At 38.0% G+C, this 144,179-nt stretch overlaps 7 protein-coding genes, 2 long non-coding RNA genes and 1 pseudogene across 11 annotated transcripts; 6 read left to right on the top strand and 4 right to left on the bottom strand.

The window, feature by feature from the left end:
• The first annotated feature begins 5,777 nt into the window (after positions 1–5,777).
• Positions 5,778–9,328, top strand: LOC126626429 (uncharacterized). The gene is made up of 6 exons (XM_050295759.1): positions 5,778–6,791; positions 6,993–7,155; positions 7,276–7,452; positions 7,546–7,629; positions 8,247–8,328; positions 8,566–9,328. Exons 1-6 carry the CDS (start codon positions 6,433–6,435, stop codon positions 9,015–9,017), a joined length of 1,317 nt encoding a protein of 438 aa, XP_050151716.1. The 5' UTR covers positions 5,778–6,432; the 3' UTR covers positions 9,018–9,328.
• A 9,515-nt stretch (positions 9,329–18,843) lies between these two features.
• On the bottom strand, positions 18,844–21,459 carry LOC126626767 (uncharacterized). Its single transcript, XR_007624779.1, has 2 exons — positions 20,514–21,459; positions 18,844–20,476 (listed from the first exon to the last, which is right to left on the bottom strand). It is a non-coding gene; the product is annotated as an uncharacterized LOC126626767 (long non-coding RNA).
• Positions 21,460–47,403: 25,944 nt separating this feature from the next.
• Positions 47,404–48,485, top strand: LOC126626766 (uncharacterized). Its single transcript, XR_007624778.1, has 2 exons — positions 47,404–47,992; positions 48,121–48,485. It is a non-coding gene; the product is annotated as an uncharacterized LOC126626766 (long non-coding RNA).
• Positions 48,486–59,233: 10,748 nt separating this feature from the next.
• LOC126626764 (granule-bound starch synthase 1, chloroplastic/amyloplastic-like) lies at positions 59,234–63,295 on the top strand. 2 transcript variants are annotated; one of them, XM_050296161.1, is made up of 14 exons: positions 59,234–59,396; positions 59,985–60,349; positions 60,441–60,521; positions 60,666–60,764; positions 60,879–60,968; positions 61,156–61,219; positions 61,327–61,427; positions 61,522–61,631; positions 61,739–61,982; positions 62,068–62,247; positions 62,342–62,533; positions 62,626–62,712; positions 62,823–62,951; positions 63,037–63,295. In XM_050296161.1, the coding sequence occupies exons 2-14, from the start codon at positions 59,999–60,001 to the stop codon at positions 63,151–63,153; spliced, it is 1,845 nt and encodes a 614-aa protein (XP_050152118.1). In that variant the 5' UTR covers positions 59,234–59,396; positions 59,985–59,998; the 3' UTR covers positions 63,154–63,295. The 2 variants fall into 2 exon arrangements, with proteins under 2 accessions (XP_050152118.1, XP_050152119.1); XM_050296162.1 differs by having other exon boundaries at positions 59,274–59,396; positions 59,989–60,349.
• A 3,243-nt stretch (positions 63,296–66,538) lies between these two features.
• On the top strand, positions 66,539–69,347 carry LOC126626765 (glucan endo-1,3-beta-glucosidase 11-like). Its single transcript, XM_050296163.1, has 4 exons — positions 66,539–66,903; positions 67,025–68,169; positions 68,369–68,541; positions 69,154–69,347. Exons 1-3 carry the CDS (start codon positions 66,840–66,842, stop codon positions 68,435–68,437), a joined length of 1,278 nt encoding a protein of 425 aa, XP_050152120.1. The 5' UTR covers positions 66,539–66,839; the 3' UTR covers positions 68,438–68,541; positions 69,154–69,347.
• Positions 69,348–69,899: 552 nt separating this feature from the next.
• On the bottom strand, positions 69,900–77,075 carry LOC126626763 (ubiquitin carboxyl-terminal hydrolase 9-like). The gene is made up of 14 exons (XM_050296160.1): positions 76,804–77,075; positions 76,487–76,657; positions 75,137–75,385; positions 74,827–74,971; positions 74,519–74,578; positions 74,324–74,419; positions 73,567–73,971; positions 73,306–73,446; positions 72,923–73,093; positions 72,306–72,563; positions 71,773–71,924; positions 70,938–71,465; positions 70,563–70,833; positions 69,900–70,450 (listed from the first exon to the last, which is right to left on the bottom strand). Exons 2-14 carry the CDS (start codon positions 76,636–76,638, stop codon positions 70,286–70,288), a joined length of 2,793 nt encoding a protein of 930 aa, XP_050152117.1. The 5' UTR covers positions 76,639–76,657; positions 76,804–77,075; the 3' UTR covers positions 69,900–70,285.
• Positions 77,076–77,545: 470 nt separating this feature from the next.
• LOC126626761 (uncharacterized) lies at positions 77,546–83,113 on the bottom strand. 2 transcript variants are annotated; one of them, XM_050296158.1, is made up of 8 exons: positions 81,850–83,113; positions 81,309–81,664; positions 79,814–80,893; positions 79,563–79,718; positions 79,068–79,407; positions 78,920–78,990; positions 78,683–78,805; positions 77,546–78,225 (listed from the first exon to the last, which is right to left on the bottom strand). In XM_050296158.1, exons 1-8 carry the CDS (start codon positions 82,748–82,750, stop codon positions 77,860–77,862), a joined length of 3,393 nt encoding a protein of 1,130 aa, XP_050152115.1. In that variant the 5' UTR covers positions 82,751–83,113; the 3' UTR covers positions 77,546–77,859. The 2 variants fall into 2 exon arrangements, with proteins under 2 accessions (XP_050152115.1, XP_050152116.1); XM_050296159.1 differs by having other exon boundaries at positions 77,546–78,222.
• Positions 83,114–91,990: 8,877 nt separating this feature from the next.
• LOC126625851 (polyadenylate-binding protein-interacting protein 11-like) lies at positions 91,991–96,717 on the top strand. Its single transcript, XM_050294957.1, has 10 exons — positions 91,991–92,950; positions 93,136–93,237; positions 93,332–93,376; positions 93,460–93,532; positions 93,642–93,754; positions 93,871–93,930; positions 94,010–94,057; positions 94,180–94,248; positions 96,041–96,102; positions 96,261–96,717. The coding sequence occupies exons 1-10, from the start codon at positions 92,417–92,419 to the stop codon at positions 96,316–96,318; spliced, it is 1,164 nt and encodes a 387-aa protein (XP_050150914.1). The 5' UTR covers positions 91,991–92,416; the 3' UTR covers positions 96,319–96,717.
• Positions 96,718–97,567: 850 nt separating this feature from the next.
• Positions 97,568–102,049, bottom strand: LOC126625850 (alcohol dehydrogenase-like 4). The gene is made up of 10 exons (XM_050294956.1): positions 101,774–102,049; positions 101,538–101,674; positions 101,399–101,448; positions 100,907–101,235; positions 99,484–99,566; positions 99,041–99,116; positions 98,836–98,897; positions 98,398–98,493; positions 98,142–98,303; positions 97,568–97,912 (listed from the first exon to the last, which is right to left on the bottom strand). The coding sequence occupies exons 1-10, from the start codon at positions 101,856–101,858 to the stop codon at positions 97,802–97,804; spliced, it is 1,191 nt and encodes a 396-aa protein (XP_050150913.1). The 5' UTR covers positions 101,859–102,049; the 3' UTR covers positions 97,568–97,801.
• Positions 102,050–128,958: 26,909 nt separating this feature from the next.
• On the top strand, positions 128,959–129,065 carry LOC126627564 (small nucleolar RNA R71; annotated as a pseudogene).
• Positions 129,066–144,179: the final 15,114 nt, after the last annotated feature.

Raw genomic sequence — 144,179 nt, 5'->3', positions numbered from 1 at the left:
AATAAATGTAAGCTTCATCCTACAAGGTACCGAATCTAGATTTGAGATTGCTTTTAATTAATGAAATCAAATTGTGGGCCCTAAAGCAAAGAGGGAAGAAAATGTGTTGCTATGTGAAATGAATGAGTTTAGGTCAAAGAGATCTCCAATGTTATCATGTTTGGGTCACTGCGATTTGAGCAAAAAAAAGAACTTGTAAGAAATTATTAGAAGAGCGTAACTTACGTAAAATGATTTACGCTATTGTAGTATTTTGGTTTAATAATAAAAATTAATGGAGAGAAAAATTTACACATCATTGTTTCAATAGATCAAGACGTCACTTGACATTGAACTTGTTCATGTAAGTCATTCTCCACTTTTAGACCCAAATACAAAAATACGAGCTTAAAATTTAGATTTTTGCATTCAAAATGAGCTAACAAGGAAAATCTATATTGTAACAAAAACAAGATCTTAGTGGCACCACCACTCCATAGCCTTTCTTTAGTATTTACTTATTACGGATTATTACACTTACAAGAACCTCCTGTCACAATATTAACTTTTTATCTTCAAATTATGAACCGCTAACATTGCACTCATTGAATAACTGTGCCATTAGAATTTAGAATTTTGTCTTGGTGACATAATTTCTCCCCTGAGTCTAAAACAATTATTGGATGTGCTGCAGTTGGGTTGGAAGTGTTAACTTTACCATTTACAGAGCTAGTACGCTTCTGATAAGTTCTTTCTTTTTGGACAATATTTCTCTCATGATGAATTCTTTCAAGCAGGTCCCAACAGGCTTCGTGCATCCTGCCTAACTTTGTGCCTCTCTATTTTGGTAACTAGTCAAATCGAAAGAGCTGAGATGAGATGACATTTCAAACCCTCCACGCTAACAAGCATTTTTCATCCTTTTGTGTGTTCCCTCGTGGGGCAACGTCGTCTTATCACAGATAAACCTAACATTAGGTTGTTGGAATATCAATTTAGACTAAAATTCCACAACATATTACCTAGTGTACAACACCCAAAACCGGTACACTTTGACATTGTGTGAGAGGTTTACTTGTATTGAAAGTGTCGGTGTCTTTTATTACGACAATATTCAAAATTAATCTACACTAGGAGGGTTTTGAACATGAGACGTGTTGAAGAGAAATATCATAACCACAATGACAATTCAGTACTTGCAGAGTTCTAGTTTTGTGTATCGAAATAGTCTTATTGTATTAATAAACCATGACTATGTATATAATTTGTTACTCATTTAATCATGAGGTGTGCTATCAACAAATTCTTTTTTACTTCTCTCGTACATTTCTAATTTTTCATAGTCGGATTGGATAAAATGAAGAAGATCAAATGATCGAAATTAATAAGGAGTGTGTGGATAGCACATCCCTTAATCAGGGACGGAGCCAAAAAAATTTTCTAGTGGGGCCGAAAACAACTAAGAAAACCTTATTATAGTATGGTTATATGCAATATGATATTAATGATGGTTTCAAATGATGATGTATCACAATTCCAATGTTACACAAATTTCAATATAGTAGTGGAAAGTGGCAAAGTGATGAGAAAAATATAAGTACATGATAGACGGGAGAGGGTTTTTTCGGTTTAAATGACAAAGAAAAGTGCACTATTGCTCATATAGTATTTGATATGGAGTATAGTAGTAGAATGAATGTATGTTAGATATTAAATACATATATTTTCTTCAAAGATAACCCGTGTATATTATATAATTGTAGTCTGTAACTAAACAAACGAATTACTTGAGTGGGGGCATCTGCCCCCAGTGAGCCTTCATTAGCTCCGTCCATGCCCTTAATCATTTGTTCAAATTTGTAATCAACTATTTGAGGAATTGACATGATCGGTGGTGCAGCCGAAATGCAATATTTGATAGGTGAAGTGAGCACATCTGATGGGATTTTCCAAAATCATATGAACTGTACAGTGATGTAGAAATTCATCATTCACCGTCTAGGCCCAGTGACATAGGCATCCTCCTCAAGGATGTCAATTCTTGAAGAAGTATAAGGTGGCCTAATTCTGGATTCAACATCATAGGCGGTTAAAAACTCTTTAACTTTTCAAGTAATGGGGTCGATGGAGAAAACCTTTTGGACGGCTGCACACTCACATGAGGTAGTCTCTCGATATGGGACCGATATGCAGGAAGGCCGATCTCATGTGAATGTGCTACTGTATACACAGATAGTCCTAATAGAAGATTGATAGAAGATTTTCTTCAAAAAAATGGACGTGGAGTTAGTTATGGATATAATCATGTCCGTTCAAGTTACAAATTCCTCTTTTTGTCTCAAGAATTTGAGAAACTTGCAAGTGTCCATTAGTTGCGTTATTTATTTTGTTTCCTCATGGTAAATCTATAAACTTTTTTTGTGTGTTATAGGCTTATAGCTAGTCACAAAAAATTATATGGTCCAGAGGAATATATGATACTTCAGACTTTAGAATTGCTATATTTTAATTTAAACGAAGATCTAACAATTAAAACATTTATTGTATCCCACACTACAAGGAGGCGTAGAAAATATCATTAGTCATCACTTTGTGATGTGAGATTCATACTCTCAATAGAGACCATTACTTTCCATATCCCACATCCGTCCGGCTTATTGTATTATAATTTTAATAGAAAACAAAGCAATCAATCTAAGGGACATAATCTACTCATCGTGTAACATATGTACGTTAATTTATTGATAATATCATCAAAGTTTTGGTCCATAATTAAGTATATTAGTTACTCTACGAAGATAACTGAAGAGTCCACACACCCCTTTTTACTTCTCTCACACCTTTTTGATTTTTGGCCGTCGGATCGGATGAATTGAAGAAGATCAACGGACTGAAATTAACAAGAGGTGTGTGAGAAGTAAAAAGGGGTGTGTGGATAGCACACCCCTACTTTATGGTCCGTCCATATATGAAAATAATTGTAATAATTGACTAGAAAACGTTTGCATGTGGAAAGCCTGATAAAGTTAAGACTCATCTATTCTTCAAACATAACCATCATGCATGTAGCTCATGCAGCTAGCTATATATGTATATGTGTATGTGTGTGTGTGTGTGTGTGTGTGTATAAGGTCGGAGGTCAAATTAGAAGGTGACGCACTACAGAGCTTGAAGTATATGAAATAATTTACACGACGAAAGCATGCAAGTATTTCAACCATTATATGGTCGGTTTCCCTGCGATATTGTATTATTCTGGCATCAACTGGTTTCTTTCAAGCAATCATTTCAAGCACTAGTCGCCCAATGTTGCGGCCTAGTGGGGAAGGTGCTCGTTCTTCTCACTCAATGTCTCCGTTAGAGTCACATCGCAAGGCGTTCGGTGGTGCTAAACCTACGCGTCGCTTGCACACTTACGAGAGCAGTTATTTACATGTTAGGTCTGTATAGTATGCTCATTCAGCGGATTTGTTGATTAAGGAAAATTAATCTTCCGAATTGACCAAGACCTAGCTAGCTACAACCTGTTCACATGCTTAATTATTAACTCCTAACTTTGTGGTTTTTATAATTTGACTAGATTAAGGTTTGATTTTGCCTTGTTGAATTCCACTTAATTGACAAAGAAACCAGTAAACATGACATCATATATATAATTTGCATGTCCGTGCGAAAGGGTCAAGGAGTTCGGCCAAGCGTACAAGGAAGCAACTTTGGGGGCAGACCATGCAATATACATTACGTCTCGTAATTATTATGGAAAACAACCCCGTTGTGTTTTATGCAATTGTAATACGCTTAGGCCAAATTGTTGAAATCCTCCATTGAACTTGACCAAATATTATGGTATATGATTTGACCATCTTAACCTTCATTCGCTCAATCTATAGCCAATGATGAGTATATATATGCCTCGGAGGCTTTTGGAGCAATTGCCCTACTTCCACCATTGTTTTGTTGAAGCATGTGATGAGCAACTTATACAGTAGGGGTACATCACTGTGGTGATTTTTGTTAATGAAAAAACGGCAATGTGAAAAAAATCAATATATTATTAGCACGAGATATCATTGTAGTAGTATAATTGTATCGTATATATCTTATCTGACCATCATACCATCTTAATTAAGAATTAGGTCAATTCTAAATTGCTGGTCTTAAGTTGCAACATTAAGCCGCCAATGAAAGAATATGCGCATGATCAGTCAAATGCTGGAATGCTGCTTCATTTGACATCCAACGGTGTTGAACCATCCAAAATTGCTAGTCATAAAGTTCTCATGTTTGTTTTATTATTAAACCTCAATGATAGGAATTTTTTGTGATATAACGATATAGTCACATTACTGCTATTGGTATTGAATTCGTTATTTGCAAGATCCGAACTTAAAATATCTCACTTACAAAAAAAAAAAAAAAAATCACTAACCGTACTAGGAGAAAGAGTTCATCAAATATTAACTAGTTCGGACCAACAACCGATACAATAATCATCCAAAATGGGTCTTGAATGAAACCTAATCAATCTATTAGTTAGAATTTATCGATGTTTTGCATTTCGCCTACATTTATAGTTTTGATTAAATAGTAGATAGAGTGTATATAACCTTGTAATACAATATATCAAGATAAGATAATTAATGTGAGGTATGGGGTGGTGATATATCTTAAGTTTAAGATGATAATTACAACCGGCAGAAACAGAAACTGGTACCTAAGATTATCGCCCAATAGAATTCAAGATGGAAATCAATTAATCTATTCGTCAACCGGACAAAATAAGAGCCTAAGTACCGTAGGATTATCATCGTATCAAGTTTCCAACCCTAAAACTTTAAAACATAGTAGACTAAAAAATAACTAATTAGAACAATATGCACCCTATTTTGTACTAAAGTTCAAATTGGTTAGTCATGCACCCACCACACTCTGCTCCTAAGTACGGGTTTATAACTTTATAATCTAGATGAATTTAGTAAAAACGAAAAAGAAATGCTAAAAGAATATTTCAAAAATGGGACTCTCTATCATTTCATGTTTTTGACACAATATTTTATAATGTTGGTATAAAAAATGATCTTAAATTATGAGGTGACAGAGAATTTATAAAGAGTTAAACTTTGAGAGTTCCCATGGAATTGGATCCCATCCGGATCCATTTTGTGGGGATCCTAAGGATCCACGCATCTTAGCCATTCATCGTGTATCGTGCGGTCAGAAATCATTTGACTTTTTTTTTTATTTAAAAGTAAACACAAATAGTATCTGACGAAAACTGACCACACAATGTACGATGAACGGTTATGATGTAGAAATCCCTAGGATCCCCACAAATTGAATCCATAGAGAATCCTCTTTCAGTTTCTAAGGATCTCCACAAAGTAAATCCGGAGAAAATTCTCTTCCAGTTCTCATGGCATTTTTGAATAGTAAAAACAAGGGGTGTGATATCCACACACCCCTTTTTACTTATCACACATCCTTCTAAGTTTCGACTGTTGGATCGGGTGAATTGAAGAAGATTAAATGATATAAATTAATAAGGAACGTGTGAGAAGTAAAAAGAAGTGTGTGGATAGCACATCCCAAAAACAATCATATCACACATGTTTTCTCTTGGCCAACATTTTACATAGTTTAGAGAGAGAGAGAGAGAGAGAGAGAGAGGAAATGTGTAAAAATCCAAGTCAGAACGTGGAAAACGAGAAAAAGAGAAAACGAGAAAACGCGGGGAGACAATACATAGAGCCTAACCACCCATGGTATATATATACATGGACAGGCTTTGGCCTCTTCAATCATCGTCCCCAAAATCCATAATTAATAAAATTTACACATACGCACGGATTCCTAAGAATTTCTCAGAAAATTCAGATTCACTCAACAACTCACTCACTTTTTCTCATCTTTTTTTTATTAAATTATAATTAATAAAAAATAAATAGAAATTGAACATTTCGGTTGAAGGTATTGGCCAATACTAGCAAGAGCAGCACCAGAAAACAACAAAGTCCCTCCTCCGTGAACCTGTGGAAATCCTCCTAACGCATCTCTCTACCGCTTATCTCAGAAATCTTATCCAAAGCTCTCAGCTTTCCTCTGTCTTCTTCTTCCTCCTCTCTCTCTCTCTCTCTCTCTCTCTCTCTCTCTCTCTCTCTCTCTCTCTGTGTGCAAATAAACCATATCTAAATCTCATCATTCTCTGCTTCCTCCTCCTCCTCCTCTCCCTTTTTTAATTTTTTTTCTTTCTCTGTATTTATATATCTAATAAGTAATTAATATTCCCCCTCTCTCTGTTGGGTATTGGGGTTTTGCTATCTTCTTATCTCCTTCATCTCTGAAACCCTCGAGCAATCGCTGTGCTTATTGCATACCAGTATCCGATTCAATCAAGGGTTTTTCTCTTTTTTTTCGCTTGTGGGTTTTTCTGGGTTTTTGCTTTTCTGCCCGACGATGGCGTTGCCGTCGGCTTTTCTGGAGATTCTGAGACGACCCACGATTGTGGAGGTGCTGGGGGAGCTGATGATGTTCATAACCCCTCTGTGGATTGGTGTGATTGTCGGGGTTTTTGTTGGGTGGGCGTGGAAGCCCAAATGGGCGAGCTTGGTTGGCCGAGACCTGTTGGATTGCCCAATCTCCAAACAAAAAGAATCCTCGTCCTCGTCCTCGCAGAGTTCGTCCACGTGTTTCGGTTCGATTCCGGGTCTGAGCTCTTTGAAGTTTCAGCTGCCCAGTTGCATTCCATGGCCTGCCGACGATAGGAATCCGGAAGACGCGCTTTCTTTGCCACCTACCACCAATCCGGATTTCAGGTGTGTTGACTTTCTTGAGTATTTTGACTAATTTCACAAGTTGGGTTTGCTTTAATTTTGCATGTTTTGGTGTTTAATGTGTTCAATTTCACAACTTTGATTAGTGTTTGTTCTGTTAAATTGGGGATTTGGGTCAGTTTAACTTGTAAGACATAAGGGCTTAAGCTTAGCTTAATGAATATAAATGTTGTGATATGGCAGCACCTCAAAGATTGAAAGAGAAAGTTCCGGTTATGTGAACAATGAGGATTTACAGCACATATGTCAACTTGTTGAGGAGAAAGATGGAGGGCCTGCTTGGATCCATATGATGGATCGGTCTACCGCAGCCATGCGCTGTCAAGCTTGGCGAAGAGACCCCGAGGTAGTTGTCTTTACCTTTCGTTTCAATGGATAACCGAGGTCCTCGGAGACACAGTCTTGTTTTGCTTGTATGTATTATGTTGGCGAGTTGAACTAATTGGATTTCACCTGTGTATTTTAGACTGGACCTCCACAATACCGCAGTAGTACTATATATGAGGATTGTACACCTGAGTTGCTGAGGGATTTCTTCTGGGATGATGAGTTTCGAGCAAAGTGGGATGACATGCTTGTACATGCTTCTACTTTGGAAGAATGTCCAACCACCGGAACCATGTTGGTGCACTGGGTGCGCAAGGTGAGAACATGATACTTTGTTTTGTCCTTTGATTCATGAGTTCAGTTGCTGCATTGGCTTATTACTTATGTTGTTTCTTTGTTTCGGACACAGTTCCCATTCTTTTGTAGCGACAGAGAGTACTTGATCGGCCGTCGCATTTGGGAATCGGGACGGACATACTACTGCGTAACAAAGGTATGTAAACTGTGAAGATGTAGCTATATATATAACCTCTCAGATGAATGCACTATCTAGTCTAGTCACATAGACAAGCTGCTGTAACCTGTTTTGCAGAAGAAAATTAATGTCAAAAGGATTCCTTTAGGATCTAAATTTCATTGTTTTTTCTTGACAAGGCTGGATGTCTTGTGTGAAATAATGACAGTTAATGCACTAGTTTTGGTTAAATTTGGTATGCTAAAGATTGAAGCTGTGAATAGTTGAATTGCTAAGCTATATGTAGCTTTCCGGTGAATGCAAATTTAGTAATTTCCAACTCGAAATATTTTGTTGGTATATAATTTAGGGATTTGGACATTTGAGGCTACTGGTCGGTTTATTGTACTGAGTTCGTATCTAAAGCAATTTTAATTCCTTCCGTATGCTAATAAGTTGAGAGTCCTACAAGAACCTAGTTTCGAGTTATACTCCGGAATGTACGTATTAGTAGCTGTTGCAAGTGTTTGTTTTGAGCTGGTTGTGTTTAGTTTTGGAATAAATTTGCCGATATCGCCCATCATGTACAACAGTTCTGTTTTCTAAGGTTATTAATTCAGGATGCTAACCTAATGGTGTGACGTCACTTGTTTCAGGGAGTACCCTCCTCTGCTGTGCCAAGGCGTGAAAAACCTAAACGTGTTGACTTGTACTATTCAAGTTGGTGCATTCGAGCAGGTAACGAAAGTCTCATATGATCTTAGTGTTTTCTGAAATGAGAAAACAAATCTGCCCTCCTAAATGAAAGATATCTTTCTTTATTTACCTATTAAAAACAGGGTATCTCTTTGTCATGGTGTGCAATTGGCAGATTAATTTTTATTGCCTTAAAATTGAAATTTCAGTGTGTTTTCTTATCTCAATTGTGCTTTTGGGAATAATCACTAAGACTTGTGTTTGTTGGGTATGTACCAGTTGAATCGAAGAGAGGGGATGGCCAGCTTACTGCATGTGAAATTTTACTCTATCATCACGAAGATATGGGTATCCCTTGGGAAATTGCGAAATTTGGAGTCCGGCAAGGCATGTGGGGAACTGTTAAAAAGATTGAACCTGGCTTGCGTGCATATCAGAAAGAGAGAGCCTCTAAAGCCCCACTTTCACGGTGTGCTTACATGGCTCAGATCAACACTAAAGTCAGTGCAGACTACTTGAGATCTGTTGAAAACAGCACCAGCGATTCCATGGCGGTTGAAAAATCAGATAAGTCGGACTCATCGGAGAAACCAGAAGGGAAGACAATACCTAAGATTCTATTTATCGGTGGGGCTATCGCCCTTGCCTGTAGTCTTGACCGAGGGCTCTTAACAAAGGCAGTTATATTCGGAGTAGCCCGAAGATTTGCAAAAATCGGTAGGAGGTTCTGATTCCAGAGGCGTCAGCTAATGCCATCGTCAAGCGATGTGAGGAATAGCCAAATGCTGGATCTCCGCGCTTTGCCCCATTTCAAGAGAAGTCGATTTGAGGTCTTGTTCTTTGTTCTCCTTGTTTGAGCCATGAATATAGCTTAATTGTAGAACATCAGAGAAAAAGAAGCAATAGAAATGTTTGGGAAAAGAGGGAGAGTGATCGTATAGCCGTATTCGTTAAAGTTGGAAATGTGATTGAAGGATTTCTTGTGCTGCAAGAATGACAGTAACCTAGAGGTTCTCTTAAAGTTGCATTTTCTTTCACTTCATTGATCTTGAACTGCTTCGTAGTTTTTCTGCATACACAACTTCACTATGAAAACTGCATGTGAATACTAATCACATTCCCAATTAGAAGCCGGAAAAGATTTTCACGCTCTATTTTCGCCATTTACACCATTTTCCTATTTTATAGTCGTAGATTGAATGAATAAAAAAAAACCAATAGACATAAACAAAAGTGCATGAGGGAAAAAATGGAGTGAAAATCACTATACTCGAACGATTTAGGAATTGGACGAGAAATTTTTCAGTATGTTGAAATACGGATCGGTACACCAATTGTTATAATACAATTGGTAACAAGATTTTTATTCTAAGTTTCTAATCAATTGTAATGTTCTCAACACACTAAAAAATCTTTCGAATTAGAAAAGTTGTTGAAGAAGTTTAATCTTAGTTTATGTAAAAACATAAAACTAATCACAACCTGCCACGTTTCTATCTGATTGGAGCCCAAATGTGTGAAGTTAGCATATACTGGATCCTCGCCGGATTTTCTTTGTGAGGATCCGGGAATTCATGAATTGTGTCTATTCATCGTACATCATGTAGTAAAAAATCATTTTAAATGTTTCTATTTAAAATTAAACACAAACAGTACCTGACAAAAACTGATTGCACGATGTACGATAAACGAATACGATTCACGAATTTCCAGAATCCTCACCAAAAGAATCCGGAGATGATCCTGTTGGAAGTTAGTAGTCACCAAATTTTGGGGCCGGAAAAATATGTGGCATTGTATGCACGTGGTCCAGCAGTGAGCACAACATAAAATCATGGAGGTTTGTGGTCACAGTTGATACAATCACAACAGCCTCTTCCACAGAGTTGGCTCTCAACTCATATCTTCTTTGATGGATCTGTCGTCTTTGTTCTAATTATTAAAGTCCAAGCAATCGATCATTCAGCAATTGGCCCCCTTTTATCTAGGGACCTTGTCTGCCCACCCATATCCCATAGAGGTGGATTGTATGCACTCCCATACCTTTCTCATCCCTTTCTATTTCTATGATCACGGTTAATCCCAAATGATGTCGTTCGGGTTTGCAAATGTCTTCTTTCAAAAAAAGACCGTGAACTTGTTCACTTTGAGGCCTTGTTTGGTGAGATAACAAACACCATATTTAGTTTGGACTTATTTGGTGTCCAAGATTGGATTGAATTAAATAACTTATTATGCTTAATGTTAAATAACTTGAAGGTTGAAGATGAATTACTCGATAAAAGTGAAATTAAAGAGTTGATCTTTCTAATTTAACCTTCAATATAAATTAAGTTTTATAAGTTATTGATGCACCAAACGAGCCCTCTAATCATCAGACAAGGCATGATGGGGCAGGATTAAAGTTTTGAGTCATGTTTCTTATGACTCATGCAGCGAGTCCAAAAACTCTTTTCCGACATCATAGTCCCAATCCGAAATGCATTTAGGCACCGTCAAGCCTCTTATCCAATTCATCGGACTTATTCAGTACTTCAAGCCGATCTGCCCATCTTCCTACGTTTTTGTAGAAGATGTGTTATCCATGCAAATGCAAATCAACATGGCTACACTCTTTAAAATTGTAAAATATTTTTAGAATGCGGAGTAAGGGTAATGCTAGGAAGACTAAATTTTGAAAATTAAATTTGCAAACTAAATGATGTATCATCAATAGGAATGAACACATTTATCAATATTTGATAATAAACCAATCAACAACTTCTATGTCTTTTAGTTTGTAAAATTTTATCTACAAATTTAGTTTTTCTAGCATTATTCGCAGAGTAAATACCGATAAAAGAGGAATGCCAAAATTGCTACGTGCTACGTATAGTATAGGTTTAATGCATGTACCGTATACAGTCCCTAAAATTTAAATTGCTTTAATCGGGTGCAAGTTTAAGCTGTACACTTTATATATTCAACCCAGTTTTCAATTTCCTTCCCAGTTTCTTGTTGATTGGAAGGCAAAATTCCACATAGCAGGCGGCGTTTGTAAACTTTAGCAACAAAGCAAATAAAATAAAATACAATTTACTTTATGAAAACTCTTCGAAATTTGATTTATAGGTACCAAAAAAATTAACACAAATTTGGGGAAAAAAAAAGAGATGAAAAAATTGTAGTATATCCTATTAACATATACACAAATACATTGGTGCAAAAATTTGAATATAATCTGGGAAGACGGGGGTTAAAATTCCAGCAGCCGCTGTAGTTAACGAGAGACGAGTGTCTCAAAGCAGTTGAGCCCGTCCAGCTCCACCGCGAACTGCGGCGGCGTCCTCCGGCTCTGCTTCTTCACACGAGCCTCCGGCGATGACTCCATATTTCCCTCTTGCTTTGCTGTATTAACCGTGTTGCTAGATGGAACTGCGGCAGTACTCTTCAGCTGGTGTGCAGGGAAGGAGGACTTCACCATCTGGCCCAAGACCTCAGCACACAAGGCATCGAACGAACTGAACAAGGAATTCATGTTTCTTGAACCTGAAGGTGTTTTTCTGATCAGATGATCCAATACTTTAAAACCCAATTCTTTTTTTCTTCAATCGAGAAAACCCAATTCGCAAAACCGATACTTTTAAAGTGTAGAGAGAGAATTTGAATGTTTGATTGATGAGGAAGTTGAGGAAGAAAGATGGGTATTTATAGGGAGGAGGAATGTAAAGCTCGAGAGGGAGAGGGAGAGGGAGAGGGAGAGGGATTTGGGATGCGTGTGGAGAGAAATAGCGTGGATGCTCCGTTTTGCAGTTGCTGCGTAAGACTGCTGGGACTCTAGCTGGTGGGACCATGACAAGTCCCAAGGAAGAAAGGAAAGGGTAATATAATTTCAAATTCTAAAGATTTCATCTAGCTGTTAAAAAAACAACTGTTATTGGTATTGTGAGGAGTATAGAATGAAATTTTTGAAATAAATTAAAAAAACAAAAGTAACACAAAATATTTAAAATAAATCAATCATCACCGTTCAAATAAGAAAAAAAAAAAAATAGTGGAGAAAGAATCCTAATCAGTTTCTATATGAATCCGGGTCTCTACTTATCTTGGGAAAGGAGTCTTTAATGTCTTATGACTTGGTCTAATCTTATCTTGATTTCTTGATTTAGAAATTGTACGCAAATTGCACACATGCCCAAAAAGGTTATTTTGTGTGTGAATAAAATACGCATGACATGTTGAAGTGGTGTTATTATATTTTGATTGGGTAGTGATACATTTATTATCTATTTATATGATCATTTATATCATTTTTTATAATAAAAATAAAACCTACCAATACATGTAAGTACAATAATAAGATATATAATTTAGAGTTACGAAAGTTTCATAACAAGAATCGTAAATCATAAGTCATGACAAGGTTCTAGTAATACGAAAAAAAATTAAATTTTGGGATCGAACAACTTACCTAGATTCATCTTTGCTTACACACGTCATATTGCATGTATATATACACACACACATACAACCAAGATCTTTTCCTCCTTTGGCTTTTGGGGATTAAAAAATTTCTGCAAATTGAAATTTAATATGTACAAACTTAGCACAAAAGCTTGGCATAACGTACAACACATGTATAAAATATTACTTGATATTTATGAGCATTGTTTTAAAAATCTCTGTCTAACGCTGCTTAGGTCCCGTTTAGGCGCTAGACGGTTAGCCATCGTCCCAATTAACGTCTAAGCATTTGAACATTAAGAAATGACGCTTAGACTGCCTAGGCACCCACCTAGCCTGCTCAGATCAACCTAGGGCGCAACTCACTTAGACAAATAGATAACTTTTATTTTGCATTTTATTTTATTTTCCAATAAATTGTAAGAGACTTGTTGCATACTTAAATGAACACACATTATATCCTTATGTCACATGTTTTTGTTATGTTCCAATACTTCATAATATATATGCATTCAATTTTGTAGTTTATGATGAAATTATATATATTTTAAGTATAATAGACATTTATTTACACGAAATATGAGATATTTACTTAAATCTGCCTACACCCCACCTAACCGCCTAGGCGCTAAGCTCACTGCCCGCTGCCCGCTGCCTGACTAGTGCCTAGCGTGTTTTAGAACCTTGTTTATGAGTTTATTTATGCGTGTTAGGCTATTGAAATATCAACCGTGGGTTTCACAATTCACAGCTCGTTCTAATACATATGATGGACTTGGGCATGAATATCTATCTAGTTAGGATTAGGAAAATATCTCACTTTCTACAAGTAAAGAACTAAACAATGTTTGATATACAAAGAGTCAAATAATACCCTGTTAACTCAATTTAAAGCAATTATATATATATATATATATATATATATATATATATATATATATATATATGAATTGAACTAAACAGTGTTCAATACATAAAGAGCTAAGAGTATCTCTAAAAGAAGTTTTAAATTATTGTTAAACTAGCAAGCAAATAGTGTCAAATTTTTTATTTTATTTTTTAGTACTAGGATATATTTTACATTAAAAGGAGGAGGAGTTCGGTTAAGCCACACAGTACCTAAGATTTTATTTATCAGTGGAGCTATCACCCTTGCCTGTAGTCTTGACCGAGGGCTCTTAACAAAGGCAGTTATATTCGGAGTAGCCCGAAGATTTGCAAAAATCGGTAGGAGGTTCTGATTCCAGAGGCGTCAGCTAATGCCATCGTCAAGCGATGTGAGGAATAGTCAAATGCTGGATCTCCGCGCTTTGCCCCATTTCAAGAGAAGTCGATTGGAGGTCTTGTTCTTTGTTGTCCTTGTTTGAGCCATGAATATAACTTAATTGTAACATCAGAGAAAAAGAAGCAATAGAAATGTTTGGGGAAAAGAGGGAGAGGGATCGTATAGCCGTATTCGTTAAAGTTGGAAATGTGATTGAAGGATTTCTTGTGCTGCAAGAATGACAGTAACCTAGAGGTTCTCTTAAAGTTGCATTTTCTTTCACTTCATTGATCTTGAACTGCTTCGTAGTTTTTCTGCATACACAACTTCACTATGAAAACTGCATGTGAATACTAACCACATTCCCAATTAGAAGCCGGAAAAGATTTTCACGCTCTATTTTCGCAATTTACACCATTTTCCTATTTTATAGTCGTAGATTGAATAAATAAATAAAAAACCAATAGACATAAACAAAAGTGCATGAGGGAAAAATGGAGTGAAAATCACTATATTCGAACGATTTAGGAATTAGACGAGAAATTTTTCAGTATGCTGAAATATGGATCGGTACACCAATTGACATAATACAATTGGTAAAAAGATTTTTATTTTAAGTTTCTAATTAATTGTAATGTTCTCAACACACTAAAAAAATCTTTCGAATAAGAAAAACTGTTGAAGAAGTTTAATCTTAGTTTATGTAAAAGCATAAAACTAATCACAACCTACCACGTTTCTATCTGATTGGAGCCCAAATGTGTGAAGTTAGCATATACCGGATCCTCGCCGGATTCTTTTTGTGAGGATCCCAGGGATCCATGAATTGTGTCTGTTTATCGTACATCAGTCAGAAATCATTTTAAATGTTTCTATTTAAAATTAAACATAAACAGTACCTGACAAAAACTAACTGCACGATATACGATAAACGAATACGATTCACGAATTTTCAGAATCCCATCAAAAGAATCCGAAGATAATCCTGTTGGAAGTTAGTAGTCACCAAATTTTGGGCCCGGAAAAATATGTGGCATTGTATGCACGTGGTCCAGAAGTGAGCACAACATAAAATCATGGAGGTTTGTGGTCACAGTTGATACAATCACAACAGCCTCTTACTTCCACAAAGTTGGCTCTCAACTCGTATCTTCTTTGACGGATCTGTCGTATATGTTCTAATTAATAAGGGTAAATTACATAGTAGCCCCTCAGGTTTGAGCTTTATTGCAATCTCATACAACATCTTTAAAACATTTCACTTTCATACCTCAAGTACTATTTTATTTCAATTTCATACAACCGTTAGATTTTCCATCCATGGATCTGTTAAATGCTAACGTGGCAGCCACATATATGACACGTGGCTGCCAAATGTCTGCCACGTGACAAATAAAATAATTTTTTAATTTTTTTTAAAAAAACTTGAAATTGGAAGAAGAAAAAAAAAAAATTGTCCGAACCCAGAAGAAGAAGAAAGAGAAAGAGAAGAAGAAGAAGAAAGAGGAGGGAGGAGAAAGAAGAAGAAGAAGAAGAAAAAAAAAGAAAAAAGAAAGGGGTCCGAACCCAGAAGAAGGAGGAAGAAGAAGAAGGAGGAGGAGGAGGAAGAGGAAGAAGAAGAAGAAGAAGAAGAAAAAAAAAAAAAAAAAAAAAGAGACCGAACCTAGAAAAAGGAGGAAGAAGAAGAAGAGAAGAAGAAAGAGGAGGAGGGAGAAGAAGAAGAAGAAGAAGAAGAAAAAAAAAAAAAAAAAAAAAAAAAGGTCCGAACCCAGAAGAAGAAGGAAAAGAAAGAGAAGAAGAAGAAGAAAGAGAAAGAGAAGAAGAAGAAAGAGAAAGAGAAGAAGAAGAAAGAGAAAAAAAAAAAAAAAGGACCGAACCCAGAAGAAGAAGAAGAAGAAGAAGAAGAAGAAGAAGAAGAAGAAAAAAAAAAAAAAAAAAGGACCGAACCCAGAAGAAGAAGGAGGAAAAAGAAGAAGAGAAGAAGAAAGAGGAGGAGGAGGGAGAAGAAGAAGAAGAAGAAAGAGAAAGAGAAGAAGAAGAAAGAGAAAAAAAAAAAAAAAAAAAAAGAAAGGGACCGAACCCAGAAGAAGGAGGAAGAAGAAGAAGAGAAGAAGAAAGAGGAGGAGGAGGGAGAAGAAGAAGAAGAAAAAAAAAAAAAGTGGCAGATATGTTTTTTTTTTTTTTTAAATTAAAAAATTATTTTATTTGCCACGTGGAAGACATTTGGCAGCCACGTGTCATATATGTGGCAGCCACGTCAGCATTTAACAGATCCATGGATGGAAAATCTAACGGTTGTATGAAATTGAAATAAAATAGTACTTGAGGTATGAAAGTGAAATGTTTTAAAGATGTTGTATGAGATTGCAATAGAGCTCAAACCTGAGGGGCTACTATGTAATTTACCCAATTAATAAAGTCCAAGCAATCGATCATTCAGCAATTAGCCCCCTTTTATCTACGGACCTTGTCTGTCCAAGCAATCGATCATTCAGCAATTGGCCCCCTTTTATCTAGGGATCTTGTTTGCCCTCCGATATCCCATACCTTTCTCATCATTTTCTATTTATGTGATCACGGTTTATCCACGTTAACATTTATATTCCCATTACTTTTTGTCTTATTATTTCTATAAAAAATTAATATAAAATGTTGACGTGGCTTAACCATGACTATAAAAATAAGAGAGGATGAGAAGGGTATGAGATGAGGATGGCAGACAATCTAAGTCCTTTATCTAGACAGCCCAAGTCCTCTTCCAAAAGTAGAGTTCTAGCTTCGTGTAAAAAAGTTAATGCTTCAACGTCACGTGATGAGTCATATATAACACCACGCTATATGCCCTTGCATCAGAAAAAGAGACGGTTTGTAAACTGTATCATATAATTTTATATAACTATACTGAGAGAATTCGGATTAGTGACTGAATATATGGTGTGCTCTATTAAAAAATTAATAAAAATTACATGTAAAGTTTTATTTTTCACGTAAAGATACCTAGACTATCGCCCAAGGTAGCCCATAACGTGGCTCTGCCAGCACTCGACTACTACTTGATCCATCCTTTTTCCCTTCAACTTGGCCTCGCCAGCCGAGTTTTCAGCAATTATAGATATTCTTTGAGGAGAAATTTTTAAGTGTAACTGTTTTACTATTTTGCTCTATCTATATGTCTCATCACGGAACAGAAACTCATGAAGCGATGCTGACATTGTGTTGATAATGATAAATGAAATGTTATTGGGCAAGAGAATATCACACTTTGATATTTTCTGCTGATATTTTGTGGTTATATTATATATGAATCCAAGTTCCAAGTGATGCCATAGGACTCGCCTGATATTTCTGAGCTAGTATCCTACATGTGCCCCAAACGATGTCGTTCGGGTTTGCAAATGTCTTCTTTCAAAAAAAAGACCTTGAACTTGTTCACTTTGAGGCCTTGTTTGGTGAGATAACAAACACCATATTTAGTTTGGACTTATTTGGTTTCCAAGATTGGATTGAATTAAATAACTTATTATGTTTAATGTTAAATAACTTGAAGGTTGAAGATGAATTACTCGATAACAGTGAGATTAAAAGAGTTGAGCTTTCTAATTTGACCTTCAATATAAATTAAGGAGTAAATTGTAGCAATAGTCTCTCAACTTTAATCAAATTGGAGCAATGGTCCCTCAACTAAAAATCCATTACCATTGGTCCCTCAACTTATCAAAATATGTAGCTATAGTCATTTTCATCAATTTCATCAAAATTTTATCAAAATAAGTTATGTTGGAATAACCATTTATATAATTAGAGTCCCTCAACTCATCAAAGCGTGTAATTATGGTCATTTTCGTCAACTACATAAATTTTTTTTGTCAAAACGAGTTATGTTGGAAGGATCATTGCTATAATTGAGTAAAAGTTAAGAGAACATTTTTCCAGTTGAATTAAAGTTGAGGGACCAATGATAATGAATTTTTAATTGAGGGACCATAGCTACACGTTTTGATGAGTTGAGGGACCAAAGGTAATGGATTTTTAATTGAGGGACCATTGCTTCAATTGAGTTAAAGTTAAGGAACTATATCTACAATTTACTCTAAATTAAGTTTTATAAGATATTGACTCACGTTTCATTCATATGCACCAAACGAGCCCTCTAATCATCAGACAAGGCATGATGGGGCAGGATTGAAGTTTTGAGTCATGTTTCTTCTGACTCATGCAGAGAGTCCAAAAACTCTTTTCCGACATCATAGTCCCAATCCGAAATGCATTTAGGCACCATCAAGCCTCTTATCCAATTCATCGGACTTATTCAGTACTTCAAGCCGATTTGCCCATCTTCCTATGTTTTTGTAGAAGATTTGTTATCCATGCAAATCAACATGGCTACACTCTTTAAAATAGTAAAATATTTTTAGAATGCGGAGTAAGGGTAATGCTAGGAAGACCAAATGTTGAAAATTAAATTTGCAAACTAAATAATGTGTCACAAATAGGAATGAACACGTTTATCAATACTTAGGTAATAAACCAATCAACAACTTCCATATCTTTTAGTTTTTAAAATTTTGAGTATAAATTTAGTCTCTAGCATTACTCACGGAGTAAATACCGATAAAGGAGGAATGCCAAAATTGCTACTTGCTACTTATAGTATAGGTTTAATGTATGTACCGTATACAGTCCCTAAAATTTAAATTGCTTTAATTGGGTGCAAGTTTCAGCTGTACACTTTATATATTCAACCCAGTTTTCAATTTCCTTCCCTGTTTCTTGTTGATTGGAAGGCAAAATTCCACATAGCAGGCGGCGTTTGTAAACTTTAGCAACAAAGCAAATAAAATAAAATACAATTTACTTTATGAAAACTCTTCGAAATTTGATTTATAGGTACCAAAAAAACTAACAAATTTGGGGGAAAAAAGAGATAAAAGAATTGTAGTATATCCTATAAACATATACACGAATACTTTGGTGTAAGAATTTGAATATAATCTGGGAAGACGGGGGTTAAAATTCCAGCAGCCGCTGTAGTTAACGAGAGACGAGTGTCTCAAAGCAGTTGAGCCCGTCCAGCTCCACTGCGAACCGCGGCGGCGTCCTCCGGCTCTGCTTCTTTACATTAGCCTCCGGCAATGACTCCATATTTCCCTCTTGCTTCGCTGTATTAACCGTGTTGCTAGATGGAACTGCGGCAGTACTATTCAGCTGGTGTGCAGGGAAGGAGGACTTCACCATCTGGCCCAAGACCTCAGCACACAAGGCATCGAACGAACTGAACAAGGAATTCATGTTTCTTGAACCTGAAGGTATTTTTCTGATCAGATGATCCAATACTCTAAAACCCAATTCTTTTTTTCTTCAATCGAGAAAATCCAATTAGCAAAACCAATACTTTTAAAGTGTAGAGAGATAATTTGAATGTTTTATTGATGAGGAAGTTGAGGAAGAAAGATGGGTATTTATAGGGAAGCAAAGAAGGAATGTAAAGTTCGAGAGGGGGAGGGATTTGGGATGCGTGTGGACAGAAATAGCGTGGATGCTCTGTTTGCAGTTGCCGCATAAGACTGCTAGGACTCTAGCTGGTGGGACCATGACAAGTCCAAAGGAAGAAGGGAAAGGGTAGTATAATTTCAAATTCTAAAGTTTTCATTACTATATTCCCATTCTACAAATCTTATTTTGTATTTCAAATGTTTTATAATTACAAAGAAAAATACATTTGTAAAGATTGTAAAATGAAAATTTTGAAATACTAATAATAACAGTTCTTAAAAAAAAAAAGTAACACAAAATATTTAAAGTAAATCAATCACCACGATTCAAATAAGAAGAAAAAAAAATAGTGGAGAAAGAATCCTAATCAGTTTCTATATGAATCCGGGTTTCTACTTTTCTTGGGAAAGGAGTCTTTAATGTCTTATGACTTGGTCTAATCGTATCTTGATTTCTTGATTTAGAAATTGTACACATGCCCAAAAAGGTTATTTCGTGTGTGATTAAAATACGCATAGCATATTGAAGTGGTGTTATTATATTTTGATTGAATAGTGATACATTTATTATTTATTTATACCATCATTTATATCATTTTTATAATAAAAATAAAACCTGCCAATACATGTAAGTACAAAAATAAGATATATAATTTAGAGTTACGAAAGTTTTATAACAAGAATCGTAAGTCATGAGTCATGACAAGATTCTAGTCATATGAAAAAAAATTAAATTTTGGGATCGAACAACTTACCTCGATTCACCTTTGCTTACAAACGTCATGCTGCATACACACACACACATACAGCCAAGATCTTTTCCTACACACACACATAACATACACACACACAACCAAGATCTTTTCCTACACACACACACACACACAAAACCCAGATCTTTTCCTACACACACACATAACATACACACACACAACCAAGATCTTTTCCTACACACACACATAACATACACACACACAACCAAGATCTTTTCCTACACACACACGCACACAACCAAGATCTTTTCTTACACACACACACACACACACAAAACCAAGTTCTTTTCCTCCTTTGGCTTTTGGGGATTAAAAAATTTCTGCAAATTGAAATTTAATATGAATATGTACAAACTTAGCACAAAAGCTTAGCATAACGTACAACACATGAAAAAAATCTCTTCTTTCCTCTGTTGGAGTCTTTTCTCCTCTGTGAGTTACGTCGTTGTGCGTGTCCTTGTTCTGGGTGAAGGCAATCCTGCTTTCTCTTGTTTCGATGTGCAATTCTTTTCCTTTTGTTGAGTCTATACCTGGCAGGCTTTCTTCTGCTTTGGTTGTTTCTTTTCGTTATTTCTTGTGGGTTTTCCTAATTATGGCTGGATTAGGTGGGGTTATCTCGGGTGGGTGGTTGGTGGTATTTTAATTTTTTGTCCTTCTTGTCAACTTCTGAGGTGGATCTTGCTTGCCAGTTCTGTTGGATTTGACCCTGAGCGGTGTGGGCAGTTCATTTATTCCTCCCTACTAGATCTTTGGTGGGTGGGGCTGTATTGATGTGGGTTGTTTGGGGGTCGTGGCTCGGTTTGGTAGCAATAACTCTTCAAACTGTCTTTGAGCTTTTTGGGGGACGCGGGATGTACTTCTTGGTGAGGGATTTAATGGGGAAGCATAGAGTGGCAAGATTTGACAAAAGGCAGGAAAATAATTGGCCCCCGGTTCTATTGGCTGGGAGTATTAATGCTCCTCAGTTCCTTTTGCCGATCAAACTCAGGTACTTTCAAAAATAGGCATTTATTGCGATTTTGATTTCCTTACATCAACCAAAAGGAGTTGAGTTTTGGGTGCAAAAGGTTCTTAGTCATCCAAGTGTTCTACTTGAAAAGGTGGTTGCTGAGGATTTGTCATACTCTGCTATGTACATTGGTCAAACAACGAGACTGAGGAAGAAAAAGATGGAGAATCGAGGTATGGAGGAGCTTGTAGTCCATTTGGAGCAGGCCATGGATCTATCGGCTATGGAGCATGGAGTGAAATTGGTTGGCATGGTCTTGACCAACAGAACACTTAACAGATGGGGAGTCAGGAACATTCTTCGATCGACTTGGAAAGAGTTTGGAGAGGTTGAAATCAAGTGGGTAAGAAAGAATACTTTTATTATTTCGGTTTAAGATGAAAGTATGGCTACTAGGATTCTGGAAAAGGTGCCTTAGGCAGTGATGAAGAAGAATTTCTCTGTTAAGAAATGGCCCCCGGAACTCGCCTTGGAGGAAGTTGAGATGGAGACAATTCCATTTTGGGTTCAAGTCAGAGGTGTTCCATTGAGTCTGATTTCTATGACCAATATTAAACGTCTAGCTAGAGAGGCTAGGGAGTTTGTGGAATTGGAGGATCCGGCTAAATCTCATAGGTTTCTAAGGGTTAGACTGTCTGTTAATACGGCTAACCCGTTAATCAATGGATATTGGTTACAGAGGGAGCATAATCGTGACACTTGGGTGGAATTTCGTTACGAAAGGCTCCAAGATTTCTGTTATCGTTGTGGACGCATTGGTCATGTAAATACTGAATGTACTTTTGAGGCAAGTTAAGGAGGGGCGGAATAATATGGTGAATGGACAAAAGTGCCTCTTGTTGGGGATGTTGCAGAGACCAGGAGACCCTTGAGGCAGGCTGGGGCGGTGAGAATTTGTGCTCTTCCAACATCTCAGAATCAGGGGACTGCAACGAGTTTGGTACAGCATGGCGATGATCTTACTCCGATTACTGCACCTGGGAGGTGTCTGATCCAAAAGGTCGTGAAAAGAAGAAATGGCATAGGGTGCCGAGATCAAAGATGCCACCTGACCAGGTCCAATGGATTGTGCCACATGGAAGTAATGTACCGATGTGGGAGTTTGGGGATGGTTGTTTTCCTCAATTCTCAAATTTGAATTTGCATCTACAAGGGGAATGAAGACAATCGATAATCATTTGAGAAATCAATGAGATGAACTCTACTCAGTCTGACGATGATGGTTGGGGTATGAGTTCAAATGAGGAAGTTGGAAGGCAAATGATGAACCCTAGTTTTGTTGGAAGGCAAATGGTGACCCCTTGTACTTTTCTCACTGAGGTTAGCCGTATGAAGATGAGAGTGGAACCTCAAAGTATGGAGATGACTCAATCTCCCCAAAAGAAGGTTAGGGGATCTGGAAGATAGAAAAGGTAAGATGGCGGAGAAGTTGAGGGGCATAAGCATAAAGGAAAGATGTGTGATGGTGGAACATGCTATCTATGCTGAAGAGGAGTTACAGGAAGTCCCAATCGAGTATCTAGAGATGTGGGAGTATATGGAGGCGGTCTCGGAAGCTGAGAAGTGTCAGTTATTGGCAAAAAAATAAAAATAAAAATGGGGCAAAATGGCTCGAGGTGGTGGCGACTGGCCCTCAACAGCAGCAAGTTTGCCATGATTTGTCTATTTTGGAACTGCGGTGGTCTAGGGTCAGACACAGTAGTTTGAGCTCTTCATGGGCTCATTAGAAACAAGAAACCCTCTATGATCTTTCTCTCTGAAACTAAGATGAAAGATCATAGAATAGATTGTGTGAGGAGACGTATGAGTTTTTTGCATGAGTTTAATGTGTCGCCTATTGGTAGGGCAGAGGGTCTTAGTTTGTGGTGGGAGGATTCAATGGAGGTGCAAGTATTGTTCTCGTCAAAGAATGTTATTGATACTTTAATGAGGAAAGTCGGTGATCAGAGCTGGGTGCGAGTTACTGCAGTTTATGGAACTTCGTACAAAGGAGAGAAAGAAGGTTTTTGGGGATGGATGAAGAATCATTTTACTCCATCGGACATCCCATGGTTATGTGGAGGGGATTTCAACGAATTTATGGGGAGTATAAGAAGTCTGGTGGGACGGAGGTGTTTATAATCGGCCCAGGTTTTTGGAGGAATTTATGAACTCCTCTAACTTGTTTGACTTGGATTATAACGGTCCGACATTTAAGTGGAGAGGTTTGAGAAATGGAGAGTTGGTGGAAGAACGTTTAGACATGGCTCTTATTAATGAGCTTTGGCATGATCTTTGGCCTAACTCAACTGTTACGCATAAGACGGTTTTGGGGTCTGACCACTGTCCACTCATCTTCCAATATGATTCGGCATGACTGAAAGGTAGGAAGATCTTTAGGTTTGAGGCTTTTTGGGCGAAAGAGGTGGAGTGTCAGGAGTTGGTGCGGAAGTGTTGGGCTAGGCGGGAGATTTGCGATGTTTCATCGCAGTGGTGAAAAAGATAAATGATTGCCGTTCCAGTCTTATATGTTGGAGTGGTAACAAATTTAAAAGGCGGGGAATGCAAATTGGGGAACTAATTGCTTAATTGGATGAACTCCAAAAAGACTGGGGACTTAATGTAAAAAAAATAAAGGAGAAGTCTCGGCTGATTGATGACTTAAGGGCTTAGGAGGAAAGTTTTTGGCACCAGAGATCTAGGGTTAAATGGTTACGAGAAAGGGATGCAAATACTAAGTTCTTTCACCAATCAACTATGCAACGCCATTAGAGGAACAAGGTTGTAAAGATTAAGGATGAAGAAGAGAATTGGGTAGAGAATCCAAGTCGGGTTCGTAAGATGGTGGATGACCATTTTATTAATACATTCAATTCGGGGGAGGGGTCTCGTGACTGGGGATCGCTTCTGGATTGCATCAACCCAGGTGTTACAAAGGAAATGAATATGACGCTATTGGAGCCGGTTTCGGATGATGAAATTAAGGATGCAGCTCTGAAAATGGGGGGCCTTAAAGCTTCGGGACCGGATGGGTTCCAAGGGATCTTTTATCAATCATTTTGAGTGAACATCAGGGAGGATGTCAACAATTTGGTAAGATTTCTTATGCAGGGCACATATAGCCCGTGTAAGCTTAATGTTACCCATATCGTTCTGATCCCCAAGGTTCAAAATCCAAAGTCGGTATCGCAATTCAGGCCTATTAGTCTGTGTAATTATTCCTATGAGGTTCTGTCAAAAGTCCTTGCCAATAGATTGAAAGTGGTACACAAATACAGGATAACATTACCCATGAGATCTTTCACTTTCTGAAAGGGCGAAAAACGAAAAATAAGTATGAGCTGGGCATTAAGCTTGATATGCAGAAAGCTTATGATAGGGTGGAATGGGATTTTCTTGATGCGATCATGGAAAGGATGGGTTTTAGTAGTATGTGGAGAAAACTTATTATGGGGTATGTGTCTCCGGCAAGGTTATTAGTAGTATGTGGAGAAAGCTTATTATGCGATCATGGAAAGGATGGGTTTTAGTAGTATGTGGAGAAACCTGGAAACAAGTTTGCTCTTTCTAAGGGTTTCCGGCAAGGTGATCCTCTGTCTCCATATCTATTTATTTTGGTTAGGGATTTTCTCTCAAGATTGATTTAGAGGGCGATTGACATGAAGCAGTTAGAGGGCATGCAGATTAGTGCCTTGGGATCGATCATTTCACATTTATTCTTTGTCGATGATACCTTAATCTTTCTGTGATCTGATGTGAGAAATTGTAGGAATCTGGTGCATATACTTGAGAGGTATTGTGATGCTTTGGGGCATAAAGTGAATATGCAGAAATCAAGTGTCTTCTTCAGGGCAAATATTCCAAATAAGGTTTCGGTTGAGCTGGGTAACATTCTTTGTATTCGTGTGGTGATAATTCGGGCACTTATTTGGGTGTTCCTGCTATATGGAGACGTTCGAAGAAACGTGGCCTTGCCTATGTGAAGGGGAGGATATTAGGGAAGTTGCAAGGTTGGAAACATAGTACTTTATCAAGAGCGGGGAAATAAGTCTTGATTAAGGCAGAGGTCCAGGCTATTCTTGCCTACCTTATGAGTATTTTTAAATTCCTCGTTATTGTTTGTCATGAGTTAGATGTCGTGGTTGTGGGCTTTTGGTGGGGAAATAAGGGAGAGGTGTAAAAGATCCATTGGGTGTCAAATGAGGTCTTAAGCCTTCCTAAAGATATGGGTGGATTGGGCTTCAGGAACTTTCAAGAGTTTAATGATGCTTTACTTGCCAAACAATGTTAGCGTTTGATTTCTGAGCCAAATTCTCTTTAGGCGCAAGTGATCAAGACCCGTTATTTCCCACATTGTTCTATTTAGGAGGCCAAACATGGGGTCGAGCTTCCTGGGCCTGGACGAGTCTTCTCTCGAGTAGGGAGTTGCTTCGAAATGGTTCCCATTGGCAAATTATGAGGGGCAAGGATGTGCGAGTGGGTGGATCAATGGCTGCCATCCTTAACATCGGGGCACCTTGTGCCATTTGGAGAGGTTGCGGTCACTAAAAACTTGCGCGTCAACTCTTATATGCCTAGTTTCAAGTCAGTGGGATTTAAGCTTTCTGCGGCCTTTCCTCTCTGCGGTGGATCAAAAGGCGATTAGAGACACTCCAATCGGAGACCCGAGTAGGAAGGATCGGTTAGTTTAGGTTGCTAGTAGGGATGATAAGTACTCGGTCAAGTATGGATATCGATGGATCCAATCGATGACACTAAGGTTGAGGGATCATCATCAGTTTACTGCTCGTTTGGTCACAAATAATTGTTGGAAAGGTATATGGCAGTTGGAGGTGCCTCCAAAGATCTGGCATTTCCTTTGGATCTTGATGCATAATGGTCTGGCAACTAGAGCTGCTCTCTTTAAACGACGGTCATCCCATTCCCAATTGTGTCCTATTTGTCATTGCCAAGATGAATCAATTGAGCATCTATTCGTTCTCTGTCCATGGGTGGAAGTTATTTGGTTTAGAGGTACTTTAAACTATAAAGTGGATCGTGCAGGTATTCATTCTTGGGTGATGTGGTTGCAAGAAGTTTTGTTTTCTAATCTTAGGTCCGCAACTAATAGAAAGTGGGTTTAGTCCTATATTGCGTTCACTTGTTGGTTTATTTGGAAAGTCCGCTGTGATTTTGTGTTTAATTAAGTACCAATTAATCCTTCCAGGGTGTTTATGGCTTTTACCAATGCAATGGGTTCTTTCTTGGATGCGGTGAATGACTCAGGGATCAGATGGGCAGTGGTGAATGCACGGGAGGGCCTTCTCATTTTTCAAAAATCTATGTGGATGCTAGCTGGTCTAAGGTGTCTAATTTAGGTTTCGCTGGCGTGGTGATAAAGGCAGTGGGCAATAGGTTTTTTGCAGCAGCGAGGTACTCTCTAAGGGCTTCTAATGCTACAGCGGGGGAAGCTGTGGCGCTGCTTCGTGGCTGTGAATTGGGTGCTTATTTGGGTATTGGTTCTGTTATTCTCGAGTCGGACTCTCTAGAAGATGTTTCTTGTTTATGTCATTCTCTTGACAATGGCAGTTGGGAGACTTATCCTATCTTGTCAAAGGTTAATCAGATGGGTGGGGCTTTCCAGAACTGTCGTTGGTCTTGGATGCCAAGATCAGCCAATATGGCGGCGCATATTATTGCGTCGGTTGGTTTTCCGGAGATGAGTGAATATGTTTGGGTCGATAGGCCCCCATCTTCGCTGGTTCATGTGTTGAACAATGATGGTCTTCCGTGTCCTCGTTAATTTTGCTTTGGTAGTGTTTGGGGTGAATCTTTCACTTGGTTGAATTGTTAAACAGACACTTATTTACACAAAATATAATAGATTTACTTAAATCCACCTAGGCGCGGGCCCCAGCCCGCTACCCGGCTAGCGCATAGCGTCTTTTAAAACCTTGTTTATGAGTTTATTTATGCTTGTTAGGCTATTGAAATATCAACCGTGGGTTTCACAATTCACATCTCGATCTAATGCATAGGATGGACTTGGGCATGAATATCTATCTTGTTAGGAAAATATTTCACTTTCTGCAAGTAAAGAACTAAACAATGTTTGATATACAAAGAGTCAAATAATACCCTGTTAACTCAATTTAAAGCAATTATATATATATAAACAGTGTTCAATACATAACGAGCTAAAAGTATCTCTAAAAGAAGTTCTAAATTTTTGTTAAACTAGCAAGTGAACAGTGTTAAAAACTTTTTTTTTAGTACCAGGATATATTTTACATTAAAGGGAGAAGGAGTTCGGCTAAGCCACACAGTAGACAACCTAATTTTTATCGAATTCGCCATCCACAAGATTCAGACTCAAGACCTCTCACTTACAAGTAAAGAGAAATATCACCAAATCGTTATTCTAAGTGGCAGTATAGCTACTCAAATTAACTTTTCATCTTTAACAACACTCTCTATGGGTAATGGTAGGGAAACTAAATTTGTAGCGTAAACTTTATAAACTAAATTATATGGAAGTTGATGATTGAATTATTACTTATGTGTTGATTAATGTGTTTATTTTTTATTGATGACACATCATTTAATTTGCAAATTTAGTCTACTTAACATTACTTTTTTTTCTTTCATTTGATCTCCTTTGTTCACGAGTCCACTTTTGAATTTTATTAACTTTTTAATATTTAGCATATGAAGACTGAGTTTATAAATTTAAAAAGCAACCGTTGTTCACTTTGCTATTATGTCCATTAAAAAGTCTTTTAGAGATAAATTTCTTAAATTTGATTTTTTTAAAATAAAATTTTAGTAATTTTACGTTCTAAGGAATGTTCTATTGACTCGAATCAGAACCCATTCCGGTATCATTGAATATGTGTTTGGAAAGTTAGAAAGAACAATGGAGACTTGTTGGTTGTTCGATATGAAGAGGAGTTGCACCAAAATTGAATTTTCGAAGACTAGTACTCTTGCATTGGATAGTCAACGGTCAACTCATGGATAAACAAAAGGCCACATTCATACTATTTCAACCTTCAACTCTTCAAGGGTTCCACTATATAGAATATTGCTTAATGGATTGACTTCAATCTTTGCAAAGGCGAGACAATAATTTTGTTCAATGCATGTAGTTTTGGCCAAGTTTTATTTTAATTTATTTAATATTATAATTTAAGTTTGTCTAATGTTAGAGACATGTATTTAAATTATATTATATTTTTTAAATTATATGTTGCAGTATTGATAATTGTATTATTAACTTAAGTGTTTATATTTTGTAAATTATATGATGATAAAATAATAAATAAGCACGAAGCCTCCCACATGGATCAAATTGCTTCTAAAAATCTTACTAACTAAATTGAAACAAATTATAATTGAGAAGCTTTAAACGGAAAAGATACGAGATTCTATACTGAAAATTAAATAAGATTGAAAATAAAATGCATGGAAATAATAGGATTGGAGACACAAGGAAGCAAGACCTATGGTATTCGAGTTCATCGTAACCAATTCTACTTAAGAATTGAACATTAAGTAGGTTTGTTGGAAAAACTAGGGTTTTACAAAGAAGGACAAGCCATCAAAGGTAGGTTGTAAAGCGAGTGCACAGCTCCACGTCCCAGGCAGAATAGTCATTTCACACCGTCGAAACTAAATAATTCGGGATGGGCTGTGACACATATACATTTCTCTACTCCCAAATTGGAAGAGAATTCCCCAAATCCTTGAAGTTTTGAAACTTTAAAGCTTTCAAGCATCCAATCTCCCAAATTCCCAAGAATCCCGAAGGATCAAGAAAGCTTTTCGTTCTTCGTCAAGTCATTGAAGAAATCCACACAACTGTTCATCAAGATCAAGCCCTGACGGCCCTTGAAGAACTTCCACTAATTCAAGATCAAGCCCCGACGGCCCTTGAAGAAAGTGTTCATCGTTCATCATCCGTTCATCCTAAGATCAAGCCCCAACGACCCTTTGGATCAACAACATAAACAAATCCACACATTCATTCTTCAAGATCAAGCCCAAAAGCCTTTGAAGATCCGTTCATCCCCGTTCTTCAAGATCAAGCTCAAAAACCCTTCAAGATCTATTCATCCTCAACCCTCAAGATCAAGTCCTGAAGGCCCTTGAAGAAACTTCCATCAACTTTCATGATCAAGCCCCGAAGGTCCTTGAAGAAACTTCCTTCAACCTTCAAGATCAAACCCCGAAGGCTCTTCAAGAAACTTCAAACCGTTCATCAAAGATCAAGTCTCGACGGCCATTGGATCTACAAAACATCCACAAATCTACATCTTACGGAGATCGAATGAGAGGATCAAACTATAAAGAGATTGTAACCCCAAAATCATTAATACAAAATATTATTTTGTACACGTGTTCTTGTCTCATTTCATCGTAGGAAAATTCGTGTTTACAGTTACCAAACATAAATTATACACGTTCTGTTTGTGTTCAAGAAGACAAGCACACAAGTTATTTTTTCAATGAACGAAGAGTTTGATGTGGGGCTTAAGTGGAGAGTGTGAGGAGCACGTAGAGAGTGTAGGGTGAAAATATGGGAGGCAAAAGTGCTAAATTTTTGTCCTCTGTTAAAAAGAACTTGTTACCAAAAAACAAAAATTACCCGAAATTGCTAAACTTTATCCACGTTCTTGTTCCTGATTTTTTCAATTCATTCTTCTAAATTGCTTCGATTGGTTGCAGGCGTAAGCTGTACACTACACTATATAAACCCGAACCAGTTTCAATTCCCTGTTTCTTGTTGATTGGTAGGCAAAATTCCAGAAAGCAGGCGGCAGTTGTAAACTTTAGCAACAAAGCATAGTAAAATTACATTATTCAATTAAAATAAAACAAAATTTTACGTGATGATAACACTTCGAAATTTGATTTATAAATTCGCCAACATACCAAAATTTCAACTTCGGTACTTGAAAAATAATTAGGGGAAAAAAAGATGAAAGAATTGTAGTATATCCTATTAACATTTACATCAGTAATTCTTTTTTTGTTTTTTTCTATTTTTTTCTGGTATAACAATCTGAATATAATCTGGGAAGAGCGGGATTAAACTTCCAGCAGCCGCTGTAGTTAACGAGAGACCAGGGTCTCAAAGCAATTGAGCCCGTCCAGCTCCACAGCGAACCGCGGCGGCGTCCTCCGGCTTTGCTTCTTCACACGAGCCTCCGGCGGGGACTCCATATTTCCCTCTTGCTTTGCTGTGTTAACCGTGTTACTTGATGGAACTGCGGCAGTACTCTGCAACAGGTTTGTCGGGAAGGAGGACTTCACCGTCTGGCCCAAGAACTCAGCACACAAGGCATCGAACGAACTGAACATGGAATTCATGATTTCCTGAACCTGAAGGGTTTTTGCTGATCAGATGATCCAAAACTCGAAAACCCAATTCTTTTTTCCTTCGATCGAGGAAAACCAATTCGGAAAATCAATAAATCTAAACTGTAGAGAGAATTTGAATGTCTGATTGATGAGGAACTTGAGGAAGAAAGGTGGGTATTTATAGGGGCAGGAAGAAAGTTCGAGAGGGGGTGGGATTTGGGATCCGCGCGAAGTGCGTAGATCCTACCTCTGTTTTGCAGTAGCCGCCTAAGACTGCTGGGACTCTAGCTGGTGGGACCATGACAAAGTCCCAAGGAAGAAAGGAAAGGGGAGCATAATTCCACCTTCCAAGTTCTAGGTTTTTTAACTTTGGAGTAAGATTTTTTTCTCCTTTAATTTTTTTTTTCTTTTCTTTTTTTATATTTTATATATATATATATATATATATATATATATATTTACAGAAAAATTGATGTTTTTAATCGTGATCATTTAAATAATAAAATAAGAAAAATAAAATTTAAAGTTTTTAATGTCTTATGACTGGGTCTGATCTATTGTCTTGGTTCCTTGACTTGGAAATTGCATGTACATTGCACACATTGACGTAGTGTTTTTGTATATAGATTTGCATTCATTATAATTTGAGCGACTTTATATCTTTATATTTGTTATGATTTGATAAGTTTAAATTTTGAATTTATTTACTTATCAGACAGATTTTAAAATTTAAACTCATTCAATGAAAATAAATAAAATGATGAACATGATGATCACTTGAAAGTGATGAACAAAAATATTCCAAATAATAAAAGTAAAGAGCATTTCTCTTATTAATTAAAGAGAGAGAATTATGTGCAAATTTGGAGGGTTATCATAAGATAGGACAAGAAAAAAAAAATTATGGGATCGAACAACTTGACTAGATTGACCTTTTGCTTACAAAAACAATGAACTTAGCACAAAAGCTGCACAGCGGACAACACATGTATAAAATATTACATGATATCTATGAGTTGATTTATGCATGTTAGGCCTTTGAAATAACAACCGTGGGTTTCACATTCACAGCTGGATCTAAATACAATTTGATGCACTTGGGCATGAATTTCTTTCTAGTCAGAAAAATATTCTGACTTTTTGTGGGTAAAGAACGAAACAGTGTTCGATATATAAAGACTTAAAAATGATATTCTATTAACCCGATTTAGAGCATATTCTAATATATTAATTGAACTAACCAGTGTTCTATATATAATGAGCTAAGAGCATCTCCAAAAGTAGTTTTAAATTTTTGTTAAACTAGTAAGTGACAGTGTTATAAAATTATTTTAGTTACTCAATTTAACCTTTCATTTTCAACATGTAAAATTATCAGAAAGATGGGACAAAAGCTCACTTCAAACAACACCGATATTGACCTCACGATTTTAATTATCACATGCACAGTCCAACAAGTGTGAAATTTTATCACAAAAGGCCTCGGTATTTATTAAAGTAAGGTAGGATATTTAAACCATTTTTTTCCTCCCTTATTCTACTGATGTGGGATATTTCAACACCCCCCTTCGCTTGGGACCTAATTAGTGGGTCATATGTGGGAGATCAACACATTAGCAACCACAGAGCCAAGAGGACTCACCCAACACACGTGACCAGTGGACCCACCATCATCGCGCAGGGTTGGGGGACCCACCCATCACGTGGCAGTACGGGCCCACTTCTTGACTTTAATATCTTTCAAATTATCATTTAGACGTGCCAAGGTCTACTTTCAACAATACCGATGTTGTTCTCAACTTATGAATTATCACATTCATTTTCTGACATGTATGGGGTTTTATAACAAAGCCTCGGTGTTAATTGATGTGGAGCTAGGATATTTAAACACTTATTTTTTTTTCCCTCATTCAGCTGATGTGGAATATTTCAACAATACTCTCTATTTTGACAAACTTTGAACATTTTATAATTAAAATTCAAACTCAACCAACTCATTTTCTACAACCACTTGCTCGCTTCCTTTTCTCCTTGGTTCACGGGTCCACCATTGAGTTTTATTAATTTTTTTAACATTTAGCATATGAATAGTGACTCCATGAATTTAAAGAGCAACTGTTCACTTTGCTATTATATAAAATCCTTTATAGAGTCTTTTAGAGATGAATTTTTTCAGTTTAACTTTTTAAAATAGAATTTTAGTAGTTTTACAACTTTTCTTGAAAATATTCTAAGTAGCTTCTCGAGTCTCGACTAAGAGCGCATTCCGGTATCATTGAATGTCTTTGGAAAGTTAGAAGTGACAATGGAGACTTCTTGGTGGTTCGATACGAAGAGAAGCTGCACCAAAAATGAATTTACCAAGACTAATGCTCTTGTATTGTGATAAGGGAACGAGGCAGCCTCAAAAGCCTTCAACCTTCAACTCTTCAAGGATAAATGGAATGACTTCAATCTTTGAAAAGGCGAAATAGTAAGTGCATATTTTTTTTTAAATATTACATAATTACTGTTTTGTCCTTTTTATGTAAATATTGTGTATAAAAAACGAGGGTAAAATTGAAAAAATAAGTATAAAAAAGAGGGTAAAATAGGAAAAATATGGATATGGTTGTCATTTTGTCAAAATTTGCAAATTATTATTTTGCCCTCCTTTTGTCAATAGCGTGCATAAAAATAAGGGCAAAACAGAAAAAAAGTGGCAAAATGTTAACAAGGAGGGTTATCTTAATAATAGTATAGATAAAGAAACCTGGGCCATAAACTTGTAAACAAAAAATTGTATTATTGCATTTTCTAGTTTTAAAATAGATGACACCCCACTTAAGAAAAAACCCTAACAAACGATCCACCACCTTTCTCTGCAACTGCAGATTTCAACTCATCTTCTTTAAACAAAATACATGAAATAGACAGAGATTAGTACAAAAAATCAAAGAATAACTACCTTAATTTAATAAATCGCAATAATATTTTCCTTTATACTCCATAAAACAAAAGGTTTACATATCATGAAGTACAATTAGTTCATTATTGTTCGCCAATTGGCAAGCAACAATGTAAGAATTGAACATTAAGCAGGTTTGTTGGAAAGACTAGGGTTCTGCAAAGAAGAACAACCCATCAAAGGTAGGTTGTAAAGCCAGTGCATAGCTCCGCATCCCAGGCTTTGGATTCTGAGTTTCCGGAGTTCTCACGTTCTTGTTCTTGTTCTTGTTCTTGCTCGTTGTAACTTGATTCATGGTTAATGATTCTGAAGAACTCGGAGTGGTATCGTTGGCTTTGGTAGTCGACTTGCAATTAGGCAGAGGCACGCCGCATTCGTCGCCGAAGAAGTCAGCACAGATGCCTCCACTGAATCCACTGAAAACAGACATTGCTTGTCGCACAAACAACAAATTTCACAGCTCACCGAGAGGAGGAGTTTGAGATTGATGAACAAAAAAATTATGAGTTGGCAGAAGACTCAACGATTGCATTGGCCTTTATATAGACAAAGAATTCAGGATTTTAGAGGAAATCAGTTTCCCATTTGGATTCCGAATCCTACCCAATTCAGGAATTCTAGTCTTAATTATGGCACATGTGTGATCTAGTATGTTGTATTGGATTCTATCATGTTTACTATAAATAAAGGTACAAGGCATGAAGAATATTACATCGAATCTTATCTAATCTAGAAATTCCATCAAATATGAGTTGAAATTATTACAATAATTTAGAAAATAATATGGAAATGCTGAAAAAATAGTAATAATAATCTCAAAAAAAAAAAAAAACAATTCAAAGAAAAACTGAATGGCTTATTATATTAACATACCACAAATTGTTAAATAAACCTCATATATTTAATACACCCCACATTTACTTTTTTAATTAAAAATTATCTTAATACACCCCACTTACTTTCCCATAATACCCTCACACCCCATATTCTTAATATACACCTTGTTGATGCACAAAACTGGAGGTCTTGGAACAACGTAAATCCGACCGTGAATCTGCATGTAATGTAAATAACACAAGATATATCGTGGTTCACCCCAATGTTTGGGCTACGTCCACACTGTATGTATTTATCTGAGAGTATTTGTGAGAGAAGGAACTCTGTGAGTGAAGAGCTTTGAGAGGGGGTGAGAGGCTTAGGGTTTGTGAGGGTGAGGAGGCCCTTTTATAGAATAAGGGCTCCTCCCCTAATTACATATTTGCCCATTCCTTTATTACATAATTACATTTAAGTCCCTCGAGTATTTATACGAGGTCTAAATACGGAGGCCCTAAATATGATATAAACAGTAGTCCCCTAAGTCTTCAGTCAAGAGAGTCTTTTGGCTGGAGACTTGAAATTCAGTCCATGTGTGGGCCGAAGTAACTAGATACTGTCTTGAACTGATGCTCAATATGAGGCAGTGCTCAATCTGAAATGACGCTCAACTAGAAGTAGCACACGCTGCGAGGCTGCTCGGCTTATGGCTTATGTTGCCTTGGTTGGCTTAGCTTGTGGCGTTGAAGGTGAGGGAGTCCCTTTTATAGAATAAGGGCTCGCTCCTCAATACATAAATGATGGGCTAGAGTTGATGATCGCGGCGAGGCGGTTGCTCAGTAGGCGGCGATGCTCTCTAATGGTGGTGAGGGAGTCCCTTTTATAAAATAAAGGCTCGTTCCTCAGTACATGAATAATGGGCTAGAGTTGATGCTGCTCTAATGATGGTGAGGGAGTCCCTTTTATAAAGTAAGGGCTCGCTCCTCAATACATAAATAATGGGCTAGAGTCCCCTAAGAATTTTTCATGAGGCCCAGTTGAGGCCCAATATATGGTACCTAATGTAGTCCCCCAAGTCTTCGGTCAATAGAGTCTGTTGGCCGGAGACTTCAAATTGAATCCATGTATGGGCCGAAGTGCGGTTGTTCGGGGGCGGTATTTGTATACCCTGCACTGAAGCTTTATAGGTGAAGCTTTGCAAGTGAAGCTTTGAAGCTAGAGCTCTGTAAATGAAGCTTTTGAAGCTAGAGCTTTTGTAAATGAAGCTTTTGAAGTTGTAACTTTGTAAATGAAGCTTTTGAAGCTGATTGACATGAGTGATGCTCATGAATGTTTATGTTGATTGACATGAGTGATGCTCATGGATGTTGTCATGAGTGATGCTCATGAATGTTAACATGAGTGATGTTCATGAATGTTGACATGAATGATGGTCATGAATGTTTATGTATGATTGTCATGAGTGATGCTCATGAATGTTTATGTATGATTGTCATGACTGATGCTCATGTATGTTTATGTATGAATGACATGAGTAATGCTCATGTATAATTTGGAGTATTGGGCGTACTTTTGATCACCTGGTTGGTGGCATGAATGAGAGTACGGGTTGTACATTTCATCACCTGGTTGGTGGCATGAATGGCTAGTTGCCAAATGATATTAGAGTATGGGTTGTACATTTCATCACCTGGTTGGTGGTAATAGGGCGGGTTGCCGAATAATTTTGAAGTACTGGGCGTACTTTTGATCACCTGGTTGGTGGTAATAGCGGTAGATTGCTGAATAATTTTGGAGTACGGGCGTACTTTTGATCACCTGGTTGGTGCTATTTTGGGCTTATGGGCCTTCGCCCTCCACACAACATTGCAGCCCATTATTTTGGGCTTGCCGGTTTTTTTTTTTTTTTTTTTTTTTTTACCCTCTGATGGGGTTTATACAAATATCTCCAAAAGATACGAAAAAATAAATTACATCATTTAAAAATAAATAAAGCAGTCGTTGGTGCGTTGCTTTTGCTTTTGTTTCCTGCTTTGCTTTTGCTTTCTTCTTTTGCTTTCTCTTTAAAGTGACAACTGCTTAGACACTGATATTTCTGTGGTAATAATTGCAGTGGAGATAATATATATAACAGGTGAGTGCATGGTTGGAGTTCGTAGAGGACCCGTTGGTGGTGCCCGTGCCACTACTAGTGGATGATTGCCTTTGCCTGTTTTTTTATGATGGTGTCTCTTTCTTTTTTGCTTTGCTCTGTTCATTGCACGTTTCTCTCTGTCTCTCCACCTCTTCTACTTTGATGTATGATGATGTGTAGTGATCAGGAGCCGGTGCCTCATGATGATCGGAGACTACATGATTATTCCTCTTTCCTGAGTGGCTCTGATGACAGCACCTCTCCCCTGCATACGAATCCCCCGCCGAGAATCTATAAACCCCATAACCATGCCTCAATCCTTGCCTGTATTGCCCCTTGGGCTGTCAGAACCTCGAGAACAGTATATAGTCGTCTCATCAGGTTGCTCACCTGCACCAATCAGGCAAAGTCGCTTTTTTATTTGAATATTATAAGCAAGATGTCTTCCGCCTGCTGCAATTAGAATAGTATCGCCTGCTTCAGTGACGACCCGTCATAGGAAACCCGTTTGAAAATTTTCTTAAACTCAGTAAAAAAAAAAAACAAAAAAAAACCCATCTTGGAAATGGGGCTGAAGCACGGAGGCTAATGCATGTTTGTGCAGTCTAAGGGGAATGGAGAAGAGAAGAGAGGCACATGGAATTCTGGGGACGGAGATAAGCCTCGAGGCCACGGTGGTTCGAGCCACAGAGGAGCGGAGAACGGATCTGGTGGCGGCGACCCGCAGGCTGCTTAAAAGGCTCTGATTCGTTGGTGCAACAGCATGTGAGAATTGTTGTGAGGATGGTTTGGGGTCGTCGGTTTGTTGTGAGGATGGCGATACGGACGTCTCATCCTTGACGGCGAGGTTAATGAGGGTGAGTAGGACCGACTCGTGAGACTCGGGCGAGTCACGAATGTGGAGCATGGATACCAGTGGGCTCACCGAGTCGGAGAGCTGGCGCCGACACCGCTACGAGATCTTTGTGAGGCGCCGGATTTCCTGGGCTCCCTGGAGCTTGGATGGACGACTGTGTATAAGGAGAATGTGGGAGGGAGTGAGTCTGGAGTCGACTACACAGAATGCACAGCACCGCCGTAATGAAGCTCGGCTTCACTTTTACCTTCACCTTCATCTTTTTCAATATGTGGGTATGTTGTTGTTGAATGTTGATTAGCAGAGAGTTGGGAGCAGAGTCTACACTATTAGCTGTATATTTGCTGCTTTCTTCTTCCTCAGCCCTCACACGGACAACACCACAAAAGAGAAGAACGAGAGAGACTTTGGCCTTTTCACTCTCGATTCTCATATTTGATTCAACCAAACCACCAACAACCTAACGGGAGTTTACCACGAGAGAGACACCGACCTTTTCACTATCGATTCACAAATTAGAAACATCGACTGCACAGAGAGAGATGAAGCAAAAAGAGAAGGTGATCTGTGGAGAGAGAGATGAGTGTTTGAGATTTGGATCTTTTCTGTTTCTGGGTTTTTGGGTGGATTTTGCAGATTCAAGGTGGAGATGAAAAAAAATGAAAGAACCGACATAGCTTTTCGTGTCGCTTCCCACAGACGGCGCCAACTGTTGATGCACAAAACCGGAGGTCTTGGAACAACGTAAATCCGACCATGAATCTGCATGTAATGTAAATAACACAAGATATATCGTGGTTCACCCCAATGTTTGGGCTACGTCCACACTGTATGTATTTATCTGAGAGTATTTGTGAGAGAAGGAACTCTGTGAGTGAAGAGCTTTGAGAGGGGGTGAGAGGCTTAGGGTTTGTGAGGGTGAGGAGGCCCTTTTATAGAATAAGGGCTCCTCCCCTAATTACATATTTGCCCCTTCCTTTATTACATAATTACATTTAAGTCCCTCGAGTATTTATACGATGTCTAAATACGGAGGCCCTAAATATGGTATAAACACACCTTATATTTTCTATATGCACCTCATATATTCTATACACCCCACATTTCTCAAATCTTATAAATCTTTTTAATTTAGATAAATAATGCCGACTAAAAGTTTGACAAAAGATGCCGCCTGGGATTTAAAGTATATGTGGGTTGTTTTCAATTCCACCATTAAAACATATGTCGTCATTTTTTTTAATATTTTGGTGGTAATTTTATGAGTTTAATTCTTCATGTAATACCTGTGATCCCTAAAAGATGAATACGAACATAGAAGCTTGAATAATGCATCAAAAGCAAGATTAAATAATTATCGATGTTGTCAAAATAACTAAAACAATAAATAATGTGAAGTCTACCGCATGTGAAGCTTCTGAAACATCGATTTCGTGTTTCATTCATCAAAAATAATATTTCTCAATCAACATGTTTGTAGTTTCATTGATTAGGGTTTTGTTCAACAATGGAAGGTCAGAGGGGTTTTGATTGTTGAAGAAGATAAATAATATGTTAAAAGTGATTTGGGGTGTATATAGTGTTGATGCACAAAATCGGAAGGGTCTTGGAATAACGTAAATCCGACTGTGAATCTGCAAGAAAGTAAATAACACAAGATGTATCGTGGTTCACCCCAATGTTTGGGCTACGTTCACACTGATATTGTATTTCCGAAAGGATTGTGAGGGAGAGAGTATGAGAGCCTCTGTAATGAGAGTGAGGCTTTGAGAGGGGGTGAGAGGGCCTAGGAATTGGCCTAAGAAAATGGCCTCTCCTAATTGTGAGGGTGAGGAGTCCTTTTATAGAATAAGGCCTCCTCACTTATTACATATTTGCCCCTTCCTTTATTACATAATTACATTTAAGTCCCCCGAGTATTTGTACGAGATCTAAATACGGAGGCCCTAAGTATGGTATAAACAGTAGTCCCCCAAGTCTTCAGTCAAGAGAGTCTTTTGGCTGGAGACTTGAAACTCAGTCCATGTGTGGGCCGAAGTAATTAGATGTTGTCTTGAACTGATGTTCGATATGAGGCGATACTCAATCTGAAATGATGCTCAACTAGAAGTAGCACATGCTGCGAGGTTACAAGGCTCGTGGCTTATGTTGCCTTGGTTGGCTCGGCTTGTGGTGTTGAAAGTGAGGGAGTCCCTTTTATAGAATAAGGGTTCGCTCCTCAATACATGAATAATGGGCTAGAGTTGATGCTCTCTAATGATGGTGAGGGAGTCCATTCTATAGGCTCGCTCCTCAATACATAAATGATGGGCTATAGTTGATGCTCGCGGCGAGGCGTTTGCTCAGTAGACGGTGATGTTTTCTAATGAAAGTGAGGGAGTCCTTTTTATAAAATAAGAGTTCGCTCCTCAATACATAAATAATGGGCTACAGTCCCCCAAGTATTTTTCATGAGGCCTAGTTGAGGCCCAATATATGGTGCATAATGTAGTCCTCTAAGTCTTCGGTCAATAGAGTCTGTTGGTTGGAGACTTCAAATTGAATCCATGTATGGGCCGAAGTGGCGGTTGTTCGGAGGCGGTATTTGTATACCCTGCACTGGAGCTTTGTAGGTGAAACTTTGTAAGTGAAGCTTTGAAGCTGGATTTTTTGTAAATGAAGCTTTTGAAGCTAGAGCTTTTGTAAATGAAGCTTTTGAAGCTAGAGCTCTGTAAATGAAGCTTTTGAAGCTAGAGCTTTTGTAAATGAAGCTTTTGAAGCTAGAGTTCTGTAAATGAAGCTTTTAAAGCTGATTGACATAAGTGATGCTCATGGATGTTGACATGAGTGATGCTCATGAATGTTTATGTTGATTGACATGAGTGACGCTCATGAATGTTGAAATGAGTGATGCTCATGAATGTTTATGTATGATTGATATGAGTGATGCTCATGAATGTTTACGTATGATTGACATGATTAATGCTCATGTATAATTTTGAAGTACTGGATGTACTTTTGATCACCTGGTTAGTGATAATAGCAGCAGGCTGCCGAATAATTTTTTTGAGTACTAGGCGTACTTTTGATCACCTGGTTGGTGGTAATAGCAGCAGGGTTCCGAATAATTTTTTGTAGTACTGAGCGTATTTTTGGTCACCTGGTTGGTGCTATTTTGGGCTTATGGGCCTTTGCCCTCCACACAACATTCCAGCCCATTTATTTTGGGCTTTGCCTTTTTTTTTTTTTTTTTTTTTTAACCTTCTGATGGGGTTTATACAGATGTCTCCAAAAGATAAGAAAAATAAATTACATCATTAAAAAATAAATCCAACCCTCTACTCAATGGGTCACGCCCATAATTCTCTTTTCCGCATGCCATCACCACGGAACTCAATGGGTCATGCCCATAATTCTCAGTTTGAGGGTATCTTTTTTCGACCTTGCCTCATGTATCTTGCATTCTAAAAGCCGTGTATTAGACACAAGATTATCAACAACAACTTTTTGTTGATCAAGTTGAGATTTCAAAATATTAACACTATCAGCAAAAGATTTATGCCTCTTCAGAGCTTCACGTGCAAGATCCTCCTCTCATTTACACAAGATTATCACGTGCATGGTGTCGGAAAGGTTTCAAAGTATTCAACAAGATGCTGATCACCTCTCCCTCTTTCTTCATCATCATTTTTTTTTACTCAATTCTTTTCCTCCCTTTATTCCTTGCTTTTCTTTCTACTTTTACTTTTGCTTTACTGGTGGTCTCAACAAGAAACATGATGTCTTGTTGGGTGTCTTCATCTCAATATGTAATAAATATTATAAAATAATAATGAGATATTAAATAAACAAAAATGATTTGTAGAAGATGGAGTCCTTATCTTCTCCAATGGATTTTTGTCGGATAGTAGAATCTTGTACTGGACCAGAGTCTTGGTGGCGGAGGATGAGCTTTTGCTGCAGCAGCCGGAAATGCTCTTCCTTTTCTTCCTTGCCTCGGATTTCTTGAGTATAGGACAGAACATTACCTATATCTGCCATTTAAACGAGCTCAGCCTCGGATAATGAGAGGGCAGCAGCCCAGAATACCCTCTTTGTGAGCTCATCCGGATCACTGACATTGTCGCCTCCGTTGCCGTCACCATGGATTTGTCGTCAAATTGTTGAAAACTAGACAGCCAGGAATCTAAGTCGTTGGTATGGCGCTAAAGGCGATCCCGGATGACGGTGTTCTCTTCCTTGGTGAATGGCTGGTTTAGGAGGCCGCACCTCTCGAGAAACTTGGTACAAGTCCTGACAAAAAAGAAAACTAAGAAACCCGCAGAGACGTTGAAAAAGGGGGTAATACCGGTGGTGAGGTTGAGCTTCATGACGATGACGCTGAAGAGGATGCTCGCTGAGGACGAAACTTATGAAAAAGGCTTTGAACATGAGCTGCTCCCGCCATGACAGCACTGGTTGGTTCTTGAACAACTTCTCCACCGACAGTAGTTCTTCCTTTACCGTGTCATCGTCATCGTCTTGCACCACCACGTACTTGTTCTTCAAGTAGTAGAAAACTAGCAACTCATCAGGCGGGGCAGAATTTGAACCCAGGGAGTAGGATCACATTTACTTGAATTGCATCTCCTTCTTTAGTTGTCATGTTGCTGCTGCTACTGCCACTGCTACTTCTGGCGGAATTTCAGCGCCAAAATGAGGGTGAAGCTGGTTGCCACAGAGCGATCGGGCGATTCCTCTGGCGATGATCTCGGCCATTCTACCAGCTCCGACAAACACGGCGAGGCACTAAGCTCACCCGCGACTTCAGCTCCGACCACCCTCTAGCGATGCGATTGGGAGAGACCTAACCCTTGGAATTGCGGTGATGCCGCAGGCTGAGCATGCCAGTACTCGGGGTATACAGATTCATAGGTTTCTTTCGAATTTGCCAAATTTCTTTCCTTTGTGTATTGTTTCTCTCTCTTGTTGAAGTTGGATGGCAGGATCAAATCCGGATTGGTCAAACTTGGGGCGCTCCAACCCTCCGGCGCCACCGCCCTTGGAAGTCCCAAACCTGGCCGTCACGGCCACGCGACTACCTCTCCATCTTTTTGGGCCTTCTTCGACAGCCAAAACCTTAAAACAACTGCGCGGCGAAGCTGACAGATGAGCGAATCCGATCATCTTGGTCAGTATGAGTAGTCTCCGGCGGTGGTAGCTTGAGCAAATTAGTGGGTAAGATTAGAAGAACGCACAAAAACTCGGAAGAAAGATGGAAATCAGGGAGAGAATATTTCCAAATTCTATGATATATCTGAAATGAGATTTGAGTGTTTTGATTTGTTGCGGATCCACGTTGGACAGTGGTTGTGATGAAAAATTTTTGTTTGGGTTTTTGCAGATTTTACAGATTCATGATGGAGGTGAAAAAAATGAAAGAGAACCGACATAGCTTTTCGTGTCATTTCCCATAGACGGCACCAAATGTTGATGCACAAAACCGGAAGGGTCTTGGAATAACGTAAATCCGACCGTGAATCTGCAAGAAAGTAAATAACACAAGATGTATCATAGTTCACCCCAATGTTTGGGTTACGTCTACACTGATATTGTATTTCTGAAAGGATTGTGAGGGAGAGAGTGTGAGAGCCTCTGTAATGAGAGTGAGGCTTTGAGAAGGGGTGAGAGGGCCTAGGAATTGGCCTAAGAAAATGGCCTCTCCTAATTGTGAGGGTGAGGAGTCCTTTTATAGAATAAGGGCTCCTCACTTATTACATATTTGCCCCTTTCTTTATTACATAATTACATTTAAGTCCCCCGAGTATTTGTACAAGATCTAAATACGGAGGCCCTAAGTATGGTATAAACATATAGATTTTTTTTTTAAACCTAATAAGGTCAAAATTGTCATTGCATAGTAGGATAAATAAGCTATTTAATATTAAATTTTAATGTGTGGTGCATTTAAAATTTTATAGGGTGCTAATATAAAAAGCCAAACTGAATAACTAAAGTAGCTCACATCACTAAACTAACCTATGACTCTAATCCCTGACTGCCGCCATGAATCGAAGCGGCACCACCATGGAACTCAATGCATTTTATTTATGAAGAACATGTGAAACAATTGACGAATATGTAGACTCAAACTTAGTCTCTAATGATTGAATCGCACATAAAAGCGAACATAAGTCCCAACCCCTGCCCTCCCAATCCAGCTCTTTCACCACTCCAAAGCATATTGATACCAACAATTTCACTTTCGTTCCTTTGGGGTGTTTTTGAGAAGGAATGAAAGTGAAATAGTCGGTGACAGAGATGGATTTCCTAGAGAAAAGAGGTTGGTTCTAAAGAGAAGGTGCCTGAGAGAGACATGGAGTCTAAGTCGATATTTGTGTGTCTATGTAGTTGGAGTATCACCTCAGTAGGCTTCAACATATGGTTATGGATGAAGTTCCATGGCAACTATCATAACTCATGACCAAGGCTCTACAGATATTGAGAGATTAACTTGATTACAATCACCTTACATTCATACCACATATTAATACAAAAAATACTAAAATTTTGTTCATCTCCCTAATCTATCTCAACTTTCTTTTTGAATTGTTTTTAGCTAATTTACCTCATGAACTGTATACTAAAGGATCATGAAGCACTAAATATTAAGAAAAATCCCTTTTCTACAATAAGAAATACAACCAAAAAAGAACTGAACATCAAGCAGAATTTTGGAAAACAATGGTTTCAAACCAGAACAAACCATCTAAGGCAGGTGCAAAGGGTGGTGCCAATCTTCGCGGTTTCACAGCCAAGTCGGCTTCTGGTGATGATGAGTCGTTGGCGTTGCCCACATTTCTATTCTTCTTGCTCACAATAACTTCTCTCCTGGCCAATTCTGAAGAACTAATCTTATGGCGTGTTTACCAAACCGGAACAGAATGGCAAGAAATGGAATTGCATTATTTTCCTGGCATTTAAGCCGTTTACTAACATTTCCAGAATGAAAAACAAGATGGGGTCCACTTAAAATTATGAATTGGATCCCTGAATCTCCCAGAATAGGATCCTCTAAATGGAGGTGGTATTTGGTTTCCGGGGAGAAAGCTCTTCCAGGAATCCAACTTTTATACCCAAACTACCCCCTAGATGGATGGGCTTCCAAGACTGAGTTGGTGGAATGGGTTGTCGTTGGCGAAAAACAGATTTGAAACTCGTTCGGTGCTGCATCTGCCAATTGAACGACACTCTAACACCTAGAATTGAAGCTGAAGTGGTGGTGGATCCACTGCTATGGTGGTTGGTATATTCCAGTGGATGTGTGGTTGGAGAAATATGGAGTGAGATGACAAGTAGGTGGAAAAATAAAAGGGGGAAGCTGAAGATAGTGGAGTATGTGTAGTGCGGACCATGAAAGAAGATAGTTGGGGTATGAGACGGAAGCGAGACCGCAGTGCAACTAGACAAGAAGATAGTTAGGAATGTCAGTACTACAAGATAGAGAATGCATAAGGTAAAGTAGAAAATGGACACCAAGAATTTATGTGGTTCGGCAATTTATGCCTACGTCCACGAAATAAGGATCAATCTTCACTATATGAAAAAATGAGTACAACAAGAGTAATCTTACCAAGCCAAAGACAAGGCTTGATGGATACAAGAAAGTATGACACACTTTCTATCACTCTGAACTTCACTCACAATGTGTAGTGGAACACTCTCACTCTCACTCTTGGAGTGGAACTTTAGCTTTGGACTTGATCCTTTGCTACTCACACTTGGTTCTTAATTGGTTACTTCACTACAACATCACACCCATATTTATAGGTGAGGGTTTGGCATTCTACTAGTTTCTAGTGTATTCTTCAAACTTCTAGTATAGATAATTCTAGACTCGCCACAAAATTGTAGCTTCTAGATCTTTCCATTTGCAACCAAGGAAGCTAGTACTCTCTAGCTTCTTCCATCAACTTAATAACATGCTAGAATTGTCTAGCATGCTCCAGCCGCCTCTCTTGCTTACTAGAATAATCTAGAACATTGATCATTGGCTGGACCATATACCAACAGTTGGTATATTCCAGTGGCTGTGTGGTTGGAGATAGATGGAATGAGATGACAAGTAGATGGAAAAATAAGAGGGGTAAGCTGAAGATAGTTGGGGTATGTGCAGTGCGGACCATGCAAGAAGATAGTTGGGGTATGAGATGGCAGCGAGACCGCAGTGCAACTAGACAAGGTAAGGCAAGGAAAGGCATAAGGGAGTGGATTTGGTAATTGGCATGTTTGGAAAGGCAGGGGTGGGTGAAGGGAATCTGATTAAGAAATTTAATTTAATTAAGATATAGATGAATTTTATTATATAAATTTAATTAAGAAATTTAATTTAATTAATTAGTATGCAAATAATTTATTTATGTAAGGGCAATTTAGTAATTAACTTAGTTTTAATTCCGATTGAAGTGAATTAGTAAATAACTTTACGGATTCAACATCATTCCTACTCCGATTCCAGACAGTTTTAGTAAACAACTCCATCAAGAATCTGATTCTGATTCCAACTCATTTCAATTCCTCCTTAATCCAATTCCTCTCAATCTGATTACGAATTAATAAACGCATCCTTAGTATCTTTTGCTTTGGTTGTCGACTTGCGAATAGGCAGCAGCAAACCATGATCATCACCAAAGTAGTCACCACATATGCCTCCACGAAATCCACTGAAAAAAGACATTCTCACACAACCTAGAAATCGAGCAGGACTCAAGATTGCATTGACCTTATATAGACAAGGGATTAAGGATTTTAAACGAATTACAAGCTAGTTTCCCTTTAGTAATCCAACTTCCTGGTAAATGTAGGAAGTTCGGGTTTTGAATTAAGTGGTATTCCTTGTTTAATTATAAGTAGTGCTTTTCCTTAGTAGTTTTGGAAATTGTTTAGATTAAGAAACAATTAAACTAAGTTAAAAGAAAAAGGGTTTATCTTTGATTCGCAACTCATCTGCCCAACTAAAGCTCTTTGACTTTGCTTTCAAATAGCACTTCCTTTTAGAGGGGTCCAAGATCACATCTAGTGCTTCATCTTTATATCCCTTTCGTTGGTGAATCCTCTGGTGCTTGAAGGGGCAGGAAATCCACTTACACCGCAGCATTATCAGAAGAAAGACCAAATATGAGCTGAAGAATCTTTGACCATATTCATACGTCTCCCTCGTAATATTCGATGTTTCCAACTACTTTATACACAACGCTATTAGATGCGTTCTCGCCGTCTTTGATACAACTAAAGACATCAATAGGTCTTGAGTTTGATTTATTTATTTGTGGAATAAGCGTATCTAATAATCATAAAAATCTTCTAGTTGGGTTCTTTCTAAGAACGAAATTTATCATAAACAATTATTTCGCTTGTGACATTTAATCCTCACTTTATTAGGAGAGGTTTTGCATTGAAATTTCATGAAACAGTTAAATTTCATCAATCAATGAGTTGTTGCCCAAATTCTATTTGCTATCTCATCTCTTACACGAGCCATCTCCCTAAGTTGGCCCTTGAGTTATGTCAATCCCAATTGGATTGTTTGAACTGCTTCCCACCTCCTGTTGATTTTCACTTTCAATAATCCCAGTACTGGAGATTTTCATACCTTAGATGAAACCCACAATTTTTGTTTTTTCTTTCTAGGAATTTATGAGTGAGATGAGAGATGAGCCGCCTTCAAATCGAGAGAAACGAGGGAGCGAGAGGTCTAAGATGAAGAGGAAGGGGTGGAGCTCATGACATGTGAGAGAGGAGGCGAGCTCAAGTTGCGACACCTGTGAGCGAGTCGAATAGGCATGTGAGCGAGTCGTATAGGCATGTGAGAGAGGAAGGGGTGGACCATCTTCGTTGTTGTACCCAAAGAAAAAGGCACTCTAACCTACTCTCCCCCTCCCCTAACCTAATGGTGTACCTACCTCTATCAACTAAACCAACCTTCACGCCTCACACTCTCATGCTTACCCTTCTCACATCATCCAGTTTCTTAATGTGAACATGTCCTACAAATGCTTGACATAGCGCCTCAATAACAAAACTAGGCCAAAAAAGAAAATCGATTGGAACCCAAAATTTTTTTTTGCACTCATTAATTCTGTCTAAAAATAGTTTTGATCTCCACACTAGATTCATTGTAAGATATGAATTAGTGGATGCATTTTCGAACATCTACCCCGTTTATTCACGTAACTGTCGATTTTAGATTTTTTTTGGCAAATCAAACGCCGTGCAATCACAACCATCCATCTATCCGACCAACCAAAACACGCCAGCGTGGCAAAGAATCTCAGCACGAAGCCGGATCTAAATTTTAAAATTAAATCCCGTTAAATGCGGTTCGATGAAGTCCCCCTTTACCCGCGAACGCGTATAAATAACGGCCCACCAAAGGCGCCACCCAACGCCTCTCCGCAACGGAAAATTAGGAAAAAAGAAAACGAAATCGCAAAGTTCGGGTCCGAGATCCGGCGAGCCTCGTCGGGTTTCGACCACCTGAATTCGAATCATTAGTTTCGGAGCTCCGAAACGCACCGTTTCTCTCCTCTCGTCGACTTCGAGTTCTCCGACAATGAAGGGGTCCGGCAGTCTGGTCGCGTCGGTGGTCGCCGTTTCGACGGTGGCTCTGACGACGTCGTCACCGTCCAACCAGGTACGCATAAAATTACAAAATGCTGCTGCAAGGTGTTGTTTTTCCATCAAATTTCATGAAATTAGTTTATGGATCTGCTAATATATCGGAACCTTAATCTAATTACGGCGTTAATTGCATTTGATTAGGGTTCTTCTTCCCCGGCGACGAAGAACGGCGGACAAAATTCGAATTCGGCGTCGGATAAGGATAAATTCGAGCCGAGATTCGACGGGTTGAGGTTCATTGAGACGCTGGTGACGGCGCACAGATGATTAATATGACGGCGGAGCTCGGGAGTTAATTGTCAGCCCCGCGATTAGAATTCAAAGGAAGAAAACTTGTGCTTTCCTTTTTCTTTCCTCTTTATTTTTTCTTATTTTTCCGAAGTTGAAGACTTTGGCTTCGATTTGTGATTGGGTCCCTTTTGGGTGTTTAATTTAGGTTCTCCAATCTCATAATTCATATTAATTACCATTTAATCTCATATTAATTCAATGAGAAGCTTTTTCTTTTTCTTTTTTTATTTAATTTTAATTTTTTGAAATTTGGGGGATCATATGAATCTTCGTGATTTCCAGAAGTACATGTGACAAGGTCTGGACATTGTTTGTATTTCGTTGTAAATTGTCGGTAGCGAATTGGGGTTTCTTGCTGCGAGACGAAATTACTTGAAATTGTACAAACGATTAAACATAGGGAACTTAAAGCTCCGGTACTATTTATTTTAACGAAAAATTATATTTTTACATTAAAAAGTTAATCCTGATATTATTCAGTTTATCTTTATTTTAACATTATTGTTAAAACTCAAAATTTTTAAATAATTGTCATTAGTTTTCTTTAAAACACATGCTTCTGGTTCCAGTTGCTGTTTTTCAATGTTGGAAATTACGTTTTGTTTTTTGTTTTTGACTTTTTGTTAATTGTTGATTGTTAATTGTTAATTGTTAATTGTGAGAAGAAAGGATTTGCTGGGTTTGATTTTTGTCTTATAATTTCTAATTACCCAACGTTCTGGGTTTGCTTTGCTTGCCCTGTATATTATTTTAAATTTGGTAGTTATAAAAATAAATTAATCGTACACATTATTGGCCAATTCGAGTGATGTGGGAATGAGATCCTCTTTGGATCTCAGATTCCTGTCCTTTCGGACTAGGCAATCCAGAGCATTCAAGAGGGAGAGATATCTGAGCGTTGAGGAGAGACGTTACGTGTGAGATGGCTAATAGGGATAGCACAATTTAAATTAAAAGGTCCAGATTGTTCTGTTCGCGGGCTCCAGATCCCAATCCCTTTTGTTATGTACATGACTTTCATGTTACGGAATGTTAATGTTATGTAAAAAGTTAAAACGCATATCATTGCTTGACTAATTTGAGAATTTAAAATACGGTTACAGTGACAAATTCACTTGCGATATTTGGTTTTTAATGTTGGCTTAAAATTTCGATTGCTTTGTTTAACAATTCTACGGTACTTGGGAACATTGGTTAGCCGTATAATTTGACACCAAGATCTCTGGCTATCAAGCCTATCATTCTATGAATCTTTGTCGTGTCGCTGGTTGTTTGGTAACCAGAGGAAGGAGCATATAAACAGATCTTTGCAAGAAAATGGTGGTACAGCTACCGCACCTTTATGAATTAGATTAACAAAGTTTCCAACTACTTTTTATTGATAAAGTAGTTTCCATCTTCGGATGTGTCGATGGCCATTTAGATTTTTGTGGTGAGACATAGAGACCCAGATGGTGGAGAATTTTGGGTATCCCGAGCTTACACATTCACACGTTTATAATACTGATTACGTGATTAGATTCTATTTTATAACACTCTTGCATAATTAAATTTTCTTCTGATCATGTTTTTCAAATTTCATCACGTAATAAGTGCTATAGAGATGCCGATGTGTTTCCGGTGATTACAAGATAGAGTCTCCATATAAGGATGGGTCTCCAACATCCTAAATTTTTTTTTTTTCTCAATCCTTCAATTGTTTTTGCTTTCTATTTTTAATTCTACGGTGACTGGATACCACATAAGTTTGTTTACAAAAAATCATGAGTGGTCCAACAATGACTATGATGTTTACCTTCGTAAATTGTAATCCAACAATTTTGATGACTTCGATCTATAGAAGGATTGTGGTTGAGATTTAATCTTAAAACATATAGGCCACACCTTGTACTGGTATTCAACAAAGTACTAATATTCATTTATGAATTAGGATTCGGGAACACATGTTTTTTACACACTTTTTTTTTTTTTTGACAAACAATATTATCTAAAATAAGAGAGAAGATATGAGTTTAGCATCACAATAAGCTAGCAATAATGTGATTCAAATTCATCATTGGCGAGAATTGAACCTAAGACCTCTCACTTACAAGTCAAGAGGAATATTACTAGACCGTAGTACTAAGTGGCCTACTTCGTACTGCATTTCAACGATCTGAGCAGTTTATATTTTAGTAAATTATTCATAGATTATTCTTGTAAAAAATTAGAAAAATCCAAAATCATAAAGACATTCATTTGGAGTGAAGAAAATTGACTAATACGGTTCTACAAAGAAACGCTAAATTTAATTCAACGATCATATAGTTTCGGATTTGAGTGATTTTTGACATATGTTATCTTTGAGATAAACCATAAAAGATTGACGATTACATTGTTAAAATACATTGCTGAGTAGATCCCACAAAAACGTGTGTCATCAGATTCTAACCCATCATTTATTTATATTTTAAAACACTTCTGTTTTCTTTGAGAGTCTTTGAGATATTACAAATTTGACTCTTTGATTACATTTTGTTATCTACGTGACAGTTTAAAGACTAAAATTTAGTACTTCACGATTTTGCAGTCCAACAGATTCTGCATATTTTATTATTTTATACATTTATTGTTGTGCTTTGGCCAGTCAGTGTAGCGTGGAACCGAAATTCAAATTACAACCTCACCAAAATACAAACCTACAGTTGAATAAAATAAAATACAATAAATAAAGACACTAAGAAATTTACTAGGATCGACAAATTGCTGTCTACGTTCTCGGAAAGATAATGTTTTTCACTATGAGAATAACTAGTACAAGATATACTTAAGTAAAATCGATATAGCCCAAACCCGAATCCCTTATACACCCACTCACAAAATTCCCCAAGAGCTCACTCTACCCCATGAATTTTCTCTCCTCTGTGTTCTCCTTCAAATGCTTACCAAATGCACAAATATTGCATCTGGTTATAGGCATATAAGAGAAAGCATGCACAATTGCATCAAGACTTGCCTTCAACTTTGCTTGTGGCAATCATCATGTCTCTCTTGAACAAAGACTTCGACGCCATGACCGAAAGCAAACACAAAATCACAAATGACTGCTGCCATTTCTTTGTAGCATTCACAAAATTATATATGCAAAATTGTTGCCAACTTATAATTAATCACTAATTTATGAGCCAATCACAGCATCTAGTACAAAAGTGTTGATTTCTTTACTTTGTAAATTTTGGTATAATTGCCGTGTGTTGTTCCTTTTTTTATTTATTTTATTATTGCAAAGAAACATTTGTAGAGTGACTTTCTCACACTACACATTCGTAGAGAGAAAGAATTGAGTCCCAATTTTGATGAGCCACTTTGTAGAGTCTCTTGGAGCAAGTTTTGAAGATGTGGCTCTACAAATTTAGTCAAAAGTAGATTTATGGAATTTGTTGGAGATGTTTTTTAACCTTTTTTTTCTTTTTCGTTTCTTAGTTTTTTTTTTTTTTTCTTTTTTTGTTAATTTATTCAACTTAAAAACTAGACAAATTCAAAATGCGTAAGGGAAAAAGAGTATTATTAATGTTTGACAAGGCAAGAAGAGAACTTAAAAAAAGAACATGTTATAATATTAAGAAGGAAAACACGACTAAATCACGAGTTGGTTTGTAATATTAATTTATAATTTAGACAATGATGCATGCTTTATTAAACTATTAAAAAGTGATGGCCACAAGTATGGGGCGAAGCTCTTGGTTGAATGTTATTGCAGCCGCCACACCATAGCTTTTGGAAAAAATATGGGCCAATGGAAATGGAGGATAAAAATGAAGGGAAAATTAGTATCTAGTACCTAGTTTCTATTATTTATTGACTAAGATCTTATCAGTTTTTAGATTTTGATCAAATTTTTTATCATTAATATATTAATAAATAGGTTACATAATTTTTATAATAAAAATTAGTAATTGATTTAGAGTTTTAATACTCACATCCTTATTAAACTCCTAATTAATTTTCGATTCAAACATTTCCAAAATATAAAAAATAAAATTAGAATAAGTTTGCACTCATTAAATTATATGTTCCCATTCTTAAAATATAAAAAAAATTATATGAAAAATGTACCCTTTTTTAATATAAAATGTACCTTTTTTATATAAAATTCATTCAATCTTTTCTCTAATCCATTTTTAAAACTTTTATGGGTACATTCTACTTTTTTTTGTCAAAGAGTAGATATTATTAAATACGAATTGAAATGTTTACATCAGATCTAGAGTGTTGAACAACCACTCAGGCTCAAACTCATCCCAAGAATGCGCTCCCCCCATACGCGTGACATAAAATGCCACAAGATGCGCAACCTCATTACAGACACGAGGAGTGTAACTAACCTCAATAGAACAAAATTGTTGCTTAATAAGATTAATATCCCACAAAATAGCTTCCATAGTTGCATTAGGTTGCAGCTTCCCATGAACCATATCCACAAGAACCTTGGAATCAGTTTCCACATGAATGTAATGTTATTATGTCCAGTTTAATAGAAGAAATTTAATAATGTTATTAAGCATAATATCTTCTTTTCTTTTTGTGTTTTTGAAAAATGTACTCATGTTTTGGTACAATAATTTTTTGGTTAGTTTTGATAAACGTACCCATGTGTGTGTGTGTGTGTGTGTGTGTATAGTGTAACAGTCCGTCCCTAAAAATTAGGATTTATAAGTGAGTTTACAAAAATGCCTTCGAGGCAAAGTGTTGTCTTTTGTTGACTGTCGTGTCATGTAAGGTTCATTTTCTTGGCGTATCCTCGTAGTACTCGTAGCTACGAACGTGTGGGCGCAAACGGAGCGCAATTTGGAGTTATAACGAAGGAGATAATAATGTTTAAAGTTGAGGGTAAAATTGTAAATTAATATTTTCTAGAAAACTCCAGATTTCTGGAGTTTAATCTGGTCATGCCACGTGTGTGGCTGAGATTGAAGCAAGAAAATATTTGATGGTGCAAATGGGAAATAAAGGAGGAACAGAGGAGAGAAGTGGAGGAATGAGGAGATGAGAGAGAAAAGAACGAACTTACCAGAGAAGAGGGAAATGAGGGGAAGGGGCTGGGTTTCCCCTTGACCCGCGCGATGACCCGGTTCCCTTAGTGTTTTCCGACGGTTTTCTGTCCAAATTTCTGGCTTTCTTTAACCTTCCATCACCACCAAACCTCATCACAACATCCTAGCACCTAGTTCTAACCAAAACCCGACGAGATTTTCTTTGATTGTGCGGGGAAAACCACCCACGGGTCCGAGGGTTTCTCAGTGTTGATCCTCCTATTATGAAACATTTTCTCTGAATTGCCACTACCATAACACTCCTATAGAGGCTAGAAACAATGCACAATCATTGGTAGGAGCATCGGAGTTGATTTGAAGACTAATCAAGAACCACCCAAACCTAGGGTTCCGACGGATTTTCATGAAATTGGGGCTTTTCCAAGCACAATTGGTCTTGGTCACAAGTATGAAAGTTACCCTACTTACTAAGATCTTTATTTCTGTGAAATTTGGTAATTTTTAGAAATAGTTGAATTTTTCGGCAAGTCGAGACGGCCAACCACCACCTGCGGCTGCGCGTGGGCCGAGGTATCCCCTGACCTTCCTAGGTTAAGTTTGAATACCTTGATATCATTTGTGAGGTCCGATTAACGAATTTCTGTCATTTGAACCTAGTTTCATTAAGGTCCGTCATTCGATTATTATAGCAGTCACTAAACTTTGATATATTGTAGTGCATGATATTTGAGGATTTTAGAAACTTACGGATCGGGAATCCGATGTACGGATCTTCCTGAATAGGATTTGTAAGTTAAGTGTTCTATTGACAAGAATTCTGAGATATGGTTTGGTAATTGTTCTAGGCGCCGATTGTTCATAACGCCTCAAAGTTGTGCTAGGGAATTGTACTGTGGACTCCAGGTGAGTGGGCTTTTGGTTTTCAATATATGTATATATATGCTTTATGTTTTTCCCAGAAAAATTGATTTAAATGATTTTGTGTTTTATATGCCATGTCAAATGTTTTATATTTTGGTATATGCTTTTAGTAGCTGTGTATGTCATTGTTTGATGTTGCGGACGCTTGGGTAAGTTCCAGGTGAGTATGTGTATTGATGATTGTGAGTTACTTTATGATGGTTACATATAGAGGCATTTAGAGCTCATAAACTTGCACCCCGGTGTTAGTGCTCCCGTCTGTGGCCAGGGCACAGTCTTTCACGTGATGTTCACCTCCCGCACCGCACGCTCACCTTGGATCCAAGTTAGGTGCACAATCATGTCGTACAAACCACTATAGGTGGTTCCGACTCGTAGGTGACCCACGATTATTCGCACAATCTTCACGTGATCGTAGCACTTGAGCGTACTTATTACACCTAGTCCTGTCGTACGAACCACATTAGGTGGTTCCAACGCATGTGCAGGCATACTTGATGAGCTATAGGTTCAGCTGTACAGGCCACAATAGGTGGATCCGACTGGCAGTTCACTATTTATTAATTTACTTCACCTGGTTTACTTATTCATTATGCTGAGATATTTGATATGGCATACATGTGGATTTTGGTATTTCGAGTATGGTTTTGATATACGTATGTATTACTATTTTCTGGGAAAATTATACAGGTTTTACGGTAAGGGGTTATTATTTTTAGAAAGAGAAATGGTTTTGAAAAGCTTTGTTTTTGCCCACTCACATTTTCTGTTTTGCGCCCCTCTAGATTCTAGTAGCAAAGTTTTTGTATCGACGAGGATTCGTGGCATATCCTAGTACTGGTGGCTTCCTATGATGGTACAATCCTTATCTTACCTTATTGTGCTTTACTTATACTCTGACATCGCGTGTAAAATGGGTTCATACTTGCTCACCGCGCACTCATGTACTTAGGCACTTTTAGGTTTAAATTTATTCACATTTTCCACATCATCACTTTATGGCTTCGTCACCTTCCAGATGTCAGGCAGCACAGCTCGATTCGGAGTCCTAGTGGACATTCCGGGTCGGGATGTGTCATATAGACACAAAAATATTGAAGAGTATAATTCATCTTTAATATTTTTAATCCCATAAATTATGGGTTTTATTTAAAATCTCAATAATATAAATAACTACAAATTTCATTTTTAATTTAAAAATATAATAACCTACATAGAAATACATTATTACATTTATATCAAGAACTTTGATCAAAAAGTAAAAACCACGAAAGTTTTAGTCAAATAACATGGGTAATTAGGAATCGCATCCAAATTGTCCTAAAATGAAATTATAAAACTATAATATTAGTTCTATGGAAGAAGAAGTGGAGTTGGGAAAATATAAAATAGAATCTGAAGAACGCATATGGCAATAATTTGATGAAAACTTGAAGTGCACGTGGGCCATGAAAAAAGTGGTTCGTGTTTAAATCTTCTGTATACATTTTGTGTGTGATCTTTTTATAACTTGATTATTAATTAACACGTATTAGGCAGAAGATTGGAAGATAACTTGTTGCTTGAGACTGTACTTAATATGTGGATGGTATGAGACTATGAGTAGTGTGACTAAAGGCGTTTGCACTTTACAGCAGGAATGTCATTGATCTGATCTATGAAGTGTTAATACAGAAGATTGAAAAAATAACTGTATTTTGTTGATGGAGTGGAAAACAATGAATTTATATGTAATCAACACCAGATTATTTGGTATTGAAATACAATCATCTGGTTTAATTAATTCACGTTATGTATACTCTCTTTTAAGTATTTTGTTATAAATGGAGTATGATGACTGTCAGAGCCGGTGATTGGTGTGTGCAAACAGTGCACCTATTTAGGGGAAAATTTTTAGTTGTGACGGGAATACGGATGGTACACCACGTATTTTTATGCAAGTAGTGGAAATTTTTAATTTTTAAGTTATTAACCTTTTAACACACATAACCCAACATTTATATAAGGACACGTGATGTACCATTTCATGTGACGGGAACACTAAAAAATCTCTCCTATCCAGGACCCAAAGTTGTTGGAGGCATCAAAACTTTTGGACCCTGATAGGCGCCCTAGGTCTTCTAAGCCCAAATATTTGCCTTCGTCTTCATCTTCGTATTGTTCGCTACCAGAGTGACAGAGTCAAGGACACGCACCTTGATACTTTGCAAGTTTGCAACTGCAAGAGTAGCAAGATCAAGATTGCAAAAAGCACTAAAGCTGCAGATTGCTGCGATTTGCAATAGAGTAAGATTTTCTCCCTTTCTCTTCCTTTCTATTTAACGGTTACAATTAAGTAACGTCAATTTTTTGTTTTGAATTTTTTATATTGAGAAAAAGACAAAAAAAAAAAAGGTGAGAGAAAATGATGATAATAGAAGGGGGGGTAATCATTCTCATTTGCAATTGCAAAGCACTAAAGCAGCAAAACATGAGTAGGTAATTTTCTAATTTTTTATATTATATAAATTATGTTAGTAATTTAATAATATATAATCAACGTTGGGATGATAATTTGAATTGGAATTCTTTGTTATCTTGTGTAGGTAATTTTTCAAACAGAAATTTTTTTATTAAAGCTATGCTTATTAAAAAACAACTCTGATAATATAAAACGAAAAAAAAAAAGAGCAAAGAATAAAAATTGCTCAAAGTTAAAAAGATTTTTTTTCCTTCTAAAAAGAATGATTTGCTTGAAAATTTAATAGAAAGTGATGTTGGTGAAGACTTGCAAGATATTGGTGATGAGTCTTATGATCATAAAAATGGTGGTGATGTAGAGAAAGGTGTTTGTGATGAGTCTCATGATGATTTAGGTACTATGTTCCCGTGTTGTATGTTTTTTCTTCAAATAATATAACAAGGGTGTGAGGGCCTAGCAACCCAACTTTGACTTGGTTCCAACCCTCGTTAAATATTTCTTTCTAATATATGTTTGTGTATTGACAACCTACACAATTTCAGCATTTACTTTAGACACTAAAAACTCAGAATCAGCCCTGATGACTACACACGCAATCAACTTCACAGAAATAAACAACCACATGCAAAAGCAACGAACACAAAAAATACAATAATTCGTAGTGGTTGGGCCGATCTTGCTCGCATCCACTTCATGATCCCCTGAAAATTTCTCTAGCAAAGAATAAGAATAAACTTTTGTCTACAACTGAAACCCATTAGCTTTGGTTGTTGAATGTGAATCTCACATTGAAGAAAAAAAAATACATTGCATTAAGAAGTTGAACTAATCTTCATATTGCTAAATTGATTTTATGGTGAAATCTCAACTTCCGACCTTCAACGGCCTTATCGGACCCTTGGTCTTAATCTATCTTGTTCATCCTACGTTAGCTGATTATACCACGTGATTGTGTTCCAACACCATCCAACAACTTTTCAACAATTACAACATTTGTAAGCCAAATCACCTTATTAAGATGCCATGGATTCAACAAGTCAGGTTACTTTGCTTGAAATTTGAACTTCCCCATTACTAAGTAAAAGGGTAAAGAGCAAGTAGTCTTGTTGGCAAGATGGCATAGAAATGTGGCCTTATTCACAATGCAAATAATGTTGTTCCTTCTACTTTTCTTAAGTTCAATGGCATTAGTAATTTTAAATCACAAAAAATGGTGCAGAACCAACTCTTCCGGTCAAATCAAGAAAAAAATTGATAAAAAAGATGTGTTGACAGCAATTTTCCAACTTAAATTAGTCTGCCAATTCATGCAGCACCTGATCATTGTGATGAAGATTGCTGCTTCAACGATGTCCGTGCAGAATATATACAAAACTGCAACTTGATGCATTTTTTTTAAAGGTTTCCACCGTCGATTATCTCACCAACTCCACATTCCATAGGAGTCAACAAACATGTGGAAGAAAGCAACGTTAACGTACCAGGTAGCTTCACTGTTTCACAAAATATCGGGATGTCGTTTTGTACTTTTTTCGCATCCTGTGGGGGAACCGTCAACCTCAGAATCCCCACCACCACCAGACCATGCATTCTCAACCGCACACTGCTCGCAACGGTGTCGTTTCCGCCACTTGATTCAAGAAAAAGATTTTCCGGTTGCTCTCTTCCAACTTGCAATGAACATGAGGTGAAATGAGTTACCTCACGTTTGTGGGAGGTTTAATGGTGTACTCTGAACACCGTCAAATGATAATATATGTATTTGGATTTTTTAAATGTCCTCTAAAAATTAGACATATCATTTATTACGAGATAAGTATTTTAAGTGCATATTCTCAAAGACACAAAATCGGGACAATCTGTCTATTAAAATATGAGTATCTAACCCTAAAACAATTTGCAATAAGGGTGAGCTAACTCCTTACATGCAACGCCTAGTAATTTTTTGATGTGATCGCCTCACAATCATACAAAATCAATTATCTATCTCTTATATTATAGCACGTGTATTAAGTTATTAATACTATACTATATATTTAAAAAAAATATTATTTATATCGTCCAACTATACTTTAACAAGTGAATTAATAACATCGTTTGTTAAACCAACATGACGGAGTGACTGCATGTGATCATTCTAGAGGGCCAGAAAGCTCGACCATTGCCATTTTGACACGTTTCATGCGACAATAATGTAGGCAGCAACATGGATGGAGCCAATGAAGGCTCACTGGGGTAGATGTCCCCTCTCAAGTAATTTGTTTGTTTAGTTGCAGACTACAATTATATAATATACACGGGTTATCTTTGAAGAAAATATATGTATCTAATATCCAACATACATTCATTCTACTTATACCCCATATCAAATATTATATGAGCAATAGTGCTCTTGTTCTGTCATTGAAACCGAAAAAACCCTCTCCCGCCAATCATGTACTTATATTTTTCTCATCACCTTGCCACTTTCCACTACTATATTGAAATTGTGACACATCATCATTTGAAACCATCCTTAATATCATATTGCGTATAACCATACTATAATAAGATTTTCTTAATTGTTTTCGGTTGCCCCACTAGAAGAAATTTTTGGCTCGGCAGCAAGTACATAATCCCCACACTCCCCAGTTTCCATTTCGCACCAACACTCTGAGCTGGCTGTTGAGTGAGACTCGGAGACTGAAACCATCTCTGATTTTTGTGATCTGGTAAGTAGCTTCATCTGATCAAATCAAACAATTTTTTTGCAACTGATTTAAATTTTTAATTTGTCACATAACTTGGTATGATCCGTTCCTAGTTTTGCTAATATTTTGATCACTGCATGAAAGAATATTCAGAGATTTTCTCAATTTGTTATAATTTCAATTTTAAGTATTAAGGTAATCATTTTTGTGTTTGATTTAATGATACTTTCATTGTCTGTTGCTTGAGTAATCTAAAAATCCCATGATCTTCAAAGTCTTCAAATTTGCATGATCATAATTTTTGGGTCTATATTTTTTTATTAATCTGTCAACCCTATGAGCCTGAAACTTTACAAATTTTCCTTGGTCATCTTTTTAGGGTAATCTGTCTTTGATTTTGCTTGAACATCTTATTCTGTATTCATGTTAATTTTTTTGGCTTAAAAGTTGTTGACTTTGCGGACATGGAATTAGTCTAGCTGGTTACGAATTCCCTTTCATGTAGATTAGATTAAATTAATTAGAACACCGCTCGAATAAAAATAAATTTGTGGATTTGACTATACTTTTTTTCTTCTGAAATATTGGTTTGGTTGATGTGTTTCAAAGCAAGGACTCTAGAAATGGCAACTCTGGCAGCCTCACAATTTGTATCAAAGAGTTCCCATGTCGATGGAGCTTCAGGGTTAGAAATCAGAACAAACTTGGGGCAGATGGGTATGTGGAACCAACCCATGACTCACAATGGGCTAAGATCTTTGAGGAATTTGGATATGCTTAGGATGATGATCCATCCCAACGCGGTTGCTAAGCAAGCCAGGAGGAAATCTGAGAAGGCAGAGAGTGATCGGTCTGTGGGGAAGATTGTATGTGGGAGTGGAATGAACTTGGTGTTTGTGGGGGCTGAAGTTGGTCCATGGAGCAAAACTGGTGGCCTTGGTGATGTTCTTGGAGGACTTCCACCGGCTATGGCGGTTAGTGAATTTTTTAAGTTTGATCTGTGAGTTTAACATTTCATCTCATTGGATTTAATTGAACTGATTTTTGTGCCTGATTCATTTCTAGGCTAACGGGCACCGTGTTATGACTGTGTCTCCACGCTACGACCAGTACAAAGATGCATGGGACACTAGTGTACTAGTTGAGGTAAGATTTGCAGATTCTATATGCTCCATATACTTGAACAATGTCAAAATGTTTCGGAGATGCTTTCGCAGTTTCATGCTTCAGTGAGTAATGTATGCTTTGGTGGAAATTCTCTTTGAATGATCAAAAGTTCTATGTATACAGATAGAAGTTGGTGGTAGGGTTGAAACTGTTCGCTTCTTCCACTGCTACAAACGCGGAGTTGATCGTGTCTTTGTGGATCACCCACTGTTCCTTGAGAAGGTATGAAATTTATTTCCAATTGTCTGAGGCTATTTGCTGAAAGTTTCTAGGATATTGTATGAATATGTGTTGAATTAGATCTTCAACTGATGCTTGAGCAATGTGGATGTGAAGGTATGGGGTAAAACGGGATCCAAAATCTATGGCCCGAGGACAGGAGAGGACTACATGGACAACCAATTTCGCTTCTGCTTGCTGTGCCAGGCATGTCATGCTCTTTGTTTGATTTATTTTTCTCAAACTTTAGAAATTATCCGCTTGAAAGAATAGAAAATGAAACTATCGTGGTGTTATCTAATTTATCGGAGGATTTCTTCACGAAAAGCAATGGATGAATCTTACAAACCTGAAACACGCATAAAGTTCAGTTGTGAATTTTTCGATCTTTCAGGCTGCTTTGGAGGCACCAAGGGTTCTTAATTTGCACAGCAACAAATACTTCTCTGGACCATATGGTGTGCATCTTTCTCTTTTCCTCAAAAACTTTTTCTTAATAAAAAGTATAATTTCTTCGAAGAAAGAGAATAACTAACGATGTATATCCATCGGTACCACAATGCAGGTGATGATGTTGTATTCATTGCTAATGATTGGCACGCTGCTCTTCTTCCCTGCTACTTAAAAACCATCTACAAACCGAAGGGGATTTACAAAAATGCGAAGGTAAGGTAGCCTGCGTTTGAAGAGCACCATTTTAGAGTCCACAACAATTTTGTTTAAATGAAAACTGAAACAATGCTGGATTAATGAATGGCAGGTCGTATTTTGCATCCACAACATAGCTTACCAGGGCAGATTTCCTTATTCGGACTTCTCACTTCTTGATTTGCCCGACAACCTTAAGGGTTCTTTCGACTTCATTGATGGGTATGTATAACATATTACACATTTGATGTAGAAACTATTCGATGGACTTTAAAGGTTTGTTTGCGGAAATGAGAAATTGTTCCTTTTTGTGAATGTTTTGTTTGCAGGCATGACAAACCCGTGAAAGGAAGAAAAATCAATTGGATGAAGGCCGGAATACTTGAATCCGACAGGGTTGTAACTGTGAGCCCATACTATGCCCAGGAACTTGTTTCTGGAGAAGACAAAGGTGTGGAATTAGATAACATCATTCGCAAAACCGGCATCACTGGTATCCTGAATGGCATGGACGTTCAAGAGTGGAATCCGGCCACTGACAAACACTTAGATATCAAATATGATAATACAACTGTGAGTAACTCCTAAGAATTTTAAAATTCCTTGATGTATGGAGCAGGAAAAGAAAACTTTGTACTGATCAGAATTGTATGTTCAGGTACTAGATGCAAAGCCTTTGTTGAAGGAGGCTCTTCAAGCAGAAGTTGGGCTTCCAGTTGACAGGAACATCCCCGTGTTCGGATTCATTGGTAGGCTAGAGGAGCAGAAGGGTTCGGATATTCTAGTAGAAGCTATCTCAAAATTTGTTGGAGAGGAGGACTTGCAAATAATAATCCTTGTAAGATCTAGTTTGTTTGCTTTCCTTAGTACTTTTCTGTTGGCACTAAGCATAGAGAGTTGAGTTTGATGGAAGGATATGTACTTTCTATTAGGGAACCGGCAAGAAGTACTTGGAGACGCAGATAAAACAGCTAGAGATCAAATATCCTGGAAAGGCTGTAGGAGTTGCAAAATTCAATGTCCCGTTAGCCCACATGATCATTGGTGGTTCTGATTTCATGTTGATCCCAAGCAGATTCGAACCCTGCGGTCTCATTCAGTTGCACGCAATGAGATATGGAACGGTAAGGAGCTAGATGACTCCCCTTTCACCACTTTGTTCTCGTTTGATACTTGCATTGCTGATGTCTTCAACTGATGAATGCAACAACTTCAGGTGCCTGTTGTTGCCTCAACTGGTGGACTTGTCGACACTGTCAAAGAAGGTTTTACTGGATTTCAGATGGGAGATTTCAACGTCGAAGTAAGTCAATGCTTGGCTTGCATCTACGACACAGAATTGCACTATAGTTTCTATTCCTTTGTGCTACTTACATGACTATAACAACAAATTTCTCTCGTGATTTTTTTCAGTGTGACAAAGTTGATCCAGCAGATGTAGCTGCAATTGCTACTACTGTCAAGAGAGCTGTTGCAACTTATGGTACTCCTGCATTGAATGAGATGATCCAGAATTGCATGGCCCAAGATCTTTCGTGGAAGGTTAGTTTAACTCGGAGTTGCTAAGTCGAGTTTAATTTTTGGTTCTGCAATTAGAACAGTAATTGAACAACATTCTTTCATTCAGGGACCTTCGAAACAATGGGAAAAGCTGCTGTTGAGCATGGAAGTTGCTGGCAACAAACAAGACCTTGAAGGGGAAGAGATTGCCCCGCTTGCGAAGGAAAATGTTGCCACTCCGTGAGCATTAGGTTTCGAATATTAACGTATAAGCTAGTGTGCTAACTTCAAGAGAGAGCCTATGCTTGTTTGTGAAAATCTATGGGATTGTTCTATTGATCAATGAAGTTTGTAAGAACATAATGAATATGACTCGTCTTTGATGCGGTTGTGAAGACTTGGACACATTAGAACACGATGTTTTCGTGGAATCCTAAGCTCTACTATTGATCAATTAACTATCCTGTACCGCATAGCATGGCAAACCTTTAAAATCTCTGCCATGCTATGCAGTACAGGATAGTTAGAGTGATTTAATTGTTAGATCTTAATTTTTATATTTCTAACGAAATATCTTATGGATAGAAAGTTTAAGAGTATTTGATACTCCATAACACCATTAAAAAATCTAAACAAACTCGTCCGAGACCTCCAAAAAGGAAAGATTTGATCAGTTGGAACTTTCAACCCACAAACAATTAGAAGTAACAAAAGGGCATATGATGGTGGAGGGAGGTAGAATAATAGTTAATTAGGACTCAAGTAATCAACCCAAATGCTCCGAGTAATAATTTCAGTAACAAGCATGATGATGCTCTAGGGCAAAATTCAACATATAAATAGAAAAATTTAGAAGACAACTCCCACAAAAATACAACGCCTCTCAACTTCCGATATGCGATCGCACGCTAATTTCTCCCAACGTTCGAATTGCTATATTAGGCCACCCTCTCTTGTAGATTAAATAGATTCCCCATAATATTTGAATGAAATTAATTGTGAAAGGCACAAATGGACATGGTGGAGAAAGGAAGAAAAACTTTTATGGCACAAGTTTATCATAACGTTGGCATCCTATACCAATAATACATGTTTTTACATTACTAGTATAACGTGTGAAAGTGAATTCGTGCCATGTAAGTCGTTATGAATAAAAAACAATAAATTTTCGTAGGAGTGACACATGAGATGTGGACGTTGGATCAGCAAACATCTCATATTTTGTTTGCGGCCGTTGAATAATTAAACCATAAACCTTTAAAACAAAGCAAAAGCAAATCAGAGTTCAAGAAGATAACGAAGGAGATAAGATTTAGTATTCATCCCAACCAGCAACCAGCCAGAAACGGCGATTCACACAGCTTTCCTTTGATTGGCATGCATGCCACGTATCTTCCTTCTGTTCGGCAATTGCCTCTGCCGTTTTTCTCGAACCCTAAAAAGACAACCAACGGCAATGACAGCTCCTTCAAAAAAAAAAGAAGAGAAAAAGATAAAAAGGTCAATCGTAAATTTAAAGTAGAGATGCCACCGATCCCCTTCCTAACGGACTTTTTTTTTTAATTTTTTTTACAGAAACGATAAAGTCTTTTACTACCATATATATATCAAGTACAAAGAATGTTAAATGGTACATCAATCCATCGCAAACAACGAGGCCACATGAATCGTCGGAACACAGACAAATCGTTGTAGCGACTCACAAAATCTACTAATCTGGGCAATACAACAAAAAAAACAAGAAAACAAAATGCATGAAACTAAAATAAAGCCGATTCGTGTCCACGGTGAAGGAGGATGCGGGTACAAAAGTGGCAGGAGGGGTGAATAGCAGGCGATGTTGGTCGCAGAGCAAGGACAGCAGAGCAGAGGCGCGGGTGGCAGAGAGGTTCCCCAGCCACAACCACCACCGTTGTCAAAATATTTCAACGTTTTATTATAAACATGCTTGTACATTTATTGAATAATTATTAAATTCCTAAACCACTTTGAATTTCAATAATTTTTAATATATTTAAATAAGCAGTTTGAATTATCGAGCAGGTAGAACGAGAAGGAAAATTTAAAAAAAAAAAAAAAAGAACTGAGAATGTTCATATGAAATGAAAGCGTGGTTAACATTCCTCCTATTAAAGCAAAGTTTGTGGCGCCCACTCTATCCTTTCATTGCCTCCCCAAAAAGTTACAAAAAAAAAAAAAAAAAAAAAAAAAAAAAAAAAACCTCTCCCTGATTGAGTGGGATTGGGAAGGGGGATCATGTGGAGGTTGTCGGACAACAGTCATTTGGACCCCACCAAAAACCCCATCACCACCGCAAAATGCCAACACCAATGCATCAATCATAGCATGTATCTCAAGGAAGAATCAAAATAGCTCACACAAATCACACCCTTACATTTTCTTAATCGGAACGGGTAAAATTGGACAACCTTTTATTTATAGGAAAATTAATGAAAAAATTTTAAAAATTTTGAATTTTAACAAAAATGATAAAAATGTGTAGTAAGTGAATAGTACCAGAATTGACTTTTTAGAGTAAAAATATTATTTTTCGTTAAAGTGAACAGTACTAGGAGCTTTTCGTTAAAGTTCCATTTATTTATACATGGAAGTACTATATCGATAGGGGTGAAACTTAGATTGGGCCAGTCCAAACCCACTCATGTCTAACCTGATTTTAAACCCGAACAAGTGGTTTTTTTTTTTTTTTAGTTATAACCCACCCGAACCCAATCTAATTCCAACTCGTTTATTGATTGGATTGAGTTGGGTAGATCATTTGCCAGTCCATCTCTAACCCAACCCAACCCGACTAACCAAACATAATCTAACCAGATTGTAACTCATATCAATTAATGCTCATATTACACCCAAGTGAACCAAGTCCAAAAACCAACGCGCTTTCAAATATTTTTTTAATATATTACCCTTTATAATTTCTTAAGCTTTTAAGGAATAAGAAGCGTTGATTAGTCAGCCCATATTTGTAGTCTCTAAATCCTAAAGATTTATAATAGATGGATTTATGAAATTAAAGTTAGCTAGCTTTGATGCTACTTGGCTTAATTTTTTTTAAGAATTCTTGGAAACTAAATTATTACAAGATTAAACCTGAAAAAGTTGGGCAACCCGAACCCAACCCAAGTACACCCTAAATCAATTAAATCCAAACCCAAATGAACCCAAATGAAACCCAACTCGAACTCGAGCCATAATTGTAAAAGTTAGGTTAGGATTGAGTTGACCTTCCAACCCGCCCAAGTTACATCCCTATGTATCGGTAACTTAAATCAATAAGACATGTCACGCATGAAAGATAAATATATAATATTGTTTAATTAGCTTAATTGTCCATTAGTAGTATCTTGAATCAAAACGCATATCAACTGAAAAAAGTTAAATGCATAACACTGCTTAATTAGCTTAAGATACTGTTCACCGCGAATGCCAGTATTTCATACTTACAGTCATGTAATACTAATTTTAAAAGTTAAAACATGTTATTAGATTAACATGATATTACCGTTGTATCACATTGTTTCTTTCATTTTTTTTTACTTTATAAGTCCAAAATATCTGAATCCCCTCTACCAACGAAAACCTAAAGCGCTCTCTCTATCTCTCTCTCTCTCTCTCTCTCTCTCATACTAACTAAAACGTAAGCTCTCTCCCTCTCCTCCCTCCCTCTCTCATCTCAACTTCACAGTTGCGTGCCTACTTGGACATTGGACCCACCGTCCCAGCTCATTTCTGAATTTGTGAGAGTGAGAGTCTGAGAGTGGAAGTTCACAGCTTTATACTATCACTCCTCACTCTCTCTCCTCACAGTTGCCCATTCTCTCTCTCTCCCCTCGTTGTGGCCCAATTTGGAGTTGCCTGCAGCTACATTCTTCCCTTTCCAGTCTCCAAGCTGAGCAGTGAGCTCCAAAAATGGCAGCCACCACTAGCTTCCCCTACTCCTCTGCAATTTTCCTTTCAATTCTCATCATTTCAGGTAAAACCCAGCTCCCACTTTCCCTATTTACTTCCAAAGTTGCAATCTTTTTTGAAAATTTTGAATTCTGGTCAGCTAATTTACAACATTTTCTCTGTTTTTTGTTTTTGTTTTTGAAAAGGGTTCATGTTTCCAGAAACGGTAAATTCAATGGGGATAAACTACGGCCAAATCGCCAACAACTTACCCTCTCCCGACGACGTCGTTCCGCTGGTGAAAGCCATCGGCATCTCCAAGATCAAGCTCTACGACGCCGATCCCAAAGTCCTCAAAGCCTTCGCCAACACCGGCGTTCAGTTCATAGTGGGCCTCCCCAACGAGTACCTTGCCAAGGTCCAGGACCCGGCCCAGGCCCAATCCTGGGTCAAGTCCAATGTCCAGGCCCATCTCCCCGCCACCAACATTACCTGCATCTTCGTCGGCAATGAGGTCCTCACCTTCAACGACACGTCGTTGAGCAACAATCTCCTCCCGGCAATGCAGAGCGTCCACACCGCCCTTGTCGGTCTAGGCCTTGACAAGCAAGTCGCCGTCACCACCGCCCACTCCCTCTCCATTCTCCAGACCTCGTATCCGCCGTCCGCCGGCGCTTTCCGCCGAGATCTGACCGGCTGCATCACTCCGATCCTCAATTTCCACGCCAAAACCGGATCGCCGTTCCTGATCAATGCCTACCCTTACTTCGCTTACAAATCGAACCCTAAGCAAGTGCAGCTCGAGTACGTCCTCTTCCAGCCAAACTCCGGCTCCCTTGATCCTGCCACCAATCTCCACTACGACAACATGCTGTTCGCCCAGATCGACGCCGTGTACTCCGCCCTGGGCTCCCTCGGTTTCAAGAAGCTCCCGGTCCACATCTCCGAGACCGGGTGGCCGTCGAAGGGCGACGAGGACGAGGTCGGAGCGACGCCGGAGAACGCGAAGAAGTACAACGGTAATCTGATCAAGCTCATTTGCCAGAAGAAGGGCACGCCGCTCAGGCCCGGGTCGGATCTCAACATCTACGTGTTCGCGCTGTTCAATGAGAACATGAAACCCGGCCCGAGTTCAGAGAGGAACTTCGGGCTGTTTAAACCCGACGGGTCGCCCGCGTACTCAATCGGGCTCTCGACGGGCAACATTTCCTTTGGAAACTCTAATTCAAGTTCAAGTTCGGGTTCGGGTTCGGGTTCGGGCCAGGGACAGGTGAATCCGATTAGTAATGGTGGGTCGCCGTCGGGTTCTTCCGGCACGCCATACTTGTCCATTTCCTCCGCCCCCGCCACGGTAAGTCATTCAATTTCACTGTTTACTTTTTTAGCGTGGATGATGTGATGGTTGAAAAAAAGTGGTCCAGGTGTTGAGTCCTTATTGGTCGTCAGTGTTGATAAGTACCGGGGACGGTGGTGCCGCGGAATACGACGTCGTGTCGCATGTGATTAAATGGAATTGTTTTTTATTTAATTTTTGCTATTTTTGTTTGCAGGAGAGATTCCATGTGATTGGTTGGATTGCGATGATGTGGCTGCTGGCCTCGTTGTTGATGGAAAGCTGATAGCAAAATATCTAAAGTTGCTCAAGATCAGATCTCAAAATCTGAATGGACGGTGGACAAGAGAGAAAATAAATAGAGGAGGTTACTTGGGAATTAGGAACGAGGTAAAACTAATCCACCATGTTAAATACTATTTCCCACTATCATCATCATCGTCTGCAATTTTTAACTGTTGATGCATTTACGGTCAGTTGTCCACTTTCTCGTCAATGATTATTGATTTTTGATGCATTTTGAGTCTCACATGTATCAGCAGTCAAGTCAAGAGTCGTTCACTTGGTGACGTGTGACTGACTGTAGCGCACCAACTCAAAGTTGATTGTAACACAAATTTGGAAATGAGCCCCATCAGTCGCCTACTCACGCATTAAAATTCTTTGACTCTTGATGCATTGTGAACACCAACAGTCAAGAATCAACACTCAGCTTGGTGATAAACGACTGATGCTAACATATCTCTTAGAAATAGGTCCTAACACAAAATTCCCAATGAGCCCCACACCTCTTGATGCATATAGGTGATATTTTCTTGAGATCATCAACTAGGTTTTGATTATTTGAGATGGTGTGGGGCTCATTTGGTGAAAGTGATGATGGTGGTGGGTGGCTTTTAGTCTTTTTAGTTGGCAATCGGTGGCACGCAATTCAATTGGTACCAAACCTTATTTATTTAATAAGTGCTTTTCCTAACTTTTCTCTCTTTTGGGCTTTTGCAGGGCAACTATTATTTATTTATAATTCAGTGTCTTAATAACAACTCTAGTGGATTAGGGGTAGGAGGGTGATTAGTGTTTAATTAAAGTTTAATGATGGTGCTGAGGAGCGTTTTAGAAGGCAGAGGCTAGAGGGGAGGGGCCCCCACTTTTGTATTTGTTGTTGTAAAATATTTTACCTTTCTCATGTACTAAAAGAGTTTTTTTTTTTTTTTTTACTGTATTGACTGTAGTATTTTTTACCTTAATTATTTTCAATTTTTAACTTTCAAAATAATTAAAACTAAAAATTAAAATTAAACTCTAGGCTAAATTCTGAAAACTCAAGGGTCATTGGATGAACATTTCGTTTCAGTTTTTAGTTTTCACTTCACTTTTTAAAAAAAAATTGAAAACCAATAACTGAAAACTTAACTAAAAAAAAGTAAGTTTTCGGATTGAATTTCTTTTGAAAAATGAAAACAGCTATCGAACAAGATTTTAATTTTCAATCTCCAAAAAAATGAAAACTAAAAAGGACATGGTATTAAACAGTTCCTAAAAAGCAATTTTCAGTTCTCTTTTCTTTGAAAATCTAAAAATACTTTCCAAAGATTTCAGTTTTCAAATTTCAAAAGAAATAAAAACAAAATGGTTATCACCATTCACGTTATCGTTTGAACATGCATTGTACGTTATGAAATTAACAGAAAATTGTGACCAAAATGACAAAAAATTGTGACAAAGTTAACGGAAATCAACGTCCAGCATTGAAGTAAAACACAAGGCTCTTTGAAATTTCGACCAAATATGCGTCTGGTCGTATTAACACCAAAGAAGTGTTCCGTTACATAATCTATTCTGTCTACACTTGACAGCCTTCACTGGTTTATCGTGGCAGCCGTAATAACACCAACATCTTATGCAAGTTCCATATATAATTTGCTACCCTTCCCCACGAATAAATGTCCATCAAAATTTCGTTTTCTAAAAGAATATTGCAGCTCCTTCCCCTCGTATTGCTGTTTGGTCCACTCCCAGCGCCGTGCAATCTGTATGTTCAACCAGCCACAGTGCTCGCCATTCTTGCACCAAGCCGGCTTGGTGGGAAGTTTGAAAACCTTATGATATAGCAAGATGCACGAGATATCCCCGCTCAAGATTCCATACGAGTCCCTGATGACTCGGCCTCTCCGGTATTTTGTCCACTTTTAACTCTCCGATAAAACAGCACATAGGCGGCCGAAGTCTTGATATCAGTTTCATCCACTGGAGATACATGACTGTCGTCAAAATGGTACCATCTGTTCTCATCAATCAACTGCCAAATCGGAAAGATAACATGTCACTTCAAGGCTTGCCATGCTAATACTTGACCGACCGACAGAAACTATTCAAATGAAAAATGATGAGATGCACTAGAGCTATCCTACCTTCGCATATGCAGTGTAGTGCCCACCACCTAGACCGCCGTAATGGTTGCTAATGGCGTATAGCTCATATAGATGAGGCTTTCCATCCTTGCTTTTCACATATTGACTCAAATCAAGATTAAGAATTGGATAAGTCACCAGAGTATCAAGTTTATTCTTTGAGTATCTGCTATATGAGAACCGTTTCAGGTGAAAAACAAGAACCTCCGGCAACATCCACAAATCCAGTTTCTTTGTAGCTTGTCTATGTTCCTTGCACTTAGGGCAGTACCTGTATTGCAAAATTCAATAACATACGTCAAGGATGATACCTACTTGCCTGAAAATTATATATTATGCCGTACAGAAACCATTAGAATAGGTAAAAGTACAAACCACATATCATCGGGACCTAGAGGTTCTTCCTTCAAAAATGCCTCCAAGCATGTAAATAAGGAAATAGCTTCTTGCCGAGTTTTCTTTGCTGTGAACCCATTCTTGTGTACCTCAGGTAGATCCCCGAGATAGCTAGCATCATATACTTCGTCTTCTTGGTCAGTCCAGTCCGCAAATATCTTTACGATTTTACCGGGACTTATGGTTGAAAACCTTTCAAGTGGTTTGCAGGTCATACCCCTCTCATCAGCTAAAAATAGCTGGAAGGATAACTCGCCACTTGATGTTTCCTCTAGTTCTATGTTCTCCGTGGACCTCAAATTGTGGCTGTTTGATGGTTCATGAATGGCTTCTGAAACTAATCCATTTTGTTTCGTGCTATGAAGCTTAACCACTCTCTTCAAGGGCGACAGAATTTTAGAAACAGCTCTACCAACATCAACACCAGTTATCCGGTCTTCTCCTAGATAGGCAACCAAAGGTGTTCCAAAAAGCTTTCTCTGACCCTTCAGAGGATCTAATGCACATCTGCAAGTTGACAATAGCTTTTGTTAATAATTCAGCCAAAAAGGAAAAAACAATAATGATAAAGAGCCCATCCAATGGATACACGCAGAACCTAGGTGATTAAGCAATTATACTTAAATCACCTATTTATCAGGGTTTACAAAAAATAAAAAAAAACAATTCCATGGTCCTCAGATTTTTCACTGAAATCGACATTACTTGCTTATATAAATTAAACCTTAGAAGTCCAGGGCCAAATTAGAGTTCACACTTTGTAAGTTTACCTACATGCAAACTCAACTACTAGAGATAAAGGAAGCAGACTCACTTTTCCTGCCGTCGATGAATAATTTCAAGTCTGGTTCTGGAAGCTACTTCTTCTTTAGAATATCTATAGGCCACAATCCGATCATCATTCTTAATTGAAGACAATGGTTCAGAAAGGTTGTCCAAATATCGATAAATTCGATGTTCATATACCTGAAATGGAAGTGTTAAGACTAATATTTTACCCAAAAACTCAAGTTGTTAGGTGCCAACAATAATATATATCAAGTTAACACCCCTTTAACTTGCAGCCCCTATATATTATATTGCATGTGGTCGAGAGAGAAACATATGCATGGGCCTCAATCTATAGTTCACAGTTAATTGGGGAATGGGGATGAGAGGTTTCCAACGCCTCTTGAGACCATAAATTTGATACCATAAAGGCTACTTCTGTAGCTTAAAAACTTAAACTAGAGGGAATGCTGAAATGAGCCAACAAATGATTTTGAGCTAACAAAAAGGTTTTGATGCCACAGAAAAATAAAGAATAAAAAACAAAAGGAACTATTAAGTCAGTGAACTCCATATTACCTCAGCAAGCAGAAGGGTTTCATCACTGTTCAAGCAGCATACGGTAGCCAATGCCTCAATAAGATCCTTACAGCACCGATCTTTTATCAAGGTTACAGTGTACGGAAGTGGAAGCCCACGCCCATCTCCATAAAGCACAGTTACCATCATTGACCGGGTGACAGTTGAAGGTAGTGGCAATGATAGGTACATAAACGGATCAAAAGTAATTGAAACCTTGCTACAAACTGGGCATACCAATGTTGATTTATATTGACCCTGGACATTAGTTAAACCAGAAATGTGAGTCAATAACCAAAAGATAAACCTTGTACATTTAACAAAAGTTCCTTAATTAAGAAATAGATTACTTGTATGACACAAAGTGAACATCCAACTACACAGAGAAGCAAAAATTACTCTTGAAAGAAAGAAAAAAAAGACACAGCTAAATACAAAAGAGCAAGTCCATTTCGATATAAATTGATCAAATTGGTCAAAAGAACCAAATTGAAAAATATTAGCATAACAAACATAGGATTACTGAAGAGAGAAAAAGAGCTGACATTTAAGATCTAGCAGTAGCAACATGCACACATTGTATGATATAACACTAACAGTCACAAAACAATTCTTACTTGGCACACATCCACAATCAATGAATCATTTCGGGCCCTGTGATTTTTCCAACATTCAATTGCAACTTCCTCATCTGGCCGACCGTCTGAATCTTTTGTTTCAATGTACGGCTTATTCTTGACACGATTCAAATCTTCATGTAGTCCATCAAGTAAGAAAGCAAGAAGTTCCTGAAAAAAGAACTTACCATTCAGAAAAATACAATAATAATGTAGCTTGTTATAAATACCCTAGAAAAACACTCTTGGTGGCTTTTCAAGATCAAGTGATATTTTGTTTAAAAAAAAGAAACACTGTTGCACATTTAACATTAGATAATAGCATACTATTACATTGAAGAGCATTAAACAGAGAAGATATTAAGAAAACAAATAGTACTAACTTGAGAATCATGTTGATTATAGCCACTAAACTGGGGAGCAAATCGAGAAAGTTTTCCCTTGAAAGCACGTGGTGCAATTGTTGTTCGTCCTGAAGACCACAATTTTCTCAACAACTCACCGAATGCAAGAGCAAGCTCACCCTGCAGAATTACTACATATGTCAGGTTTTAAAGGGAAAAAAGGGAGAAAATAAATTAATATTCAATAATATCTGCATGGAGAAGGTGTGAGGGAAATATGAAAAAGATAACCACACTTACATGCATCCCTAAAGGATTGTCAGTGTTGATCTCATCAGAGTAATCTTGCAAGAAATACTCAACAAGTGGAGGTGTATGGACTAAGCACTGAAGTGAACTATTCATAAAACATGTGTTTCCAAGATTTTGCAATCCAGCCAAACCTCCCCTATCTAATTTTTTCATTGGATTATAAACATAACTTTTATCATCTGTAAATGTTGATGTTGAGCTGCTTAAGGCACTTCCCTGGTGCAAATTATTATAACTATAATCCATTGAATGACCATTTGACAAGGAAGGCCCTCCTGCAATTGTCATAGATGACCTTGATGGTTCTAGGGGTACCAATGCTAACTCATTTCCTGTTGAATCCATGGAGAATTGAGAAGAAAAGTTCCCATTAACTTGCACCTCAAGTAGAATCTGCAGGAAAAGTATAGATCAATAAAGTCATTAGATAAATAAAAATAAACGTCACAACTGACAAATCTGAGGATCATCCAGAAAGAATTCAGAAGTCAAAGCAAAATGCTGATACACATAAATCCCAATCCCAAGTGGGAAATAAGAAAGAGTGCAAAAATAACCACCACACAGCAAATGTCTACTTAAAAATGCAGCTTAATCAGTAATAAGTAGGCTGGAAAACCAACTTAGTATATCTCATGTTTATCTTTACCAATTCTATTTATTCTTTTGTGTAATAATTTATGATAAGCAATCATTCAATTTAAGTAACAAAGAATATCCTAATTAATAATACAATAGAACTCACTTCTTGATCCATCTGCAAGTTCAGCTGCTCTAGGGTTTGGTTTGAAGCACTCAATATTAAATTCTTCTCCATGTTGAAGTAGTCCCAAATATGAGCCTGTGATTAAAAATTAAGAAAGGAAAAACCAATGTGATTAACTTCATAGTAAATGAAGTCAAAAACTCCCAAAAGGGGTAAACAACTATGTAAATGTACCTTTTGTTGCTCTATTCCTCTAATTTTGTACACCTTCTCGTAAAGTTCCTGTACAGAAGCCTGAAACAGACTAAATTTGTTAAAACCTACATTGTACACTATATACATATGGTCAAAGCCATCACAAGATTCACAACCACGACAGCCAAAGTTTACACACTTCCAAGAATGCAACACCATCAGACAAATAAAAACAATGAAAATACAACTCTAGATGGCAACCCCTTACATATCCTTTTCTACAAGCAATGAAAAATTTTCCAAAACTTATATGTATGAAGGAAAAAGCAAAAGAAAGATTAATGTACCTTTTTGCTTAATCTTATAACTGTCTGGCTGCTGTCTCTTGAATCAATAATCTTAAGACAGAGCGGGTAGACCTCCACCATCAGATTCTTGATAAGGTCACCCTGAGAAATCATCTTTCTTGGTAATGCAGGACCTCCTTTGTACCTGTAAGATTTAAAGGATAATTTTTATAAAAAATAAGGAACAAAATATGAAAAAGGTGCCCTTGCACCTATTTTAAATTGAATTTATTATTAAACACACTCCCTGTATACTTTTAAAGAAAATAGAATACAAGTGAAAGGGGTTTGATGCAAAATAAGTAATTACCAGTCGAAAAGCTTTTCCCAAACTTCTTGAGAAACTAAGACATAGTCACGCTCTTCCAGCAGTGTACTATGAAGTTGTAAATCGCCGCCCTCAGATTCATTTACAACTATATCAGAATTATCAATAGGTCCAGGTCTAGCTATATTTTTAGATGAGAGCAGATCCAACTTTTGAGACACAAAATCCTGCTTGTCATATAGATGTTTTCCAGTGCCTTGCTCAACATACCTCTTCCAGCTTGAGTGCCACCTGGACAAACAGTAGAATAAACCTAGTTACAAACATGCAAGCATTTTTACTATTGAAACAACAGCCAGTAACCCCAAATTACAGTCAAGAAGTCTTCAAAGTAGTGTCACCCATATAGTAGTATAGATTCTTATAATGCAGATAACATTAAATCTGTTCAACAAAGTGTAAGGAAAATTTTGCCTAGTTAAAACTGATCCGGATATTGGTCATACTGAACAACGTCATAACCAATTTTTGTAAAAGCACCAGATTAAAACTTCGTTTAGTAATGCTTCTGTTAAAGCAGAAGGGAGGTACCCTCTAGATACACTAAAAGAACTTTTGAAATTCAGAAGTACTATTTAAGATTTTATGTCAAACAATGTCAAAACACCTTTGGTTTTAAGATTGTGGTTTAAGTCATCCTAAAAGCAGTTTCAAACAGGCCTAAGTAAATGCTTGGGAGACTTGGGGGAGCCCTTTTCACACGGTTTGCTACACCCATGGCCGAGCCTTAGCCCACGAAGGAGGCCCACCAGTTAAAAAAACTCAAGCGTTAGCCTATTTAAAAGGTTCCCCCAATCATAGTAACTATCTCCATCTACATTCACTCTCACTCTCTCAAAAAAGGCTTTCAAGCCTTCTAAGTAAAGGCAACACTTTCAGTGAAAACACAACACAAATCAATGTGGACACAGTGCTACTTAGGTGAACCATGTTACATCGCTTGACTCATGTTCTTGGTGTGATTGTTACGGTCTTAATTCGTCGAGCCAAAGTTTGGAATCAACATGCTCCATGTAAAAAGCAACCATATGAATGTGATAAAAGAAAGCGAAAAAGAGAGTGACTTACTAAACACGAAAAATAAACAAAAGAAAATCTAATCAAATACCCAATTGCTTAATACAGAAGCATAGCACAAATGCATGCTTTTGGCTTAGAAAGCACGTAAAACCCACAAGAAACTAAGAACCCAGAATTAACCAAACAATTACGATGCGAAAAGCACTTCTCAATAAAGATTCAAAACAAAAGCAACAATAACATGCAAATAGATGGCTGCCAATCCAAAGATAAAACCTCTAGCATTAAATTCAAAGAAAGAGGAGCACACACCTATAGGAAACAACATAGAACAAGTTGCCTTCTTTGACATTGGCCTCCGATTTTCGAGCCAATTCATCGATGATCCGCTTCTCCTCCTCCGGCGTGTTGGGTAAGCAACTAACTCCGTTTTCCATCATGAAATCCGAATCCGGAATTGTCATGGCTGATGATTCACACAACCTAACCAATCAACAAATCAAATGAGAAAGAAACAAAGATCCCAAATTCGAATCCGACCCAATTCAATCGAGACCACAATTAAACAAAATCGACAAGCAGCAAATTAAACACATAAATATCAGGCGAAATAGAGAAATTGGACGAACCAGATCGCCGCGGAGAGAGAATGTGAAAAAGCAGCAACAGCCGCGGGACGGCGGAGGAAGCGTGGAGGGATTGCAGTTGAAGGTAGTTGGTGGGGGTAAAGGCAATGGGTAATGATCTGTGGGAGGGGGAGAGAGAAATGCCCCAGAAATCTCTTACCGTCGTTTTCAACGATTTGTCCCTCTAGTCTGAATCGCCTTTTTATATCTAGAGAGAGGAGAGAGAGAGAGAGAGAGAGAGAGAGAGAAGATTGAACGGGTAAACTTAAAGGCCCAACTTCCACGGGAGAGATTGCATTCCTCAAGACTTCCTGGTGTTTGGTGGACGCAACGCAACTGTCCACTTGCGTACGTTTCGTGTTACGGTCATCTTACATACGAAAATTTTAAAATATACCCGTATTTTCACGGACCAACTGATTTGACGAAGTTTTATATTTTGCATGCAAACGAAAGAATGAAGCGTTGAATGAGCGACTAAAGATTCACTACTCAAAAAATTCTGTTAAACATTATACGCTAATGTATACTAGATACGGGTGAATACTGCATACAACGAATAAAAAGATGCAGTATTCACCTTTAACTCTCATATTTCTAGTTGGAAAAGTAAAACCAGTCCATGCAAGGCAAGGGGTGTATCTCAGTTTTAATCCTCTGCATACAATCACAAATTTGAAGGTGAATACCGTATATTGAAATGGATCCTGACCTTTCCCTGAGCCGAACAAACCAAGATGACGAATTCACAAAAGGTTAGGTTTAATTTATGGAGGAGGTGCAGCCTGCCTAAGTTTTTACAGAATCAAATCGAATCTACGCCTCAATAAACGAGGAGTTCTAATCCATTGTCACAAAAATTAAACAACTCATATGTACACTGGTATTACATTTCTCGGATCCAGCATGAAATCCCAACTGGGACTTCATCACAAAAAGCTGTCAAAGCTGTAGGGCAGCTGCAACAGCGTCACACGAAAGAAGGGATGGCGGACTGAGAGGCTTCATGGCCACATTGAGAGCCTTGATATCAGACCAAACAGTGCAAACAATGAACAATCACGTTGCCCCGGTCTCATCATCCGAACTAGTAGAGGCCTCACTTCCTCTTACCGGGCATGCTCCGCCTCCCTGAATATCATCCTCAGTGGACATGCTTCCTTCTGTGGAATTAGAAAATGACTGTCCAACATCATCGTCGGTAAGCATATCTACCTTCCGCTTCTCCCTGACATCCTTTATTCCTTTTCCCTGAAGAGCCAATCTCCTACGTTTTCGAGCTTTTCTCTTGCCCTTGGGGTAGTCCTCTCTCTGTGTCTCAATGCTTTTACCATCCAACTCCTTTGGATTTTTTCCCCTGCCATATTCATTATCATCCGAATCTTCAGCATCTGCTTTTCGCCTTTTCCTACTTGAATTTGTCTGCTACAGAGATTAAAAAAACATGAGAAAATGCATAGTCCTAATTACTGCCGTTTTCAGCGAAATAGGAATGAGAACACTGAGCCACAATCTGAAAATTTTATTCTACCAAAACTACACAATGTCAGCTTCCTTATTATGAGCCTAATTTGTCCCAAATCCATGTCCCACCCCCAAAACTCACCAAGTTCACATGGGAAGTCCTCTTGCTGCACCAGTTTATTCCAATTATCAGGTGATTGATTCATTACCCACACCCCACCCCCACCCCAAAGTAGAAAAGAGAAACATGCAAAAGCACATACACAACCATGGTTGAATATTGACACTTCATGTTTTTGGTTCAGTAGTTTTAATAATTTGGATCATGCAACAGGCTTTTGCAATGAAATTAGTAAAGGATGCAATAAAGCATATGTGCATTGATGAAACACAAATGCGCATATTTTGATGAGGATACCTTAGGACCACGATCAACTAACCGAGCCCATTCATGTCGATTTCGAAGGCAATCAAGAACAGCCTGTGAAGGACTTGTGTATGCATAACGCTCTCCATTATGCTTTCTCAGGTTATGCCAGTGCTGCAAAAAGAAATGAGAGGAGAGAGAAAAAAATTCAGATACATTCATTGTTCTTCACGCACTATGGCGTGTACTACAATTAAACAGCAAGTATTCTTTTGAAAGCAACCATACCGGCATCACAGCATTACAAAGCTCCTCATATGTCATGCGTCTGCCTTTACTCATAATCTCATTTATCAAGGCTGTACAAGGAAAACACAATGAGCAAATTTAAACAAAATCTAAGAAGAAATGGGAAACCTTACAGAATTACAGCTACCTGGTAATGTACGATGAATCGGACCAACTGAGCCTGTATCATCATCAGAGACATTCCTAGGCGAACTGCGTACAGATGACACATTGCGATCATTAGCCTCATTGGACGAAGATGGTCCACTGTTTGCAGTATGAGTGGAGGAAGAATGAATATTCTTCCTGCCAGAGAGTACCCCTGCTGAAGATCCATTGTCCTCCCTCTTACTAGCAACATCTGCTGCATCTTGTCGTCTTCGATCCGGAGAAGATGGTATTCTCCCCGTCCTTTTAGCTTCTTCATCATGTTCACGTGAACTTCGGGACCCATCTTTAGGTGCATCCCTGATTTTTCTTCTAAAGACCTAAAGATTGTATTAATAGGATTAGCTGGCACAAACATGACTCGGACAATATTATATTATAGACGAGTGCAAGACATCCTCTTAATCAGAAGATGATAAATTAACACCATATTTTTTTTTTTTTCTCAAAACATGAAATAAGTTTGACATCTTACCGAACTGTGATCCTTTCCTCCAGAATTAGATGTACGCTTCATTAACGTGCTTGTTGCACTTGAAGTTAATTGAGGTAAGCTAGATGCATTGCGAACACGTGGTACACGAGGTACTCTTGGAGAACTGTTGAGCTCTTGATGCAAAAGCATAGCTATCTGCCAAATTCCCCATAAGATATTTAAGATGTCATCCCAATAACTTACCACTAATAAAAGATAATAAGATAAAGAAATGAAACTTCTTTTCTCACCTCCTGGTCAGTTAATTGTGCCTGCACACTTGGTGGTGCAGGGGGACAAGCAGATGGTGTGTGATTCTGATTAGTCTTAGATGAAGTTGTATGGTTGAACTTTTCACCTCTTTGCAATGCACTAGAAGCTGAACTCTTATTTTGTACATGTAAAACCTTCTGGCTGGGCAGTGATCCAGCAGGCTCACTAGATCCTGAAGGAACAGCGGTATTCCCTGCTGGAGACGTCTTGGAAGATGAGTGATGCACTGAATCTTTTGATTCTGATGTGGCCCACTTAGAATCATGATTCCTGCTCGAGTGTGAGGTTTTCAGAGTAGAATTTGTAGAGGATCTGACATGCTCTTTTACTGTTTTCCTTGACATATTGTCCCTGTCTTCATCCAAGTCGTCACATGAAGCACGATCCTTCTTAGTGCTAACATTACTTTCAGATATTACTCGTTGCTTCAAAATTGGATGAGGATTCTGAGCATCACCAGATTTTAAGTTATCAGAAGCGGATGATATGGAGACTGCAACGGTTGATGAAACAGCAGAAGATTTTCCAGCACATGCTACTGTTTTACACTGACTGGGTATTGCTGGAGAGTTGAAGATAATTCCATCTGGTTTTGAAAGCTCTTCAGGAGACCCCAAACTATGTTTGGGATCTGAAGGACTTTGTTGCAGAGCCATGGAACCCTCAGAACCTTCCAATTCCTGTTTAAGTTGATAAGGATCACCAGATAACTCATCGCTCTTGTCTTTACAAGAATCACTAGCCCCTTCTGAATTTCTGTCAGCACCAAGCACCTTATGGTCACTAGATAGTGGGCTGTTTACTAGTACCTCATTGATTCTCAGACTTTCAGACCTGTGATCAGAAGATACACTGAGATCTTTTGCATCAGCATGAGGAGAATGCTGAACGTTCAATGAGCTCCTACAATTCTCATCATGATCTTCTGTTTTCAATTTAGAATGAGGTTCCACAGAGATACCACCATTAGAATATTGAATCTGATTCTTAACTTCTGGAGCAGCAACATCTCCAATCAGAGGTTGCACATCCAACGTATCATCTGCTGTCCTACCTCCCTATGGTACAAGAAATGTCAATTCCAAAAAATTGTTCAAGTCTCAAATCTGAAACACTTATAGACGTCTATGTGCACAAACACACACAATACACAGATGCGCAGTCCAATGAACTAACATTAAATAGTGCCAAACTCAGTAGTCAAGAAATGTACAAATCCATTTTATGCATAGAGAGTTGATATCGATGCTTATGTGTATGGTTTCTTCTTTTCCTCGTTAAAGGTTTACTATAAGCTTGGCATCAAATTCCAAAAGTTAATTGTGAATAATTCAATTATTCATGGCGTATAAATATAAAAAGAAAGCGGATTTTGCAGTAATAGTTCCATTACGTGGATGAATGGTTAAATAAAGCAACAAAATACTTAATAAACACTAGCAACCGACTAAGATGAGTATCAATAAAGCGTACCTCTTTCTTTTCACAATCAGCTGTACCATCATTGTTCTCTAACAATGAAGCAACAGCATCAACAGTTTTGGTGAGAGTGAGATTCTCCGGCACTGCAGGAACTTGGTGGCCAACCTTGTCTTCCTTCAGTCCATCACCAATTGAAATTTTCTGTTTACGCGTGTCAGAAATCAAGGTTTCTGATGAGTGTTTTTCAACAGTAGAGTCTGCTGGAAGACAACCATCTGATGCAGGTTCTCTGACCATGGAGTCGCTAAACTTCTTGCTCTTCTTACTCTGAATGTCACCCTTGGAAATCTTCGGACCTCTGTCCTCAGAAAATTCCAATTGTTTTGCATCACTCGTGGGTGTAAACACTAGTAATAAAAATTAAAACACAAAATTTGGAGTCAACAGATATTTTCCCATCATAAAATTCTTGCCATATAAGTTGACCAAGGGTTAATATTCTTGCCATGTAAGTTCTCAAAAATCAAAACTTAATATCTTCCCATCATAAAAGATATGTATAACAGAAAGTGTCCAAAGCACAGAAAATCACCTGATTTAGAAGATTGTGCACCTCTCTTCTTTGCATCAGCCTCTTTCTCAGCAGCTCTAGCCTTCTTCTTGCCACTCCGATCTTTGGATGTCCCCAAATCATCCTTTTTCCGCTTGCCCGAATGTAACACAACAGGCCGAAGTAGACTTCTCTCCTTCTTCACTCCACTCTGAGCACACCTAAGATCAACAGCTTCATTATCCCACCTTTTCCTCTCTTTCAAAGATGCATTCTTGTTATACCCCCCATCCTCTGTTCGGCCCCTCATCCCCACCAAAGAAGCTACTGGGTTTGCCAACACACTCTCCTTCAACAAGGAGAACAGAACACCAGCACCTCTATCAACCGGATTCTCATTTTCCTCGTCAAATTTAGCATCATCCTCCTTCTTCTCATCCCAACAAGGGAACTCCCTATACTGAAAATTAAACTTTTTGGGGACATACCCAGTAGACTTCCACAGCTCCGGAGTAAAAACAGACGACAACCCACCAAATAGAGAAGGGTCCCCTCCCGGGATTCCCTGAACATGCACCCTCTCCTCCATCGGTATATCAGTCCAAAGCCGGAACGGCCGCCTGGTAGGCACATTAGGTGGATGTGCATAAGAGCTCTCCATCCTCACAGTCTTCGTCGGAAGCTCAACCAACAACTGCGCAACCTCGGTTTCCTCACTATCATTCCTATTGTTCTTACTCTTACACTTGTCACAAACAAAATTATCATCTCCCTTCACATACCTAGAGCACCGGGTGTGCACCCAAACGCTACACTCGTCGCAATTGACCATCTCTTCCCCATCGTCAAAATTGACACCGCACAGGCAGTCCACGGTCCACGACCCGTTAACCCAGTCGTCCGGCGGGTCCGAACTCTGAAGCCGGTGAGACCGACCCTTCATAGCTACAACCTCCCACCCTCCAAAACTAAAAAACCCCAACTATCCCTGCAACCAAACAAACAACCCCCTACACCTAACCCTAACCCTAAAATCCCAATTCCCCTAATTCTCAATCCGGATGCATTGTTTTCAAAATTTCAAAAAACTACGGATTCTTGTAAATTCTATGCAATAAATCCCCCAAACATCGAAAGATTTAGGGATTGAGAATTCCGGTACCTGGAATCTGGAAACCTCTGGAGACCTCAGGCTTCTGGGGATCTCTGCCCGTAGCGAAGAAATTGGCTTCTTCTTCTTGCGAAGGACTGAGCGGAACTGAAAGAGAGAGAATGCCAGTTTATGTTTTTAATTTTGTATTTCTGAGTTTTGTGGATTTTGTGTTTGGCGTCCGTGGAGTTTTGACTCGTTCAGCCGGCTCAGCTCAGCTCGGCTCATCCCGGCTCATAAATATCGCGACTCGTGGAAACTGGAAAGACGAGCCGGGCCGTGATCTGTCGGGGCATTCAGACGACGTTGGAGACTAGGGATGGCAACTGTTCGGTTTGAGCACGGAAATGTTATATTCATCTTCATAGTTACAAAAATTAATCATATTCATAACTGCAAGTTAACCATCGAGGATTATCTATAACCATATCCACCGAATAACGAATTTTCAATCAGTTATCGGTTATATCCATCTTTGTCAAAAAACAAAAAAAAAATTATATTCATCCAATTGACGATTATAAATTTTAGTAGATACTAATTCCGCCATTTAATAGCAATATCCAATTACCAAAAACATAACAATATATTTGAAGTTGTTCATAATAACATGCACCAATTTCTTGACAGTGAGACTCTTGAAGATAAATGAATCTGATAAACTTGTAACATTTGATAATTGATATATAAAATCATTCAATGAATTAATTTGATTAAGTATATCAATAAGAGTATTGAATTGATGAGATTGTTGGTATGCCCATGCATAATAAAGATAGTATAGGATTTGATGCATGCATAATGAATTAGTATAGGGAGGATTCGGTAAATTGAATAAAATTATATTATATATCAAATATATATATATATATATATATATATATATATATATATATTCGGGTCAGATTCAAGAATGGATACAAATTGGGGACCCCTATAAGACCATCTCTAACCGAATGGTCCAGATGGCCAGATGGCCGAAAATAGCCCAAAAACTGTATCCAACCGAAGGCTAGGCCAGAGAGCTCTGGAATCTGGAAGGGCCCACGGAATCGGAGAGGGCTGGCTGCATGCAGGGCTGGCCTTTTTTTTTTAATGTTTTGTTATTTCTGTCGGTTATAACCGACAGAAATAATATACACTATATTATTAGTGTCGGTTAAAACCGACACTAATTTGAATTTGAATTCCAACAGCTAGCCAGTCACTAGCTGTTGTATTCAATTTTTTTTTTTATGAATTTAAACCTTTTTTATTCTATAACTTCCTATAACTTTTTTTCTATAACTTATATTTTACAAAATTTGGTTCATATTTTTTTTTTCGTATAACTTCTATGTTACAAAATTTGGTTCATATTTTTTTTAAATTCCATTTTTTTCCTATAACTTATATTTCACAAAATTTGTTTCATATTTTTTTCGTATAACTTCTATTTAGGTTCATATTTTTTTTAAATTCCATTTTTTTCCTATAACTTCTATTTCACAAAATTTGTTTCATATTTTTTTTAAATTTCACTTTTTTCCTATAACTTCTATTTCACAAAAATTTGTTTCATATTTGTTTTAAATTCCATTTTTTTCCTATAACTTCTAGCCATTGGATTTGAATTTAAGTTGTAGTTTTTAAATAATAAATTATGTTTGGCCCTATGGCCTTTTGGCCCTCGGTTGGAAACGGTTTTTTGTGACAGGGCTAAAATGAGTCATCTAGCCCTCTGGCCCTCTGGCCTTCGGTTGGAGACGGAGGTAAATATGACCATGTACTGTTCATTAAAATATTAATATCTTGGAGAATCTTGGAGGACTTAAGGGCTAAAACGAGCCTTCTGGCCAGCCATCGGTTAGAGATGGCATAACCGTATCCAAACCCATAACCGAATAAAGTTCACGGTTTTTCCCCATATCCATACCAGAACCGAATTTTCATATTCAAATCCAATCCATTCGGACGGTTATTCACAGTTATCGAATTTAACGGTTAGAATTGTCATCCCTATTCGAGACACTGTGTTTTGACTAGCAATGGGAATGGGTCTCATTAGGCTTTGGGAATGGACACACTAACGGTCCGATGGACCTTTCTTTTCGAACCAAATGTCAATTTTTTCGTCCCTAGTTTTTTTTTTTTTGGTAATTTTATTTTGTGTGTGAAATGGTAGTTAGCGTTGAGACAAAGCCACATTACGATTTGCGAAGCATCTTGAAGCACTTATCAATAATCTTTTATGTTTCAAACTAATCAATTTTGTATTTTATTTATTATTTCGCTAAGTGGCAGAGCAAAGAATTTAAGATAATTGGGTCAAAAAATAGCTTTAAAAAATCGACAACAGAGTTGGTTAATTAGAAGTTGGGCATACCAAGCATACAGAGCCTCCAAAATGTTATAAGATGCCTATACTCTACTCCCAGAAGAAAGAACGGAGCTACCTATAACTCATAAAAGTTGAGCTTTCATTACTCATCACACAAAGCAAGCAATTCCGAATTCAAACACTGCCTTAATGTTTTGTTTGTCATTACCTTGAGAGTCATGGATGGCTCTTCTAAATTAAACTGAAATAAAAGAATGAGCATTGGATACAAATGAAGCCCCTTGAAACAAAGAAAAGAATGGCCGAAAGGGAAACAACAAGTACTTTTGACAGATTGAATTGGAGACAAATGAAGCACCCAAAAACAAAAGTCCGATTTGGGAAATCCTGAGAAAATGCTGAAATGATTGAATTGGTTAAGATTAGATGTTTTTTTATAGGCTAAAATTAAAATGGGGCAAATGTGGGAAAAGTGAATGAGAGTAGCAGTAGACTAATAGTCACCTAAAGTTGATTCATTTGGCAAAGTAAGAGGAAAGGAAGAAGAGAGACCCCAAACCAAACCAAAGGGTCGACCTTGCAACATTTCTCCACATAATCAGAGCAGTTATGAGCTGCCCGATTTGATCAGGACTACCCCGATACTCATCATCGACTGCAAAACCAAACAGTGAAAACACAAGAACCTGTGAAACATGTAAAGACCAAAGAACGAAAAAAAGAAAGAAAAGAGAGCAATTTCCAATTGGGACTTACTTGATAATGAACTTGGGGATGGCAAACTGAGAACCAAGTCCAGCTTTTCCTTCTTGGATCGCCTTTTTATTGGCTTCACAACCTCCTCCACCAAGCCTGAGACTTTCTCTTCTCGAGTCTCATTCTCCGATCGCCTCCGGGACCTTCGGTTCCTTGGCGAGGCACCCAGTAGACCTATATGCGAGCCTCTGTTTTTGCACTCACTGCAAACCTCATCTCTTCACTCTTCCCACCCCTCTTTCACTCAGATTCTCCCTTCCCCGAATTTAAAAACCTAGACAAGTAAATAATGAAATTTCATACAAGATAAGTTTACCAGAGGAAGGACACCAAACCGGGAGAATGCGACCTGGAGAACAAGAGAGATCGCTGAGAGGAAGGATGACTTCTTTCATATTTGGTGTGGACTGGGTTATGGGAGAAGTGGCGAAACTGATAGCATGAGAAAGGGAAGGGCATGATTGGAAAATTAAAAGGGATAAAGGGGTCAAATTATTTTTTAAAGGGATAAGTTGCAAATCTATTGGGGTCAAGGGAGCCCAATGCCCCCGCATTGGCTCCGCTACTGGCTTTGCTCATCAATGTGGTCATCGATGTCAAATTCCGTTAAAAAGTATGTTAAGATGCTAGACGTGAAACTAAATTGTGCCTATAAAACCAATCATATGACGCCACATAGACTAAATCTTATTCTCGGAAATATTTTAAAATTTTAAAACAATAAGAAACAAAAAAGAAAAATAAAATAAACAAAAGAAATAAAAACTAAAAAAAAGCACTCTTTCTCTCCTTCCCTACCCGAAGTTACCTCATCCCCAACTCACCCCCTGCTAATTAGTTACAGGGGTTAGGCTGAAGTTGCCTCTCCATTCCTGCATTTTCCGACCAAATTCAATCCCAACCCCTTTTAATCGTGATTCCCACCCTTCACTCACCACACTCTTCCCTCTCTTCCCCCTTTACCCTGCCATCACCCTCTCCCCCACCACCTAGATTTCCCGAGCCCTTTCTCTCCCCCTCCACCACATCGTCGCTCACCTCCACATCCACCCAAGTTTCCCCAGGCCCTTTCTTTACCCGCTCCACCACGTCATCGCACACCTCCCCACCCATCCTAGATTTTCCCGACTTAACAACGTTACTTTTAAGTTGATTGATTTTATTTATAAAAAAAGTTTAAGGCGTTATGAAATTCTAAACTATTTTTCTTTTTAGATAAGGAAACTGATTTCTTTTATTTCATTCACATGACATAATATAATTGGCTATGTGGGTCCACACGATTGGAGGCAGATTCTTTGCCCTCCCACTCCCCGTGACCTTTTATTTTGTGTGGTCACGGTTAAGCCACGTCAACATTTTATATTATTTTTTATAGAGATAATAAGATAAAAATGAATAGTAGTATAAAATGTTGACGTGGCTTAACCATGACCACACAAACAGGAGGGCACGGGAAGTGGGAGGGCAGAGAATTTGCGTCCCACACGATTTCCATGTCAACAAAGTATAACGAAATGAGACTACAAGGACCACATTGATGAAAGGAGAAATAAATAAGGGACGAAATTAATGAGTTGAAAACATAAAGAACCAAACTATGAGTTAGCTAAACATGAACGTGCATTTTTTGATAAAAACCATTTCATATGCTAACACGAGAGATTTTTACTGGCTTATGTGATATATGTGGCTTATGAGTGGTTGGACTTGCTCCAAATTTACTTTTTAAGATGTTTTATCTCGGAGGGTCGTCAAATAAGGTGGGTCATGAGAATTTCCTCGTTAGATGATTAAGAGTGGCATGAAAGTTAGAATGAAATTCTCACAGTGAGTTGGAACACTTAAATCTAATTTGAGTGAGTCAATTATTAAGTATAATATATGAGTCTCGTTAAAATAAATAAATAAATTACTTGGCCATTCACATCGTTGCAGCAACAATGTCATAAGAAGCAAACTTAGTGTTTGGATTTCTCTCTTTACTATGTGCTAATAATACTTTTTTTTACAAACAATAACGTTAGTAGATTAAATAATTAAGTTATCTTCAAAACCATATTTAAAATATTTATTTATTTAGCATAGTTAATTGTCATTTGTTATTGTCTTCAAAACCATCATTTGCTTTACTACAAAATTTAATCTTTCCTTTGAAACCAATCTCCCATGGATGCTGCAATAATGACCAAAAAATCATCTTTCACGCCCCAATAGAAATAAGAACAAATTATGATTTTTTAACAAAAAATAAGAACAAATTATTAATTTTGACCGTTTGACAACCACAAAATAGGAAAATATTAAAATAAAAAATTTGAACACATAAAAAATGTACAAATGTACAATGACGCACCAATATTCATATCATCAAGGGAGCATATTCTTCTATGTGTATTATTGAAGGTGCCACGTACATTTTAATATTCGAAAGACCCCTCTCATGCCCAAAAGTCAAATTGGAGGCCATACGTCCTTTACTTTTGGATAGTAATTGACACAGTCCGATCGAGATCAAGACGTGCTGGCCGTTACGTGAGGGTGACGTAGTCATGTGCATAATGCGGAAACAATAAAGATAAGAAATATACGAATAAATAAAAACTGAAAGCTACTAACGTGTGCTAATAAGCATAAAGTGCTAGAAGCGAGATACAAGAGTAAATACTCCTAATAAGAGCATAAAGAGTCTAGGTGCAGTTCAGTAGGACAAGTACTAGTTACACAGTTCCAAAAGATATCTTACGAATATTTTATTCTGTCAGAATTGCCGAGATCCTCAATGCCATCAACAACAAGTCTACCTAAAAACTGGAGGGGTGCAAAATAGAAAACGTGAGTGGGCAAAAACAAAGGTTTTAAGAACACATTTAACTTTCAAAAGCTCTAACCCCTCGCCGTAAAACATGTATACTTTTTCCCAAAAATAGAATATAAACATATACATATATCTATATATATCAATTCAAATCATGCTACACATATTCATAATCATAAGTATGTCATGCCAAAATATAAACATAATAAGTAACTCAGGTGAAAATAAATTCATGGAAAATAAGACATTAGTCGGAACCCTTACATAAGTCTGTACGGCTAAATTTATAGCTCATTAGTCAATCTAGCGGGAGTCACTATAAATGACCTATACGGCGCTACACTGCACACAAGTCGAAACCACTAAAAGGTCTGTACAACAAGACTATGTGTAATATAGTTATGCTCAATACTACGCTCTCATGATATACTACGCTCTCATGATAACTGTGCGATAAATCGCTAGTCACTTACGAGCTATAATGGTCTGTACGACATGACTATGCACCTAAATAGGATCCAATGTGAGCATATAGTGCGGGAGGTGACATTATAAACAGGCATGTGCTATATCTCTAGCTAAATCACTAACACCGGGGTACAGGTTTATGAGCTCAATGTTTCTCAATTAATCACAGCCGTTATTCACATTCACAATCCATAAACTCACCTAGGCTTACCTAAGTGTCCACAACACCACAATTATATATAATGCATCATATACTAATTCATATACTGAACATAAATTTATATGCATGGCATTTCAAGGCATACTTTCATTTAAACGCATTTTCTGGGAAAATATCAAGTATATAAGTATATACTAAAAACCAAAAGCCCACTCACTGGTATGTCGAAGGGTCGTAGCCCCCCGAGTCGCCCTTGATTGCACTCGTCCTCAGGATAAGTCTCCCCTATATGCGAAACAACTATAAAAACGTTAATTTAAAGCACATAACCAATACTAGCTAATAACTTTTCATACATTGCTCAAATGGAATGTTTGAATATACCAACGTGATCTACACAACCTCACGAACATCTCCATATTTTTAGAAATTTTTTCTGACGTCCCACGCGCTGGCAAAGGCACGGCAACACGCGCGGCCATGCACAGGGAAGCCTAACGGAATTCCTAACTGCCATTAGGAATATTCTGTCAAAATAAAGGAATATTCCATCCAAATTACCTGACGCCGTTACCCTCCATTAGGAATATTCCGTCAACTTGACGGAATATTCTCCTTTCTTCTCCGACAGATCCCAAGTTGTCGTCGCAGTTGCCGGAAACTGGACAAAACTTCAAATCGTCATATCTTCTTCAATTTTCAACCAAAGTTCATGAAATTTTCATCAAAATGAAGCTCTAAACATGAAGAACACAACTTTACCAATTTTAAGCTCCAAAAGCCATGAAATCTCATCGAAGAAATCTCGAAATTTCGGTCACCTCTGCAACTTGTTGAAACTGGGTTTCTCGACGTCCAATTCACCTTATTTTTCTTCTCCGAGCTTCGTGGAGAAGTCCTAAAGCTTCCTAGAAGCTCAAAACCCACTGAAACCTTCACATTCATGTGTGCATGAACAGTGCATCAAATCGGAGGTTCTTAGTTCTCACGATCCCGACGTCCTCGCGACCAACTAAGGGTATCAATGTGATCCTGGGCTTACAAGGAACACAAAACTAACCTTCAAGTCTTCGATCTATGACTGGTTGAAGGGTTTGAGGGCTGTCCGTACAAGGTGTACGGAAATGGATGAAATCCAAGAGAAAAATAGAGAGAAGGGTTAATGGGTGAAAGAGAGAGAGTGAGTGTGTGGTCCAAATTGGGTCACCAACCAAACAATTAAAACTATAAAATTTGATTGGGTCCAAAACCTTAGCCCATTTACACACACCACCACCAACCGATCAAGGGCAATTTTGTCAATTCATGTTATCGATAACTTTAATTCGGGACGGGCTGTGACAGTAATATTCACATGCTCATTTTTAATTTTACATATTTTTCTCAATTTTTGATTGTTAGATCAAATGAAATAAAGAAGATTAATTACAAAAAATTAATAAAAATGTGTGAGAGATAAAAATAAGAATGTTAATAATACTATCCTTAATTTTTTCACCGCGAGGTAAATTTGTTCTATCAGTATAGGGTAAATGAAATAAAACATTAACAACAATTAGAAATGAAAATTCTTATCAACAAATTTTCACTTTGAACGTGCAATTTATCATTATTTTTTTACAATTTTAAACTGTTCCGGTTAAAGGATAATTCTTTACTTTTGTCAAAATTTTAACGAATTTGCAAGTTATGGCTGCATGAGAGGTGTTTTACATCGATGTATGATATAAATTGTTAAGTATGAATTTAATAACTGAAAGCACATCAAATAATTCTACGGAATTTAACGAGTGAATCTCAATTAATTAAAAGACAATATATAATGAAGTGCTATTAAAATTATTTTTTCATCAACTTTTTAATAAAAAAAAATTAATCTTATGTAAAAACACATCAAAACAGCTGTAAAATAAAGTTATTAAGTATTTGGTAGATCCTACTTATGCTTTTATATGCTTTTTTAATTTCATCGACAATAGTTTAAAAAAAAACATTTTTGATTTTTTACCAAACACATTTAATGTTTCTGATTTTTTTAATAAACTGTTTTTTTTAAAGCACCACAATCCTAAACCAAACCATATAAAAAGTCCAATTTACCTAACATATGCCTCACGTGATAATTTTGTTGGAAAAAAAAATATCGATCAAATTACTCCCTTGGATTTTTATACTTTTTAACCACGCGTGAAATTCAAAATGACACAAAAGCCCCGGCTGTTCCCGCTAACGTAAAAATCCAAATAGTACGGAAAAGTCAAAAAAGAAGGCCTCCAATAAAATGATCCCACACAATTAATCGCCTGCCCTTCCTCCTAATCCCCCAGTCCCACCCCGCCACCTGTCCACATACAATGCGGTACATCCCATGATCATGATCATCACCATTACCATCACCATCATGTGGATGCGGATGCGTATGCATGTATGTATGCATGACAGACGATCAAACAAAGAGGCAGTACTTTTGAGGATAGGGAGGGAGGGAGGGAGAGAAAGAGGAGAGACAGAGCAGAATCTGAGTTGAAGAGCCTCCTAAGACGATGTCGTATTGGAATTGAAGACGATCTTCACAACTCAGAGAGAGAGAGAGAGAGAGAGAGAGAGAGAGGGAGAGGTTTGATCCAATCCAATCCGAAAAGGAACCTCCTTTTTCGGTTCGTCACTCTCCTTCTTCTACTAATAAAAAAAGACAGCACGCAGAGAGATAAAAACAAAAACCCCCAAAAATCACTGCCCGAATTTCCGAGTCGTTTTTATAATTTTTGGGTTGTTTTTAAAAACTGTTTTCATTTCGTTTTCTCCGTAGTGATCTCGAGGCGCGATTGTTCTTAGGCTCTGTCTGGCTGTTGATCGACCCATCAAAGAATTAATTTTTATTTACTTATTTAAAATACCCAATTCAGAAAAAGGGAGGAGAGAGAGAGAGAGAGAGCTATGGCAGTGGTTGAGAATGCAGGGGTGGAGCTCGGAAAGAGCGTGGGGTCGAACTCGGCGAATCGGAACCCGGAGACTGCTACGACGCAGGACGGTGGTGTTGTTGCCGCATCCAACGATCAGGATCAGTCCAAGCTTAACAGCGCCTCCGCTGCCCCTTTACGGCACCGCATCGATCAGAGCATGTACGTGATGGTCACGCCGCCCCCCAATGGAAACAGCAACATCAACGGCAACGGCCAGGTGGTGGCGGCTCAGCTGGGGAGCTTTGATCACGTGGCGAATCATCATCATCAGCAGCAGAGATCTAACGGCGGAGATTTTCAGATGAGTAATGGGGATCATCATCACGACGTGGACCGGGATATGAGGGAGCTGAGGGAGCTCTTCTCGAAGCTCAACCCCATGGCGGAGGAGTTCGTGCCGCCTTCACTGGCTAACGGCCATGGACTCAGTGCTGGGTTTGTTAACATGGCACTGATGATGCAGAACAGGAACTTAAATGGACAAGCTAATGGCTTTCCTGGTCGACGGGTATGTATAAGACTTCAGCTTTTCTGGGTTCTTTCCTTTTTTTATTATTTGTTTGGTTGCTGAGAAAATGAATGGGAAAATTGTGTATTGTTTGGTATTTTGTGTTGGTTAAGTTTTTGGAGAAGAATTAGGGAACTAAATTTAACGGGAGTTTCTATTTTGCTTTCCTGTTTGTTTTTTATCAGAGAAACAATCAAGGGAAACGGAGAATCAACAGCAGGACTAGTCTAGCGCAACGGGAAGATAGAATCCGAAGGACCGTGTACGTGTCTGACATTGATCAACAGGTACAAATGACCACATTTATTTCCTTTGGTTTGTGATTAGCATTTTCAATTTGGGTGCGTGTGAGACTAAAGTGCTCGTCTTTTTGGGACATAGGTCACTGAGGAACAGCTTGCAGCTCTCTTTGTTACTTGTGGGCAGGTAATGGTCTTCGTTCGAAGAGCTCTGTAATTGGTTGATTGTAAATTCTGGTTTTGAATAATTTCACTTTTCTGTTGCTGAAGGTTGTTGACTGCCGAATTTGTGGTGACCCTAATTCTGTTCTCCGTTTTGCCTTTATTGAGTTCACTGACGAAGGTAATTTAGATGGTGTATGCGGAGATCATGTGGCTGCATAAGCTTGAATAGATGTTTTTATGATTTGTGATACTGATTGGTTATCGGCTTGTGGTTTTTCATTATGCAGATGGTGCACGAGTTGCTTTGAGTCTGGCCGGGACAATGCTTGGATTCTACCCCGTTAGGGTGTTGCCCTCTAAGACAGCTATTGCGCCTGTTAACCCCACATTCTTGCCTCGGGTGAGTCTACTCTTTTGTGACAGTTGCAAAATTCTGAACCAGAGAAAGTTTTAGCCTTTTGGAATCAATATGTTCTTGCATAGTAACTTGTTTATCCATTTGTACTATGGTTTCAGACTGAAGACGAACGCGAGATGTGTGCAAGAACTATCTATTGTACAAATATTGACAAAAAGGTAAGTTTCTTGGAATTTTTTGTCATTGATGTGGCCCAAGTTGTGAATTCTAAAATTTTATATGGCTGCATTTGCGCAGGTTACTCAAGCTGATGTCAAACTCTTTTTTGAATCTGTCTGTGGAGAGGTTTGTGATTTCATTGGAAGTTTGTAGTTTACGTTTCATTTTTGGGCAACAATGCTATTATGTCGTTTACACTCTAATGTATTGGACTATTCATGAAGACATCTCTTATGAATCTGATGCAGGTTTATCGTTTGAGGTTACTAGGGGACTATCACCACTCTACTCGCATTGCCTTTGTTGAGTTTGTGATGGTAATTGCTTATTCCTCTACATTCTGCATGCTGTTTTATTATTTTTCCATATCGTTATTTGGTTTAGCTTTTAGGCCATGACGACAGGCTAGGTATAAACGTGGATTATGTAGTAATACATGGAACTCTCTTATTTTTCCTGATTAGTATTCAACTTTTGAATGCCTCTCTGATTTTCACTTTACAAGTGTGACTAATGTTTCTAAATGATGCAAAGCATTTGCTATTTAAGAAATCATTTGCTACTTAAAGGGATAAGATAAATGATTAGAAGGAATGGGGCTGTAGGACTCTGATAGAGGGAGAATATTCTTTGAAAATCTGTGTTGTGTGTTGAAGTTCATTCGTCTCTATCCTTTCTGTCATGAAATCATTTGCTAGGATATTTTTGGGTCTTTAGTTTAGTAAAGGCCAAGTATATGGTTCATTGAAGGTTAGTTGGTGATTGTAAACAATAGTTTTTGCATCCGAAGAACTTAAAACTCGTTGGGTGTCTAGGATTGGTTTGAAATAGATAACCCACTAGTTTCAAGGTATGTTGAATGAAGAAATGAAAAATTGTATCCAAAGAACTTAAAACTCGTAAGTTTCTTGGCATTTTCTGTATGTCTGGGTATAAAAGGTGATTAATTATGTTAAAAGTGGAAATGAATTTATTAGATTTTTTTTGCTTTTTTGGGCTGAGAATATATGGGATCTTGATTTTCTTGGAATGGGTCAGATTTGAAATCAGAGACGTCATGTGGTAAACTGCCAGAAATTTTAAACAGTACCATTGTCTGAGCAGTGGTTGTCCTGACCATGTCTCATAGATCTTCTCCTGTTCTCGTACCTTTGTTTGTGAGGTTGTGTCACTTATTAAGTGTGGCTCCTTCTCCTTCCCCCTGATTCTTAGGTCCTGTTTTTGGTTTTGACAAGTATATCTTATTTTCCTATTGTTGCTTTTACTTTCCTTTTTTGCCATTGTCAAACAACGTTTTGCCATAGTCATACAACGTTGTTCTTGCATGCCCTCTCCAGCCCATGTGTTTATTATGGAGTAAGCTTATTTTTGCAGTACCTATCTTGTGATATCCAAATTAGTGTATTGGAGGGAAGACTTTTTAGGTCTTGTCAATTTAGTTATGTTTCATTTTCTTCGAGATTAAATTTTTTGTGCATTGTGGAACGTACTATAATCAACTGAGAAGCTTGGTTGCTGCTTAAGAGAGTATATTTGGAGAGTGGTGGTGTTTCCAAACGGTTTATTTTTGTTGGCGTTAATGTCCAACTGTGATGTTGAAGTGGTTGATGCCTTTCAGCTCCATTGTCAGAAACAACTCAACAAAACCCAAGTTTCTGTGTTTCTCCTCTGGGAAAATCTGTCGGGTGATGCTAAAGTTTAGGGTAGGTTTTTCGGGACAGAAGGTATGGGTAAGGGAGGATTTGTATTGCTTGAGTGTTGATGTATGTATGCTGGGAATATTTTAGTGGTTGTGAAATTTAGGGGCACGAGAGCATGTAAGGACGTTGGAAACATGCATTTCTTAGGCACACTTCCTGATTTCTATAGCAACAGATGAGTAGAAGTAAATCAAAAGATTTGTTAAGTGGCTTGAATCATGTATGAAACCCATAGCATGCATGTTCTCCAGAAAGCCTGCAAAGATATGTTAGTGAAAAAGTTGGATTGCAAATTGAGTTCCGTTAAACTTGATATCCACCTACATAGTTATACACATAAAAAATAGAACTCCAGATTCAATGCTGCAAGTCATAAAAGCCTAATTGTAATGTACTTCCATTCCTGCAGGCTGAAAGTGCAATTGCTGCTCTCAACTGTAGTGGTGTGGTTTTGGGATCATTGCCAATCAGGTTAGCCGCTTTCCCTCATTCCACTCGTCCAGCCATTGCATGCTTTTTGATCTATATTCCGACTGGAGTTTTCTTTGTTTTTCCTACCCCACTGAGTTATATAATTTCGAGATAAGCTTCATTTTGGTATATTAATGTATGGCGTCTTGTACAAGCAGGGTAAGTCCTTCAAAGACACCTGTTCGTCCACGCGCTCCTCGCCTTCCCATACATTGAGTCATCTTCGGCATTCCAGACTGATTTAAGTATCCAGCTGAAATATATTTAAATACACATACAACTATGTAAAGATGTTCTCCGTGCCTCTCTGGTCGTTGCGTTTTGTCGTATACTTGTCCTCGGCTTTCTTGGCCTTTGATCTTTTGTTCTCTTTAGAGGTTTATTATGATGTCCTGGACTATAGAGTTGGACAAAAAAACCTTGAGGCTTAAATGACGATTCGATGTATTATTCCTTTTGGTTTGGTCCGGTCCTTAGACTAAAGCGTTGCAAAGTAGTTCTTGGCGACACATGAAGACCCCCCTTTTTAACAGCCCTTTGTAAGTTCAAAGAAATGTGGCCCTTTTGTTAATGGTTGCCTTGCCTGGACTGAATATGTTCATATTTCATGGATTACTCTCTGTGTTGCATACATACACGAATGTTTACGCTTGCGAGCGTGCGAGCACACACGGGGCACGCCTGGACTGCCGCATTTTACTGGATGTGTTGAGAGGAATGAGGATTCTACACCATATTTTGTTCCGTCTTGAGACAATATCAGCAATGCTTCTTTTTTGGTCTGAAAACACGGTTTTTATGAATTGTATTACTCTTCTTTGGATGCAACGAGGGGGCTGAAATGCAATTGTGGAGAGGCAGAGGGAAAGAAAGATTCTATTGCTCTCTCATGAATTAATACAGATTTATTTCCGGTTTTTGAATCAAATAACTAAAGGAGGATTAAAAGGCCCAAATAAGTAAGGTGGAGCAGAAGAACAAAGATGTACAGAAATCATTTTTCTAAACGCCAACTTCTAGGCGGAGGCTATTGTCGTCGTCTTTGGAAAATGAACGTAATGATAAAGAAAAAGTAAGTGCTTTTATAAGGGTTTTATTTGAAAACTTGGTAGTTGCTCCACACCCCATGGTTGGTCGAGGCTATTGTTGTTGCCTTTGAAAAAAGATAAGACAGATTAGGAAGAAAAAGTCAGGGTTTATTTTAAGACCTAAAGTAATTTAGTCCACCTGCCAACCAACTAATGATATTAGTGAGAATATTTAAAAATTAGTGCAATAATACAGGGTCCTTGAGCTGTTTTATCCTCTTCAATTTTTTTTTTTTTTTTTTATGAAGGATAAAGAAAGTGATAATCACACTTTCTTTTTCTTTGTATAATACCCCGTTTAGTCCTATGATCAGCTTTTGCTGTTTGATTTATTTGATTTGATGGCCAGAAGTAAAGAGAGATGTGCAAAGCCAACATAATAATACCACCGCACAATTAGAATAACTCGTCAAAATACATCACAATGAGAGGGTAAAGAAAAAGGTAAGAAAATCGTATTAACTCAAAGCCTAGTTTGAGTAAACCCAAAGTCCCATTTGCATGTAAAGTACAGCAATCCAAGAACACAGTAGCTTAATCTGGCCATATATATTATATATATGTACATATATGTATATATAACGTCTGCTAGCAGAGCATCAATGGCTAACTCAGAGTTGCAAAACGCATCTCAATGACTTGCCTTCAATGAGCAACTGAAATGCATCGTTTATCTTCTCAAATGGAAGCTCATGCGTTATGAACTTGTCCAAACCTACAACCTGAAAAGCACAAAATCAACAAAACTTGTTTAGATATGGAAATTAATTACTACGGGTAATGTTGCCTCGTGATACATATGTTTATGTTGTTAGACTGTGAATTTGAACCACACATTCGGACAATAATATCTTATTGAACATGGTTTTATTTCATAGTCTAACGGCGTAAGCATTTGATGTTGTTGGACATTGAACTAAAAGAGGTTGAGATTAGTGGAATTCGACTAACCCCACGCATGCACTGTTTAGCGAAATGAGGGAGTTGGGACTTCCCTTTGAAGCCTCCAAACACAGACCCAATAATTCCTCGACCATTAAACAACTCCATTGGATGGAAAGGGAGCGTTGTTGGGGCTGCATGAATTCCCAGTATCACAGTAAACCCCCAACCCTGCAATAAGTAAGAGAACATTATATCTTCTCGGCCATAATTCTGTTTAAAAGAAATTGAAAAACATATATAATATAGGGTAGTTATTAAGTACCTCATGTGTGGACAGAAAGGCCTCCCGAAGAACATCCAAGTTACCTACACACTCAAAGCTATAGTCCACCCCTCCATCTGTAATTTCTCTTATCCTCTGCAACCATGTCAATAAAATGAAATTTTCTATCATTACACAAATCATGATCTTGTAGTAAGATAGTAAATATGTCGTGGAATATGCTAGTAGATATTTATCTTGCGATTATTGACACTGTATGAGCGTGTGGCGCTAGCATTGTTTAATATGATTGCATACCTCACATAATTATATTGCGTTCTGCGTTCATTAATAGAATAACGTAATAGCATTGCATCATGACATCAACAACTATGACAACGGTTCACACAAGATTGACAGTTGAATTTAATTATGTTGTTGATAGTTCAATTTTCTAGTTGGGAACTTAGGTGTATACATTAATGTAAAACTACTGACCTCATGCACTGGCTTTCCAAGTTCGGTTGGGTTTATGAAATTTGTGACTCCCATTTCTTGACCTATAAGGTTCACGCGAAAAATTAATGTATATAAAGTACGTGACTCCCACGAGATAACGATTAAACACTCAGTTAGAAACCAAAGATAAGTGCTAATTAAAAACTAATTACAATTAGACGTTAGATCAAATATAAACTAGAACCTTTGATGAATTTATCGGGGTTAATGTCAACACCAATAATTTTAGATGCTCCTCTGGCTCTTGCTCCTTCAGCGACCTGATCCAGATTGCAAGCCGTATTTAGTTGAGTAATTTGGGGATTAAGAAACCCCAGTTGAGTACGAAATTAAGGAACAATTAAATTAAATATTATAAAGCAAAATCATTCAAATTTAATTTAAGTTCATATTCGTGTTAATTTAGTAGAAAATATTGGGTTAAGCATTGACATATTTTGTATAAGTTAATACATGGTGAATCGTGTATGTTAAAAAATAACTGGTGAACATACAACGCTTACAACTAATATGAGAATTTGACTTCACATTTCCTTCTTTTTAAAGTGAAAAAGTGTATTTACTATACCTAAAAAATCATCATTAAGCAAAGTCTCGGCAACTCAACAAAAAGGTTAAGAAACTCACAGCAAGTCCCACGGATCCTAAACCGAAAATGGCGACAGTTGAGGCAGGTTGCACATTAGCAGTATTCCATGCAGCACCGACTCCTATATCATATTTCACGGAAATAGAATATTTAATAAAAGATTAAATACCAAAATAAAGCGTGAGCTGTTATTAACATTGTAAGGCCTTGTTTGATAGGAAGAATTATCACTATGCACTATATTAAAGATATTTTAAAGAAAAAATGGATGGTAAATTTTTAATTTTAAGGTGATGGTTACACACAAAGAGGTGATGGTTACTCACAAAGATATCCCTACAAGTCCCCATAAAATTAATAAGATTAGAAGGGACACGATTTTCAAATACGTACTTCACTATTCGTTTGTAAAGAAAATTAACAAAACATTAATGTTTCAAGTTGATAGATTTTTTTATATTGTTTTTACAATAACACCATCCTTTGTTCAAAATCATTTTAATGGCTCTCTTGATATTCGAGAATTACTCATATGTCGAAAAGTACACTATTATTATAACATCTCATTTTAATAAGATATATGAAATCCTTAAGAGTTATGCTAGGGAGATTAAATTTGGAGACTAAAATTACAAACTAAATAATGTATCATAATAAAAATGAGCACGTCTATCAACGCTTAACTAATAAATCAATCATTAACTTCCATATCCTTTAATTTTCAAAATTTAGTCACCAAATTAAGTCTCCCTAACATTATTTAATCCCTAAAAAAGAGGATGAATCCAACTATAGCCACTACATCAAAATTGAGTGCAAAGAATCAACAAAACTGACCTAACCATATACAAATTTATCTTCACATGATGCGGTAATAAGAAATTGCTATTTGATGGTGCCATGACAAAAAAAAAAAGAAAAAAAAGAGGAAAAACTAATGAAAATGGTTTGTAAACTTTGAGTTTTAACGATAATGACAAAATAAAGGGTAAAGTGAATAGTACCATGATTGATTTTTTAGTGTAAAAATGTGATTTTTCATTAAAGGGAACAATACCAATATTATATACGTATGATTGACCAAATATCCTGAATTTGAGATCACACATGAAAAAAAAAATAAAAAAAATAAAAGGATAATGCTAAGGAGACTAAATTTATAAATTAAATTTACAAATTAAATGTTGAAAATAAGCACATTAATTAATATTTAAATCTAATAATCAATAACCATATATCATTTGATTTACAGAATTTAATTTATTTGGTGTCTTTAGCATTTTTAAAATAAAAATCTCAAAGTAGAATGTAACGTGTGGTTGTTGCCAAGGGACAAGTTGATCTTAATAGACCCCTAGATTATTATAAATTATAACCAAAACGATTAAACACGTACACTGATTTTTTATTTTGGTCAAAAGCATGAACTGACTGATGCAACACATTTGATGCATGACTCACCTGTTGAAACACCACAACTTAGCAAGGTCATCTTCTTCATAGGAGCCTCAGGGTCGATCTTCACAACACAAGCAGATTCAAGCACTGTATACTCACTGAAAGTTGAAGTGTTGAGAAAATGGTAGATTGCTTTTCCATCTTTGGTCGAAAACCTACTTTTTCCATCGTTAGTCATCACCTTCTTAAATCCGTTCACTCCAGAGTTGCTGCAAATATTGGTTTTCTCAGACTTGCAACACTTGCACTCGCCACACTCTCCGTTGAAAATTGGTACCACATGGTCCCCTTGTTTTATGTCCATCACACCTTCACCCACACTCTCAACAATTCTGTTCATTTCCCAACAAATAGAAAAAGATTAACTTGAGGGGTTTAATTCTAAAAAGGGTAAGATTAATGGTTTGATTGATATTTTGATCGATATTTAGTTGATATTGTTATCTATAAGGTCAGTGTTATATGTACTGTAAACTGGTGTTAGACATGACTTACCCGGAAGCTTCATGGCCTAATATTCGAGGAAAGGCTCGTTGTGCTTCATTCTATAAAAAAGTAACAAGAAAGGTTCGCTTAAATATACTAATGTGTGTGTGTATCGACTTAAAGACATTTATATATTATATATACATACCTCTCCTAACCAAGCACTAAGATCAGTATGGCAGATTGAGGTGAAGAGGATCTTGATTCGAACTTCCAATTTTTGAGGTGGATCGACTTGAACTTGTTCCATGACAAAAGGTTCTCCTGGAACCCATACAACAGCAGCTTCACCACCACAAACACATGTAAGTTTTAGTGTTTCATAAAATAGACATAAAAGAATGAGAAAGTATGAATATTTCTTGTAAAAAATGAACCCCTTACCTTTGCAGGTGATGACCCTTCCGGCTGTACTGTAATCGGTTGGTTTGGAGAAACCAGTGGTAGCTTTTTGGTGGTGGTTCTCCATCTTGATATTTTTTTCGTGTGTGGTTGATCTTATAACTTGATCAATGTATATAGATAGAAAATGCGTATATGTGTGTGTGTGTGTGCGCGTGCGTGTGTGTGTATCTATGTCAGGATTTGGGTAGGGATGGACTCTGCAACTGCAAGAATAGCTTTAAAATTTAATTGGATGGCAAAGTTGATGCAAGCGTATGAATCAGAATGACTTGTATAAATAGGAGGTGGGATTATCTGTCATTGACTTTTGTATGTAAAAATAAAACACTAGTAAATAAAAGGAAAATTAATGAAAAATGCTTAAAAACTTTGAGTTTTAACAATAAGGACAAAATAAATGGTAAAATGAATAGTACCATGATTGACTTTTTTGTGTAAAAATGTGGTTTTTCGTCAAAGTGAACAGTACTGAAAACTTTTCGTTAAAGTTCTCTTTCATAAAAGGAAGCTAAGTCGGTTGAGTAATGTTAAGGAGACCAGTTTTTTGAATCAAGTTTATAAATCATGTGATATGTCATTAATAAAAAATAAATACGTTAATCAACATATAAGTAATAATTAAATCATCAATAACCACTTCATATTATTTATGACATTTGGTCTAAAATTCTAAATAGTTAGTCTCCAGCATTGCCCAAGAAGTGTATATTTAATTAGTCGATTATTTTGTAATTTTTGACTCTGCAAAATAATGAAAAGTTTAGAAGTCTCAAATTCGGCTAAAAACCGTGTATTAGTAGAAAAAAAATAAATACAGGATCATGCTATGAAATTGGTCCCCAGCTTGCTAGGCTTGGTGTGTTGCCATTGGGATATACTTGTTCAATGCTGGCGGCACCCAATAAACACTTTTGGCTCTCCAGTTTAACATCAATAATTCAATATATATGTATATATTGACAAAATGGCTCTCCAATTTAATAAATCAATATATATATATATATGTATATATTTACATTTACATTAAACATATGTTGACTTCCACTAAAATAGTCTATCAACTAACGAACCACATTTCGTAACTAGATTTGAAACCTTTGAAAAAGGAGCTTATACCATTTACATATTTGATAAATTATCAGTCAGTGGCCGCCGCCCGGTTGCGTGCGTGAGATGCAACCTTCAGGGCGGCAAGAAGCTAAAAACGTAGAACAATTTTTATTCATAAATTAGAAACCTAACCAAAATAATATATATAAATCCCGCCGTGTCAAGCTCGCCACAATTTTATAAGGTCATCAAGATTATCGTTATTTGGTTAAAATTGAGTTTGATGCTCATATTATAAACAATTTATGAATTCGTTTAATAATTTTTTTTGTGTGTTAGTGATAGAGGGGAAACACACACAAAAATAAAAAAACGAGAAAAAAAAAAAAGATGAAGAAGAGCAACCAAAGGATGGCGGAGGAGATTAAGAAATGTATAAGGAAAGCCACACAATAAAAAACCAAAAACTATTTTGACTAGTTTTTTTTCATCCGTTTTCTTATTTATCCCCCTCTTTTCCATTCTTCATGATTCCTCATTTTTTCCCATATACTTTTCTCCTGTATCAAGCACAAAAAATAAAAATGTAAACAAAAATTAAAATTGTTATCAATGAACCCTAAAGTTATTTTTGTAACAAACTAAAGAGGTTTAAAGTTTTTAATTCGTTGCGTGCTTGAAATTCAGAATAAAATGTAACAAAGATAAAATTTGAGAGATAGACATTAATTTGTTCATATATTTTGGACTCCATATTTGAATACCATCCACCTACCAAATGGCCAAGTGGAATCCACAACATTATTATTCAAAGTCGACGAAAAGGAAATTGAAGTCGAACAACTAAGACTATCTCTGCACAGAAAAATGGAAAGTGTCTAAAAGTACCCGATGAATGAAATCGACGGAAGAAGATGCATGGGGACCAAGCTCCATTAAATATAGAAGTCCACGCACTTGCTTTCAAGTTTCAACTTTTGTTTGGCCCTGTCCTCTTCCGCTGGCAAATGACAATGGCTGTAACAATTATTGGAAAAAATATGTTACCCTCTCATGTACGCACTTGGACCGTCTTGAACTAACCAACCATTACTGGATGGTCTAGTGATTGATGACGAATTTCAGATCCTTATTCAACACGGCACGTCCCAAGTTTAATTTTTGCTCCTAGTGAATTGTACGATGGTGATTAGGATGAGACTGAAATGATCTGTGAGTCTTCCCAATTTCCGAAAAAGTAGGCTGTTGTGACGAAACCACTAGCTGATCCCTTTTTAAAAAAAGAAATAAAAAACTTAACATGTTGAATATTTCAAGAATATATATATATATATATATATATATATGATTTGGTGCTGCAGTGCGCATCAAGTTACAGTCAGCAACCTTTACAAAAGATTGGGTTTCATTCAACCTTGTATATCTTGTTGAATGGTTACAATTTTTAGTTAAAAGACATAATGTTTACTCAAATTGTATGAGTATAATTAAAAGATGTAATTAGTTAAATTTATTTTCTGAAAACTCTAAATAGAAGACATATCTTTTGGGTCAACACTATTAAGAAGGGTTGTATATCTTTAACTAAAATGAAAGGACTCAATGAACGAGTGCTTTAATGCCTATAAATACCTATTGTGGCATAATGTTTCACACACAATTTCAGAACATTCCTTGCTCTCTTCTTTCTCCATCACATTCATACAATTTCTTTCTAGTTATTTCTAAGGGAATATAATTCGGTTTTGCTAATCGAATATTTCATACTTTGTTGTATCTTGGAAATGATTTGCCAAAAACCCTTTAGCAAACTCATTTGAGTGAAGACAAATAACACCTTAAAAAAACAATTCAAGTCGTACCTCAAAATCATCATTTGAATTATTCTCTATATTTCTACATTTACTTTAACATAACACTCAACCACTTCAATTAATGCATATTGGTCTACACGCGGGGTCTCATTGTGGTATGGTTCGTAAATGCATGCAAATTTGGATATAAAAAGATCAAACACATAAACAATTAAACAAAATTTACAGTAAATGTAGGTAGTAGCGAGTGCATGCAGGAGCACATGGCAGGTCAGCTAACAAAGGACCAATTATTGCAAATGGGAACGTGTTAGTGTCTTTCGTCGATCTCAATCTCACAGCATCTTTCCGTGGCAATTTTTTTTTTTGGGGTAATTTGGCAATGGATCAAAGTTTACTTTTCATCTCCTAACATTAGCGGGATGATTCATCAGAAAGAAAAAGGAAAAAGGAGAAGGATATTTACCAACGTTGAAAAATCACTCCGGAAATGGAACGACGTTTATATAATACAAGTTTTTCGTCATGCGACTTGTTTTGTGTATCTTGAATAAAAGAAGTCAGCTTCAGTGTTCTGAATAACGGAAACTACCTATTTTGGAAGTTTGCGAGGATCACAGCGACGTGTAAAATTGGACAACAGTCACCACCAAAATGCAGAAGGGCATAAGGGGCTAGAAGGAACTTCATAGTCGCACAGCTGAACGTGCGGAAGAAGAAATGTCATGACCGACTCTCTGGAACATTATTAGTTTATTCTTAATTAATAAAAAATGGACAACGTAAACAAGAGTACTTATCAAAAACCATTCCGTTAGTTTAGTCAAAACCGATGTTAGTGATATATGTTTCTTGTATTTGAAATATAGATGGAAAACTTTGTATCCCAATAGGATTCTATAATAAAATATTTGTATACGATTGAATGAATGAATGAAGGCGAAGAAGCAACGTTATGACTGACTATCTGGAACATTAATAGTCTAATCTTTATTAATAAAAAATGGACAAAATAAACAAGAGTCCTTATCAAAAACCATTTCCGTTAGTCTAGTGAACAAATCCAATGTTAGTGATATATGTTATCTTGTATTTGAGATATAGATGGGAAAAATGTGTATCCCAATAGGCCTCTGTAATCAAATGTATTTATACGATTGAATGAATGAATGAATGAAAGCTAAGGCTTCTACAAATTCGGTTGACCTGTTTTAGGTTTTTTACATAGTATCATTTCTCTTTTGATCCTGAAATCTGCATTTCCACCATGTCGACGTCTGCCTTCTCCCTTCCTGGCCCTAACATGGAACGATTCCTCAAACTTTCCGATTCAAACTATCTTACTTGGCTTTGTCAAATGAAGCCTCTTTTGATTGATCACGACCTCTGGAAGTTCGTTGATGGCACCCATCCTTTACCCGTTGCCACTGTCACTGCTGTTGGTGGATAAGCATGGAAGCTGGATCATAGGTGCATTGTAGCTGAAGAAAAGAAGAAGAAGATGAAGGTCAAAATGTTCTAAGTGTTAGAGTAGTTGATATTCAACTAATGTAATGAACGGACAAGATTATAACATCTCAATGGTGTGTATTTTGGCATGTGTCTAGTTTGCTAGAAGTTAAATGAAAACATGTGAGGTGCACTTGATCACAGTCATGGTGCAAGTGCGTGCGTGCGTGGGTAGCAACGACTATAAACCCACATTGTATGCTGACTTTGGTGGATCGAATCCAACGTAGATTCGAGGGAGCAACATACTCCTTCTTCCCAAACATTCATCTTTGATATTCAATCTCTGAGTTCATTTCAATTTCTTGTTGAATTGATTACAAATATATAAAGAAAGTTAGCTCAAAAGTAGCTCAAACACTAACATAGCCTCAAAGCCAAGATATATTTAAATTTGGGAGTGAATATGTGAGTGTTCATCTGGGTTTTCAACGAAGAACTCAAAAGCATAAAAATGGCTGGATCTAGCACCGATCTTCGTTAGCCAGTATTCGCATGAGTCAATTATGAATTTTGGTGTATTAGAATGAAAAGAATTTTCAAGTGTCACAATATGTGGAGCTTTGTTGAAGATGGCTTCACATTATCGAAGGAAGGGAAGAAGATGGATGAGAAGTAAATTCTTGCTGATCAGGATCTCATCTCCAGAGATGCAAAGGCGTTGGGATTGATACAAGGAGCTGTGAATGATGAGATCTTTCCTAGAATCGCAAATCAAAAGACTGCAAAGGATGCTTAGGATGTACTTAAGCAAGAATTCAAGGGTGATGCTCAAGTCATGGCTGTGAAATTACAAGGTATTCGCCGTGATTTTGAATATGCTAGATGAGAAATAATGAATCTCTCTTTGATTATCTAGCTAGATTATCTGGTCTTGTGAATAAGATGAAGATGTTTGATGAAACCTTGCCAAACAAGAGACTAGTTGAGAAAATGTTAATTAGTCTAACCCCTGCATATGATAATATTGTTTTTGTCATTGAGGGGATCCAAATGAGGTTGTTGTAACTCTGAAAGGATTTGAGCAGAGGTTGAAAAGACATACTGAAGATGAGGAAGTGAGTGATAAGGCATTTAGCAGTCTTAGTATCCAAAACAAAAGTGGATCATAGACCACTGGGTACAAGAGGAAGAAACCTTTCAAATTTAGAGATAAGAAGGGTGATTTTAAGGGTAATGATAGGCCTTAATATGCTGTCAAACCCTGGTTTAACAAGGAAAACACAAGACAGACATGTAAAATCTTTGGAAATATACACTATGGTAAATGCATATTCAAGGGAAAGCCTAAGTGTCATAACTATGGTAGATTTAATCATTTTGCCAGGGATTGCAGAAGTAAACCAGTTCAACAGGTTCAAGTGGCACAACAAATGGAAGAGGAAACCTCTATGTTCTTTGCTTGTAATTCTGCTGCAATAGTTAAAAGTGAGCATGTTTGATATATTGACAGTGGATGCAGCAATCACATGACTTCACATGAGTCTATGTTGATTAATCTGGATAGAAGTGTCTCAACAAGAATCAAAATGGGGCATGGACAGATTGTTTAAGCCAGTGGGAAAGGAACCTTGGTGATTGAAACCAATAAAGGTACTAGACACATTAAAGAAGTAATACTTGTGCCAAGACTGGATGAAAATCTCCTAAGTGTGGGGCAAATGATGTAGCATGGTTATTTCTTATTATTTGGAGATAACCAGGTTGCAATCTTTGAAGATAAGAGCTTGGAGAGTCATGTTGTTATAGTACAAATGCCCGGTAATAGGTGTTATCCACTACTTATGAAGGATATGAATGATTTTTTGCACTAAAAGCCAGTTGTGAGAGTGATGCTTGGGAATGACACAAAAGGTTGGGGCATTTGAATTTTAACAGCTTGCAATTGTTATCTGATAAGGAAATTGTGTTGGGATTACCAAAACTCAAGAAGACATCTCGTGTCTGTGAAGGGTGCATTGCAGGAAAGCAGCACTTAGATACCTTTAGTGAAGAGCTGACTTGGAAAGCAAGCAAGCCTCTAGAATCAATTCACTCAGATGTGTGTGGACCAATGCAGGTCACAACATTTAGAGGAAACAGATACTTTTAAACTTTCATTGATGATGCAACCAGAATGTGTTGGGGTTATATTATGAATCACAAATAAAAAATTTTCATAGTATTCAAGAAATTCAAAGCCATGTTGAATTGTAGAGTGGCTACAAAATTCTAAAGTTAAGAAGTGACAGAGGTGGAGAGTATAACTCTTATAAGTTTAATTAATTATGTGAAGATTTAGGGCTTGAGAAACGGTTGACAGTGGCTTATTCCCCACAGCAAAATGGTGTTGCTAAGAGGAAGAACATAACCATTGTTGAAATGGCTAAGAGTATGCTTCATGACAAGCATTTGCCCTATGAGTTCTGGAGAAAAGCTGTTAACACAGCTTTGTACTTACTCAATAAGTGTCCAACCAAGGCTGTGGAACACAAAACTCCATTTGAAGCTTTCAGTGGCATGAAGTCAGGTATTCAACATTTAAAGGTGTTTGGGTGTATATGTTATGGTCGCATACCTAGACAATTAAGACAGAAACTTGATGAATCCTCTATGAAAGGTATCTTTGTTGGATATGGGAAGATGAAGAAAGGATACAAGATCTACAACTTGAGTACTAAGAAGATATTTCTGTCTAGAAGTGTTGTATTTGGTGAAAAGAGTACCTGGAGTTGGAATGCAAAAAATGGTGAGAAATTATCTGTTGGTACCATATTATATTGGGTCTCGTTACTTGGGATTCCAGACATTGAACCCATGATTTATGTAAAAGGAGAGGAGCCATTAGTCTATAAAAGGGACCCCTCACCCTCACAATCCTCAAGCCTCACATCCCCAAACAGAGGCTCTCATATTCAGAGCAACCATCTCACAAACAGAAAAACTCTCTCAAACTCTTTCTTTCTCTGGGGGACTCCCCCTCACACTTGTAATCCATACATTCATACAGAGAAATACAATCAACATCAGTATGGACGTAGCCCAAACATTGGGGTGAACCACGATACATCTTGTATTCTTTACTTTTTTGCAGATTCACGGTCGGATTTACATTGGCATGAATCTCCACCATATTATATTGGGCCTCGTTACTTGGGCTTCCAGACATTGAGCCCATGATTTATGTAAAAGGGGAGGATCCCTTAGTCTATAAAAGGGACTCCTCACCCTCACAATCCTCAGGCCTCACATCCCCAAATAGAGGCTCTCATATTCAGAACAACCATCTCACAAACAGAGAAACTCTCTTTCTCTGGGGGACTCCCCCTCACACTTGTAATCCATACATTCATACAGAGAAATACAATCGACATCAGTGTGGACGTAGCCCAAACATTGGGGGTGAACCATGATACATCTTGTGCTCTTTACTTTCTTGCAGATTCACGGTAGGATTTACGTTGTTTCAAGACCCCTCCAGTTTTGTGCATCAACATTATCATTTCCTGTTAATCTGAATTTACTTGAGATTGATTCATTACCACTGAGAGATGACATTCAACTAGAAGAGAGCAAGTGTGTAACATATGAATTCATTGATTCTCAAAGGTATTGTTTGGTATACAGACGAGACGGGACATGATGGGACAAAACAAAGAGGAAGTAAAGATGTCGTCGGATGGAAATAAGGAGGAAGAAGAAGAAGACGGAGAGATTATAATTTTGTATTCCACGGATGTGGAACAAGTCGTTCTAGGGGGTGAGGAGGAACAAAAATTCACCCAAAATTCGTCCCGTAGAACAGCACGTTCCACCCGTTTTAGGCGCACCAAATATGGGACGGATCGCCTTATCTCACTTCGTTCCATTCAGTCCCATGTACCAAACGGTACCAAACTGAGAGTGGTGAATCTAATACTATTAAAGCCACCACTTAAAGAAAGATCATTGAGTGAAATTTATGCCAAATGCAAGGTAAGTATGATTGAACCAAAAAATTTCACTGATGCTGCCATATATGTAGCTTGGAAGAAAGCAATGGATGCAGAAATTGAAATGATAGAGATAGAAAAAAACCTGAGAATTGGTTGATAGAACATCAGGAAAACCCATTGTTGGAGTAAAATGGATCTACAAGACCAAACTAAACTTGGATAGGACAATTCAAAAGCAGAAGGCAAGACTTGTTGCCAAGGGGTATACACAGAAGCCTGGGGTTGATTTCAATGAAACTTTTGCTCTTGTTGCAAGATTGGATACCATCAGGACTCTCATATCCTTAGCAGTTTAAAAGAAATGGAAGTTGTTTCAACTAGATGTGAAATCAGCTTTCCTTAATGGTGTGTTGCAAGATGAGGTCTTCATTGATCATCCAGAAGGTTATATTGTGCAAGGTGCAGAATATAAGGTCTACAAACTTAAGAAAGTTTGGTATGGATTAAAGCAAGCTCCAAGGGCTTGGTATGAAGAAATTGATACTCATTTGCACAACTGTGGATTTACCAGAAGTCCAAGTGAAGCAACTGTGGAGCAAAAACTAATCACAAGGCGACACGTGGATCTTTGGATAAAAAAGGACAAGAATACCCTTGATGCACATTGGGATTCCTACGCACGAGTAGCGGAGAATCATCTTTCAACAAAATAAAAAATGCTCCAAAAAAGGTAACCAATTCAAAGTCCATCTCATCAAATCCCTTTTTGCAAGGTAACCTACAAAATAATGTTAATTGGTTAAATAATGGATTAATTACCTAATTAATCCATTAAACATCAATTAAATTACCCAATTAATCACAAAATATATCCCATTCACCCTAAAAATAGGTAGTGGCCGGCCACCTCACATTCTTCTTAGTCTTTCTTACTTTTCCCCATTTTACTACCCCATTTATACAAATAAATAATTTTATAACCTCCCATTTACTTCTTTCATACTTAATTAGCCAATAAATTGGCTAATTAAGCCAAAATCATAACCACAAAAACCATCAAGGCCGGCCACACCAAGGGGAAAAATGGGTAAGCTTAATCCTATAAATAGGCACCTATTCTCACCAAAAAGTCATTCCAATTCTCTTACAAAAAATCCCAAATACTCTAAACACTATTTCTCTATAAAATTCTAACTTTGGCATCGGAGGTTCTTCGGCCAAAGCCCCCCCCATTCATCATGGGCGCGTGAGGCTTTTGGCCTTAACCTAAGGTGCTAGTTGTTTTGTAGGTGCAAAATTGTCCAAGATAGAGGAGGAGAAAATTTGCATTCACAAATTGGTGCTTTCATTGAGAGTTGAAATCCATACTCGTAGAAGACTCTCGCACAAAAAGGTTTTTTCTTTATTTTCTAGTCCATTTGAATATTTTTCATATGTTCTTATTATTAGAATTTTTTACTTGCAAAGGTTCTTTGATAAAACGTATAAGAAAAATATAATGGCTAGAAATTTAGAAAATTCCACAAGTGAAAATTCTAATATTCAAGAAATGGGATTGCGGAGATCCGTAAGGCTAAATGCGACAATAAGTGGAGGTCCATGGCGAGGTCCATGGTGCCTTCACCACGGCCCGAACCATGCCATCCAAGGCTCACGACACCAAGGCCACGACCCAAGCCATGTCATTCTAAGCCCAACGCGAACTCAACGCGTTGCTAAGCCAAGCCCAAGCCTCGCACCTATGTGCATCACACTTCGAGCAGCCTGCTCCCGCCGAGCAGCCCACTCTTGTGGCCCAGCCTGCTCCAAACGGGCAGCCCACTCCCGTGGTCCAGCCTGCTCCTTCCGAGGAGCCCACTTTCGCAGCCCAACCTACTCTTATGGCCCAGCCTGCTCCCGTGAATTTCCAAAACAGCCCAAGTTGGCCCAAGACTATCTCAACTATCCAGACCTACCATCGAGCAGGGGGCATTCTCACCACATTTTTTTACGGATTTGACATTTCCCAACTCAAATCTCTCGCCCGGAGTCTACCACCCCTCCACTACCCAAGGAGGCGCATTCCTTCCAAGCTCTTCCAATCCAAATGGCAAACAACACTTGTCTCGACAAGTCATAGAGTTGACGAGCGCCCTTGCACAACAGACAACCTTGGTGAATCAACTTTTGCAACGCATCGGGATCCAATGTGCCCCGGACGAGGTATCCCGAAGTAGGACAAGGGCAGACGAACCTTTCCAGCAGCGTCTTGATAAGCAGCCACTTGACCAACCATGAGCCGAGTGTTCAGGCCCCCGAGATATCGTATACTCCCGTCTTAGCGCGCGGATGAGCGTGGACTCTCGATTAGGCCCACAGATGAGCATACATTCATGGTTGGGGTCACACTCCGATAGTCAACATGAGCAACCTTCCGGGCAAAGTGTTTATTCGCGGCTAAGCCCGTAAGGAGCATCATCCACCTCACATCGGAGTAGGCAACATAACGGATGGAGAGAAGCAGTCACTCAATCCAGCTCAAGTTCAACCAGCAGCCTGCGAAGAACTCGCTCGCCTGCTAGGAACGCACCACATGCACTGCATTCGCGGTATAAACGAGCCAAACACATGGAAGAGCAGCCTAGACCAGCAAGTCATGGATGGGGGCAGCCGAGAGCTCCGCTACCCCAACAAAGGTAAATTTAGGAAGAAGTAGAGAGACTCTTGACCAAGTGATTGCACGACTTCCAGCGCAACGAGGTCACCGATGAGGCACTACGACGGAACATGACCAATATAAGCAGGTCACCCTTCAAAGACAAGATCGAGCAGGCAGAGCCTCCACGCGAGTTCAACATGCCACAATTCACATCTTTCAAAGGGGATAAAGACCCGAAGAGACACTTAAAGTGCTACCGAAGTGCAATGATCCTTTATCGAAACAACGATGATCTCATGTGCAAGATATTCATCACCACTCTACAAGACGAGGCGCAAGATTGGTTTTACACCCTACTGCCACAATCCATCCATAATTTCTACGAACTTTCTTTGGTTTTCACCAAAGAATATTCATCTTATCACTCGATCAAAAAGAAGTTTGACCATTTGTTCGACGTTAAGAAGAACCCAAAAGAGTCGCTTCGCGACTATGTGAGAAGGTTCAAAGTAGAGAAGGCAAAAATAGGCGGATGCAACGACTCGATAGTTAGAGCATCCTTTCAAAAAGGATTTCTAGCAAACCACCCACTATTCGGAAAACTGATAATGAAAGAAGATCTAACTCTAGCAGACTCTTTCGCTCTGGCAGAGAAGCATGCACTTTGGGATGAAGTTCACCGATGCCCATTTAAGGAAAATCCAAGCAATCTTGAATATGAAGTTCCCCACTACTCTAAAGGAGATTCAAAGTCTGATTGGACGAGTAGTCGCATCTGAAGCAGAAATAAGCTCTACCATTATACGAGAAGAGTTGGGGGCCCGACTACTTGTATTCCATATTTTAAAAGTTCTCCTCGATGCTATCAGTTGTATTCCACAGTTTAAAAGCTCTCATTGATGTTATCAGAAATTCAAAAGCTAACTTTGGCGATAGTTGTTGTAACCTAAAAGCTCAAGTTTTACCCTCAAACGCACGCAGTCATAATTATGATACACTATTCTACCGAATCCTGATGAACGCAACAACTAGGCCCAAAAGACACGCCAAGGGTAGACTAACACTGGAAAGAACATTCAAAAGCAAGTTTTGTCCTTGTTGCCCCAGAAGATTCTACATAAAAGCAATATGTACCGGCAGTTGAGCACTACCTCCTGCTACGCGTCACATGGCCCTAGCCAACCTTTGCTCCATTATTCAGCTCTAGAGTGGCCCAATACCAGAAATTGAGCATTTCCTGCTACATGTAACATGGCCCCAACCCCACGGCTTCCTACCGCGCCTTCACACCTAGCCTTGACAACGCAACAGAGCGGCCTAACGGCTCCTAGAAGGCAGCCGAGCACACTTTAGCTGCACCTGCTCCCTCAATGGAGATTTCTGGTATTTGCATGTCGATGACGTAATACTTAGAGAAAGTACGCAAGCAGCTTGAGGCATTTTAGACTTAAACTCTCACTCAATTTCCCCGGGCAGATAACGCCCATGCAGACGTACTAGCCGGCCTAGGCTCCGCACTCGATTACCAACTCAAAATGCTCTATTCCGGTGGAATATCTTGACAAGCCAAGCATAGAGATGGAGCCAACAACCTAAGTGTCATAGCATTCTCATCCAAAGATCCCACACCGGATCACATATCCGCTGCCTAGCACCTCCCAATGACTTGAAAGTGGAGGCCAATCCTTAGCATAGAAGGCTCTTAACGCAGGCTACTATTGGCCTACCATGCACCAAGATGCTAAGGAGTTAGTACAAAAGTGCCTTAAGAATATGGCATTTAGCAACACTTGTCCACGCCGAGATATCCTCAAGGCAATAGGCAGGCTGAAGTATCCAAAAAGACGATCATCGACTGCCTCAAGAAATCCCTCACTAATAAGAAGGGAAAATGGCTAAACAAACTCTTCGGATGTCTATGGGCATATCGCACCACTAAAAGACGAACAACCGAACGGTAAAGAGATGGCCATAAGTTTAGATCTGGTAGAGGAGAATCGTGAGCAGACCATCACTTGAATAGTAGCATACCAACAGCAACCCCTCCCCAGCTACAACAAATCCCAAAGACTTAAGAAGCTCGACATGCATCACCTCACAAGCCAAGGACTATCCAGTTGTTATACAGTTCCTACCTTACAACTAAGTTCTCGTTCGTTTCACTCATTTTTTTAATGAGGAATTCAGAAGTAATCACAACTTGGCTCGGCTGCATGCTTACAACAACTGATCACTTCTACACTTCAAAAGAAGACTGCGCCCTACTTAGGGACTCATCGCAGGAATTGCGCCCCCCGAGGGACCAACCATGCTCTCCAGTGCGAGAGGGTAAACCAATTCCCCGACACCCATATGGGTCAGCTCTCCAAGATGGGAGGATAAACTTTACACTCCGATTATCCAAACGTGGATGAGCCTGGTTGCCCTAGTATAACTAGATACACAATGGCTTGCGCCGGGATTCTTAGAAGTAGCTATAATGGTCTTTTTCAAGGCTTAGCTAATTGAAGGATTTTGGGTCTCTTGGCCTAATCTGTGGGGAACCAGACCCCAGAGACGGAGGGGGCACATTATGTAGTACGCCCTACAGATGGCTACCCTGGAACCCTAAAGCTGTTACCGAGTGCACTAAGGTAGCCTACGGATTCTGGAAGACTGCCTACAGCTTGTCATTCGAGCAGTAAAACCACGCTAGACTTATACAATCGTACATTCTTATGAAAGGTTAAACAAGCTAGCACGCATATATGAAGTTTTATCTACTGCCGACATGCTATGTAGTCGATAAGCTTCACCTCTGCCAAGCGCGGAACAACCTACATCAAGTCCTAAAGTGTTGTGATACTTGCTACGCAACCTAGGGAATTGGAGAAAGCTAGGGTTAACAGCCTAGTGGTTATGCGGATTTGTCTGATTCTGTAAGTAAGGCATCCGACTGCCAACCCTATGGCTAATAACTTTACAAAGTTCTACACCAACACCTATGACTGCATAGGCTACGCGGGCTTGTCTGCTTATAAAAAAGTAGCATGCCTACCACTGATCTATCAAGTCTAAATGTTAGGGCATGAACAAAAGAAGCGAAGATGAAGAAAAGCGAAGGAAAACATGTTTATAAACAACTAGCAAAGGTCGAAAAAGTTCAAGCAAAACAAGAGCTACAAGGAAAAACAAATAAAACTAAAGGCTACTTAGAAGACTATAACAGCTTGGACATCTCACGACTACTCGGTTGCCATACCTTCAGCAGCCGCGATGCTCTTAACAGCGGTATCATCCGGCGCTTCACCCCTGGCTGCCCCAGCCTGGGCACTAACTTTTCCAACTACTTCACCAATAGAAGCCTCAAAAGTAAAATCAAGCAAGTCTTCCGGAGAAACAGAGAAGGTCTCGAAACCCCAAGCCCAGCCTTTTCACCTTTCAGTTGCTCATCCTCTTTGAGTAGACCAACGTGGATGCTCTGCAGCTCATCCACTACCTTCTTCAGACTTTCGCTGATCTTTAGTACGCCTTGAAGTTCCAACACTTGGGGTTCAAGCCTATCGACAATTCTCTTGAAGTGGATCACTTGGTTATAAGCAGCAATCAACTCTTCATCTTTTGCAGCAGAACGAAGCTCAGAAACGACATGCTTAATATCTTGAATCTAAGGCGGGGAAGATCTCTTATTTCCACCTTCAATAATGCCATTCATGATACTCAGCATGAGAGCTTAACCTATACTGGCTTATCCCTCATTTTTTCCTCTCGGACCAGCAAGCAGGAGGTTTGTATACCCAACATTCCAGCAGCCCATGAGACCCACAATCTCCTCATTTCTCTCAATCGCCAACCTGGCCTGAGTCAGGTTTAAGAGCCCAAAGGACATGAGCCATGAGGCTCGCCTAGCATTGCGCCCCAGCGCCACAATCCGCGACCCTAACCGCACAAGCTGCCCTTGGCTCAAGCCAAGCCAAGCTGCCCAAGCAGTGGTCCATGCCGAGCCAACTTCTGGCCCCTGCCAGCCGACGTGCCGCACCACCCCGATGGCTACCCCGCAATAACACTATCTCAGAAGAAGGCAAGAAAAATTAAATTTTTCTTACATCGGTGTGGCATGGAGAAGACGAAGAAATCAACGAAAGACGGTCCTTTGCATGGGCAAGATGTAGAAGATTTCTAGAGGAGGGGGAACAAATATCCTCTAACTTTTTCTCTCTTGTGGGGTAGAATAAATTGCTCTCCAAAGTTGATTTAATAACCCACTTAAGGTGGACTTAAATAGGCTTTGAGAGAAGTTTATTTCCCTTTCCTAGAAGGACCTAATTTCCAATTAAAGAGAGAATCAACATCAAAATAGGAAGGAATCCTACGTTTCTTGAAGCAAGAAGATCTCTACACCTACAACCCTTTCTTACAAGCAGCCCAATAGGTGTGGGGGCATTTGTGGAGCTAAAAATAATCACAAGGCGACACGTGGATCTTTGGATAAAAAAGGACAAGAATACCCTTGAGGCACATTGGGATTCCTACGCGCGAGTAGCAAAGAATCATCTTTCAACAAAATAAAAAATGCTCCAAAAGAGGTAACAATTCAAAGTCCATATCATCAAATCCCCTTTTGCAAGGTAACCTACAAAATAATGTTAATTGGTTAATTAATGGATTAATTACCTAATTAATCCATTAAACATCAATTAAATTACCCAATTAATCACAAAATATATCCCATTCACCCTAAAAATAGGTAGTGGTCGGCCACCTCACATTCTTCTTAGTCTTTCTTACTTTTCCCCATTTTACTACCCCATTTATACAAATAAATAATTTTATAACCTCATATTTACTTCTTTCATACTTAATTAGCCAATAAATTAACTAATTAAGCCAAAATTATAACCACAAAAACCATCAAGGCCGGCCACACCAAGGGGAAAAATGGGTAAGCTTAATCCTATAAATAGGCACCTATTCTCACCAAAAAGTCATTCCAATTCTCTTACAAAAAATCCCAAATACTCTAAACACTATTTCTCTCTAAAATTCTAACTTTGGCATCGGAGGTTCTTCGGCCAAAGCCCCCCTATTCATCGTGGGCGCGTGAGGCTTTTGGCCTTAACCTAAGGTGCTAGTTTTTTTGTAGGTGCAAAATCGTCCAAGATCGAAGAGAAGAAAATTTGCATCCACAGCAACCTTGTATATGAAGTCAAGGGGAAAAGGTTAAAGCATCATTGTCTCTATCTATGTAGATGACATTATCTACATAGGTTGTAATGAACCGTTTTGAAAATTATGTTTTAATTAATTGAAATTACTAAAATACCCTTAACTATATAAAGGTTGACTTTCATTGACCTTCGTCCGATGACACATTAGAAATTTTATTTTATTTTATTTTCATAGCAATCATTGATACGAACCCGTATGAGTGATCATAATCAAATTTGGAGCTAAAACGAAGCTTTGACAAAATTTTAAACGTAAGGGCATTTCGGTAATTTCACAAGTGGAGATTTTCCCCACTTTTGGACCTCTACATGGGTGACACATGGCACCCACTGTTTGGTGCCCTTTTTCCTTCCCTCCCATGATCTCTATGGAATACTCTTTCACTCTCTTCTTGTTCTTCCTTCACCTACACCTCAAACTCTTCTCGAGAACACCCTTTGACGACCACCATTGGCCTTTCTCCCTCAGGCGATCACTACATCACCATCATTCCCTTCCATACAAGTTATATGAACCTAGAATAAAGAGAAACCCTCGTTTTCCTTCTTTTCCCTCATTACACAGTACATTCACTGTGCAAAGGTTTATCCGGCGAGTTCTCACCAATTTTTATACGAGGTAAGCTCGATAACTACTCCAAATCTTTATAGATCGTGTTTAGAATTATGCTTAGGTCATTTTTGAGACAATTTGATAGTGTTTGGAAGTAGTGATAGCTCAAGAAAATACATTTCCAGTTTTTCGGCGAGATTTCTGTTGGAAGTATGCCCACAAAGCCACTCATTTGATGTAATAGCTTTTTTGGAATACTTAATGTATTAAACTTTTATATGTTTAATGAAGGGCAAATGTTATTGTTAATCACTATTTATTGTATCATGTGTTTAAGCAATAAGAGAATCCAAGGAATGTATTTGTTCTAAGAGATAAGTGATCTAAATGAGTTAGATTATCGAGACCTTTCTCTTATGTTCATTCCTAAAACGTTCCTAGCCATAGGATTGCCAATTGGGCATTGACAATCCGCTAAGGTTAGTATGTGTTGTGTTGACTCAAGCGTGAGTATGACTAGTCTCAAGTCATTTGGTGTTGGACACTAAGACAAACACATAGGTGCTCGAAAGAGTAATCGAGTACACTGAACTACGATCAAAAGAGAGTTCGAACATACATGTCATGTATGAACTCTAAAGTTGCAATATGCAAAGTAGTCCTTTGACCTGAGGCATCATAGATGTCTAATGGTTAGGTCCTTGATCTTTGATCATGTCAAACGACATTCCATCGGAATGTCCACGGCATTGTTGGGGTTAAGCTATCTAGTCATGTAGGCATATGAATGCACAACAAAGGATCTCTAACCTTCCAAGATGGAAGGAGAATACTCTAAGATATGATTCTAAAGTCTTTGGCCAAAGCAAATGAATATGACTTAGGAAGTTTGTTCCAAATCATATTCAATGGAATCATATAGGAAAGTATCACATTGGATAGTAGACATGAAACAAACTATCACTTAAACAATGTGATTAAGAGTATTGTATTAGAGAAGGACCGTATTGCATTGTAGTTGTAACTGGATAGGTTCTCCAACCAATTCTACTTAGCTTGGGTAACCATGATATTCTGCTAGGCGTCACTCATGGTTTGTGGAAGCCCTAATGATTAGCAAACACTAATCATCAAAGGGAGAATTGAAATGTGGTTTCAATTCACAATCGATCGTTAAGAGTAACATCGCCCACTGCCTCGCTAAATAGAACCTAATGGATCGTACACCGAGTAAGGATGTATGTGAAGAAATTAAATGAAATGGATAAGCAATTAAATGGTTTAATTGAAGAATGGTCAAGATTAATTAATTAGTTAATTAATTATACGAAAGGTTCGTATTGGGCTTATATGTTGGTTTTGGGTTTCGGGGCCCAAAAGCGTTTTGGTCCACAAGGCCCATTATGTTTAAGTTGTATGACAACTAAAACAAAATGGGCAAATTAGCCCAATAACAAAGGATGGCCGGCCAATAGGGTGGATGGGCAAAGTTTGCTTAATTACAAGTTTGCCACTCACCAAAGAAAAGGTTATAAAAGCAACTTTATAGCTATTTTCTCATTAAGGGTTTTTCTTGTTGAAATTGGGTGAAACATTTTCTCCATTTTCTTCTAAGGAGGCCGGCCACTAAGGGAAGGGACATCTAGCAATCTCTTCTTCCCCTAGTCATCCATTTCATCTTCACAAGATACAACCTTGGTGAAGAGACTTAGAGACATCAAGCTTTTGGTGTTTTGGAGAACAAATCCTTATTTCCTCAAATCTTCAAAGGAGCACTAAAGGGAGGAAAACACAAGGAGGATTCAAGGAGCTTGGAGGTGACTTGAAGGCCCTCCACTTGGGTGAATCCCTTGTGTAATCAAGGATGAGCTTCAAGGGTAAAGAATCACTAAATTCTTATTTCTCTTTAATGTTGTTAAAGAGTTTATTTTGGTTCACCATATACTAGGCTTTGAAAGTCATGGGTTTTATGAATTGTTTTTTGGATGCATGCCTACTTTAAAGTGTTAATAGCTTGCATGTGTATTCAAATGTTCATACTTGTTCTTAGCTAGGACAAAATTTTTCCTTCAATTTCGTTCTTGTCAACCATTTTCTGGCCGATCTCGACGTCCATTCAACCCTATCTTGGTATATTCTTATTCCTTTTCTTCATATATTCATTTTGGCTTTTGAATGATAAATTTTGGTTGAATTTTGACCCCAGATCGGAGCCAAGGAAGTTTCCCATTGAAAACCCAAAAATCTGGTGTCTTTCTTCAATGATTTTTCTAGCCTGGGAAATAATTAGGCCGATTCGACCCATAGTCCAAATAAGAGCCCAACCCAGCTGCCAGGGCCAACCAAACGGGTCCAAGCCCAAACCTAACTAATCCCAAGTCTAACCCAATCCGAACCCAAATCCAAATCCAACCCAGGCCTAAATAAACCAACCCAACCCACTAACCCTAGCTTAGACCCAAACCGATGTTGACCTGACCCGACTGTTGACCGTTGACCATTGATCCTTGACTTTGGGTTGACTTTTTGGGTTTCGACCAAGACTCCTTCTAGACTAAATCTAAAGTCTTGATTCCAAATCCACGCTCCGTTTTCCCAAACTCTAACTTTTTGGTAGAGTTTTATTAAATGCTCTCTATTTGTGTATAGGTGCATTAGTTGAAGGTGATCACCTTAGTTCGAGTGGCTCTTTGGCGGTAGAATATTTGTGAGTGGACCCCTTCTAAACTTATATATTCTTATAGAATATTAGCCTAGCATGCATTGCATATTTTATGAATGGAGCATGATTTATATTATGTTTTATGGATTTTCATACATATGATTTATTTAAATTGCTTTTACGGAATGGTTACGATTTATCGGATTTATATATTACTAAAGGTAATGAATCATTGGATTTTCATTTATGAAATTCTAGGGTTTCACGTATATGTTTATTATGGATTTATGAATATGATTTGCCATGGATTTATAAGACAAGGTTTGAGCTTTTGAGCATCGATGTTTGATACGAGTTTTGAGATATGTTTTTGGTACTTATCTAGTTGGTTATCATATGACACATATGCACACCACATGTATAGATGTCTATGGCCATAGGACATATATGATGGATGAGTGAGATATGATATATGATATACACCCAGCTTCACTGCCGAAAGCAATGTTAGAATGCTAGGGTTTTTATAAAACCTATACGTAGTATTATATATATGTTTTCAAAAGAAATATGCAGTCAACCTACTATTGAGCAAAAATTGTATACAATATGTAAACAAATAATTCACTCGACACAATTTCACCCTCGTTCATTTTTTCCAAGATGGTTTTATTAATTTGAGTTCGACCCATTCTAGGCTACGCGCCTTTTAATTACAACCCTTCTTTTTGGGAAAGGAATACCCTTTGATTCTAATATGAATAAATCGTAACTTGGGGATTTGGGTGTTTATATGATTTTGTGACTGCATCTAGGTACAACCCTAGATTGCCTACGTACCCTCGTTGAGGGATCAAGTCACTCGTAGTTCCTTGGTATTTAGTACTTGTTTGGATTTGATGCCTTGTGCAGTTTTAGCTCGTGCGGGTGAAGACTTTGAGCCATTGGAGCAATTGGTGCCTTGTCCAGTTTTAACTCATGCGGGTGAGGAGCATTTGATGCCTTGTGCAGTTTTAACTCATACGGGCGATGACTTTGAGCCATTGGAGCAATTGATGCCTTGTGCAGTTTTAGCTCATGCAGGCGAGAAGCAATTGTAGCTTCGTGATTTTTTGAGACTCGTTGCAACTTTGTGCCACTTGACATTTGATACGACTTCATGCCATTTGAGACTTTTCTTCAGCTTCGTGCCTTTTGGGATTTGATACGGCTTTGTGCCCTTTGAAACTTGATGTGACTTCGTGCCACTTTGAGTTTTTGTCACAGCTTCGTGCCATTTGATATTTTGACTTTTTCTTCGGCTTCGTACCATTTGATATTCTTTACGGCTTCATGCCATTTTGTAGTGGCCTTGTGCTATTTATAGTAGCTTTATGCCATTTGATGTGGCTTCGTGCCATTTGAAGCGGCTTTGTGCCTTCGAGTTTTGACGCGGCTTCGTGCCATTTGAATTTGTCGCGGAGTATCATCGAGCTTTGTGCTTTGAGATGGTTCGCATCCACGATATTAGGAGTAGAGGGTATCCAATGATTTTGACACCGTCGAAGTTGTTTCCACTCCCTTTATATTTGTATTTGATAAGGGGTTAGTATGCCTTTGTCTTCCACTTTGCTCCGTGTTTTAATTTTGGCCTGTCATTTAACAATGGGTTTATCTTGGAAAGACCACCAACATAGCTTTTTCCAATTTTGAGAAGCTTTCTCTCTTTTGTCTTTTGCTAGAACATGCTTTTGATTAAACCGAATGTGGGTTGAATTCCTAGCCTGAATAAGACTTAGAAAAGCACAACCACCAAGGGCCTTGGATACATGAACAATTTGTCATTTTCATGGAGTCATTGGAAAAGAACAACACGCGGCCAAGTTGCTGATTGCTTGTGTTGAATTGCTCTTTCTTTGTTTTGTTTTTCTTTTCATTTACTTTGTCTTGAAACCCATTTCATTTAGTCTTCATGTTCAATTAATGAGGCCATGCTTATAATGCTCACATGAAAAGTATGGAGGTGTGTTGTTTTATTATTTTCTTTCCACTGTAGCTTCTATCCTCCTTTATTTCTTGGGCAAAAGGCATAAAGGCAGGAACTGACATCTTTCAGGCAAGGGTTTTTGCCTTGTTTCTTTGTAGGCTTACATTTAATTTAACCTCATTATTTAAATATGCTTTTGCCGAGACTTTTCTAATAGGATGGGATAATTTCCCTTTTTCTTTTTTTATTTTCACCATTGAAGCTTGCTGTCAAACCTACGCAATGAACATGATGCCTTCTTTCTTCTTTCTTTCTCCATTTTCCAGTCTCTACTGTAGCTTTCTTTGTTGTTTTGTTATCCCAAATTTAATGGGATCTTTAGAAAAGACATACAACAAAACAACAACTTTGGTCCTTGGAATCATGTGGAGATTGCTTTGTTCATCTGTATCACTCTTTCACTTCACATATTTGTACTAGAAGAAAATAAAATAACATCGATCAGTAGAGGTTGCCCTCCTCTTATTTGTTGTAATCATCAGATTCAATGGTTTATTTCCCCAAGTGAGTACTCAAAAAAAAAAAAAAAAGGCAGGTGGTGTAAACTTGCAAGTGCACAAGATAGTCGTAATATAGCGTGTTGCAAGTCCAAGTATCGTTCCCATGAGGATTCTAATTAAATCTCCAATTTGATAAACTAAACCAAATCTAATAATATTAATGACACACAACCCCAAACAACGAACTAGACTCGATCTTAATTAATAAATCAATCAAGGATGTAAAGAATTTGTTGTGATGATTTTATAAACGAACAAAAACAGAACCTTAAGTAAAAACTGAAATCAAAGAAAAGAAAACGTTGTGTTATAAGGCAAGTGATGAAAATCTAGGGATTCGGAATCAACCACAAGCAATCTAATTTAGGTTGCAATGCATTCAATGGATCTTTCAATTCTTTAGATGATAATTCCCGTATCTAAGTCCTTGTCAGGCACATTAGACCATAGTTTTCCTTAAGTGAATGATTCTCTCCTAGTTCAGGCAGAGGTCGTATATCCTAACATGCAGTCTATCCTGGTTAAGGCATAAATTTAACAAGTAGGACTCTTTACGCTCTAGAAAACAAGGGAACCAAGCAAACCATTATTCTTTGTCAAGCAATAATGTAATTTACCACACTTAACCACAAGAAGCTAATTGAATTATATTGCTAGTTCAGCCTCAAATTCATCTTCCAATCTTACTAGATGCAAAGTCCTAAGGTGATCAATCAAAGAACTCATACAAAGAGTAACAATTCAAACAGTGATTAAGCATTCATCTAAAAGAATCTAGAAATCCAATGAATAACATTAAAAACCATAAACATCCATGCTAGGGCATCATCCTAACCCTAGAAAAAAAAGTTTAGTTACTCATAAAATAAGAAAACATAATTAAAAATATTAAGAACATGAAAAACTTAGGAAGGATGGAAAGCGGCTGCTGCTCTTCTTTTGGTTCCTTGCTGCGACCCCCTCTAAAGCACGTTCCCAAAAACCCCCTTTATATGGTAGACAAGTCCTAACATAATTAGGTCTTGTGATATCCTTTGTATTGCATAACTGAATGATGTGGCAAGTAAACTTCCCAAATAATTACTTCAAACCCATTCGAAATAGGATTATAGTCAGCTCAACACGTTCTATCTTGGGCTTTGGACTTCGACTGAATTATGACTCGAAAAACCCAACAGACTTTGCAATTTCCGCATAGACTCGGCTGACCGACGTCTTGTACGAAAACCTTCATAACATTGTCTAGAAAACTCGAAATCACAGTCCGTAAAATTCCTCTGAAAGCTAACATCCATATCTTTCCAATGGTATAAGGCTCAACAGCTGGTTCATTCTGAGGAAGTACAGTTTAATCCGTAAAGTTGACTGCTCACAAACAGCTTCTGCTTCCAGCATGCCAACTCATTTTAATCGCAAAAGTGCTCATTTTTCTTCTTTCTTCATCTTCACTCTTCAAATCTAAGAAAAACATAAAACTAAGTGAAACAAACTAAATTCACTCAAAAACATAACAAGAATCGAAACTAAAGGGCGTTAAAATGTATGCAATATTGGTCGTATCAAATACCCCCAAACTTAGACTTTGCTTGTCCTCAAGCAAACATAACAAAGACTCAAAATTAAATTTAAACAAAACACAATGCAGTTAGACTTTCCAAATATATTCCTCAAAGATTGCATGGAAAGTATAACTCAAAGAATAGAGAAACATTGTAAGAGTTCTAAACATGATTCAAAAATTTACAACACCTTACACAACCATTCTTCTGGTACGTATATGACTAGCCAGTAATTATCACAACGCTTGCAACTCGGATAGGTATATGCACACAAGTGTGATATGATGATCTCTGGATAATGAATATTTCGAACCCCATAGGCTTGCTCTTCATATCATCTCTCCACTAATGTAAATCAATGCAATACCAAAAATCAAATGGACTTTACAAAGGTCGTAATGTTAGGCTAGGTTATTGGCTAAGAAAGAACGGATAGGGAAAAACTAGAACCTGAGATATACCAAGACTTCTTCATATGTATTTCAGTCGAGCTGCTTTTGAAATATGATTCTTGACGTCCAGGACTCATGTCGTAGGAATGGAACAATTTCAAACTTCTTTTTTTTTTTTTTTTTTTTTCAAAACTGAATAGTAATATAACACATGGTACCTCGGTACACGCCACATCTTTGATGTACACTCAACCTTTATCGCTGTCTTCATCATCTTGGTATTCATCTCAAGCTATAAGGTATGGCTAATACAGGTTAAATGGGTAAGGATTAATGTGGGTAATGAAAGAAAAAGTTAAGTGTTTGGCTTCAAGGGGCTAACTAAGGATAACATAACATAAGAGGTTGGGTATATAAAGGCTCAAACGGTCCAAAAATGGCCAAAATCATCTCCCGAATATTGCATGATTTCGGATTTCGCCTCGAGAGATATTGAAGCAAGTTCTAGTGTTCGTTGAGATCTTAATGAGTACTTAATCTGCATATAATTCTCTAAGCAAGCAAACAATTGCATTAACCTTGGCTAAGTGCATGAGAAAGGTGTAAAGAATGATCTTATAAAGCATAGCTAACCAAAGAATCAAACAAAGAACACAAACAATGCTTATCAATTTCTTAGAACCATATTTAAGTGGCAACCGAGTTATTATCATTGGATTTGGAAAGGACTAACCAACAAGATTGAGAGAAGAGCAAAAAATAATTTATTTATTTATTTATTTATTTTTTAGACACTAATGAAAACAGGACAACTAACAAAGACAGAACAGGACAACTAACAAAAACTAACAGTCAAGACTTGAAAACGAAGACTTCATGCTCTGCAATAACCAATTTCTGACCTTTGCTTGGTTTTTGACATGTATCTCACAAAATACAAGGCAGAATTACACGTTCTTTATATGGTTGAATTTAGATGAAAAATTGAAGAACGCCACGTGGACCAAAACTCAGAAACAGCAACAGATTATTCCAGCATTTAATAAAATAGAGAACCTACATTTACTGACACAAAACAACTAACTGAAAAACTATCAAAATGAGATCCCTCCCCCAAACTTGAATAACACATTGTCCTCAATGTGAAGTGAAATACAAGGCATGCAATGAGTTAAACAAATAAGGAAAAGTAGAACGGAATAAAAATAAGATGAAAACTAAAGAGTAAAGTTTAGAACTCCCCTGGTTAAGTGGTCGCTAAAGCGAGACTTGACGCACACACCAGCTCCATCTTCTTGCATCGAATGCTTGGGTTGCCTCCCAAGAAGCGCTAAATTTAAAGTCTTCAGCCGGACTCAGCGACTTTCAAATGAATGGAGAATCATTGAGGTACAAAACCTCCTCATTCATTTGTGGGATAGGTTCCAGGTATTGCTTCAAACGATGGCCATTCACCTTAAATGTCAAACCACTCTTCATATCTTGAATTTCCACAGCAGCATGGGGGTACGCTTGCACAACGAGATAAGGTCCAGTCCATCTAGATCTAAGCCTAGTGGGAAATAACTTGAACCTTGACTTTTTCCACAAAACTTTTTGGTTTGGTGCAAAATATTTCCAAGGTAAAGCTTTGTCAGGAGCAACCTCAAACTTCTCTTTCATTCGATCCACAACATCGATCTAAAAACAATCATGAGGATCCAAATGACTCTTCAAAGCTTCAAAGATCTGAAATTTTACGGTAACCTCCTGCACAGTCATGGTTAGTAAACCAGCTTTTACATCAATTTTAGTACCTGCAGTAGCCATGAAAGGTCTACCAAGAATGAGAGGTAGCTCATTGCCTAGAATTTCAGCTTCTTCCATGTCCAAAACAATGAAGTCAGCAGGGAGAATGAATTGATCAACCTTGACAAGTACATCTTCAATAATGCCCCTTGGATATTTCACAGAACGATCTGCAAGTTGTAAAGACATGGAACAAGGTTTTAACTCCCCCAAACTTAGATGTTTGTACGCAGAATAAGGCATAAGATTGACACTTGCTCCCAAGTCAAGTAAGGCTCGTTCAAATTTTCTTTCTCCAATAATGCACGGAACTGTAAAGCTTCCTGGATCCTTGAGTTTTGGTGGCAATTTTCGTTGAAGCACTGCACTTACCGTTTCTGATAACATCACCTCTTCATATTTTTCATACTTTCGCTTGTGAGTACACAGTTCTTTCAAGAATTTTGCATATGATGGAATTTCTTTGATGGCTTCAAGCAATGGAATGTTGATTTGAACTTTCTTTAATTGGTCCAATATATGCCCCGAGTACTGATCTTTTCTTCCATTCTTTGCACGCTGAGGGAATGGTAGAGGAGGATCATACACCACATCCTTAAGCATTGGATCAAATAAAGTTCTTTTCGGCTCAGATAGTGGCTGTTTTGAACTCTTAAAATAATGATTTTGCTGCTGGTCATTCATATCCGTTCCCCTCTCCTTCTCCTTTTCAACTTTCTCATGCATCTCTACTTTGTTGTCGATCATCTTCCCACTTCTCAAGGTTGTAATGGCCATCACATGCTCATTATTTCTTGGATTAATTTCTGTTTGGCTTGGAAATTGCCCTTGTGCTCGGTCCAATTTGTTCAAAGTAGTAGCTATTTGTCCCAATTGAATCTCAAAATTAGATTGAGCCTTTTCCAACACCGTCTGACTTTGTCTAAGCGATACAACTTCCTGTTCATACCGATCGGTTTTCTTTAAGAGTTGAGATAGCATGTCCTTGATAGAAGGGTCTTCTTGTTGAATTGGAGAAGCTTGATAAGGCTGCTGATATTGCTTTGTTGAATTGGATGGTCCCATGCTATTTTGGGAATCTCTCCAAGACAAATTCGGGTGTTCTCTCCATCCCGGGTTATGATTATTTGAGTACGGATCATTTCGGGGCCTCCCACTAAATGCTTTGACCTCTTGCATGCCTTCTAGATTAGGATTTGCTGGACAATGTTCCATGTCATGGGCGATGCTTGCACATAAGCTACATGGTTGCGTGACTATCTTGCTTACTAGTGGTGTGAGAAGCTTCGTGAGGGCTGCCACTTGTGCCTCTAAGCCCGTCCTTGTATCAACTTCATAAATGCCTCCTCTTTTTGTTGACGATGCAGTTGGAACTCTCGACTCTTTTGTAGGAAAATCCCAATGCTCAGAATTTTCACATATAGTTTCAAAGGCATGTATAGAGTCTTCTGGAGTTTTGTCCATCAAGGTTCCACCAACCGTTGAATCAACCAAACTCCTACATTGAGAGTTCAAACCTTTGTAAAAATAATGAACCTTTTGCCAAGTGTTGAAACCATGATGAGGACATTGAAGAAACAAGTCCTTATATCGCTCCCAACTTTCATGAAACTGTTCACCCTCTTGTTGCCGAAAGCTCATAATTTCATTTATCAACGCATTGGTTCTTCGAGCAGGGAAGAACTTGGACAAGAACTTCTTGGATAACTCTGTCCATGTGTCTATAGATGCTTCAGGAAGAGAATCCAACCAACTGCTTGCTTTATCCCGCAAAGAGAATGGGAATAACCGAAGTCGAATCTGCTCTTCAGTAACATTGGTGAAGGTGAATGTGGAACATAGCTTGAAGAACGCCTTGATATGATGGTATGGATTTTCTTCCTCCTTCCCATGAAATATAGGCAGCAACTGAAAAATTTGTGGACGAATCTCAAATCGCTGCGCAATTGGAGCCAAAACAATGCATGACGGTGCGTTGTACTCCGTTGGCTTTGTATAATCACGCATGAGCCTTGGTTGTGGTGGTGGCAATGGTGGAGGATTATCTCTACCATTATTGACTTCCCCCATGGCTGGTTCTTGAAACACTTGCTGCCTCCGCTGTTCTCTTAAAGTAAGCTCAAGTTCTTGATCTATAGGAATCAACTCAAGTTGCAACGAACGTCTACCTTGCATATACGACCAGACTATGCTCCTTGTTTGACCACTGCTCAGTATTTTGTAAATTTCTTTCAGCTCAAAAATCCAATCATTGATCTGTTTTTTGGGTTGAAAACTAGACTTCTGGGGCTTTCCAACGATATACAATATGCCTGGTAAAAAATCGAATAGTTTAGTCCAAAACTGTGTCGAAACAGTGATACAGAAACTGAAATAAAACAGTGACGAAAATTACTTTTACTTATCTTAATAGTTATGACTCTTACTCGAAACTAGAGAACAAAACAAAATCAAATTGAATAATCTACAATAAACTACTTATTAGATATGAAATAAAATATCAAATTGGGGGACTCAATTAGAGTCCCCGGCAACGGCGCCAAAAACTTGGTGTAAACTTGCAAGTGCACAAGATAGTCGTAATATAGCGTGTCGCAAGTCAAAGTATCGTTCCCACGAGGATTCTAATTAAATCTCCAATTTGATAAACTAAACCAAATCTAATAATATTAATGACACACAACCCCAAACAACGAACTAGACTCGATCTTAATTAATAAATCAATCAAGGATGTAAAGAATTTGTTGTGATGATTTTATAAACGAACAAAAACAGAACCTTAAGTAAAAACTGAAATCAAAGAAAAGAAAACGTTGTGTTATAAGGCAAGTGATGAAAATCTAGGGATTCGGAATCAACCACAAGCAATCTAATTTAGGTTGCAATGCATTCAATGGATCTTTCAATTCTTTAGATGATAATTCCCGTATCTAAGTCCTTGTCAGGCACATTAGACCATAGTTTTCCTTAAGTGAATGATTCTCTCCTAGTTCAGGCAGATGTCGTATATCCTAACATGCAGTCTATCCTGGTTAAGGCATAAATTTAACAAGTAGGACTCTTTACGCTCTAGAAAACAAGGGAACCAAGCAAACCATTATTCTTTGTCAAGCAATAATGTAATTTACCACACTTAACCACAAGAAGCTAATTGAATTATATTGCTAGTTCAGCCTCAAATTCATCTTCCAATCTTACTAGATGCAAAGTCCTAAGGTGATCAATCAAAGAACTCATACAAAGAGTAACAATTCAAACAGTGATTAAGCATTCATCTAAAAGAATCTAGAAATCCAATGAATAACATTAAAAACCATAAACATCCATGCTAGGGCATTATCCTAACCCTAGAAAAAAAAGTTTAGTTACTCATAAAATAAGAAAACATAATTAAAAATATTAAGAACATGAAAAACTTAGGAAGGATGGAAAGCGGCTGCTGCTCTTCTTTTGGTTCCTTGCTGCGACCCCCTCTAAAGCACGTTCCCAAAAACCCCCTTTATATGGTAGACAAGTCCTAACATAATTAGGTCTTGTGATATCCTTTGTACTGCATAACTGAATGATGTGGCAAGTAAACTTCCCAAATAATTACTTCAAACCCATTCGAAATAGGATTATAGTCAGCTCAACACGTTCTATCTTGGGCTTTGGACTTCGACTGAATTATGACTCGAAAAACCCAACAGACTTTGCAATTTCCGCATAGACTCGGCTGACCGACGTCTTGTACGAAAACCTTCATAACATTGTCTAGAAAACTCGAAATCACAGTCCGTAAAATTCCTCTGAAAGCTAACATCCATATCTTTCCAATGGTATAAGGCTCAACAGCTGATTCATTCTGAGGAAGTACAGTTTAATCCGTAAAGTTGACTGATCACAAACAGCTTCTGCTTCCAGCATGCCAACTCATTTTAATCGCAAAAGTGCTCATTTTTCTTCTTTCTTCATCTTCACTCTTCAAATCTAAGAAAAACATAAAACTAAGTGAAACAAACTAAATTCACTCAAAAACATAACAAGAATCGAAACTAAAGGGCGTTAAAATGTATGCAATATTGGTCGTATCAGCAGGAGGACTCTCTTTTCTGTTATTTGTAAAGAACTCGCAGTTATTGGTTGGGCTTTTGACTTTGGCGTTGATCGACGGTTGGTGCTGCGAGATATTTCCATCGATGGAGAAGAAGAATGCGTGGCAGATTTTCAGAGGCCTACGTCTTTATTCTATAGTTCGAAATCTCCGTGACGGATGCCGTGACTTGAGAGAAGATAGCGATGTAGAGGAGGCTGCTGCTGCACCCTTAGCTGATGATTGCAATTGGGCACCGGTCTTGTTTCCTTCCTTCCCAATTTTGCAAGCTTCGTTCCCTCTTTTGCAAGCTTCTCTTCTCCCTAAAGCATTGTAATTGTTCATACTGCCTCCATTGACAGAATCATAGTACCGCTTCATCCATTGCATGAACTCCATATTTATCCAGCGGCCTTCCTTTCACAAGCTTGCTCACTTCAATGTGTGTGGTGATTTTGAGTTTATTGAAAACATCCTGAAGGACCTTGTAGTTCTGAATCATCTCGTACTCGCTATTGGCATCAAAATTGACCTTGTGCATCGGCATGATATCGTTATGAACGGCATCCATGAGTTGGCAGTGAATGGCACCGGAACATGCCTCTTCGACTTTGTTAAGGTTGAGATGGAGACTTAAGTTGATCTAGGCCAAGATCTCGGTCCTGCCTACGAAGTAAACACCGTTCATCATACCAATATTCGTCACCATTGCAGACTTTGGTAAGGTCTCTACGTCTCGGTAGAGAGAAAGAAAGAAAGTGATTTGAAGCCATCACCAGGCACAGTGGGTTGGCGCTGTTCCCCTATGCAAGTCATACTTCCAAACTTCTTTAGGCACCCATGCGACTGGTTCTTCTTTTTTAGATTGGGTTGAATCCAATCAGCATGTTTTTCTGAAATCTCCATTGTATGTCGCCGTGGCGGTAGAGAGATGTAGTGATTTTGTTGCGATTCATTGGGCTGCAAATTGAGAGAACGTTAGGGAATATGAGAGGTTGGAGAAACAAATTTTCTTTTTTTTTTCTTTCCTACGAAACCGAGAGAAACCAAACAAAGAACAAATTTAGAAGGATGAATTTGTACCTTTAAATGCTTTGTTGCTTTCCTTTGCCGTGTATCCTCTTCTCTGTTTGCTTTTGTCTTCTTGAATTCCCGTAGCAGTTCATCTCTTCTCTTGATTTCTGCAGAGTCTCTCTTCTTCTTTCTGTGTCCTCTTCTTTGCATTGGTTTGATGCCTTTTCTTGAATTCCCGCAGCAGTTCACCTCTTCTCTTGATTTTTGCAGAGTCTATCTTCTTCTTTCTGTGTCCTCTTCTTTGCATTGGTTTGATGCCTTTTTATAGGCGAAAGGTGGACATGGCAGTTGAAGCTAGTGGGATGCTATTTTGCTAGGGTATGGAGATACTGAGAGAAAGCCATCACTTGAGTGGAGAACGTCAGGGTTTTTGAAGAGTTCTAGACACACATGATCTCTGTACTTGGTTGCCACTCAGATGACAAAACTCCATCAGACTTGTCATAGTCCACGTACGTGTGGGTGTAGAATAATTTTTTTATTTTTCTCCCTGTTTTTAATAAGACTTGCTAATATATTTTGTTTGTGAAAATATATAGCTTAACACCTACTGTAGAAATTTGGGTTACAGGACTGCAAGTCTGTTAGTACTCCATTGGTGGTGAGTGATAAACTTAAGAAAGATGATGAGAGTGAGAAAACAGATGAGAATGTATATAGGCAGTTGGTTGGAAGTCTTTTGTATCTAACTGCAACCATACCAAATATCATGTTTGCAACTAGCTTACTTGTTAGATTCATGCATGGACCAACAAAGAAGCATTTGGGAGCAGCAAAGAGGTGCTCAAATATATACAAGGCACATTAGACTATGAGATTGAGTATGAGAAAGACAAAGAATCAATTCTCATAGGCTATTGTGATAGTGATTGGAGTGAGGATGAAACTGATATGAAAAACACATCTAGATATGCTTTCTCATTTAGAAGTAGGGGGTTTTCTCTTGGGCCTTGGTTAAACAACATAGTGTTGCTCTGTCAACAGCTGAAGCTGAGTACATGATTGTAACTGAAGCAACCATTCAAGCTGTGTGGTTGAGGTTTGTGCTTTAAGATTTTGGTGAAGAACAAACTGAAGTTACTTATATCTACTGTGACAATACATCTGCCATTGCTATGACAAGAAATCCTATATTCCATCAAAAAACAAAACACATTGGAATAAGGTATCATTACATTAGAGAAGCATTGTAGTCAAACATCATCAAGCTAATCTATTGCAAATTAGAAGACCATCTTGCTGATATTTTCACCAAAGCACTACCCAAAGATCGATTCTGCACACTCAAAGAGAAACTTGGAGTTAAACTAACTACTAGCTTAAAAGGAAGTGTTGGTGGATAAGCATGGAAGCTGGATCACATGTGCATTGCAGTTGAAGAAAGGAAGAAGAAGATGAAGGTCGAAATGTTCTAAGTGTTAGAGTAGTTGATATTTAACTAATGTAATGAACGAACAGGATTATAACATCTCAATGGTGTGTATCTTACCATGTGTCTTGTTTGTTAGAAGTTAAATGAAAACATATAAGGTGCACGTGATCACAGTCAATGTGAAAATGTGTGTGTGCATGGGTAGCAATGGCTATAAACCCTACATTGTATGCCAACATTGGTGGATCGAATCTAACGTATATTCGAGGAAGCAACGTATTTCTCCTTCCCAAACATTCATCTATGATATTTAATCTCTAAGTTCATTTCAATTTCTTGTTGAATTGATTAGAAATAAATAGAGAAATTTAGCTTAAAAGTAGCTCAAACACTACTTCTGCAACTCTCCGGGTTCAGATTCCCATGTCTGCTCTGCCGCTGCTACTATTACCTTGTCCACAATTCCAAACTATGCATACCTTAAATGGTTTTAAAAAGATCAGCTGTCATCAGCTACATTACATCCACTTTGACTTAGCCCATTATTACTCACAATGGGTTATGAATTTGCCCAAGCTCTTTAAGAGTGCCTTATGCGTCGATTTGTTCAGCCCTTAATGATAAATGTTGCCACTATATGCTATCAATTGCTTAACTTAACAAAGGGATCCACCTTTGTACTTTAGTTTTTGCAGCAAATCAAATCATGGGTTGACAAACTTGTTAACAGTGGGCGCCCTGTCGACCTAGATGACCTCGTTACCACCGTACTTCATGGACTTGGCCCTGACTACTCTATGCTTTGCACTATCATTCTCAATGTTTCTTCGTTGCCCACTTTCGAGGAACTTCACTCTAAGATCATTACTTTTGATATCCGGAACCCATGCTTTTCATCCACTATCACTGCTTCTCAAACTGCCATAATCACCACCCAAGCTCATTCGCGTGGTTTTCCTTCATCTACATAACGTGGTGGCTCATCCCATGGCTACCATTCTAATTGTGGAAGCATTATGGTGGCTCATCTCAAAACTTTATTGGGCTAGACCTTCCCACAGTTGGTTGGGAAATTGGAATGGGCTGGCTCTACCTTAGAATAACACTCGTGATGTTGGACCTCAGGGTAATTGGGCTTCCCCTAGTTTATTAGTCATCCATTCCTATTGCTGGTTCTTGGTATCCTACATGTTCCACGACCCATCACTTGACTTCTATCTGCCATCATCGCTATGAAGGCCACGAGGCTTATCCTCATATTGGTTGTTCAATATTAAGATCCCAACACATGGTTTTTCGATACTGGCGCCACACATCCTATGACTAGAGATGCAAATGCTCTTTAACATCCACACTGCTTTCAGGGTCACAACTCTGTTGAATTGGGTAATGGTGATAAACATAATTTCCACTGGTGCAATTCCAATTTATCTCAATTCTTGTCCATTTTTTCTTCATAGCATCTTTCCTGTTCTCTCATTACGTAAAAATCTCTTTTATAGATAGGTTTACATATGATAATAACGTTTGTAAAACCCCACCCTTAAAAATAATGTAATTTCATTTTGTTTTGGGTATTGTTTTCTTTTAAAATTGTTTTTGGTGTTAAATTGTGTGCCATGTGGGGCCCACCTCCCTTTTGGTCTTCTTCTTCCCTCTCTTTCCCGTCACTCTCCGTCACCTTCTCTTTTTCTTCTCCTTCACCGTGCAACACCCATAACCCATATCCTAAAATCATCATCAAATCACAATTTCAACATCACCATCGTCTTTATCTTGTCACTACGAACTCAACCGTAGTCTTGGCATCTTGGAAGTCCAACCATGAAGCCCCGTACACAAGCTCTGACCTAGACAGCCCCTTTCGAGGTAAATTCTGCCAAACCATGGCAAGTTGGCTGGCATTCAAGGTATCAATCTCTTTGTCTCGTTGAGTACTACAACTTTCCTTTTTGTTTCACCCAATTTCGTTGAGTATTGAAGAAGTTATACTCATTTGAAATTACCCTGTTTTCGACGACCTCTGAGGCTTTCGATGCATTTTCCGATCAAACCACATCGAGTTAGACATCATGTGAGGTACCATTCTCTTTGTCTATTCGAGGGCTGCGATTTCCATTTTTGAATCACTAGATTTCGTTGAGTATCGACAAAGTTATTAACGTTTAAAGTTTGTTTAGTTTTCCAGCCGAAATCCTGCCTTCTCTTTCAAATGGGTCCGACGACCTACAATTGGAACTCAGGCTGGGCTTTTAAGCCCCAAAGTCCTTTCGAACCAGGCCTTCGGGCTGTTAAGCCTAAGCCCAAAACCTTAAGGCAACCCAATCTTTTTATTTTGTTATTTATTTTATTTGTTTATTTTCTGTTAGAAACCCAAAAGGCCCTTGGGCCATTCAGTTAGGGCCTTAGGCCCGTGGACTCTTTTAACCCTTAAAACCCTAAGCCCTTTTTCCCTTAAACCCAATCCAAATCCTTTTATTTTTATTTATATTAATTGTTTGAAACTAAACCCAAACTCTTAAAGCCCAATCATTTTTAAAAGCTTAACCCAAACCCCTTAGCCCTTAGCCTAAACCCATTATTCTAGAACTTAACCCTAACCCAAGTCCTAAACCCTAAACCCTAACTGACCCAATATTCCATTAGAGAATTTTCCGTTACGGAATATTCTCTAGAATATTCTACGGACTTTTATGAAATTTATCCGGAACCCTTCTTAGGGTAATTCGACGTCCAGAATTCGTTTTCGACGTCCGTATTCCCAAATTCAATTGTTATATTAGAGTTTTATTAATTGGACACTTTATATGCTTATGGGCAATTATCTGTGGCGTTCCTTATTCGATAGGTTGCGTGGCTCTTCGGCGACAAAGTACTGTGAGTGGACCCCTTATAAAAATGCATGTTTTGATAGTAGAAATGCATACATGAAAAGCATGATTTAACAATTATATTCTATGAGATGCTTTGAGATAACATGCTTATTGAGGCTAATTTGAATTATTACTATTTTTCCTATAACTCATGTTCTTATAGAATATCCGATGGATGATGATATGATATTTAGAACATGTTTAGAACACTTCTTTATAGTATAGATGATGGATGACTTTATACTATGAAGTTGCTTTTCAATATATATATATGTTCAATGGTTTTGTACTTACCTAGTGGTCCTTATTCCGCTACGGGATGTAGGGATAGGTCTCGGTTCGTCTCGGACGACGGTTTGGTGTTGGCATAGGGCCTGAAGGGTGTTTCCTCTGGCATTTAAGACCAGGGACGGGGAGTCGGCAAGGGGCATGTAGTGTATTTTCCTCTGACTGTCTGCTCAGAGATGGGGAGTCGGCATAGGGCCTGAAGTGTTGTATTGGACATTCACTAGCGACTATGTATATACGAGTTATGATTTGAGACATTGCACGACATGCTAGGTTTCAGAAAACCTATGTTTATCATGATATATTTGTTTTCATAAAACCTGGGGGTTAGTACGTTGATAACTGTTTTATTATATGTATATCCAATTGGTCCACTCATGTTTGTTTTACGCCCCCTTCAGGACTTAGAATCGAGGCATACAATCCCAGCGTCAAGGCACTGCCGCACCGGCATCTTCGAGTTCTATCGGTGTAGGACCCATTCTTTTATACATTCAATTTTATAATATTTCTTTTAGTGTTCTAGTTAGTTGTATGCTCTGAACGCGTTCATTAACTGCATATTCTTTATTCTTTTACATTTATAAGTCTTATTTAGTCCATATTCTCAGCAATTACACTCAATAAATGGCTTTCGTCACATTCGGGTGTTGGCCAGCACGTGCCTATCTTGGTATTTTGGGGAATATCGGGATTAGGGCGTGTCAACATTGCCATTTTTTTCGTTTACATATGATAATAACGTTGCCATTTTTTTTTGAACTTCCTTTTATTGTATATTTTTTTTCAAGGCCTATGTATAGATGGACTATATCTGTTTTCGTTTTCATCTCTTAAAGCTCTTGTTGCGTTTTCTGTTGGTCAGCATCAATGGATTGGTCATCCATTTGCGTCTGTGCTATCTCATCTCAATCCTAATTTAGTTTCAAATTCTCTTGATTCACATTATTTTTGTAAAAGTTGTGCTTTAAGAAAATCTACACAACTTCATTTTCAATTAAATAATATATGTGCAACTGTTCCTTTTTTTTCATTGTTCATTCTGATGTGTGGATGTCAATTGTTGATTCTGTTTCTAGTTATCATTACTATGTACTTTTCATGGATGATTTATCTCACCTTTAGTGAGAATCGAACCTAGAGTTTCTCATTTACATGTGAAGAAGAATACTACTAGACCGTAGTACTAAGTGGCAAATGATTTGAAGATTTGAATTTGTTAGAAATGACGTTCAAGCATCAAATCCCAATCTCAAGTTTGTTGTAAATTTTGATATTAGCTGAATAGGATTAATTGGATAGTTACAGAGGAGTTTTATACAATACAAAGACTAAGCACGATCCTAAATTAAAGCCTATACAAATTGTTTCCTAGTTTACATATTTGTACAGAATGGAAGGTGAATCAATATTAGTTGAATTTTCATGATACAAGGAAATCACCATAATAGAGAATCAATTGATTTTACTTTCCTTAACACTCCCTCTCAAGTTGGAATGTATGTCAATGATTCCCAATTTGCCAAGTAAAGAATTGAATTGCGCAGAGCTTAATGACTTTGTGAAGATGTCGGCTGGCCTGTGATGTAGATATGTGAGATTTCTTGATCATTTCATTTTGAATATTTTCTTATACAAGATAATAGTCAATCTCTATGTTTTATTCGCTCATGAAAGACTGGGTTTGAAGCAATGCGAAAAACCGCTTGATTATCACAATATAACTTGACATGACAAAAATGTTTAATGCCGAAGTCCTGCAAAATATATTTCAATTAAGTAATTTCACAACAAGTAGCAACCATGGATCGATATTCGGCTTTTGCACTTAATCGTGCTACTGTGGTTTGCTTCTTAGTTTTCCATGATACTAGTGACTGGGCAAGGAAGATGCAATATCCAGTAATAGATCTTCGAGTGTCATGAAATCGAGTACAATCCACATCATAAAATGCATTTAGTTAGGTTGGACTGGCAACATAAAGTAAAATTCATTGGCCTAACGTGTGTTTAATATAGTGCAAGACAATATAAGCTGCTTCCATGTATGGAATTCGTGGCTTGTCCATGAATTGACTGCATATACCAGACCAAGACGTGTGATGGTCAAGTAAATGAGTCGCCCAACAAGCCTTCAATATAAAGAAGGATCGCTAATATAATCACCATTAGTTTTATTGAGACACAAATTTTGTTCCACAGTGAGCTAGCTTTGCACCCAAATATCCAGCATCCTTAAGGATTTCAAGAGCATATTTCCATTGAGAGAGTGCAATACCCTTCTTAGATCGAGTCGCCTTTATGCCGAGGAAGTACTTTAGTTGGAAAAGATCTTTCAACTTAAATTGTTTCTTTAAAAACAACTTAGTGTCTTCAATATCTTTTAGATTATTACCTGCCATGTTGATGCACAAAATCAGTGAGGACTTTGATACAACAGAAAGTGTCAAGTTTATGACCTTCGCTAGATTGCTCCGGTCACTAGTGTCGATAAGTATGCAAATGGATAGAGACAGGGAAGCAAACACAAGATGTACGTGGTTCACCCAGATTGGCTACGTCTACGGAGTAGAGGAGTTCTCATTAATTATGAAGGGTTTACACAAGTACATAGGTTCAAGCTCTCCTTTAGTGAGTACTAGTGAATGATTTAGTACAAATGACATTAGGAAATGTTGTGAGAGAATGATCTCTATTTATAGAAGAGAGTTTCTAGTTTCATTCTGACATTGACACATGTCGTGTTGTGATTGGCTTCTGATGTTAACACGTGTCGCGCTATGATTGGCTTCTGATGTCAACACGTGTCATGCTGTGATTGACCTCTTGGTTCGAGGGAAACTCTTCTGGGTCATTGACGGTATAACGTTGACCGGTGCTCAGTAGTTTCGGGATTGGTCAAGTATGGTACAAACAGTGATCCCCTAAGTTCCCGAGTGAAGGAAGCTCCTCGGTTGGGGACTTGCAAGATCCAAGCCATTGAGTAATCACGAATGTGGTATCATTTTCACTTGCCTTATCTGTCTCATATGTAGATGTGGCATATTCTCTGGAAGTACTTTTCCTCCATCCAGGGGTGGTATCTTTAACCGATAAAGATGCACAAGGTAATGTATCAATTTCACTTGAAGCTTACTTGTAGTTTCGGGCTTGGTCAAGTGCGATACAAAACCTATAGTAGAAGTCCCCTAAGTCACCGAGCTAGGGGATTTGCCGAAGGAGGTAACAGACAAGGTAAGCAATCAGACTTCTAAGCAAGCAACTTGGATCGGAGGTTTAACTTCGGCTTCCGATTGATTATTCTCCTTCTCCTTGTGTCGCAAACAACAACATGTATAAGGAGAAGCAAATGGAGAAGAGATGATATAAGATACTTTTGCTTTTGAAGAAGTAACTTTCCACAGGCTTATTCTTGAATTGGGCTGGATGATTTTCTGGTTTCCTCTAGAGTATAAGGCCGACTCAAGAATTTGAGGGTCAAAACAAGTCTATCAAATCTAGAGTACGTTTGAACCTGATGATATGAGATACTTTTGCTGTTGACAAAGTAGTGGATGTATTGGCACGTGTTCTGTTACGCTTGTCTCCACATGCTTCCTTGTATTCTTCTCACTTGCTCTATCTGTTCCTCAGGCAGATATGGTATCTTCTCTGGAAGCATAAGATGTTGAAGATGAGTACTCGAGAGCAATGCCAGGTAAGTAATCATGCAAGAGGTTCCAGGCAGTCAGTTCATGACTGGAAGCTTGATTGTAAGTGCTAACTGATTGTTCTTTTTTTCCTTGTCTTGCAAGTAAGAACAAGGCCAAAGGAAAAGACAGGGAAAAAGCATGATATGGGATACTCTTGCTTTTAACCCTAATAATATGAGATACTCTTGCTCTGGTGTGGCTTGTTTTCAGAGGTATTATCGGGGGAAAAAAAGCTGAGTATTTTGAGAGACTCTGTTGAGAGTGCCCTCTCGGATGTGAAGAAAAGTTGAGCATTTTTTTTATTTGCAAGTCTGCCTGGTTGTGGAGGATGAAGGTCGACATAAATAAGAATTGTCCCAACAGCGAGTGGTAATGCTGTTCCTTTACCCTTATCGATCATAACAATGTAGTGGGAGCTGCAAGATTCACATGTTTTAACTTTGTCAGAGCACTTTGAAAAAAGTGGTCTGTGGTATCTGGAAAGCTGATGTTGCATGTGTAGATTGCAGACAAGCTTTATCTAAGGAAATCTAACTCTCGAAATTTAGAAAGCGGTGCCTCTTCGGTTTTCGAACAAGCAATCCTGTTGGGGATCTAGCTTTCAAGATTTGGAGAACGGTGCCTTTTCGATTTTTGAGAAAGCAATCCTATTGGGAGTTTAGCTTTTGAGATTCGGAGAGCGGTGCCTCTTCGATTTTTAAGCAAGTAATCCTGTTGGGAGTGTGGCTCTTGAGATTCAGAGAGATGTGCCTCTTCGATTTTTGAGCAAGTAATCTTGTTGGGAGTTTGGCTTTCGAGATTCGGAGAGTTGTGCCTCTTCGATTTTTGAGCAAGCAATCTTGTTGGGAGTGTTTTCTCGAATGTGAGTAAAGGTTGGGCATTTTTACCAGTCTGCCTTGCCACGGAGGACGGAGGTTAACACACATAGGGACTTTCCAGTTATCAAGCAGTGGTGCTGTTCCTTTACCCTTGTGGGTAATAGTAGGGTAGCTGGACCTTCAAAATTTATGTGTCTAAACTTTGTCAGAGATCTTTGGCAAAGTTATCTGTGGTACCCGAGGAGCTGATGTTGCGTGTGGGGATTGTTGACATATTTTACTTACAAAAATCTGCATCTCGAAATCTGGAGAGTGGTGCCTCTTCAATTTTTGAACCAACGGCATTGTTGCCCTTTCTTTTATAGGGGCACCAATTGTGTGCAAGAAGTACGTTCAGAGAGTTATTGCTTGTAGGAATTTTCCCCTTATTTTTGTACTTCAGAGATTTATTACACCTCATTTATCCTTCATCATTCTGAGAATGTCTGGCCCATCCGACTGTCGTTTTGACTTGAACTTTGGTGAAGAGGCAGCCATGCCTTCTCAAGACAACATATGGCGCCCATCCTTCTTATCCCTTACTGGTCCTCTTACCGTTGGGGATTCTATGATGAAGAATGATATGACCGTTGCGGTGGTGGCCATGAACCTTCTCACTCCCAAAGATAACAGACTACTTTCCAAATAGTCTGATGAGTTGACTATTAAGGATTCTTTGGCTCTCAGTGTTCAGTGTGCAAGTTCTGTGTCTAATATGGCCCAACGTCTATTTGCTTGAACCCGCCAAGTTGAATCATTGACGGCTAAAGTGATAAGTCTCAAACAGGAGATCAGAGGGCTCAAGCATGAGAATAAACAGTTGCACAGGCTCACACATGACTATGCTACAAACATGAAGATGAAGCTCAACCAGCTGCAGGAATCTGATAGTCTGATTTTACTTAATCATTAAAGGTTTGTGGGTTTGTTCTAAAGGCATTTATTGCCTTCGTCTTCGGGGTTGTACATCATAATGAAGCTCCAAATGATCAATCTTCGGTGCGTCATCTTTCTGGGGTTCTGCCTAGTACTGAGGCTCTGAATAATCACCCTCTGGTGCCTCATTTTTCTGGGGCTCTGCTGACTGCTGAGACTTCTCCTTAGCAATCTTTGTGAAAGCTCCTTCTTGTTTGTTTATTTTGATTCATGTATATGTACATATTTGTAACTTATCAGAGATATCAATAAATAAGTTTTGCTTTATTTCAACGTATTGTGTTAAATACACTAAGGCTTTCTTCATTAAGTTCTTTGAATTTTTTCTTTTGTTAAAGCTTGTATGTTGAAGCTTTGAGAGTGAAACATGTATGTTGAGGTAGTGCTCCCTTAATTTCCCGAGTGAGGAAAACTTCTCGGTTGGAGACTTGAAAAATCCAAGTCAATGAGTGGTCGTGAGACTTCCGAGCATCAAGGTGCAGTAGCATATGGTAGGAGTCCCCCAAGTCTCTGGTCGAGGAAGTTGACGAATGGGGCATTTTCTTTCTAAGTGGTAGCCCAAAACTCCTCCTTCATATATATTTGTTATGAAAGTTGTTAGGCTCAAAGAAGAAGAGGCCTAGGCAATTTTTTTTTCGAATTTTCTTTTTCAATTTTTTGAATTTTTGAATTTCCAATATATATATATATAGCTTTATAGGTGAAGCTTTGTAGGTGAAGCTTTGTTTGGCACCATGAATTGATTTTGCTTCACACTAACTTGATCATGATAGTGTGAAACTTTTGAGAATTTGTAGTTGTCCTCCATTGATGAAGCTTTTATTGGTGAAGCTTTTGTGGTGAAGCTTTGTTGGGTACCATGAATTGATTTTGCTTCACACTATTTTGATCAAGATAGTGTGAAGCTTTTGAGAATTTGTAGTTGTCCTCCACTGATGAAGCTTTGTTGAATTTCCCAATTTTTTTTTTTTGGGAAACTAGAAATTTGAAAATGTGGGAGATACAACATATACAAATTTTGCTTCCACATTGTTGAGCAAGAGATTGTGATGCAAGCCACACCTTGTAGTAGTCAAATGCTTGGATGAATCATATAAATTGAATTTGCTTCGAATAGTCTTGATCAAGAGTGTGTGAAGCTTTCTACGAGTTGTAGTTACCCTTCATTGATGAAGCTTTTGTTGGCACCATAAATTGGTTTTGTTTCACACTGTCTTGATCAAGAGTGTGTGAAGCTTTTGATTGCCCTCCATTGATGAAGCTCTTGTTGGCACCATAAATTGGTTTTGCTTCACACTATCTTGATCAAGAGTGTGTGAAACTTTTGAGAATTGTGGTTGAACTCCTTTGATGAAGCTCTTGTTAGCACCATAAATTGGGTTTGCTTCACACTGTCTTGATCAATAGTGTGTGAAGCTTTTGAGAATTATGGTTGCCCTCCATTGATGAAACTCTTGTTGGCACCATAAATTGGTTTTGCTTCACACTGTCTTGATCAAGAGTGTGTGAAGCTTTTGAGAATTATGGTTGAACCCTTTGATGAAGCTCTTGTTGGCATCATAAATTGGTTTTGCTTCACACTGTCTTGATCAAGAGTGTGTGAAACTT

The sequence above is a fragment of the Malus sylvestris genome, chromosome 6, assembly GCF_916048215.2.
Source record: "Malus sylvestris chromosome 6, drMalSylv7.2, whole genome shotgun sequence".
Classification (NCBI taxonomy): Eukaryota; Viridiplantae; Streptophyta; class Magnoliopsida; order Rosales; family Rosaceae; genus Malus; species Malus sylvestris.
Note: the sequence above shows the minus strand (reverse complement) of the source record. Positions and strands in the feature narration are given on the sequence as shown.

Bases quoted from the DNA above. Each gene is read 5' to 3' on its own strand.
- LOC126626429 (XM_050295759.1), top strand. From the start codon at position 6,433: ATGGCGTTGCCGTCGGCTTTTCTGGAGATTCTGAGACGACCCACGATT. The intron at 7,453-7,545 runs GTGAGAACATGA...TTTCGGACACAG, and splicing joins TGGTGCACTGGGTGCGCAAG to TTCCCATTCTTTTGTAGCGA. The intron at 8,329-8,565 runs GTAACGAAAGTC...GGTATGTACCAG, and splicing joins AAGTTGGTGCATTCGAGCAG to TTGAATCGAAGAGAGGGGAT.
- LOC126626764 (XM_050296161.1), top strand. From the start codon at position 59,999: ATGGCAACTCTGGCAGCCTCACAATTTGTATCAAAGAGTTCCCATGTC. The intron at 60,522-60,665 runs GTAAGATTTGCA...CTATGTATACAG, and splicing joins ACACTAGTGTACTAGTTGAG to ATAGAAGTTGGTGGTAGGGT. The intron at 62,248-62,341 runs GTAAGATCTAGT...ACTTTCTATTAG, and splicing joins ACTTGCAAATAATAATCCTT to GGAACCGGCAAGAAGTACTT.
- LOC126626765 (XM_050296163.1), top strand. From the start codon at position 66,840: ATGGCAGCCACCACTAGCTTCCCCTACTCCTCTGCAATTTTCCTTTCA. The intron at 66,904-67,024 runs GTAAAACCCAGC...GTTTTTGAAAAG, and splicing joins TTCAATTCTCATCATTTCAG to GGTTCATGTTTCCAGAAACG. The intron at 68,170-68,368 runs GTAAGTCATTCA...TTTTGTTTGCAG, and splicing joins TTTCCTCCGCCCCCGCCACG to GAGAGATTCCATGTGATTGG.
- LOC126626763 (XM_050296160.1), bottom strand. From the start codon at position 76,638: ATGACAATTCCGGATTCGGATTTCATGATGGAAAACGGAGTTAGTTGC. The intron at 73,094-73,305 runs GTTAGTACTATT...TTCTTTTTTCAG, and splicing joins ATAATCAACATGATTCTCAA to GAACTTCTTGCTTTCTTACT. The intron at 72,564-72,922 runs GTAAGAATTGTT...ACTAATGTCCAG, and splicing joins TGATTGTGGATGTGTGCCAA to GGTCAATATAAATCAACATT.
- LOC126626761 (XM_050296158.1), bottom strand. From the start codon at position 82,750: ATGAAGGGTCGGTCTCACCGGCTTCAGAGTTCGGACCCGCCGGACGAC. The intron at 79,408-79,562 runs GTAAGATGTCAA...TACAATCTTTAG, and splicing joins GAGGAAAGGATCACAGTTCG to GTCTTTAGAAGAAAAATCAG. The intron at 78,226-78,682 runs GTATCCTCATCA...TAATCTCTGTAG, and splicing joins TAGTTGATCGTGGTCCTAAG to CAGACAAATTCAAGTAGGAA.
- LOC126625851 (XM_050294957.1), top strand. From the start codon at position 92,417: ATGGCAGTGGTTGAGAATGCAGGGGTGGAGCTCGGAAAGAGCGTGGGG. The intron at 93,533-93,641 runs GTAATTTAGATG...TTCATTATGCAG, and splicing joins TATTGAGTTCACTGACGAAG to ATGGTGCACGAGTTGCTTTG. The intron at 93,755-93,870 runs GTGAGTCTACTC...CTATGGTTTCAG, and splicing joins ACCCCACATTCTTGCCTCGG to ACTGAAGACGAACGCGAGAT.
- LOC126625850 (XM_050294956.1), bottom strand. From the start codon at position 101,858: ATGGAGAACCACCACCAAAAAGCTACCACTGGTTTCTCCAAACCAACC. The intron at 101,449-101,537 runs GTATGTATATAT...ACTTTTTTATAG, and splicing joins TTAGTGCTTGGTTAGGAGAG to AATGAAGCACAACGAGCCTT. The intron at 98,494-98,835 runs GTCAGTAGTTTT...ACATGGTTGCAG, and splicing joins TTGGAAAGCCAGTGCATGAG to AGGATAAGAGAAATTACAGA.